Raw genomic sequence first — 115288 nt, 5'->3', positions numbered from 1 at the left:
ACCCAGTTCAAAATCACCCATCGAACCTGGTCATGTGTCTCTTACGGATTTGCTCAAGTAGAGCAAGCCCATGTGCCTTGGGTTTTTTCCTTTTGTTTTGTTTGGGGACACAGACTTCTTGGAGAGACCCTGCCAGTTTCCCCTTTGAATGTCTTACCTTCTTGGTAAGGTATCATTTAACAGCCGATTCTTGTCATTTCCAGGTTTTAGGTTGTATAAATTCACTGGAAACTCTAGATTAGCAAGTACTGAATCATTGCTTCTAGGTGTGTATGTGTATATCACATAGCTTATAATTTTAAATCCAGAAAGGTACTCATCTGGGCCTTCCCTGGCAGTCCATTGGTTAAGAAGCCACACTTCCACTTCAGGGGTCATGGGTTCGATCCCTGGTTGGAAAAAGAAAGATCCTGTATACAGTGTGTTGTGGCCAAAAACTAGGGGAAAAAAAAAAAAAAAAAAACAAATATAAAAAACTACTCAGCCAGGTAGATGCTTTTTTTTTTGCTTTTACTTTTTTTTTTTTTTTTTACAAACTAGAAAATTTGCCTAAGGCCACCCCACTCTCAAGTGCCAGAGCTGGGATTCAAACCCATCCCATTGGCCCCCAGAGCAGGAGTTCCTCCCTAGCCCCGCCCTCCCCCTTCCTCCCATCTCCAGCGGAATCGTGGATAATGACGGCAGACTGCACTGGTATCGCTGTCCTCCGTTTCTCTCCTAACCTCAAAATTAGTCCTGAAGGATGGACCCGAAGAGATTCAGGTGTCTACAGACACCACCTGCTGAGAAGGAGGGCTGGCGGAGTGAACAACAGGGACCACGGAAGGGCCGTGGGAGTCCCAGGCACATCATGGAGCCCTTGGCCCAGAGATGGGGAAGTTGTTACCTGCGCCGATTTCTACCTTCATAACTGGTGCTCCATGAGATGAAAAGATGGTTGCTCCTTGGAAGGAAAGCTATGACCAGCCTATCAGATCAGATCAGATCAGATCAATCGCTCAGTCGTGTCCGACTCTTTTCGACCCCATGAACTGCAGCACGCCAGGCCTCCCTGTCCATCATCAACTCCCGGAGTTCACTCAGACTCACGTCCATCGAGTCAGTGATGCTATCCAGCCATCTCATCCTCTGTCGTCCCCTTCTCCTCCTGCCCCCAATCCCTCCCAGCATCAGAGTCTTTTCCAATGAGTCAACTCTTCGCATGAGGTGGCCAAAGTACTGCAGTTTCAGCTTTAGCATCTTTCCTTCCAAAGAAATCCCAGGGCTGATCTCCTTCAGAATGGACTGGTTGGATCTCCTTGCAGTCCAAGGGACTCTCAAGAGTCTTCTCCAACGCCACAGTTCAAAAGCATCAATTCTTCGGCGCTCAGCCTTCTTCACAGTCCAGCTCTCACATCCATACATGACCACAGGAAAAACCATAGCCTTGACTAGATGAACCTTTGTTGGCAAAGTAATGTCTCTGCTTTTGAATATGCTATCTAGGTTCATCATAACTTTCGTTCCAAGGAGTAAGCATCTTTTAATTTCATGGCTGCAGTCACCATCTGTAGTGATTTTGGAGCCCAGAAAAATAAAGTCTGACACTGTTTCCACTGTTTCTCCATCTATTTCCCATGAAGTGGTGGGACCGGATGCCATGATCTTCGTTTTCTGAATGTTGAGCTTTAAGCCAACTTTTTCACTCTCCACTTTCACTTTCATCAAGAGGCTCTTTAGTTCCTCTTCACTTTCTGCCATAAGGGTGGTGTCATCTGCATATCTGAGGTTATTGATATTTCTTCCAGCAATCTTGATTCAAGCTTGTGTTTCTTCCAGTCCGGCATTTCTCATGATGTACTCTGCATAGAGACATCACCTAGACAACAAAGTTCTGTATAGTCAAAGCTGTGGTTTTTCCAGTAGTCATGTATGAAATGGGAGAGTTGGACCATAAAGTAGGCTGAGCACTGAAAAAGTGATGCTTTTAAACTGTGGTGTTGGAGAAGACTCTTGAGAGTCCCTTGGACAGCAAGAAGATCAAACAAGTCTATCCTAAAGGAAATCAACCCTGAACTGGAAGGACTGATGCTGAAGCTGAAGCTCCAGTATGTTGGCTACCTGATGCAAAGAACTAACTCATTGGAAAAGACCCTGAGGCTGGGAAAGATTGAGGGCAGGAGAAGAAGGGGGTGACAGAGGATGAGATGGTTGGATGGCATCACCAACTCAATGAACATGAGTTTGACCAAGCTCCAGGAGATGGTGAAGGACAGGGAGGCCTGGTGTGCTGCAGTCCATGGGGTCACAAAGAGTCGGACACGACTGAGAGACTGAACAACTGCCGCTCCCGCCCCCAAAACTGGTGATGGGGCTCTGGAAGGCTCAGCTCCCCCACTGCTGTGTCTCTCAAGGTTTCCTCTGGTGGACGCCATCGGAGGAAATTTTGCCTGGGCCACCTCACCTGCTCTGGCCTGCAGCCTCCTCCTGCTCCTGCTCCTGCTCCTCCTCCAGGATGTTTCTGCCACTTAGAGCTGATCCTGTTCCTCCTCTGCTTATGGCCCTCCCGTGGCTCCCCAGCGCCCTCTGGGGTCGTAGGTCTGGCTTCTCCCATCTCAAATATTCCCGTCTCAGAGTTCAGATGCTCCCTGTATCCAAGCGCCCGTCTACCCCAAAGCCTCCGGTGCTAGGTCCCTTCTACCCAGAATGCCCTTCTCCGGTCACCATGGCCACCATTCTGGTCTCCCCTCAGGGTTCCGCCCGCTGGTCTTCTCTGTCTGGCTCAGAGGCTCAGGAAAGGGAGAAGGAGGCCAAGCAACCCAGAGTCTGGAAATCATGGCCATGAACTTTCAGGAAGTGAGGAGGGGCCCAGTGGGCGGGAGGGTGGTGCCCCAGGGCAGGGGTGGGGGTGAAGGGAAGGGATGGGTCCTGACCTCTGACCCCTCCACCCAGAATGTGACCCTGGCCATGGCCGTATTCACCATCCTTGCTTCCATCTACTTCTTCAACAAGGTGAGTGGGAAGGGGGTGGAGGTGGCAGGCTAGATCTCGGTCTCTTCCGCCTCTGTGTTACCATCTTGGTCTCTCTTCCCTTCCTCTGTTTCTGTAGATTTCTCTGTCTCTTTTCCTCTTGTAGGCTCAGCAATGAGAAGATAGAGCACCACCTAACCCAAGAGTCCTGCCTCTGTCCCGACCATGACTCTGGCCTCTGAGACCAAATAAATGTGACTGAGTCAGCACACCCTGCTCCACCTCACCAGGCCAGCAGGCACATCGCCTCCAGCCAGCTCTGTCTGAGGTCCAGGCTTCTGGGTCAGAGAGAGGAAGCCTGGACTCCTGGGTCTGGGGAAGTTGGGGACTAGCAAGATAGACTCTCAGATTTGAGGCTAGGGTCCAGTCATGGAGCTGAGTTTTGAAGGATGAGTAGGAGTCTGTCAGAGTTTAGAAGGGGAAAAGACATTCCAACTTGTGTGCAAGAGCACAGAGAGGAGAAATAACAGGGCTAATTCCCCACCTGGTACCAACACAGACTGCTGTGTACTTCAGATTTATTTCTTCTCTCTGAGCCTTGGTTTTCTCCTTGGACTCCAAAAGGCCGTAGCAAGGACAACCTGACATGAAAGACGTGAATGGAATTTGCAAGCTACGAGGGTCTGTAGTGGTCATCTTCACTGTCACATTGTATCAGCACATCTTTCTCTTAGCAAACTCCTATTCAGCCTTCAATGCCCACTGTAAATGCCCCTTACTATAAAAGTATCCAGACCTCCAAACACATAGTCAGTTACCCCCTCCCTCACTAACTGCCTCCTCCCCGCTCCCTGTCTCCATCCCCATTAGGTGGAATGCCCTGGGTGACACGCTAGCCTTTAGTTGACCTTTATTTATTTTTTTCATCAGATAAACATTTCATTTCAGTTCAAGATTTGAAAAGGAGACTTCTGAGCAGAGTGACTGAACATCCTGGGTTTCCCAGGGAAGGCCTAGCAAATTCTAATTGGGAATTGATTTATAGTCTTACTGTAATTTTGGCTTGCAGAATGCAAAGACTTTGGGCCAGTTATTCCAGTATAATTGGGAATCGTATCCTCTTTATTTCTTCTTTTTTATTTATTTATTTTTAGCTGTGCTGGGTCTTCATTGCTTTGAGGGCTTTTCTTTAGTTGCAGTGATCAGGGGCTCCTCTCTAGTTGTGGTGTGCAGGCTTCTCGTTGCTGCGGCTTCTCTTGTTGCAGAGCACAGGCTCTAGGGCTCATAGGCTTCCATAGTTGCAGCATGTGGGCAACTAATAGTTGGGTGCACAGGTTTAGTTGCTCTGCAGCATGTGGGATCTTCCAGGACTGGGAATTGAACCCACATCTCCTGCACTGGCAAGCGGATTCTTTACCACTGAGCCATCAGGGAAGCCCCTTTCTTTAATTCTTGAAAGTGTCCTGATTTAAAAGGTAGTCTTACTTATAGAGGGGCTGGCTTCCCATGTGGCGCTAGTGGTAAAGAACCCGCCTGCCAGTGCAGGAGACTTAAGAGGACATGGGTTCGATCCCTGGGTCGGGAAGATCCCCTGGAGGAGGGCATGGCAACCCACTCCAGTAATCTTGCCTGGAGAATCCCATAGCCAGAGGAGCCTGGCGGGCTACAGTCTATAGGGTCCCAAAGAGTCGAACACAACAGAAGAGACTCAGCACACAGCACTTACAGGAGACCTTGTTTGCAAAATGACCACACGAGGGCGGTGTTGGACCATGTTCCCAGCCAGAACTTGGTCCCCCTGGTTCTAGTAGGGAAGTTAGTTGATTTCTGCAAAACCGGAATTCTGTGACCTGGGAGGGGAAGCCTTCCTTGAGGCTTCCTCTCTCCCTGGACCTTCGCCCCGCCCCCCATCTCGCTCCTCCAGTCCTCCCAGCGGTCCTTCTACAAGCAGAGCTGACCTGTCCCTCCCTGCGCACAGTCCCTCCCCCGGGGATAGCTGTCCCAGCCCAGGAGACTGGCATCGCAGCAAGGTGTATCTAACCTGACAGCCCTCCAGGCTTTCTTTTTAAAGTCTCACCCACTTCCCACGCCCCCTCTGTAGCACACCCTTGCCCAGCTGCTAAGTCATGTCTGACTCTTTTGTGACTCCATGGACTGCAGCCTTCCAGGCTTCTCCGTCCATGGGATTTTTCAGGCAAGATCACTGGAGTGGGTTGCCATTTCCTTCTCAAGGGGATCTTCCCGCACCAAGGATCGAATCCAGGTCTCCTCGAGTGTGTCTCCTGCATTGGGAGGCAAATTCCGTAAGTAACTGAGATGGTTTAAAAAAAAAAAAAAGAAAAACACACCCCAGGGCCATTGCACATGCTGTGCTCCCAGCCTGGAGCATCCACCTCTATTTTGTGTCAGTTCCACCTGAAAGCCTTCCTAAAACCCCTCCTGATCAGAATCAGGCTCCCTACCCCTCACACCTTCCCCATTCCTCACCCTTCTCTGCAGTGACTGGGAGCCTGAGGGTGGGGCTGCAGAATAAGATCTGACTCCTCTTCCACCCCCAGCATGGGTCTTGGCTATCAGTGTTTGTGAAGCAAATATTGACAAAGAAATTGATCTTTGTGTCCTCCCCCCTCCACTCCCACCTCCAGGGTTTTCAGCCATTGAGGGCTGGGTTTTCTCAGTCCCCTGGGAGCTATCGAGGTTGCATTTTCACAACCACAGGTACTTGGAGATGGATGGGGTTCAGCCCACACGCAGCCCTGGGACTCACTGGGGAGCTTTTGAAACTCCCAGAGCCCAGCTCTATTCTGGACCACTTAAACCACAACACCTGGCGGTGGGGCCCAGGCATTGATTCAGATTTTAAAAGCTCCCCCCAGAGATGCTAATGGGCAGACCAGGGTCAAGAGAGGCATCCCAGCAATGTGTTTTCCAAAGACAGAAGAGAGAGGTTTTCCTCATTGGAGCTTAGCAGGTTTCTTCAGAATGTGGAGCAAAAAATAACCTTTAGATTGGAAACTAGGGAGTTTGAAAACCAAAGATGACCAATGACATCCTTCCCCAGAGGCTGGGCCACTGGAGAGATGCTTAGGAGGTGCATGCGTGTTTCAAAAGGCAGTGAGAGAAGGTGAATAATAACATGTGTCCCAGGGGCCCAGAAAATCCGGTGGCCCAGAGCTGTCCTGTGTTGCTCAGTCCTACCTATGGGGACCAGAACATCCCAGTGGGCATGAGCCTTACATGGTTTTAGCTCCGAAAGTCCTATAGCCCAGTATTGCATTGCTGAGTCCTGGCAATAACAAGGAGCCACCTGGGAAGCCCTAGCATGGACCACAGCCTGCCAGGCTCCTCTGTCCATGAGATTCTCCAGGCAAGAATACTGGAGTGGGTTGCCATTTCCCTTCTCCAGGGGAATCTTCCCGACCCAGGGATCGAACACGGGTCTCCTGCATGGCAGGCAGATTATTTACCATCTGAACCACCAGGGAATGGTTGGTTTTGTCTTTAGATCCAGGCCCATGTCTGTCTGTCTGTCTGTCTGTCTTCCCCTGTCCACCTGTCTCTCTCCACTCATTCTCCTCGCCTTCCCTTCTAGATGAGTTCTATTTCCACCTCCTCCCAGGTCGTCTGCTGTCCTGTCTCCCGCTTGGTCCCTCCCAACAGCCTGACCCGTCTCTCACCTTCTCTCCCTGCCGTGGTCCCGTCTGTCGCCCGTGCGTGTGACGCTGTCACATCTGTGTCAGCGCCCCCTTCTCCCTCCCGGCATCTCTTCCCACCTTGACCTGATTTCTCTCTGCATCCCTGTCCCCCTCTCTCTAGGTCTCTGTGCTCCTCTCTAAACCTCTATCTTTCTCAGCATCTCACATACTCCAGAATTTTATAAGATGGGAGACCCCCCCCACTCTGTCCCCATAAAAGTCCCCAACCCCTCCAGGGATTTCCCTTCCAGTCCAAACACAAACTGCTTCAGTGCCAGGCCAGAGGATGAGGCTGGCTGACAAGGTTCCCCAGCAGGCGTCCTGTTAGAAGGTCGGCCCGGCTCACCTGGCATCCCCAGAGTTCGTAGAGCCGGCGTGCCCAGGACCGGAAGAAGGAAGCAGAACGCCCCAGCCCAGAAAACCGCCCTTCCGGCTGTGCGATGGCTCTGCGCCCAGGCGTGCTGGGGCATCGGGGAGTAGCAGTCCCTGGCCACCACTGTAGAGGGTCAGGAAGGCCAGGCCGGGGTCCAGGTGGTGGAAGATGCCACCCAGGGGCCAGCCAGAGCGCGTCCTGGTGAGGGTCAGGGGCGGGAGGACGGTGAAGGCGGCCGAACCAGGCAGCTGATGGGGGCGGAGGCAGGAGGGCCCTGCGGCTTGGACCACCGGGCTGGGGCTGGCCGCCTCCAGGAAGCACGAGGTGAGGGCGGCGGCCGGGGAGTAGAGGAGGAAGAGGGCGGCCTCCGGTGGGCTAGGGGCTCCAGGGGATGACGGCGGCCGAGTCTCCAAAGGGTCCCCCAGGGGCGGGATGATGCTATGGGGACCGACAGGCCTCCACGTCAGCAAGCTCCACACCCAGCCCCCCCACCGACTTCCCCATCTCAGGGACGGCCCCACCGTCCATCCACGCCCCAGGCACGGTCCTCTCTCCCTCCCTTCCCCTCTCCCCACAGTCTCACCCTGACTCTGCCCTGTCCCCTCTGATCCGACCCCACCATCCCGGGCCAGTGCAGGCTTCCAACTCACCTGGCTGGATGCTCAGCCCAGCCTCTTCCCAGGCCTCCCTGCCTCCAACCATCCCATCCAGTCCAGAGCGAGCCTGCCCCTCCTCCCCTGCTGAGAGACCTCTCCTGGCTCCCCCGGACCCCTGGCCAAAGTCCCCGCCCCTCATCCTAGAGTGGAGACCCCAGGGTGGTCCCCTGGCCCACCCTCCTCTGCAGCCCTTTTCCTGTCCTCAATGCATCGTCGCATCCAACCACTCCCAGAACTAGCGCCTCGCTCCAGTCTCGTGCGCTTCGCCCTGCTGTCCTGGTCCATCCTCTCAGGAGACCCGTATCCTTCCAGTACTGCAGGACCCTGGCTGTGCCAAGCCCCACAGGGTGGCTGTACTCTTAACAGCCCCATTTTCCAGATGGGGAAACTGAGGCTTGGGGCAGGGGAATTCATTTGCTCAAAATCAAAGCAGACAAAGCAGAGCCTGGATGTGCACTCACATCTGTGCAACCTCCGAGTCTGGATGTTAACTCTCGGGGGTCCTGCTCTGTTCGCGGTCTCCGTCTGCCGACTCTGTTTCATCGTCCTGAGCTCACCAGCAGTTGGGAGGCAGGGGTCTCCCAGGGTATCTGAGCAGCAGCCCCAGGCCTGGTCTCTCCCAGAGGAGCCAGGATGGGACAGCTCACAAATGGATAGAAATCAGAGGGCTGGAAATGGGAGGGGCCACCATGCAGGTCTGAGCATGCGTCTCAGTTTCCCCATCTGTGAACAGAAGATCAGCTTGTGTGCCTGGGCACTGCCTTCCCATCGTCCCCAGGATGAGATCTGAGCTCCTCAGCCTGGCCTTTGCAGCCCTAATCTGCCGAGGCTCCACCTCCATCACCAGTCGCCAGGCTCACCAGGTCCTTCCTTCTGCTCGGAGTTCCTAGAACAAGCCGTGTGATTTCATGCACCCATCCAGGCTTTCTCCTTGCCATTTCCTCATTCTGGACCACTTTACCCTATTGGTCCCATGCACAAACTCCTACTCAAGCTTCGGAACCCAACTGAGTGCCACCCTCCCTTAGAAACCCTTCCCTACTACTGCACACCACACCAGACTAAACCAGGTATCAGACTTCACTGTGAAGTCTCTGAGAGGTTCAAGCTAAGCCAAGGCAGGAACAAAGTGTCAACTACGTAGGGGGCAGTGTGGCTTCACAGGCCTCATTTTAATTTAGTCTCTCTTTTTTAAAATAGTCTATTTTTTTAGAGTATGCTTTATTTTTAAAAAAGCTTTTTAAAATCAGTTTATTTGGCTGCATTGAGTCTTAGTTGAGGCATTCAGGATCTTTCATTTTGGACTCTCTAATTGTGGCTCTTGGGCTTAGTTCCCCCTGGGTACGTGGGATCCTAGTTCCCCGACGGGGGATTGAACCCACGTCCCCTGCATTGCCAGGCAGATTCTTAACCACTGGACCACCAGGGAAGTCCCATTTTAATTTACTCTTCCAAGAACTCTGTGAGGACCGTACTATTGCTGTCGTCATTTTATCAAGGGGGGAAGCTGAGGCAAACTCAAATAACTGAGCCATTCAGTCAATGAACAACTGAGAAAGGAATCCAGGTTGACTGACTCCAGGATCTGAAATCTGTCTTAACCATTGTGTTATTTTCCCTAAACAAAGTTAGACTGAGTGAATAAATGCATGAATCATCCTTGAACAACCAACCCACACAATGCCCCAGGACATGTTTGTAAAATGAATGAGTGAGTGAATGAATGTATTCCCCTCTTTACTTGGCAAACTCCTATTCACACATCAATTCCCAGTGCAAATGCTTCCTCCTCCAGGATGTTCTCCATGACTTTTCCAGGCACAGTCCTCCTACAGTCCCTCTTCTTCCCTCTAATCCCCTTAATCCCTCCAGACTGGAACTGTCTGTGCCCTAGAAAAATAGGCTCCCAGAAGGCCAGTTCATATCTATGTCCCCAGTTCCCCCCAGCTCAGGACCACCCTCACAGGAGGCCTTAGGGTGTATTTGCAGGTGCAGCTCAGGGTCTGGAGACCAACCAGAAGGAAAAAGAGGCTAGAACCCAATGATGGGGAAGACATGCAACACCTCAGGCTGGTCCTCCACTAAGGAGGTGGCTGAAGCTTCAAGGGCCCAGAGCAGGCTGAGTGAGCACTATACCAGGAGTCCAGAGATACCCGCCTCCTCATATGACCACATACCTCATCCCTGAGCTCCAGTTTTCTCGTTGAAGGAGAAAGGTCCATAGACAATTGGGTAGTGATTAATAAGCACATCACAGGGACTTGCCTGGAGGTCCTGTGGTTAAGAATCTACCTTCTGATGCAGGAGACGCAGGTTCGATCCCTAGTCAGGGAACTAAGATCCTGTAAGCTGCATGGTGCAGCTAAAAACAACAACAAAAAAATTAATAATGGGCTTCCCTGGTGACTCAGTGCTAAAGAATCTGCCTGCTAATGCAGGGGACATGGGTTTGATCTCTGGTCTGGGAAGATCCCACATGCCCCGGAGCAAACATCACAACTACTGAGCCTGTACTCGAGAGCTCAGGAGCTGCAATTACTGAGCCCACGCACCGCAGCTACTGAAGCCCGGGTGCTCTAGAGCCTGTACTCCACAACAAGAGAAGACACCGCAGTGAGAAGCCTGTGCACGGCAACTAGAGATAAGCCTGTGCAGCAACCAAGACCCAGCACAGTCAAAAATAATTTTTAAAAAATTAATAATAAATGAAGATGCTACCTGCAGGCTTTGAAGACGCAGGAAAGAGCTATGAGCCATGAAATGAGGGCAGCTCCAGGAGCTGGGAAAGAGAGAAAGTAGATTGTCCTCCAGGGCCTGGTGACACCCATCTCGGACCCCTGGCCTCCGGAATCATGAGATAGATGGATGCTGTTTTAAGCCACTAAGTTTGTAGGAATTTGTTACACTGGCCATAGGAAAATAATACCCTCCTTTTGTAGACCAGCCACTGGAGCCTTGCTGAGGGCCACACAATCGCTGAGTAAGAGGGGGTAGGAAGTTGGGGACAGACCTCAGGGAGAGGGGCATCTGGACCCCCAAATGGCCAAAGGGGAGGCCTGGAGAGGGTGGCCAGGCTGTGGTGGGAGGGGTGGGGCTGGCTGTGGGGAAAGAAGAAGCAGGAACCAGGGAGAGTGGGTAGGGAAGTGGGGTACCTACTCTGCCAGGCTTCATCCTGTGGCTTCTGTGGGCTTCAAAGCACCCAAGACTGGGAGGCGAGGGTGAGAGGAGGGAGGAGGAGGGGGTCTTGGATTAGAGCCCACTGCCAGCTTCTCCCTCTCTTCCCCCCTCCTGCCCTGTCTGTCCTGCCCCGCCCCCATCCCCACCAGCCAGTCCCTGCTCAGGCCTCCTCCTCCATCCCCAGACCTTCTCCCAGTTAGTGTCCATGCTCACAGGACCCCAGATGGGTCTTTCTACACCCAGGGCTGGCCTCACCCCTCCCCTGCTCATCCTCTGTGGCTCCCCAGTGCCCCTGGACAAAGTCCCATCCCTTCAGCCTGCTCTTCTCCCACCGTCGCCCATCAGATCCCTCGGTTTCCCTGTCCACGGCATCACCCTAAGCTCTGGGCACTGCACCCATGGTACCTGCTCTGTCACAGCCATGACCACTGTGGTCCTCACTGCCTGTGTCCATCTCTGTGGTAAGTCAGTCTCTCTGAGACCAAGGGCCCTGGCCTGACTCCTCCAGGGTCCCCAGCATCACCCACCACAGGGGAAGCATATGAGAGGAGTGGGTCCCCATTTTCAAGTGACTGAATCCTTTAACATTCTATAAACCCAGGTCTAGGGCTTCCCTGGTGGCTCAGTGGAAAGAATCCACCTGCCAGGGCAGGAGATGCAGGCTCAATCCCTGGGTGGGAAAGATCCCCTGGAGAAGGAAATGGTAACCCACTTCAGTATTCTTGCTGGAGGAATCCCATGGACAGAGGAGCCTGGTGGGCTATAGTCCCTGGGGTTGCAAAGAGTCTGACACGACTGAGCAACTAACACAACAACAAAAAAAAGCAAAAAACAAAGCCCAGGTCTGGGTCAGCGTGAGTCTGAGGTGGTGGGGAGGGACAGCACACCCATAGACCACGTCCAGGCCTGGGGGACCCTGCTGCTGCTGCTGCTCAGTAGCTCAGTCGTGTCCGACTCCATGCGACCCCATGGACTGTAGCCCCGCCCCCTCAGGCTCCTCTGTCCATGGGGAGTCTCCAGGCAAGAATACTGGAGTGGGTTGCCATGCCCTCCTCCAGGGGATCTTCCCGACCCAGGGATCGAACTCGAATCTCTTATGTCTCTTGCGTTGGAAGTCAGGTTCTTTACCACTAGCGCCACCTGGGAAGCCCACGGAGGACACAGAAACAATGAAACAGACCAAGGGTATAAGACTGTCACATTGTCGTGCCTTCACTTTATTCCACACGAACAAGAATGGGCGCCCTGAGACCCACAGCACGGCTCACCATGTCGCCCACGGTGCTGAGTTTGAACCCAATCCTTGACATCCTGACCCCGGCTGAGACCTCGGGCGAGGAAGTCTCTACCCCAGTCAGGCTGCACGAGGACTGGAAAGGATTCGGGTGCTCAGTCAGCAGGAACAGAACCTATGACTCGACAGCCGCGGAGGGAAGGTTTCAGGTGTCAAGGGGGTGAGCAGTCTCCTGACACCTATTTTCTGACATGTGATGACAGTCTGTCTGTCTCCCACGGCTGGGAATGTCTCAAACCAGGCCAGATCGGGGGCACCGCCTCCCATCTCTGGGTGTTGAGAGACACAGAGGTACTGATTAAAAGCATGCCGTAACTGCCTCCCTCCTGACTGGGGGGTAAGTCTCTTTCTGTGCAATCCTACTATTCAGGCTTGTCTTTCCTAGGCTGGGAGCTGCGTGAGGGCAGAGGCTACGGCCTTGGCAGGCATACCCGAATCCCCGGGAATGGCAGAGATTTATACCTACTATGTGCTCGGTCGGTACTTTGTGGGAACAGAGTGTGGCAGCATGGGGTGGAGGTGGAGGCTGTGGGTTCTCAAGGGTGGAACCATAGCCCCTCCCCTGGAATGTTGGCCCCTCCCTCTTGAATGTCAGCCCCGCCCCCCCTCCCCCACAGGAATGTCTGTGCCTTCACAATTCAGGAAGAAAAAAATAAGAACATTTATTGATTTGGCTGTACAGGGTCTTGGGCTTCCCAGGTGGCGCTAGTGGTTAAGAACTGGCCTGCCAATGCAGGACACGTAAGATTTGTGGGTTTGATCCCTGGGTGAGGAAGATCCCCTGGAGGAAGGTGTGCCAACCCACTCCAGTATTCTTGCCTGGAGAATCCCATGGACAGAGGAACCTGGCCGGCTACAGTCTATAGGGTCGCAGAGAGTCAGACACGACTGAAGCAACTTAGCACACTCGCAGGCACAGGGTCTTCTTAGTTGTTGCGCGTGGGATCTAGTTCCCCAACCAGGGATCAAACCCAGGCCCCCTGCACTGGGGGCACAGAGTCTTAACCCCGGATGACCAGGGAAGTCCCTCTTCTTCACCTTTTATTTTTAGTGCCTAGAACCACGCCCTTCATCTGACAGGCATTCAATAAACATAAGCGGGCGGACTAGTGGAGTCAGACCGCTCAAGTCTTGAGTATCATTTACTTGCTTTGTGACCTCTGATAGGTTACTTTACTTCTCTGAGCTTCGTTTCCTCATCAAGGGGGCATAATCGTCCGATCGCCCTCATAGGATCAAGTCGCTGGAATTCTCTTGTTTGTAAAGCTCTGCACTAGGACCTGGTGTCCAGGACACGCTCAACACCTGTGAGCTCGTACTTATGGGATGAATCAAGGGGTGAATCGCCCTCTTGGATCCTCATAGAAATCTTTTTAGCAGGATTTCAGTCCCTGTTTGACAGAGTGAGAATCCGAGGCTTGGGGCATCCTCCACTTCCCTCTACCCCTCTTCACGGAGGCTGAACAAGGAAATGCCGATTCCCAAGCCAGGCCTCGCCCCCAAAACCCACCTCGCCCACCACGATGGGCTCTGCTGATCAAAGACAACAATCTCCCCAGGAGAGTCCTGCAGCTGCTGTGAAAACCACAGAGTCTCCTCGGAAGACTGCTTAACCGATTTCATTAGGAAATCAATGCAAATTAAAAACCTCGCCCGGATCCCACTATTCTCCTCTGCGAAGGCGGAGATCAAAGAGGCTGACTTCGCGGTTGCGTTGGCAAGCTCCAGGAAACCGCCTTTCCCAGCTCCCGGTGGAGGAGTCTTGCTAGCAACATCTAACACGCCCTCTGACCCTGCCCGTCCCCGAGGAAAGATCTATTCTAACAACAGATGACAAGATTAATGATACCAAATACGTCACACCCCCGCGGTGCCAGGCACGGAACTGAGTGCCTTACCCACAGTAACGCGCCTAATCAACGCAGTGACTCTTTGAGGGCGGTGCTGTTCTGTTCCCATTTCACGTAGACAGAAACTGAGGCGTAGGGAATTAAAGCATCTTGACGGTGTCACCCAGCTACAAGCGGCCCGCCCCTGGTGGCTCAGACGGTAAAGCGTCTGACTGCGATGTTGGAGACCCAGGTTCGATCCCTGGGTTGGGAAGATCCCTTGGAGAAGGAAATGGCAACCCACTCCAGTACTCTTGCCTAGAAAATTCCATGTATAGAGGAGCCTGGTGGGCTACAGTCCATGGGGTCGCAAAGAGTCGTACACAACTGAGTGGCTTCACTCATGCCACCCTGCCTTCATGGAGTGTTCACCAACCTACACAGGTAGGCATGTAACAGGATGCTATTGTAGGAGAGAGAGAAAGAACCAATTTCTTTATCAGTTCAGTTCACTTCAGTCGCTCAATTGTGTCCAACTCTTTGCGACCCCATGGACTGCAGCACGCCAGGCTTCCCTGTCCATCACCAACTCCCAGAGCTTGCTCAAACTCATGTCCATCGAGTCAGTGATGCCATCCAACCATCTCATCCTCTGTCATCCCCTTCTCCTGCCTTCAATCTTTCGCAGCATCAGGGTCTTTTCCAATGAGTCAGCTCTTTGCATGCAAAACTTCTTTATGCATGTGTGCTAAGTCACTTCAGTCGTGTCTGACTTTTAGCAACCCCAGGGACTGCAGCCCGACAGGCTCCTCTGTCCATGGGATTCTCCAGGCAAGAATACTGGACTGGGTTGCCATGCCCTCCTCCAGGGGATCTTCCACCCAGGAATCAAACCGGCTTCTCTTAATATCTCCTCCATTGGCAGGTGGGTTCTTTACCGCTAGTGCCACCTTTATATTATCCACTTCTTTTCTTTTTTTGTTAATTTCTGCATTAATATCTATCCATGCTTTCTTTCAAATGTTAGTGCATTCAGGGACTTTCCTGGTGGTTCAGCTGCTAAGATTCCTCCCTCCCAATGCAGGGGGCACAGGTTCAATCCCTGGTCAAGCAACTAAGATCCCTCACGCCACATGGCAAATTAATAATAATGATTCCTCCTATGAAAAATAAAATTTGTTTAAAAAAATTATAGTGCATTTGCTTTATTGCTCTTTTTCTAGCCTGTTGACTTGTTTTGTTCATTTCATTTCTAATTTTTTTCCTAATTCTCATTTGCAGCTATAGCTTTTCCTCAGAGTTCAACTTTGGGCCCACTTCACAAGTTTTGCAGTGTTATGTGCTCACTTCTAAGGGCTTCCTGGATGGCTCAGCAGGTAAAGAATCCACCTGCAAAGCAGGTGACAGTCTAAAGGGTCACAAAGACTCAGATACAATTCAGCACACACACACATGCTCATTTCTAAATAAACGACACTCCAGTTTTATTCTTCCTATTAGCCCAAGAGTTATTTAGAGGGTGTTTTGAAATGTGCGAAACATTTGAGTGCTTGTGGTAATTCCTTGTTATTAATTTCTAATTGTGGGTGTGGCCTGTATTGTTTCTGCTTTTGGCAATCAACCTGTGCTAAGTTTCTGACTCAGTCTATTCTTGAGGAAAGCGGAGAATATCTTTGCAGGACTCTGATTTGTTTTAAGGCTATAAAGTTCGTTATTGAGACAGCTAGGAAATTTCAAATGTGGATTGCTTTCATTTATTTATTTATTTTTTTTTTTTTTTTGCTGCACATGGACTTTCTGTAGTTGCAGTGAACGGAGCTACTCTTCCTTGCAATGTGCAGGCTTCTTGCAGTGACTTCTTCAGTTGTGGAGCACAGGCTCTAGACGCATGGGCTTCAGTAGTTTTTGCACATCGGCTCAGTAGTTCTGGCTCATGGGCCTAGGTGCTCCTCAGCATATGTGGAATTTTCCCAGACTGGGAATCGAACCTGTGTCCCCTGCATTGGCAGGCAGATTCCTATCCACTGTATGACCGGGGAAGTCTGAATATGGATTGTTAATCAGATAATAGGGTGGTGATGATATTATGGATATCCTTAGGAGACTCAGATTACAGAATGTGCAGATAAAATAGCATGATGTCTGCACCTACTTTCGAAAGGTTCAAAATATTCTAGAGGTGCCTCTGACCGCTGAGTCCATCAAGAGAGAGCAGCTGTGCTGTGGGCTTCTTCCCTTGGCCTCCCAGACTTCACATCTCCCTGCGGGTCTGTTCATCAGGGCGGATATGTCTCAGTGCGTAAGTGTGTGTGTGGAGAGGTTAGATAGACAGATGGGTATATGTTTAAAGAGAAAGATACATAGAGAAGTAGAGAGAGAGGAGACACTGACAGAGAAAGACAGAAATAGAAGCAATAGAGAGATACACAGATGAGAAAGTAGTGGGGAGAGGGAAAGAGAGTGGAAGAGAAAATATATGGATGTGGGCAAATATTAACGTTTGATAAATTTAGTTGTAAGTTATACTGTATTATTCTTGTAATGGTAGATTTGAGCCATTTCAAATGAAAAATTTCAGAGGAAAAAGGCAAGTCAAAAAAAAAAAGAGAAAGAGAGAGAAAAGATTTAGGGACTTCCCAGGTGGCACTAGTGGTAAAGAATCCACCTGCCAATGCAGGAGACAGAAGAGATGTGGGTTTGATCCCTGGGTCAGAAAGGTCCCCTGGAGGAGGGCATAGCAACCTACTTCAGTGTTCTTCCCTGGAGAATCCCGTGGACAGGAGCCTGGCGGGCTGCAGTCCATGGGGTCTCACATAGTTGGACACGACTGAAGCAATTTAGCATGCATGCATTGGTGGTCCAGTGGCTAAGACTCCAAGCTTCCAAGGCAGGGGGCATAGGTTAAGGCCCCAGTCAGGGAACTAAGATCCCACAGGTTGCATAGTGCGGCCAAAAAAAAAAAATTTTTTTTTTAAGATTTATTTTAAAAGTTAGGATACAGGTTATCTCTGAAGGACATGGAGGAGTGGTTGGGAGGGAAAGGAAGAGGGATGCTGGGGTTGCTGACGGTGCTCCACTCCATAATGCAACATTGCATGGATGTTGAGTTCAGTTCAGTCGCTCAGTCATGTCCGACTCTTTGCGACCCCATGAATTGCAGAGCTCCAGGCCTCCCTGTCCATCACCAGCTCCTGGAGACCACCCAAACTCATGCACGGATGTTCAGTTCACAATATATCAGTTCTTCCACTCCGGTTTCTGTATTGTTCAAAATGTGGATAACATGGAATCATTTAAAGTTTCCAAGATATCACTGAAGCATACTCAAAGCAACCTGAATGCTCATCAGTAGTGGGTTGGTGAAATACCTGTGGTCACAGTATATCCAGGAAACACTTACCACCAGCACTGAAAAATAACGTCAGACCTCCTGTATTTACATCCAAGCATTTCCAAGATACACTTTTAATGAAACGCATGCACGCCTACAATGTAAGATAACGTATATACATGCTCTGTTTAAAAATGCTTATGCAGGCTTACCTAGGATATCTGGAAGGGTACACAAGAAACGAACAATAGTCTCTAGCAAAAAGAAGAGGGAATATAGGATCTGGAAGGAGGGGAAGAATCATTTTCTTCATCTTTTTTAAAAAAGGTTCATGTATTTATTTTTGACTCTGCTGGATCTCTATCGCTGTCTGCGGGCTTTCTCTAGTTGCGGTGAGCAGGCTTCTCATTGCGGTGGCTTCTCTTGTTGCAGAGCGTGGGCTCTAGGTGCGAGAATTTCAGTAGTTGCGGCAGGTGGACTCAGTATTTGCAGCTCCCAGGCTCTAGAGCACAGGCTTAGTAGTTGTGGCACACGAGATTAGTTGCTCTGCGGCACTGGGATCTTCCAGGACCAAGGATCAAACCTGCGTCACCTGCGTTGGCAGGCGAATCCTTAACCACTGGACCACCACGGAAGCCACTCATTTTTTTTTACTATGCGCCCACATTATCTTAAAGTTTTATTTTTTTGATAAACTGATTTCCCAACTTATTTTTAAGGTGCTTCTATCCTTCCTGATGCTCAGACATTGTATCATCCTCTCCCCATCTGTGAAATAGGAAAGCATTTGGTCTCATTTCACGGAGTTGAGAGAACTGAGGCTCCCAGTGGGGAGTTCACAGGGCTAGTCAAAACAGAACCAGAGCTCGTGCTTCTGATTACAAAAAATAGGATTATTGCTTTTGATTCGGGTGAAAAAAAAAGTTTGCCTCTACCTAGAAGCAAGGGAATGGTCCCCTGCAACCGACCACTAGGATTTCTGTTCCCAGAAAGGAGTATTTATTATATGTATCAATAGGCTGCTATTGGATTCCAGTAACAGAAAACCTGACTCCAAAGGGCTTTGACAGTAAGGAGATTTATTATGTCGCTCACACAAGTTCAGAGGTTGGCAGCATAATAGTTAAGGAATAGATTCAGCAGCTGTAACAGACACACAAAACAACCACTGCTTCAATGAGCTAGAAATGGAAATCTCTCTCTTCACGGCATGGATGTTAAGTATTCCAGGGCCAGTATGGGGACATGTCATTTTCCATACAGTTCACCAGCACGGATTCCATGGCAGATTGCAAAAACGGCCCCGGTTCTGCATGTTCTTCTGTATCTATGCTCCTTTACAATGTCACTTTGCAGATTTTCCCATTGTGAGGTGGAATCTTTTTTCCTACCACTTGAAGCCAGTCACGTTGAGCAAAGTGTCAAGTGTAGATCTTAGGCTTCCCCTCTGACTCTTGCAACCCTACCCAGCCACCATGTGAAAAAAAAAACCCAGTCAGCCTGCAGGATGATGAGAAATATTAACACATGGCTTGAACAACTCCACCATCCTAGCTGAAGGCCAGCCACTCCTCCCAGAAACACTCACTTAGCTGACCCATTTGTTGTTGTTCAGTCACTCAGTGGTGTCCAGCTCTTTGCAACCCCATGGACTGCAGCACACCAGATTTCCCTGTCCTTCACTATCTCCCAGAGTTTGCTCAAACTCATCTCCATTGAGTTGGTGGTGCCATCCAATCATCTCATCCTCTGTCATCCCCTTCTTCTCCTGCCTTCAGTCTTTCCCAGCATTAGGGTCTTCTAATGAGTCGACTCTTCACATCAGGTGGCCAAGGTATTGGAGCTTCAGTTTCAGCATCAGTCCTTCCAATGAATATTCTGGTTTGATTTCCTTTAGGATTAACTGGTTTGATTGCCTTGCAGTCCAAGGGACTCTCAAGAGGCTTCTCTAGACCACAGTTTGAAAGCATTAATTCTGTGACACTCAGCCTTCTTTATGATCCAACTCTCACATCCACGCTGCTGCTGCTGCTGCTAAGTCGCTTCAGTCATGTCCGACTCTGTGATACCCCATAGACGGCAGCCCACCAGGCTCCCCCATCCCTGGGATTCTCCAGGCAAGAATACTGGAGTGGCTTGCTATTTCCTTCTCCAATGCATTAAAGTGAAAAGTGAAAGTGAAGTTGCTCAGTCATGTCCAACTCTTAGCGACCCCATGGGCTGCACCAGGCTCTTCCATCCATGGGATTTTCCAGGCAAGAGTACTGGAGTGGGGTGCCATTGCCTTCTCACATCCATAGCTGACCACAAATGTCTGAGGAAGCCCAGCCAAAACAGAAAACTGCTCAGCTGAGCCCTGCCCAAGGTGATGACCCAAAGAAATCACAAAAGGTTATTATTTCAAGCCTCTAGATTTGGAGATGTTTTTTACACTGCAAAGCTAATGATACACTTTCATTCTAGACAATAGAAAGGGTGAAATGGAGGAATGGAGGGCAGGCACCTTCCATTAAGGGCACTTCAAGGAAGTTACATTGATTACTTTCACTCACTTATTATTGGCAGGAAGTAGTCACAGGGCCATCTCTAGTTGCAAGGGACACTGGGGAATGAAGCCTTTTTTTCCTTGACTAACCTTGTGATTAGCCTGAAACAAGTAAGAGTCTCACTATAAAGGAAGGTGAAATAGATTTTGTTCCTATTGGAGAGATTTAGATAAGAGATTGCCAGGAAGACTTCCTGAAAGAAGAGGCAGGATTTGGCAGAGTCTCAGAAGTCAGCCTGGGGAAGGGGCTGAAAACTAAGCAGGAGGGCTTCCAGCTTGTATCTGAAGGTTCCCATCATTCCCTGGGGGCTTCACCTTGGGGACAGGCTGATTGAAAAACCCCTCCTCGCCAAATGCCCGGGCCAAGACAGAAGGTAAAGACTGGAAAAACTTATCTTGGAAATCTCTGCCAATGAAGACATACAGGAAAGGGTTGAGGCAGCTGTTGAAACAACCCATGGAGAAGGTAGCCCAGAGGATGGGCTGCAACTTATCTCTGGCTTGCCACAGTCAGGCCACTAGCACCGTGTTAAACGGGAACCAGAAGGCAAAAAAGGCGCTCACCAGCACGAGCAGCAGCCTCTTTGGCCAGCGGGCATGGGCACAGCCTTCCTGCCGAAGCCGAGTGCGGATGAGGTAGGCACAGGTGCCGATGATCACCAAGGGCGCCAAGAAGCCCAGCAGGATGTGGATGAGGGTCACCGCGACTCTCTCCTCCTCAGCCTTGGAGTCATTCCTGGCCCTTGTGGTAAACTTGAAGCTGCAGTATTCACATCCCTTCTGTTTTTCAGCGTCTTGGAAAATCAAGTTTGGAGAGCAAGTGACAAGAGCCAGGAGCCACACACACACACAGCCAGCCAGGCTGCTCGCTGCACGGTGCGGTGGTTTCAGGACCAGACCGAGTAAACGACGGAGATGCAACGGTCCAGGGAGATGAGGACCAGGAACCAGATGCTGGTGAAGAAGCTGATGGCCAAGAAGGTGATGTAGAGCTTGCAGGCTGCAGCTGTGAGGGGCCACTGGCCAGGGACCAAGCTATATATGGTGATCGGCAAGGGCAGTAAGGCCATGAAGTCTGTGAAGACCAGGTGGGAGAACCAGATGGTGGTAACAGTGCGAGGCATTTGGAAAACCATCATCCAGAGCACCGGCCCGTTGGCCACCACGCCGACCGCAAAGGACACAGACAGCACAGCGATGGTCAGCTGGTGGAGGCCCTGGATCTTCTCAGGCTGGCACTCGGGCTCGGAGGTAGGAGTCATCCTTCTAGAGGACAAAGGACCACACGTCAGGGCTACAAGTTACCTTTCACTTCTTTTCAGAGCCCCAGAGCCCCATCCGAGACCCCTCCATTCATTTCTCTGATTCAATACATTTTTTAAGAAACATTTTTTTAAATTTATTTAGGCTGTGCCAGGTCTTAACTGTGGCATGTGGGATCTAGTTCCGTGACCAGGGATCGAACCTGGGCCCCCTGCATTAAGAGTACAGAGTCTTATCCACTGGACTACCTGGGAAGTCCCCCAATTCAATATATATTTTATTGACTGTCTGTCATGTCACTCTGATACTGCTAGGTAATTGGAACTGAATCACATAACAAAGCAGGCCATCGTAGAACTTACATCCTAAAGAGGGTGTCAGAATGGAAACGTGATGCATAGACTAAAGAAATCCGGGATGTACTACTTTAGAAGACTGCAAGCCCTATGGGAAAAAGGAATACGAAAGAAAAAAAGGAGTGGCCTCTGACTTTCGGTTATGTCAGAGTAGCTTCGTCAGACAGTCTGACATTAAAAAATTATAACATTCTGGCCAAAAACATTAAAACGTCAGTCCATTGTTTGAAGACATTGGAGACTGATCAAAATCAAATATAAACTGGAGGAGAGTCTAGCCCTTGATAGGGAGAACTGGGTGAGGTCCCCAGTGTGAGTTTGCATCTTCTGGGTGTGAACCTTTTGTAATTGCTGCATCCTCGCTGGCTTCAGGTATGAGAGGAGAGAGCTGTAAGCCAGCAGACCAGTCAGAAAGTGAAAATAGAGGTAACTGTGGAGGGAAGGGAGGCCCAGGGCAGGTAAAGTCCAAAATCTGCATATGACTCCATCCAAATCCTTGCTTGACTAAATTATTTAAGCTTGAGGGAGACCCCAGGATGCCTGGTGAGAAAGCAAGAGCTGGAATTTGCAAGAACTAAGCAGAGATTTCAGTCATTTGGCTACCACAGAGGTTAGAATTTGGACTTTTGAGCAAACGTTTGAAGGAGGCGAGGAAGAAAGCCGTGTGAATATCCGGAGGAAGAGCGTTGCAGGTAGCATTAACAGCAGTGCGGAGACCCTAAAGTAAGACCGCACCTTCTGAGTCCAAGGAGCCGTGGGAGGGCCAGTGAGTGATGGGGAGAGGGGTTGGAAGTGATGCGAGACAGCGGGTGCGGTCAGTTCACGTAGCATCCTGTGGGCCACAGGGAGGACTCCCCCAGCTTTTACCGAGAATGAGGCCAGAGCCGCAGGAAGACTCTTGGCAAGTGGAGGGACCGGTTCTCACTTAGATTTTAACAATCGCTGCAGCTTCTGAGTTGAGACTAGACTGAAGGGGCTAGGATGGAAGCAAGAGGCCAGTGAGGAGGTGTCTGCAAAAATCGGGGTGAGTGATGATGGTGACTGTAATCACGGTGATAAACATCACAGGAGGGGGGTGTGTGTGCGCGCACGCGTGCTCAGTTGCGTTCAACTCTTTGCTACCCCATGGATTGTAGCCCACCAGGCTCTTCTGTCCATGGAATTTTCCAGGCAAGAATACTGGAGTGGGCCTCCACTGGCTACTCCAGGGGATCTTCCCAACCCAGGGATCGAACCTGCATCTCTTGCATCTCCTGCATTGCAGGCGATTCTTTACCACTGTGCCACCTGGGAAGCCCCATCAGAGGAGGCAGTGAGAAGCATATCTTGGATGTATCTTGAAGGCAGAGCTGACCAGATTTGCCAATGGGCTGGGTGTGCAGAGTGAGAGGAAGAACAGAGTCAGGGGTGACCGCAAGACGGCTGAACAGCTGGAATCTGGAGCTCCAGTAACTGATGGGGAAGACACTGTTGAGGTCAGGGTGGGGTGGGGGTGGTGCGAGTTTAGGATAAGACCAGGAGTTGAGTGTTGGACGCACTGAGTTTGCCTGTTAGACACCCAAATAGGCAGTTAGATATTGGCAGTGAGATTACAGGAGAGAGTTTCCAGCTAGAGATATGTGGGCATTATTAAAATTTGTGTTCTTTTTTTTTATAAATGCTTTTTAAATTTTGTTTATTTTTAACTGAAGGATAATTACAATGTTGTGTTGGTTTCTGCCACACATCACTATGGATCAGTTAAATTGAATGTTCTTGTTCTTGAGGCCTTGAGCCTGACTGTGACCATCAAGGGTTAGTGTAGAGAGAGAACAGACATCTGGTGTTGGAGAAAGCATGTGAGCTTAGACGCGGGACAGCCATAGTTGAAATTCTAGTTTAGAGGCTGGCTGTGTGATCTTGGGCAAAGAGCTTTCCTTCTCTGAGCCTCAGTTTTGCTCACCTGAGAAAGGGGTGTAGAGTCCTCGAACACCTTTCTCTCTTCCCCTAACTCCAATTCACCACAAAGCCTGGTTGATTTTGCCTCCAGAAAGCCTCTGTGTCTGTACACTTCTTCCTGTCTCCCCAGCCCCTCCGTCCAATGGAGGGGAGTGGAGCCCCAGCGTCGCCCACTTACTACCGATCTTTCTGCTCCTATACTTTGGTCCCCTGCAAGCCATTTGTCACACTGCAGCCAGAATGATCCTTCAAAAGCCCAACTCAAGGACCTCCCCTTTGGTCCAGTGGTTAAGACTCAGGGTGCTTCCGCTTCAGGGGATGTGCGTTCAGTCCCTGGTCAGAAAACTAAGATCCCACATGCCATGCGGTGCAGCTGAAAAAGAAAAAAAAAAAGTCCAACTCAAAAGCTGTGCTTTGGGGCTTCCCTGGTGGCTCAGTGGTGAAGAATCTGCCTGCCAATGCAAGAGACACAAGTTTGATCCCTAGTCCTGGAAGATCCCACCCACCTCAGAGCAACTAAGCCCATTCACCGCAAGTATTGAGCCTGTGCTCTAGAGCCCGCAAGCTACAACTACTGAAGCCCTCACACCCTACGGCCCATGCTCTGTAACAAGAGAAGCCCACACACTGCAGCTGGAGAGTAGCACCCGCTCCCCGCAACCAGAGAAAACCCTGCTCTCTAGCGCTCAGTGGTGTCCGACTCTGCGACCCCATGGACTGCAGCCCTCCAGGCTCCTCTGACCATGGGGATTCTCTAGACAAGAAGTCTGGAGTGGGTTTCCATGCCCTCCTCCAGGGGATCTTCCTGACCCAGGGATCAAACCCGTGTCTCCTGCGTCTCCTGCATTGCGGACAGATTCTTTACCTGCTGAGCTGAATGACTGGCAGCAATTAGACCTGAGTTTGTGGGACTCTCTGATTCATATCTGTCTCCCCCACAAGATTCTGAGCTCCATAAAGGCGCAGCTAGTATGTGACTCATTCACGAGCCCCTAGCACATAGTAAGCACTCAATAAATAATTGAAACCTAATTGTTTAAGGACAGTCTCTCCTTGTCCCCCAGAGGATGGAGTCATTCATTTAAAAGTCTAAGAATACGCATTGAGCCCACAGTGTATGTCACACGCTCTAAGCACCGGGGGAGCAGCAGTGATGAAAACAGATGTCTCTTTCTTGGTGGAGCCGACATGAAAGGCAGAGAAAGCTCTTCACCTGGAGGAGGTGTTTCAGAGCTTTTCATCTCTTTTGTTGCCACCTCCTCAAACCTCCTTGCTGCACTTCCCCCATCCTCGCTGTCACACCTCCACCCTCTGAGCTCCCTGAGGCTCTTCCCTCCAAATACCAGTTCCACGTAAGCGTGACCGTTTCCCATGTCCGAGGGCAGGGGTGTCAGGCTGAGGAAACTCTGTCTCCTCTGTCCGTCCTGGGAAGTCTCCAGCCTTGAGCCTGTGTTGGAGTCAGGGGGCATATGGCCAGAAGATGGTCAGTGAGTTTGGAGCAGACAAGATCCAGGAAACAGTCTTGAGCAAGAATCGTGGTGGCCCCAGAGATCAACATCAGAGCCCATGAAGCATCAGTAGATGCGGGTCCTGATAGACTGTGGAGGCTGGGAGCTTGGTGGGGCTAAGAGGAGAGGGGCTCCAGACGGATCATTTTGTACCACTCCAGCCCCCCTCGTATGTCCTTTCTAACACCCCAGCGCCCTACCCCACCTCAGGAAGAAAACTCAGCCTGCTTATCCCTACTTTGGAGAGCTCCAGTTGACCTTCTCTTAGGAAATAATAGTGGATGCAATGGTGGGTAAGGTTTCTCCTTGTTGTTCAGTCGCTCAGTCGTGTCTGACTCTTTGCGACCCTATGGACTGCAGCACGCCAGGCTTCCCTGTCCTTCACTGTCTCCTGGAGTTTGCTCAAATTCATGTCCATTGAATCAGTGATGCTATCTAACTCTCTCATCCTCTGCCACCCTCTTCTCCTTTTGCCTCCATCTTTCCCAACATCAGAGTCTTTTCCAATGAGTGGCCAAAGTATTGGAGCTTCAGTTTCAGCATCAGTCCTTCTAATGAATATTCAGGGTTGATTTCCTTTAGGGTTGACTGGTCTGATCTCTTTATTGTCCAAGGGACTCTCAAGAGTCTTATCCAACACCACAGTTTGAAAGCATCAGTTCTTTGGTGCTCAGCCTTTTTTAAGACCCAAATCTCACATCTGTCCATGACTACTGGAAAAGCCATAGCTTCGACCATATAGACTTTTGTTGGCAGTGACGTCTTTGCGTTTTAATACACTGTCTAGGTTTGTCTTAGCTTTCCTTCCAAGGAGCAAGCGTCTTTTGATTTCATGGCTGCAGTCACTGTCCATAGTTGGCTTTGTATAAGCCAACATAAAAAATACATGTCCTCCCTACTAATTTTTCTGATGCATGGGGTTGGCGGTCCATAGAATCCAAAGCTCTAAGAGGAGTTCCCCCAGATTCCTAGGGTCAGTAGGGATTTTTAGCAAAGCCCAACACATCAGAACTTCCCACAGAATCATGAGCAGGAGACATGGTTGTTGTTTTAAGCCTCTAAGTTTTGGGGTGGTTCGTTTGGCGGCAAAACTAACTGATACACGTGGGAAACAGCCACTTTCATTCAAACTTCATTGATTATGTGTTAGGCACCTGCCATGCGCCAGGCACTGGGCTGGATGTTAGGGAGAACAGGGTAGACACACAAATTCTGCCTCCAGGAAATTCTGAGTACTGAGAGAGAGACATGAAATAATACACTGACAACAAATGTACTTATTTACAGATGGGGTTAAGAGTTCTGAAGAAACACTCGTTGAGGGTTGCAACAAAGGAGATGGTATCAGGGCTGGAGGTTTGATGAGGAAGTGACACTCAGGGTGAGATCTGAAGGCTGATAAGTTTTCAACAGCCATAGAGGGAGGGAGCAGTGTCCCAGAGAGTGGAAACGGCACATGCAAAGGCCCTGGGGACAGCAGACCCTTTTCTCTTTTGTATCTTGCTGAGGTTTCTTTTATCAGCAGTTTGGGACAGCTGGAATTTCCAAAACCAAGCACCAAAATTGCTTTAGTTGAAAGTGAGAGAAAATAGCAGACCTATAAAGCTGAAAACACAAATATGGGAAAGAAACATACAAAAGGGATTCCCAGCAAATAGAATACGAAGCGTGAAATGTTTTCATCCACCCAGAAGAAAGTCAAGAAAGTCAAGAAGCCAGCCTTGGGAAGGTCCAATAGTTTAAAAAATCAATAGCCTTTCAGCAGAGAGAAATGTTGAACTGGGATAAGCCCCTCCAACAACAAAACACACGAAACCTTGTCGGTCTGTCAAAAAAATAAACTCCATTGAGGTTTAATTTACATATAATAAAATTTCCCATTCTTAGCATACATTCATTTTTTCCCCTATATTTTTTCCTACCTCCTTTCGAAGAGTTGGGCTGCTTTTCTGGGTGCCTGATGTCCTCTGCCGGCATTCAGAAGTTGTTTTGTGGAATTTACTCGACGTTTAAATGCTCTTTTGATGAATTTGTGGGGGAGAAAGTGTTCTCCCTGTCCTACTCCTCCGCCATCTTGGCTCCTCCCCATTTTTTCCCCTAAATACATGCATCCATGTGAAAGAGAAACTGTTAGTCATTCCATTGTGTCCCACTCTTTGCAACCTGATGAACTGTAGCCCGCCAGGCTCCTCTGTCCATGGGATTCTCCAGGCGAGGATACTGGTATGGGTTGCCATGCCCTTCTCCAGGGAATCTTCCTGATCTAGGGATTGAACCCATGTTTCCCCCATAACAGGCAGATTCTTACCATCTGAGCCACCAGAGACGTAACCAGCACTATAATTAAGAGCTAGAACATTTTTGTTCCCCAAAGTTCCCCCAGGCTCCAGATGGCCACTAATCTGTTTTCTAATATTATAGATTATATCAGAAAACTTTTTCTAAGTTCCATATAAATATATAATCCTTTTAGTGTTTCCAGATTTAACAGGTGAAAATACAGGATGCCTAGTTACATTTTAATTTCAGGTAAGTAAAAATAATTTATTTAAAGATTTCAGGGACATGCTTTTTAACAAGTTGTTTATCTGAAATTCAACTTTAGCTGGACATTTTGTATTTTATCTGGCAATGCTTTTATATTTATGGCTGGTTTCTTTCACTCAGTACAATGTTTTGAGATTTATCCACGCTGTGTATCAGGAAATGCTTCCTTTTTCATTGCTGAGTAGTATGCCACTATGTGGAGAAGGTGATGGCACCCCACTCCAGTACTCTCGCCTGGAAAATCCCACGGACAGGGGAGCCTGGTAGGCTGCAGTCCATGGGGTCACTAAGAGTCAGACACGACTGAACGACTTCACTTTCACTTTTCACTTTCATGCATTGGAGAAGGAAATGGCAACCCACTCCAGCGTTCTTGCCTGGAGAATCCCAGGGACGGGGGAGCCTGGTGGGCTGCCGTCTATGGGGTCGCACAGAATGGGACACGACTGAAGCGACTTAGCAGCAACAGCCGCATGCCACTGTATAGACATAGCACAGTGTGTCTAGGCATTCTCTTGTTAGTGGAAGTTTGAGTTGTTTTCAGTTTGAGGCTTTCAGTGGGCTGAACATTTGTGTCCTCCCAATATCCTTAAGGGCTTCCCAAGTGGTGCTAGTGGTAAAGAACCTGCCTGCCAATGTAGGAGAGATAAGAGATGTGGGTTGGATCCCTGGGTTGGGAAGATCCCCTGGAGGAGGGCATGGCAGCCCACTTCAGTATTCTTGCCTGGAGAATCCCAGGAACAGAGGAGCATGGAGGGCTATGGTCCGTAGTGTCGCACAGAGTCAGACACAACTCAAGTGACTTAGCATGCAATATTCTTATCTTGAAATCCTAACCCCCAATGTGATGATATTAGAAGATGATAAGGTCATGAAGGTAGCATGCTCATGAATGGGATCAGTGCCCTTATAATAGAGGCCACAGGGAGCAACCCCCAGCCCCACCCCCGGTCCCCTTCACCAAAGGAAGACACAGCAAGGAGATGGCAGAGTGTGAACTAGGAGGAAGCGCTTACCAGACACTGAATCTGCTGGCACCTTGATCTTAGACTCCCCAGACTCTGAAATTGTGAGAAATAAATTTCTATTGCTTATAAGCCCCCAACTATGGTATTGTGGTACAGCAGTCCAAGCAGACTAAGCTCTGAATTCGGCTCTGAATATCCAAGCTCAATATTTAATATCTTCCCCCCGCCCTCCAGACGATGCTGGCGCCCTTGAACTTATGGTGACCACAGACACAGGTCGTGGAGGACCTGGGTAATTGCAAAGACAGTGCCTAGAAAGTACATGTGTGACTGTGCTCCTAACAAGCTCGTCACGCCCTCTGGCAGGCAGGGCCCTCCCTCAGTCCTATATCTGCTTTCCCCTCTCTCTGTGCTTCCAGGGGCTGTCGTGACCGTGAAATTAATTATTGCCTGCAGAGCGCTAGAACAGTGTCTGGCACACAGAAAGTGCTCAAAACTTGTCAGCTGTCATGATAAACATGAGTGTGTCTTCTGCAGAGCATTTCATCAGCTGCATTTCAGCAGTTATAATATATACCATTTTTTTAAGGCTATACCATTTTACCAACTGGCCAGTTAGCTCAGTTGGTTAGAGCGAGGTACTAAATCCAGGTTCGATCCTTTTTGAGCAGTCCAGGTGGTGCTAGCCGTAAAGAACCTGCCTGCCAATGCAGGAGGTGTAAGAGATGTGGGTTCGATCCCTGGGTCAGGAAGACCCCCTGGAATAGGAAATGGCAACCCACTCCAGTATTCTTGCCTGGAGAATCCTATGGAGAGAAGAGCCTTGTGGGCCACAGTCCATGGGGTTGCAAAGAACTGGACATGACTGAGCAAATGTTTCAGTTACAATTACAGTCAGCTGGGCTCCATGAAGAATGAAAAGACATAGCCTGTAAAATATCAAGCACAATGCTTCTTACCACCACCTGCTGCTGCTGCTAAGTCGCTTCAGTCGTGTCCGACTCTGTGCAACCCCAGAGATGGCAGCCCATGAGGCTCCCCTGTCCCTGGGATTCTCCAGGCAAGAACACTGGAGTGGGTTGCCATTTCCTACTCCACCTACACCTACGCCACCAGGGAAGCCCAAACTCAGAATGTTACTTTATATTTATTGAAAGATCTCTTCTAGATGAATTTCACGCTTGCACAAAAAGGAAACTATAAGAGAAATTAAGTGTTTGTAGAATTTCTTCCCGATTGAGTGCTTCTTTTGTGGTTTGAAAATTTTCAGACACATTAAAAGTAGTCAAAATAGTGTAATGACCCTCGCATGTGCTGATCACTCAGCCTCAGCGATTCTTCTCCAACCGGATTATTTGGAAGCAAACTCCAGATATACCATTTTATTACAAAAATTCCAACTTACGTCTCTCAAAGGAAGAGCACCTTTAAAAATATGTAATAGCACCATCACACTTAAAAAGTAACGAAAAACTTCCTCAATATACAAAATAAGTTCTGTCAGTGTTCACATTTCCAACTGTCTCCTAAATATTATAACATTTTTTTGAGGGGACTCAATTCTTCCGATGCAAAGAGCTGACTCATTGAAAAAGACCCTGATGCTGAAAAGGATTGAGGGCAAGAGGAGAAGGGAATGACAGAGGATGAGATGGTTGGATGGCATCATCGACTTAATGGACATGAGTTTGAGTAAACTCCGGGAGATAGTGAAGGACAGGGAAGCCTGGTGTGCTGCAGTCCATGGGGTCATAAAGAGTTGGACACAACTGAGCGGCTGAACAACAACTCTTACGGATCACCAGAGTCAGTAATGTCCATATATTATAAACAACACCATCCTCTGTCTAGATTTGGTGAGGCAGTGTTTCTTTAAAGATGACCTGGGAAAACTAAAAAAACCCGTTGCCACCGGCCTCTTGAGGCAGCTTTGCAATTACGGACGCTGGCCCATTACTGATTTCTATTTCCAGGGCACTTCCAAACACGACTTGTTCATGACTGATCCCCCCACGCACACCCAGCTGGGTCCCGGGGGCTCAGAGTTGCCCTGCAGGACTTTCTTCCAGGCTTCAGACAGCCCTTCTGCAGGAGTTCGTGCCTTGCCAGGAGCGATCCTGCGGTGCCGGTCGTTGGAAGATGCCTCCCGGTTTCAGACGGGTCAAGATGTGAGGCAGTGTAATTCTTAGAATAGATCAAATACGATACCTTTCTGATGTTCTGCTTTATCAAAGCCAGTTCCTTTTCCCAAAGGGGAGCACTGCGGGCAGCTGGTAAGATGCTAATTGTTCTCACCAGGTTGCTCTCTGCCTGGATTCAGGGACTACTTCCTGCAGTGGTGAAATCCTGTATAATATATTCAAGTGGGTAGCTTTGTTCTACATAATTGATTTCCAGAAGTATTTCCCCCACTGCTATAGATGCTTCAACCTTTAAAAAAAAAAAAAAATCAGAGTGTCCCATGCAGTGATGGTGACATTCTCACGCAGTTCCATCCAGCACAAATTCAGGTTTTTCTCCCTGTCCCCGCCCCTACACCACCATCACAGCCACACCGTGGTTTGTTTTTCTTGGCCGGCTCATGGGATCTTAGTTCCTCAGCCAGGGATCGAGCCCTCAGCAGTCCTAACCACGGGCTGCCAGGGAACACCCCAGGGAACACCCGAACAAACATTTTTTTTCCTCACCACGTGTTTTGCTCTTACAGATAGTGCTGCAAACAATCTCTTTGGGGATAAAGCTTTTTCTCCCTATTTAGGGTTATTTCTTTGGTTTCCCAGAAAGTGAAAGAGACTCATTCGTGTCCGACTCTTTAGTGGGTGGCCTTTCCCTTCTCCAGGGGATCTTCCCAACCCAGGGATAGAATCCAGGTCTCCCACATTGCAGGCGGATTCTTTACCAGCTGAGCCACAACGGAAGACCAACAATACTGGAGTGGGTAGCCTATCCCTTCTCCAGGGTATCTTCCCGACCCAGGAATTGAACCAGGGTCTCCTGCCTTGCAGGCAGATTCTTTAACAACTGAGCTATTAGGGAAGCCAGATTGCGCGCAAAGATGAAAAGACCTAACTTTTGTTTTCCACAAGGATGGATGTACAACAGAGCAGGCCTCTCCTACCAGCTCTGGGTCTTCTAGTTTAAAAAATTTCCCCTGAGGGCTTGCTTCCCTGTTGGCTCAGTGGTTAAGAATCCACCTGCCAATGTAGGAGAAGTGGGCTTGATCCCTGGTCAATGAGGATCCCTCTACCTGCAACTAGAGAGAAGCCCTCGCAGCAATTAAGACCCAGCACAGGAAAAAATAAGTAAATAAAATTATTTTTAAAAAACCCTTTTTCCCTGGGTATTGACTTATTGGAATTTTTTAAGTTATTTATTTGCTTTAAATTAATTATTTGTTTGTTTTTGGTTGTGCTGGGTCTTTGTTTCGGCAAGCTGGCTTTCTCTAGTTGCGGTGAGTGGGCTTCTCTTTGCAGTGGCTTCTCTTGGTGCGGAGCACAGGCTCTAGGGCTTAAGGGTTAAGCAGTTGCGGTACACGTGATCAGTTGCTTCATGGCACGTGGGATCCTCCTGGACCAGGGATCGAACCCGTGTCCCCTGCATTGACAGGTAGATTCTTAACCACTGGACCACCAGGGAAGTCCCCGGAATTTTTTGATTTCTTGTGTGATACACTGTCTTCCTGTAAGGCTGGTTTACTCCCTATATTCTCTCTTTGGGGAACTGTCTCTTTACGTATTTTGCCCACTTGCATCCTGGAATCTAACTGTTGTGTTCCCTTTTTCTGTCACTTTATAAGATTATTAACGTTATTTCTGTCACATGTTATTTCTGTACAATTTTTTTTTTCAAGTCTGTTTCTTCTCTTTGAATTTTAACGTGAGCTGTTTTTTATACACAGAGCTTTTAAATTTAAGGTTGTCAAATCTGTATCCCTAATACGAGGGGGGGGAAAGGAAAAAAATCTACTGTAAGTATTTTTATCACAAAAGCATTATTTGCATACAGCACAATCCACGCTTTGAAATTCAGTTCTAGGGTTTTGACAAATGCATACGCTGTGTAACCACCAGCCCAGCCAAGACGCAGAATGGTTCCATCACCCCCGAAACCCCTTGCACCCTTTTTATACTCTAAGTATTTTAAAATCCAAGAAAGCGAAATGAATTGACCCGATGAATAGGCAAGTCTTATCTTCTAAACACATTATGTTTTTAGATATTGAACCAAGGACTCCCTTGGTGGCCAGTGGTTAAGAATCTGCCTGCCAATGCAGGGGGACACAGGTTCGATCCCTGGTCTGGGAAGATTCCACATAGCACGGGACAACTAAACCCGTGCGCCCTAGGGCCGGTGCCTGTGCAGTGGAAGCAGCCCCTGCTTGCTCCAACTGGAGAAAGCTCAAGCAGCAACGAAGGCCCAGCACAGCCAAAGATAAACGAGTAGAAGTTTAAAATACTGAACCCAAATATAGAAGATCTTTAGTAGATGTCGTAACAGTCATTGCTGTTATAGACACCATTACACAGGCCAGGAGGAGAAGAGAATGGAAAAGAGTTGGACACGACTCAGCGATTCAACCACCATCACCACCAATTATGTAATTATAGAAGATAGTACAAATGCATAGTTTTTCTCCTGTATTCTCTCAACTCACTTAAAAACAACTATATAAAGTGATACATATCTAATGTATTGTTGGCTTATCACATATAGAAATGTAGTATGAAGTAAAATGAAGTGAAAGTTGCTCTGTCGTGTCTGACTCTTTGCGACCCATGGACTAATCCATGGAATTCTCCAGAACAGAATACTGGAGTGGGTAGCCTTTCCCTTTTCCAGGGGATCTTCCCAATCCAGGGATCAAACCCAGGTCTCCTGCATTGCAGGCGAATTCTTTACTAGCGGAGCCACATGGGAAACCCATGCTGCTGCTGCTAAGTCGCTTCAGTCGTGTCTGACTCTGTGCGACCCCATAGACGGCAGCCCACCAGGCTCTGCCGTCCCTGGGATTCTCCAGGCAAGAACGCTGGAGTGAGTTGCCATTTCCTTCTTCAGTGCATAAATGTGAAAAGTGAAAGTGAAGTCGCTCAGTCGTGTCCGACTCTATCTGCCTATAAAAACCAAAGGAGGCAAGTAGGGAAAAAACGATATTGGACTGAGGAAATGATCACAGACTGTAAAATATTAATAACAATGCACTGTTGGGTTTGTAGCATTAATATGTAGAAGAGTAATTTCACAGAAAGAGAAAACGAGGAAATAGAGCTATATAGGAGTGACAATTCTATATCTCACTGAAATTAACCTAGTGTAAATCTGAACCTGCCGCTGATCAATTTAAATGTATATGGTAAGCCCCAAGGCGACAAGTAAAAAAGAAGAATAAGAATACATAAAAAATTCTTACAATTCAATAACAAAAAGACAAATGGCCTAATTAAAAAAAATTTTTTTTTACTCTAGTATAGCTGATTTATGATGTTGTGCTAATTTCTGCCGTACAGCAAAGTGACTCAGTTATACACATATATGCATTCCTTTTTAACATATTCTTTTCCATTATGATTTATCCCAAAAGATTGAATGTAGTTCCCTATGCTATACAGTAGGAGTTCATTGTTTATCCGTAACAGCCCACTTTTTTTTAATGGGAAAAGGACCTGAAAGACATCTCCAAAAGTAGATACACTTAGGTCCAAAAGTACATGAAAATATTAACATCATTGGTGTTGGTGTTTAGTCACTAAGTCGTGTCCCACTCTTTTGTGACTCCATGGATTGTAGCCCGCCAGTTTCCTCTGCCCATGGGATTTCCCAGGCAAGAATACTGGAGTGGGTTGCCAATTTCTCCCCCAGGGGATCTTCTCCAGGGATTGAACCCGTGTCTCGTGCGTTGCAGGGGGATTCTTTACCACTGAGCCATCAGGTTACATCACTAGTCATTAGATAAATGCAAATCAAAACCACGATGGGGAAACCACTTCATACCATTAGGATGGCTAGAAGAAAAGGTCAGTTAGTCATAAGTGTCAGCAAAGTTATGGAAAAACTGAAACACTCATACACTGATGGTTGGAATGAAACTGTAAAGTGGTGTAGCCACTGTAGAAAGCAGTTTGGCAGTTCCTCAGACAGTTAAATATACAGGGACCACATGATCCAGAAATTCCCCTCCTAGGTACAGATCCTGAGAACCTGAGTGGCCCCGGTGGTGAAGAATCCGCCTGCCAATACAGGAGAGAGAGTTTCCATCCCTGGGTTGGGAAGATCCCCTGGAGAAGGGAATGGCAACCCACTCCAGTATTCTTGCCTAGGAAAACCCATAGACAGAGGAGCCTGGTGGGCTATGGTCCAGGGGGGTCCCACAACAGTTGAACACGACTTCACAACTCAGAACAACAGGCATAGATCCAAGAGACATGAACACAAATGTTCACAGATCTTAGAGACTTGTTATAGCAGTGTTATTCATAACAGCCCAAGAAAGGGAAGCAATCTAACGGTCCATCAAATGAATTAACAAAATGTGATATGTCCACACAATCAAATGTCACTCAGCATAAAAAGGAATGAGGTACCGATACACACCTCTACCTAGATGAATCTTCAAAACATTACACTAAGTAAAAGAAGCCAGTCACAAACGACCACATATTTATATGATTCCACTCATATATATGGAAATATCCCCAAATGCAAATCTACAGAGATAGAAAATAGGTTAGTGGCTGGGAGAAGACAGGGAGATAGGCAGGTGACTGCTGAATGGTATAGGGCTTCTTTTCGGGACGGTGAAAAATCTTTTGGGTCACTGTGGTGATGGTTGTACATATCTCAGTATACTAAGAACCATCGAATTGTACACTTTAATTGTGTGAATTGTATGATATGTGAATCTCAGTTTTGCTGTTCAGTCGCTAAGTCATGTCCCACTCTTTGCCACCCCATGGACTATGGCACCCCAGGCTTCCCTGTGCTTCACTACCTCCTGCAGCTTGCTCAGATTCATGTCCACTGAGCCAATGATGCTACTTAACCATCTCATCCTCTACCGCCCCCTTCTCCTTTTGCTTTCAATCTTTCCCAGCATCAGGATCTTTAGCTGTTAAAATAATCCGAGTAGAAATTTGCTTGCAATTGTATTGAACCTATAAATTATTTGTGAGGTATTGACATCAGGATAATATTTAATCACCTCAACCAAGAGCATAGCATGTCTTTGCTTTTATTCAATTCATGTTGGGGCCCTTTATTGGAGTTTAAGTAGTCTCCAGAGAATCTTACGTCTTCTTATTTATTAGTTCCTATGTGGCTTCTAGATTTCATTTAGACAGTGAATGGTATCTTTACACTGTATGTTTGTTTATTGTTGGTGTAAAGCAAAGGAATTGGTTTTTGTAGGTTAACCTTGTAACTGGAGATTTTGCGATATCTCTTATTATTTGTTCTCACAGTTTGTTCATTCCATTGGTCTTATTGGGTATATAATTATATCATGTTCAAATAATGACAGCTTTCTCTATTCCCTTTTAGTCTTTACACCTCTACTTTCTTTTTTTCCATTTGATTATAAATTCATATATTCATTACTTATTGGTTTATTCAAGTTCTTTATTTTGTGTAATTTTTAGCATGTTATATTTTTCCTTTACTGACAGTTAGTCATAATCACTATTTCGCACCTTTTTGTATCTCGGCCCTGGCCCGTGGACTATTCACTATTCACAGACTATTCACTCTGACAGTCTGTGTTCTATCTGCAGCCTGCCTCCTATTTTTAAGTCTGTTTATGACTTTATTTTCGGCTGAGCCGGGTCTTTGTTGCTGCTGCGGGCTGCGCCTGGCTGTGGTGCATGGTGGCTGCTCCTGCTGCGGTCTGCAGGCTCCTCGTTGCAGAGGCTTCTCCTTGTGTGGAGTGCAGGCTCTGGGGGCGTAGGTTTCACTAGTTGCAGGACCTGGGCTCCCTGCACCAGGATCGAACCTGTGCCCCCTGCATCTGCAGGTGGATTCTTAACCGCTGGACTGCCAGGGAAGTCTTAGCCTATTTTTTTATTCCTATTTGGCTTCACCAAAAGTCGATTTATCTTAGTACCTTTTTCAAAAATTAAACTAGTTTTTGGTTTTGTTCAGCTTATTTTCTTCCCCCATTCATTTCATTGATATTTGCCCATATTTTTTTGTTGCATTTTCAAATGGTTTTTTAAAAATTAATTAATTCATTTTAATTGGAGGCTAATTACTTTACAATATTGTAGTGGTTTTTGCCATACATTGACATGAATCAGCCATAGGTGTACATGTGTTCCCCATCCTGACCCTCCCTCCCACGTCCCCCCCCATCCCATCCCTCAGGGTCGTCCCAGTGCACCAGCCCTGAGTGCCCTGTCTCATGCATCGAGCCTGGACTGGCGATCTATTTCACATATGGTGATATACATGTTTCAATGCTATTCTCTCAAATCATCCCACCTTCGCGTTCTCCCACAGAGTCCAAAAGTCTGTTCTTTATATCTGTGTCTCTTTTGCTGTCTCACATATAGGGTCATTGTTACCATCTTTCTAAATTCCATATATATGCATTAATATACTGTATTGGTGTTTTTCTTCATGACTTACTTCACTCTGTATAATAGGCTAATTTTTGCCCATATTTTAAAAATCATTTCTTTTTTGCTTGTTTCTATGGTTTTGATTCATGGCTTATTTATTTTCCCACTATTTGAATTAGATGTTTAACCCATTGCAGAAAAATATATCTATTGAATAAAGTTTTTTTCTTTTTTTTCTTGAATAAAGTTTTTATCAAATGCTTTTTATCCACCTGTAGAAATATGTTTTCCTTATTCATGCTGTTTTTGACATTTTTGTGTTAACACTCTGTCACCTGGGGACAGAGAAGGATTTTTTAAATGAACCCCCAAAAGTACCAAGCAAAAGCACTTGGAAATTTGACTGCACTAAGTTTAAGAACTTCTAATCAACAGACAACACCATCAAGAAATAAAAAGTACAAGTCACAGATCTGCAATGTGAAAGTTGCTCTGTCAAGACATTAGCCTTGGGAAGATCCAATAGTTTAAAAAAGCAATTGCCTTTCAGCAAAGAGAAATGTTGAATGGGGATAAGCCCAGCCAACAAAACACATGAAACTTTGTTGGTCTGTCAAAAAAAATCAATTCCATTGAGGCCTAATTTACATATAATAAAATTTCCCATTCATTTTTTTTCTAAATATATGCATCCATGGGAAAATGAAACTGTTGTTCCATCGTGTCCCACTCTTTGCAACCCCATGGACTATATAGCCCGCCAGGCTCCTCTGTCCACAGAATTCTGGAGTGGGTAGTCGTTCCCTTCTCCAGGGGATCTTCCCAATCCAGATATCAAACAGGGACCTCCTGCATTGTAGGCAGATTCTTCACCATCTGAGCCACTAGGGAGGTCCTGCAATGCAAAACTGGCAAAGGATTAGTATGCAGAATATATAAAGACTACTAATTAGTAAGAAGAAAATACCACCATAAAAAATTTTCCAAGTGTACTTAAATTTTTGTCTTCAGGTTTTACTGAGATATAATTGACATACAGTACTGCATAAGTTTAAGGTGTACAGAGTAATGATTTGAGTTATATACATCATGAAATGACCACTACGATAAGTGTAGTGAACACCCATCATCTTGTATAGATAGAAAATTAAAGAAACAGAAAAAAATTCCCTTGTGATGAGAACTCTGAGAATTTACTCTTTTAACAACTTTCATATAAAATACACAGCTGTGTTAATTATATTTATCATGTTGTAGTCTTAAACAGTTGTTGTTTAGTAATTAAGTCAGGTCCAATTCTCTTGTGACCACATGGACTATAGCCTGCCAAGCTCCTCTGTCCGTGGGATTTCCCAAACAAGAATATTGGAGCTTGTTGCCACGATTTCCTTCTCCCAGGGATCTTTCAGACCCAGGAATCAAACCTGCATCTCCTAAATTGGCAGGCAGATTCTTTACCACTGAGCCACCAGGAAAGCTCCACTCTTGAATAGAGTGATGGGTTAATAGGTGATCTTTTTATGCCTCATATTTACATATCTGTTGTTTTACATGTATCAGATATTACAAAATAGCCAAAGAGATTATTTTTAAGGCAGAGCTGGTGTTCCATTTCCTGTCATCTCCATCCCCCGACTTCACCCCAGCTGTGGCTTCCTGCCCACAAGGCAGCCAGGAGTTGTCACTGCTCAAGATCAGAAACCAAAGCCTGGTTGTACTTGGAATCCGTGGAGAGATCCAGAGGGGAAGGTTGACTTGCCTTCCCAAGGAGATTTCCAAAACCCACACTCACACTGCCGCCTGGCCCAGCTCACACAAACCACCCATACTTTGAAAAGAAGCACTTTGCTCCTAGAAATGATGAGGCTGGCACTTTAGGAGATGGGGGCTGGGGGCTGGGGCAGGAGAGAGGTTGTTCAAATGATGAACAGGGGGCTAGCCCAGGAAAAACCCAAGGAAGCCAGAAAGGAGTCATGTTCACGGAGAACCACTGACAACAGAAAAGTAACTTAAAAGACGCCATCCCATGCTTCACACACTTCTCTCAACTGACCCTTAAAAGGAAGGATACACCTGACCTCACACAGTCTGCTGGAGAACATATAACCTGAATGTAATCATCATAAGGAAACATCAGGCATATTCAAGTGAAGAACTCCTATTTTTTTTTAAAAAGGGGGAGAGTTGTTCTTCCAAATTGTCAATATCATAAATATGGAAATATCCCAGACTCAAGGAGACACAACAACTAAAGGCAATACAGGTAATGCCAGGCCGGATCCTGAACTGCATGGGGAAAATGCTATGAAGGACAGCATCTGGGCCAACTGACTAAACCGGAAAACCACCAGTAGATTATACAAGTATTATGTAAATGTTACATTTACTGAGGTTGATTACGGCTGGGTCGGGCAAGGCAATATCTCTAATTCTGAAGAAATACACAGGGAGGTATTTAAGGATAAAGGCCGCAAAGTGTGTAACTAACCCTTACGTGCTTCAGAAAACACGTATTTTGGGAAATGAAACCGGCTGGGTCTAAAACTCTGCCATCTGTGGACACAGATAAAGCCAGCTGCAAAGCTAATAGGTAACATCTCTCCCAGAGATCTCTCCCACCACGTAGCTGTAGTGTTGTAACAACTCCCTTTGTGGGTTACTAGGGCTTCCCTGGTGGCTCAGTGGTAAAGAATCTACCTGCCAAGCAGGAGATGTGAGTTCGATCCCTGGTTGGGGACGATCCCCTGGAGGAGGAAATGGCAACCCACTCCAGTATTCTTGCCTGGAGAATCCCATGAACAGAGGAGACTGGCGGGCTACAGTCCATGGGGTTGGGAAGAGTTGGACACGACTGAGCAAAGTCCATGGGGTCACTAGGAGACGGACACGACTGGGCGACTTCACTTTCACTTTTCACTTTCATGCATTGGAGAAGGAAATGGCAACCCACTCCAGTGCTCTTCCCTGGAGAATCCCAGGGACGGGGGAGCCTGGTGGGCTGCCGTCTCTGGGGTCGCACAGAGTTGGACACGACTGAAGCAACTTAGCAGCAACAGCAGCAGAGCAACTCAAACAACAGCAACAACAAAGGACTATTTTATTCACTGAGAAATGTAGTTCTCAAAAATCATAAGCTTTTGGAAACTTTGCTATTTGAAAGTATCTCCATAAGAATTAAACAGGGAGTTTTCGGGCGGTCCAGTGGTTAGGACCTGGTGCTTTCACCAGGCCTAGGTTGGATCTCTGGTTGAGGAGCTAGGATCCTGCAAACTGTGCTGCATGGCAAAAATAAAAAAAAAAAAGTTAAACATCCTACTTTTGCCTGGAAGATGTAAGTCAGTTTGACACAGACAAGAAGCCTCCATTTCCAGCCCTGATACAGAGCTTTAGATAGAGTTTCCAGACACCACATGCCACATTTGTCTTAATTTTGTAGTTTCCAAGGAAACAGGACCCTGAGACCACTTTGCAGTCCAGACCTGATGTTGACTCATTTATACAAACTTCTGCTTTGCTCCCGAGCTATTAAAACACAGCTTCACTTAAATTTCACTCAAATTCCTCAGTTCAGTTCAGTTGCTCAGTCATGTCTGACTCTTTGCGACCCCATGGACTGCAGCATGCCAGGCTTCCCTGTCCTCCACCAACTCCCAGAGCTTGCTCAAACTCATGTCCATTGAGTCGGTGATGCCATCCAACCATCTCATCCTCTGTCATCCCCTTCTCCTCCTGCCTTCAATCTTTCCCAGCATCAGGATCTTTTCCAATGAGTCAGTTCTTTGCATCAAGTGGCCAAAATTTTGGAGTTTCAGCTTCAGCATCAGTCCTTCCAATGAATATTCAGGACTGATTTCCTTTAGGATAGACTGGTTGGATCTCCTTGCAGTCCAGGGGAGTCTTCTCCAACACCACGGTTCAAAACCATCAATTCTTCGGTGCTCAGCTTTCTTTATAGTCCAACTCTCACATCCATACACAACTACTGGAAAAAACGTAGCTTTGACCTTTGTTAGCAAAGTGATGTCTCTGCTTTTTAACATGCTATCTAGATTGGTCATAGCTTTTCTTCCAAGGAGCAATTGTCTTTTAATTTCATGGCTGCAGTCACCATCTGCAGTGATTTTGGAGCCCAAAAAAACAAAGCCTCTCACTGTTTCCATTGTTTTCCCATCTATTTGCCATGAAGTGATGGAACAGACGCCATGATATTAGTTTTCTGAATGTTGAGTTTTAAGCCAAATTCCTCTCCTCTCCCAAATTCTATAGCTCGATCCCAGCTCCTTCTCTGGGATGTGGTCTTTTTCATTGCACGGATCCTTTACCGTCTGAGCCACCAGAGAAGCCCAGGAATACTGGAGTGCATAGCCTATCTCTTTTCCAGGGGATCTTCACAACCCAGGAATCGAACCGGGGTCTCCTGCATTGCAGGTGGATTCTTTACCGGCTGAGCTACCAGGGAAGCCCTTCTTTCATTGCAGCGAATTGGTAAACCTGACTTTGGTTTGTCCCTAGTGATCAGGTCAGGATGGAAGGATAAGTGATGAGTGGATGGATGGAATGGATAGATGGATAGACTGAAAACCGAAAAAACCTCATTTAAAATGAATTCAGTAAACCCTGATGAGCAAGCTCTCATGCACATATTACACATGGTAGCCTGCGTGTGTGTATGTGTGTGTTTTAGTCAGTCAGCTGTGTCCGACTCATTGTGATCCCATGGACGATAGCCTGCCCAGTAGCCTGCATAACCAGAGGGAAAAAGAAAGATAAAAATTATTTTAACAAGCTCTATTTACATAAAATTCTTCGTATAAAATTCTCTCAGTCTCAGCTTCTTTTTTATTTATTTACGTGGCTGTGCCAGTCTCAGTCACGGCACATGGGATGCGCAGTCTTCATTGCAGCATGCAGGATCTAGTACCCTGACCAGGGATTGAACCCAGGCCCCCTGCATTGGGAGCCCAGTCTTAGCCACTAGACCACCAGGTAAGCCTCTCAACTTTTTTACAATGATTAAGAATATTAGATTTTTCCTCCTGGGACAGGAGAGAGGACATGTTTTCACATGAGAATTTCATCTCCTGATTTTAAGAAGAGGGAAGAGGGCCCCTCCTTGCCCCAGGAACAATGCACTGACCCCTGTATGCAGTCAACAAGAAACCACCACCCCAAACTCCTGTTCTTCTCCAGTGAACTTTTATTCAAAACAATCCTTCCAAAGAGACGTAGAGAACAGATTTATGAACTTGGGGAGAGGGGAGGAGAGGATGAGATGTATGGAAAGGGTAACATGGAAACTTACATTGCCACGTGTAAAATAGATAGCCAATGGGAATTTGCTGTATGACTCAGGGAGCTCAAACAGGGGCTCTGTATCAACCTAGAGGGGTGTGATGGGGAGGGAGGTGGGAGGGGGGTTCAAAAGGGAGGGGATATATATATATGCCTAAGGCTGATTCATGCTGAGGTTTGACAGAAAACAACAAAATTCTGTAAAGCAATTATCCTTCAATTAAAAAATAAATAAATTTTAAAAAATCCTCCCCAGTTTTCTCTTGAACCCTAATAAAAGCTGACCAGTTCGTCACCTCTTCAGACTTGTTCACCCCAGCTTTCTTGTTTCAAATTGCAATTTTTCTGCTATTCCCACATAAACTCATTTTGCTGGCAAAATAATTGGCTATTTTATGTTTTCAGGTTGAAAACAGATTGATGATGATAAAGCTAAAGCAATGGGATGAACTGTTAATAAATACATCTGGGTAAAAGGTGTACACAAAGACAAAATGCTATCTGTGTTTGTGCAGATTATTTGTAAGTCTGAAACTATTTCCAAATAAAAAGCTTTGATTCTTTTAAAACAGGCTAAATTGGTTTGGACTAGTGTTTATCATATCTTTAGCAGGCAAAGGAAGAATTTTTATGTTGTGTCTTATATTGTAATTCAGTACAAACTCAAGAACTCAAATTTTGAGAACTATTTCTTTCCATTTTCTCTGCATTTTGATATTTTCTACGAATTGATTTCACTTTTTAAAGAATGGTAATGATACACCGGTGGAAATTCATCCGTATTTTGAAAAAACTCTAGGGGGAAAGATCTTAGCGCCCACTACATTCTAAAGCTAATGGAATGTTGCTGCTGCTGCTGCTGCTGCTAAGTCGCTTCAGTCGTGTCCGACTCTGTGCGACCCCATAGACGGCAACCCACCAGGCTCTGCCGTCCCTAGGATTCTTCAGGCAAGAATACTGGAGTGGGTTGCCATTTCCTTCTCCAGTCACTAGCAGTCTGTTACACTCTGCCAATTCTGGTTTTCCTACCGGTTGACTCGGGACCAGACTACATTTCCCAAACTACCTCGGGGCGAGGTCCAGTGGCTGGGGAGTCGGGATCTGAGCTCTGATTGGAGACTGGGTGTGGTCCTCCAGCTTGCAGGGAACGTAGGCAGTCTTCACATTGGAGGAGAGGAAGGAGCTTGCCAGAGGCTCCGCAAGAAGCTCCTGATGGCTTCTAGGAATGTGGTTCTGGGCAGGCCTGCCGCTCAGCCTGCTGGGATTTGTAGTCCTGCCCGGCCCCTGCAGGCCTGGTTCTTTTTCTTCACGATGGGGCATCTCAGGTTTGCGCCCTTCCTCCACCACTTCTCTGGAATCCCTTAACTCATCAATCCCAACCACCTGCTGGGCCGTCTCTGGTCCATGGCTTCAAGCTCTCAAACCGCAGGTGCTCCACGGTGAGCCAGGGAGGTGGCATTGGCAGACTCTGGGCTCTTGAGAGGCCTGGGAGGGCTTCTTGGAGGAGGTGGCAGGGTTCCCCTATGCAGAGCTGAGTCCAGAATCAGCCCAGAATGCAACATACAGGTTAGCTGATCTGATGAATAAATAGTCCTTGAAATGCCATCCATTCCCAAACTCAGCCATCTCTGTGCACACAACTCTTTGTCTCTGGACTGATATGACAGACGCTGACCAAACAAGGGCACCTAGAATGATGGAAGGTGCGATGAGAAAAGCCCCTGATCCCCTGGGAGCCCAGGAGAGGCGCTGACTGAGGCCTGCAGGACACCAAGGAGGAAGAGAAATAGTAAGAAAGTCATCTCAGGGTTCCCACCATAGCATCACACAGGCATCTTCCTTCATTCAAAGAACTCTCATGCCTGGGATGCTGGGAACAGGGAGTTAGTTATACCAGCTCTGCCCCACAGGGGTCCCCAGTATGGCTGATTAGGGCTCCGTCAAGAGAGGAGTCAGCAGTTCTGGAACACCTAAGGCAGTACTTAACGCTGCTGCGAAGGTATGCTGGGGGGGCGGTGACTCATTAGCCAATTCTTGGAAGGACCTTTGCATATACAGAGACAGTGTCTGGAGAGACCAAGCAGAGGTGAAGATGAGGTTGAAATAGCCAACTGAGGATCAGAGCCCATGCTGCAAAGACCCCTCTGTGTCTGGCACTATTCTAGGATGTAGATCTTATTACCCCCATTGTACAGATGGGGACACTGAGGAACAGCAAAGTTATGTCTCACTCAAGTTACCCAGTAGGTAAGTGGCCAAGGAAGGATTAGAACCTGGGCCATCTGGCTCCAGAATCTAGGCAGGTAACCACTGAACTGTCCCATCCACTGACTTCCCAGAATGTCAGGTCCGTGAGAGTGGTGCCATGGCTGACAAAAGGGAGGGGACACAGACGTAAGGACAGACAGGGTCACACTCTGATTCCTGGGCTCCATGATGGTATAAGGGTCAGAATACCATGATGCCTGTACATGGGGAGACACTGGGTGGGTGTTTCCAAAAGAGTTTTTGCTCCAAAGAGTGCTGTCCAGAGTGCTGAGGCCCAGGCTGGGCCTGGGTGGCCTCAGTGCCCCCAGGGGATTAAAGTATGAAAAATGGCGGGGGAAGAAAATGTAATGTGTGCCTTATGCGCCACCCTTTCCCAAATGCTCACTTTCCTGGGCTCATATGAACATCCTATGAGCCATACAAGGTAGGGGTAATAGTGCCTGTGTTCAGATGAGGAAACTGAGGCTCATAGCGGGGAGGGATTAGCTCATGGCCTCAAAGTCAAGGAGTGAAGGGATCGGTTGGGAGGGAACCTGAGCTTCCAGGCTGGGTAGGTCCTTATGCTTGTGTCTAAACGCAGGCCCCGGAGTTGGGAGAAGGGGAAGGGGGTAGGGCAGTGCCTGACTTTACATGACATTATGGGTACCATCTGATGAGTCAGGTTTGAGACCCACTTAAAAAAAAGAAAAAAAAAAAAAAAATTAAACGGGAGTCTTTCCTGCAGGACTTCCCAGATCTCTTTGAACAGGGCCAAGGCCAAGGCCTGGGACAATGATTGACAGGCTCTGGGTCCCAAAGACCTTGAGTAGGGGGCACATTGCAGGCAGAGGTGTCAGCCGCGTGTGCATTCGTGGACTCCAGACATCTGTGCGCAGGAGCAGATGACCATGTGTACGTATGCACATGTGTTCTCTATCACTCTGATCTGGGGCTCGAATAATACCTGTAAGAGGGAGACAGGCCTTGCCCCGCAAAAAGATAAAAGGCCAAAAGCGCCTCCACTGCCTACTCAAGTGAGATTCCACAACGTTTTATTGGCGCGGGACCTAGCCTCGTGCCCACCACCTCCGGGAAAGACAGGCAAGGAAGGGGTCCCGGCCCCGCAGGAGTCCCCCAGGGATCGGCCAGCCAGGGAAAGCACATTTCCATCCGCGGGCGAGGAAGGAAGGAACGGTGTCTTTGCTGGGAGCATAGCCCAGGCACAGGGCGGGTGGTGGGGCGGAGTGGAGAGGCGGGGAGCCGGCCCCGCTAATAGGGGAACTCGCAGACGTAGTAGAGGCGCCGATCGCAGTCGTGGTCCCACCAGGAGCCATCGTCCGAGGCCTGAGCCACGCAGTTCTCCAGCACGCCGCCGTTGGGCTGGTTGGGGCTGAGCGGGTGCGGCGCGGCGCTGGGCCGGGCGCCGGGCTCAGGGCTGGGGGCGCGGTGCCAGGCGAAGAAGGATACGCGCTGGCCGTTCTCGAAGAGGTACAGGCCCTCGGCGCGCCGGTCGTGCACGCCCAGCCACACGGGCCAGTTGTACGGTGCGAGCGCCGCGCGCAGGTAGCGGGTGAGCGTCTCCATCTGCCGACTGTCAGCGGGCTGAGCCAGGCTCCCGCCCCGCGCCACGCACCGCGCCTGCGCCGCCGCCTGAGCCTCGAAGTCGCGCGAGAGCAGGAAGCACTTGTGGCCAAGACGCGCCCCCTTCAGGCAGCCTGCGGGCGGAGCGGGGCGGGGCCGAGCGGAGGCGGGGTTAGTGCCTCGGGGGCGGGTCGAGGGCGGGACCAGAGTCGCCCGGAGCCAGTGACAGAGCCGCCAGGGGGCGTGGCCAGGCCGTGGGGGCGGGACCGTAGGGGGCGTGGTGCGGCCGGAGCAGGGTCGGCTCACTAGCACGGTCGGGACACGTTCACCCTCCCCATCAGCCAGCACACCCCAAATCCTCGAGGGCCGCCACCCCTCGCCCCTAACACCTAGGGTCCTCATGTCTCAGACTCCCTTCGGGGCTCCCCTCTCCCCACCGGTCCGCGGCCTGACCTGGATCGTCCCTCCTTCCCAGCCCGGCGGGATGCGACTCACCCTCTAAGCGGCCATGCTCGCGCTCGGCGCGGCTCTGCGCCTCCTGCAGGGCTTGCACGGCGTCGCGGGTGTCGCCCGCCACTTCCCTCAGCTGCCGCAGCCCCCGAGTAAGCTCGGCCACGCGGGTGTCCAGCGCGTGCAGACGAACGTGCACCTGGTGCAGGCCTGCGTCTAGGCCGGCCAGGCGACCCACTGCGGGTGGACAGGGCGCACGCTGGACGGAGACCCTGGGGGCGGAGCCAGGGGACTGGAGGACCCGGGGGGGACCCGGGACCTACGGCTTCTGGGGCGGAGTTGGGGTGAGGGGTGGGGGCCCTCAAGACTTCTGGAAGGTAGGGGCCGGTGGCCACCCCGGTCTCTTGAAAGGCAAAGCCGGGGACCCGGAGCTCCTGGGTGTGAGGGCTCCGAGCTGGGCGGTGGGCAACTGAAAAATCCTGGGGCAGGGAAAGGACGGTTCGTTTTTGTGAAAATGACCACGGAGGCCGGGGTTGGGGGGCGCAGGGCGGAGCTAAGGATTACTTACGGATATAAGTGATGGCGTCCTCCGGGGTGGGAGAGGGGCTGGGGCTGACGCCCGGGGTCGGTGTGGGTTCCTCCTCGCCTTCCTCCTCCCCCTGCCCGTTCTCCTCGGTCGCCCAGGCCCCCCTGCCTTCAGAGTTTCCCTCGGGATTTTGATCTCCCCTCCTAGCAGGCAGCCCCAGCGCTTCCTGTAAATGCTAAGGCAAGGAGGGTGATCAGGGCCAGGCTGGCAGCTACATTCAGACTCCCCAGACGCCCCTTTCCAGCTATCAGCTGGCTGTCTGCCCTCTTCTCTGAACCCATCACCTTCATCCTCCGAGCCTATCCCATCCCTCCCGTTGCCCATTCTTCTAACCCTGGAATACACCCCTCCCAAGCCCACAGTCACCCACCCGGGTCCCGCCACTAGAGTCCCAGCAGTCTCCAACTCACCTTCAGCATCAGGGCTTCCCTCTCCCGCTCCTCCTCCTGGGCGCCACCCCAGCCCCCCTCCCACTCCCTCTCAGCTCCCCGAGCCCCATGACTGAAGCCCAGGAGCTGGGGTACCACCAGCGCGCCAAGGAGCCAGGCGGCCTGCATCAGGCTGGTCTCAGAGCACCCAAGGCTGCAGAAGGGTGTGTTTTGGAGGAGAAGGATGTTTCTGGGGACCCGGAGTGTGTGCTGATCACCAGCCCCCTGGTTCACGCCTCTCCCAGCTTCTCTCTGGTCCCTCTCCTCCCAACTCTTGTCTCGGTCCGTTGGTCTCTGCTCCTCTGTGTGTGTCTCTCCCCGCCTCTCTTGGCTCCCCGGAGGCCCTGCCTCTGTGGCCGGAAACCTCCAACGTTCCAAAGCTTGGATCCCGCCTTGGGTCTCCACACACGCCCTCCTCTTCCCACTTTCCAGAGCTTGCTTCCGTCCTGTCCTGCTCTTCCCTTCTGCCTCAGCCAGAAGCTCCAGAAGGTCAGGAGGATGGAGCCAGCTCCCTAAGGGATCCTGGGGGCTCAGCCTCTGCCCAGGAACCTCCTTGGGAAGTTGCCAGGGCTTGGCCTCGCTTCCCTCTCCTCTCCCTGGCCACGCCTCAGGTCAAGGGAGACCTCAAGGTCTTGCTAAGGTTGTTATTATCCTGTGGCCACCGTTGCCCACACACCCTGCGGAATAAAGCTCTCACAGCATTCTCAGGCTCTAGAGCGCCTCCTGCCCCCCAGATCTCCCATCCTGCCCTCCAGGCCCTTGCTCCAGATCCAGATGAGCATCTGTGCCTGTCTGTGGGGATCCGTGCAAAGAGCACGCGTGTGGCTTGTGTGCAGCCCCCAGAAAGGTGGGGCTCTTGGATCCATCTGCCATGCTTTCCTGGAAGCCTCCTGCAGTCTGGGTCCTGGTTGGGGGTGACATGGGGGATTCCAGCTGTTCACAGACCCGGCAGACAGCCCCATCTGGGTGAGGGGCTGGGGCAGAGGGGAGGGTGGAGGTTGGGTGGGGTCTGAGAAGCTTTCTCCAGGAGGTGGAGTAAGCAGCTGCTGGGCTGGGTGCACAGAGAGCTCTGAGCGTTGAGAGCTACTTCATCTCCTGCCTGGACCACTGCAGTCCTCTCCTCCCGCCTCTCCCCTCCTTCCTCCCGAGCCCCTCCAATCCACGCAGCCTGCCGCAGCCAGAGCAATGCTTCCAAACCGTAAATCAGATCACATCACTCCCCACTCCCCTGCTCCCCCCCCCAGCTTCCCATCATGTGCGGGAGTGAAGCCAAACCCTGGCCTCAGCACAGGCCTGGCCTGCCCAGCCTGGGGGTGGGCAGGGAAGGGTGGATCCTTTGCACCTCTGCAAACTCATCACCCCCACTCCCTTCACCGCCCCGCTCCAAGCTCCAGCCACACTGATCTCTTCACTACTTCCTGAATGCTAAGCTCCTTCCCGCTTCAGAGCTTTTGCGCCAGCCTTTTCCTCCTTCTAGAAGGCATTTCCCCCCAGCTCCTTCTCATCACTGAGGTCTCAGCTCAGAGAGGCCTTCCCCAGGTAGTTTATTCAAACACCCCTTTTTATCTTTTTGGCTGAATCAAGACCAGCCTTGTCTTGATGGCTTGTTTATCTGTTTGGTGTCTGTCTCTCGCCAATGAAGGCAGGCATCCCTGTTCATGGCTGTATCCTCGGAGCTAGGACAGGGCCAACCCAGCGCATAGTAGGTACTCAGTCAATTGAACAAGGAAAGGAGCCTTCCCTGGCAGCGGGGTCGCAGCTCCACCAAAAGACTGAACCCTGCATGATTGTGTTTAAGTGGAAACTCGAGTTTCCTGTGGCCCTGGGGGTGGGGGTGCCTGGTGACCGGGGTAGAGGTGATGAGGGCAGGGGCAGGGAGGCTGCAGAGGCAGGAGCAGCAGGAGGCTGGCCATGCCCAGTCCATGCCAGACCCATGAGTCATGTAGGGCTTCCCCAGCTTCAGCCAGGCGGGCAGTGCCAGGATCGCAGGGCCCACTCTTCCAGGGGGGACACCAAGGCTCAGAGAGGGGACAGCTGGGCCTGCTGAAGGTTACCAGCACAGTGGCAGCAGCTAGCAGAAGCTTCTGGCTCCCGGCACGAGCAGGGCATCCGCCCTCAGCTGCTGGGAGCCCCAGGATAGGGCCTTGGAAATCAACACAGCCAGACTTTTCCATTTTCCAAGAAAGCAAAGGGCAGTGTGACCTTGGGCAGGCTGCCCACTGCCTCAGAGCTCGGGCCTCTCTTGGGCACTCATGAGGAGCCTGGGGACCCCTCACCAAGAGCTGATGCCCAGGCCGAGAAAAGCCTCATAAACTGTAGAAAGGGTACAGAGCCCCTCTCACTGCTGGTGCCGACACACACAGGCAGCTGTTTTCTCCCCAGGCCCAGCTGCTCACCACCTGGGCTGGTGGGGGTGAATCCAGAACTGGGCCTCCTGGGGCAGCTGGGCTGGCACCTGCTCCCGCTCATCCCGTGGCACCCCAGAGCCTGCAGCTGGATGTGCACCCAGAGGCTGCCTGGAACTGCCCTCCACAGGTGCCTGGGCTCCAGCTGGTGGCCCTGGAGGAGCTGTTGGAGCTGGGAGAAGGGTAGGGGCCTGGGCTGTGGCGACGCACTCACCGCTGCCCTATGGGATCGGCCCTGTCTCTGCAGGTGTGTCCCACGTGCAATGAGGAGATGGCTGGGGGGGATCATGTGTGGCAAAGAAAAATATGCAGCTATGGAGTGGCCAGTACTGAACCCCAGCACACAGCAGTCTGAAGACTTTGAGCCAGGCCACCTGTCTCTGATCCTGGCCACCACCTCTTGCTGGCTGGGTGACCTTGGGCAAATTGCTTAACCTCTCTGGGCCTCAGTTTTCCCCTCTCGTAAATGGGGATAGTGCAAGTCCATAGCCCAGAGGATTACAGTGTGCAAAGTTGACGAGTAAACCCAGCACAGAGCCGGGCACACAGAAAGTGCTCAAGAAATGTCAGAGATAATTGGTGGTGCAGGGTCGTGCCTCTCGATGGGCATGTGCACACCTGTGTGATGGACGGCCAGGGCACAGTGGGTGAATGTGATGAAGACAAAGCACACGTCTCCCTGTGGTTCTGTGTCTCTGTTTCAGGGTTGCGTGTGAGCTAGAGCTCTGAGCAAGCACAGCGGGCTGCGTGCCCGTGTGTGGGGTGGGTAGACGCGTGTGCTCTGCCGTGTGCATGCTCCGGCACACGGGTGTGATATGTACATGATGTAGCTGGCTGTGCTCATGGTAATGTATCCTGCGAGAGCCCGAACGCCCTGGAGAAGATGTGTATGTGGAGACGTCTGCAGGGGCAGGGCTGGGGAGCGACTCGCTGCACCTGTGCCTTGCGGGAAGGTGTGTGTGTGTTGGGGGGACAGGGCAGGAATCTATAGCTCTCACCATCCAGTTTGGGGGTGTAGAGTCTAGCAACGAATACTTAATTGTACCCTACTGTGGGTAGAGGTGGTGGGGGCGCCCTGGGAAGGGGCGGTCCTGGGGGGGTGCGGGGAGAGGTACCCTTAGGGGGGCGGAGCCCCATCCCCGGGGTACTGGGGCAAGCAGGGGTGGAGTCAGGGTTCGGGAATCTGGCGGCGGAGAGGAGCGGTGGGGGAGGGCAGGGGGAGGGGGCGGAGCCGGCGGGGGGGGATGGGCGAGGTTTGGGGGCGCGGGGAGGGGCGATGTCTCCTCCGCCGGCTCCCGGAGGGAGGGGAGAGGGCGGAGGGAGGGAGAGAGGGAGGGAGGGAGAGAGAGAGACCGGGTGAGGGAGAGACAGCGAGAGCGAGAGAGAGAGCCGGGAGGCAGAGGAGGCGCGGAGCGGGCGGCGGCGGCGGCGGCGGCGGCGGCGGCGGCCTGAGGCCGAGGAGAGGAGCCGACGGAGACGCGGCGCCCGGAGCCGGCCGGACCGAGCCGGGGGCGGGCTAGCTAGGAGGGGCGCGGCGGCCGCGGCGCAAGGGGGGGCGCTCTGCGGATGGCCAGGCCCGGCCCGCGGGGGGGGTGAGGTCCGCGGCCCCCCGCCCGCCCCCCCGGCCCCCGCCCGCCCCCTCCCCGGGCCCGCTCGCCCTCCGGGGCGGTGGGGCATGGCCTGAGGGTCTCCCGTCTCCGGGGGGGGGGGGGGGGGGGGGAGGGGGGAGGGGCCGCGGGCGCCGCCGACCGGGACTCAGCAGCCCCGCCAGGCAGGTAAGGGGGCCGAAAACCGGGGGTCTGGGTTGGGGGGTGAAGCGCGGGCCTGGGGCCGCGGGCGGGGGCGGGGGCGCCCCGGACGTCCTTGGCCAAGCGCCGGGCTCCCGGCCCGGGTGTGCGGTGGGGGGCGGGGGTGAGGAGGGGAGCGTTGCCCCGGGCGACGCCAAATTGGGTTACGCCTGGGTCCCCCGTGCCCCGTCCCGGATCGCGGACTTGCTGGGGGCATGCGGCCCCGTAACCTCCGGCCCGAACCCGCCTCCCGGCGCTCCTGGGCCGAGGGCTCGGTCGCGGTACCCGCCTCCCGGCCAGCCTGGCCCGGCCACTCCCCCGCCTCGCCCATCGCGGCCCACCTGGGCCCCCTGGACCCCTCCTGCGGCCCCACCCCTCGAGGCCCCTCGCCGTGGTCATTCCGGCGCCCACCCCCTCCAGCGGGGGTCAGGGCCTCGGCCTTCGCCGCCCCTTTCGACCCCCTGTGGTTTCGGCTTCTCCTTCCAGACTCGTCCAATCCCCTCCCACCCTTTCATGAGCTCCCTGCATCCCAACCCGGTCCCCGCTTCCTTCCCCACCGGCCGGCGCGCCCCCTCGGCTCCCGCCCCCGAGTCCTGCTCCCGGGGGCCTTCGCCCCCTCTCCGCGGACCCGGGCTCTCCCCCACCAGTTTCTCGGCCCCAGCCCAGGCTCCGTCTGCCCGCCTCTCCCCGCCTCTCTCCGCCTCCATTCATTCTCCCGGGCCGGCTCTCGGCCACGCCGGCAGCCTCCCCCCGCCGTACCCCCGCCGTCTCCCAGGGCACCCCCTCTCTCCCCTTTCCCCCCCCGCCCCCCCCCCCCCGCCGATTCCTCAGCCCGTCTCGGTACCAGCTGCGTGCCAGCTATTCTTAGCCGCGGAGCGTTTGATTCATGCCGCCCCGGCGGAGTGTGCCCGCTCCCTCCCTCGGGGGCTGAGGGGGAGGGGCCCGAGCTGGTCCTGGGGGTTGGGGGCAGCCGCACGCGCCGGGGGACCGGGCGAGCTTTGCTTTCAGGAGTCCGTGGAGGCTGGGGGAGGGGGTCAGCCGGGGTCAGCCGAGGGGGAGTGGCTGCCAGCCCCAGGTCTGGAGGTGGGAGTGGAGTCGCTGGGTAGGAGGAGGCCGGGCGGGGGGCTGGGGGGTCTTCGCCAGGGCCAAGTAGGGGAGGCTCTGCTGGGTACCCAGAGTGGGAGGGAGCCGTGGCCACGCTTAGGGGAGGGGGTGGCCAGCCCATGGCTGGAGGCTGGCTCGCCCACAGTTCTTGAAACTCTCCTCCCCCCCGCACACATTTTGTCTTCCCTCCCCAACCCCCCCAGCCCATCCCCACTCCCCCAAAGTCAGCAGTACCCTCCACTGCTTCCCATCTCCATGGCAACGTGCAGGAGCCGGGCCTGGTGTGGGGGGGAGGGACCAGACCAGACATTCTGGTTTCCGGTGCTGGGGTGGGAGGGGGGGGAGAAAACGGGAAAGAAGGGCCCCATCTGGACTCACCCTTATAAGACCAATTCAGGGGCGAAGAACAGTGGGGATCTGAAGAATAGTGGGGATCTCACCCTCACCCACCAGACTCTCATCCCACTCCTTAGCCTCCCTCCCAGCCCCCCAGTCTCCCTCAGAGTGGGGCCCCCAGGACCAGGCGATGCCCGTCCTTCCACCCAGCAGCGCCAGGCCTCGAACACACCCGCAGGTCACCTACCGCCGCCCTACACCCACCCAGGCCACCGCAAGGCTGTCACCCGGACGGACGGCCCTGCCAGGGCCAGTCTCCCCACCCACCCACACACCCTCTCAAGATGCCCCCCGGAAACTTGCACAGGCCACCTCTTGTGGTTCCCCCCGTGGGACACCTCATGCATGGTACTCTCTGCCCCAGCCAGGTGCCCCTGCCCCCTGGGATGCTGGCTCTCCAGCAGCCCTCCACACACACGCGGTCAGCCACACTTCAGTGAAGTCACCGGCTCCACCCTAGGCTCAGGGCACCTCCCTCTCCTCCTTACTACATCTCAGCCTCCTCGCGGTCATCCAGGAGGTACCAGGAGCAGAAGGCGGGGAGGACCTCGGGTGAGGAGGGGCCAGGCTGGGGCCAGGAGGGCAAGGTGCCGGTGGGTCGCCCACCTGTCTGTCCTGGGCTAATTTTAGCTGCATTATCCCTGGCCTGGCAAAGTGGGCCAGTGGCTCCCGCGGTGATTCTGCGGTTTCTGGGACACCGCCGCGCTGGGTCAGCGGCAAAGTGGGGCGCAGGAGGGGCGGGGGGCTGCAAGCAAGGCCAAGGGCAGGGAAGGAGACACGTGCAGGCAGCATGGCAGGGCTGGGGGGGTGGGGGCGTGTGTGCCCGGGAGCTCGGGAGAGAGCTTGGAGGCGGTAGGAGTGTCTGGGGGTGTGTCCAGCCTCCTGCCTGTCTCCCTCAGGCAGCTTGGAGCCACTGCCCTGGACCGTGTTTGTCCACTGAGTGCGCCCGTGGCCTCCAAAGGGCCTGGGCTCCTGGTCTGACTGCCACCCCTGCCCCTTCCCCTGCCAGCCGCCTGTGATGCTGCCGTCCCCCATCGCCCCGTGGCCCCACGATGACCCACAGCCCCGCGTCAAGCGAGGACGAAGAACGCCACAGTGCCAGCGAGTGTCCCGAGGGGGGCTCAGAGTCCGACAGCTCCCCAGACGGGCCCGGGAGAGGCCCCCGGGGGACCCGGGGCCGGGGCAGCGCAGCACCTGGTAGCCTGGCCTCGATCCGAGGCCTCCAGAGCCGCTCCATGTCCGTCCCAGACGACGCCCACTTCAGCATGATGGTTTTTAGGATTGGCATCCCTGACCTTCACCAGACAGTGAGTGACAGCCCGCTGGCCGGCGGATGGGGGGTGGGGTGGTGGTGGGAGACAGGGACCACCGGAGTCTGCACGGGGAGGGGGGAACGGGAGGGGGCCTCTGGTTCTGGATGCCCTCACACATGGCCCCCACTGCCAGACCCCCATGGGTTTCCCCCAGCCCTCCACTGTCCCGGGAATCACCCACAGCCCTCCGCAGACCACCTCAGGCCCCTTCTCTCTCTCCTGTCGCCACCCCCACCAGAAATGCCTGCGCTTCAACCCCGATGCCACCATCTGGACGGCAAAGCAGCAGGTGCTCTGTGCCCTGAGCGAGAGCCTCCAGGACGTGCTCAACTACGGCCTGTTCCAGCCAGCCACCTCGGGCCGGGACGCCAACTTCCTGGAGGAGGAGCGGCTGCTGCGGGAGTACCCCCAGTCCTTCGAGAAGGGGGTGCCCTACCTGGAGGTGAGAACCCCACAGCCTTCCCAGCCCCTTCGCAGATGCGAGCAGGCATCTGCCCGCTCCCCGTTTTTTCTCCCAGCCCAGCCCTCAGCAAGGGAAAACCCTGTGGGCACTTCTGGATATAAAGGGTGCCCTAAGGATCCCGGGGCTTCCCTGGTGGCTCAGAGGGCAAAGAATCTGCCTGCAATGCAGGAGACATGGATTCCATCCCTGGGTCAGGAAGATCCCCTGGAGGAGGGAATGGCAATCCACTCCAGTATTCTTGCCTGGAAAATCCCATGGACAGAGAAGCCTGGTGGGCTAGTCCATTGAGGTCGCAAAGAGTTGGACACGACTGAGTGACTGAACACCTTGACTTAACAATCAGAATCAGAGAGGCCTGAGTTCAAATTACCAGGGCGTTCTTGCCTCTGACCAGCAGGCAGAGTGGCCTTGGGTGAGTCATCTCCCTGCCCCAAGTTTCCCCTGGCCTACCAAAGTGGGAAAGGGTTCCCAATGACAGTGGTTATTCTAAAACATACCCCGCGGGGTCCAGACACCTTAGGGGTTGCAGTCCACAGGCCCGTAGTGGCCCAGCAGCCCTCTGCCCACCCAGCCAAGACTCTGGGGCTATTTTTCGTCCTGACCCTGCACTGACTTCCCTGGCTCAGAAGAGGTCCAGACCCCTGACTCTGAGTCTTTTGTCTCTCCCGTCACCCCCGCCCCCACCCCGTGGCCTCAGTTCCGATACAAGACCCGTGTTTACAAGCAGACCAACCTGGATGAGAAGCAGCTGGCCAAGTTGCACACGAAGGTGAGAGAACCCTGCTGGCACTTACGCCACCACCCCCAACCTGGAGCCCCCTTCCCTAACTACTTTCTCTCCTAGCTCTTCCCGATGACCCTGCAAACCTTCTTTTCTTCTGCCAGCATCCCCCACTTAACTTGGGATGCTGTGTCATATTTGGGACAACCCCAAATGCACCTGATGACTCCATCACAGCCTTTCATTAAAAAAAAAAAAAAAACTTTTTATTTTGCACTGGAGTATAACTGATTAACAATGTTGTGATAGGTTCAGGTGGACAGGGAAAGGACTCAGCCGTACATATACGTGTATACATTCTCCCCCAAACTCCTCCCCTACCCAGGCTGGCACATAACGTTGAGCAGAGTTCCACGTGCTATACAGTACATCCTTGTTGGTTATCCATTTTAAACACAATAATGCGTACAGGACCTTCCCAAAGTCCTTACTATCCCTTCCCGCCTCTAGCATACATCAGAGCTTTTCTCATCTTCTCTCTTTGCGCCTCTGCCCAGGCTTGTGCCATTTCCACCTGGCTCCCACTTTCTTCATCCTTGGATTCTCCCCTCTCATCTCCTGGGGCCCCTATATCCATGCAGGAAAGCCCCCCGCCCCCAGCCAACGTAGCCTGTGACTCTGGTATCTAGTGTCCCTCTGTCTAGGGGCAGTTTCATAGACACCCTGCAGTTCACACAATCCCAGAGCCTGAATCTCTACCAGATCCAAGGATGCACTCCTCTGCAGCCATTTATCCTCCTGGCATCTTGCTCTCTGGGGCTTCCCTGGTGGCTCAGTGGTAAAGAATCCGCCTGACAATGCAGGGGGCACAGGTTTGATCCCCATGTGGGGAAGATCCCCTGGAGGAGGAAATGGCATCCCACTCCAGAATTCTTGCCTGGAGAATCCCATGGACAGAGGAGCCTGGTGGGCTACTGTCCGTAGGGCCACAAAGTGTTACATGACTGAGCGACTTAGTTGTGTACTCACACACCTTGCCCTCCAGTCCTCAGGCTGTATCGCCTGAGTCTCTTCTGGTCCCCTGAGAGCTGGGAGGAAGTCAGGGGGCTGCTTCGGTCGGAAGTGAAATGAACGATCCTTGACACTTGGGAAGAAAGCTCGCTGGCTGCTTCTTACCCTCAGCCCCACCCCACCATGCACTTGTCTCCGTCCTCCCCCAAACAGTCCATCCATCCAGACCCATACCATCTGCGGGAGCAGCCAGCCACATACGGCCACCGGGGTACCTGTGGTGTACCAGGTCCAAATTGAGCCTCACTATGAGCGTGAAATACACAATGGATCTTGACGACTCAATACCCCTAGAAGTATCTCGGTAATAAATTTCATGTGGATTACCTGTTGAATCAGTAATATTGTGGATATATATGATAGACTAAAAAGAGATAGGTCATCGAAGTGAATTTCAATATAATTGGAAGGTCTTCTTCCTTTAAAAAAAGTGGTGGCTACTAGGGACTTCTCGATGGCATGTGTGGCTTGCTGTGTGATTCCACTGGACAGCGCTGCTCCAAACCCAGCCTTGCCTCTTTCCTCCCTGACCGCCTGTCTTCTCTCTCTCTCATCTGCGACTCAGACGGGGTTGAAGAAGTTCCTGGAGTACGTGCAGCTCGGGACATCTGATAAGGTGGCACGGCTGCTGGACAAGGGGCTGGACCCCAATTATCATGACTCAGATTCAGGAGGTAGGGAGCGGGCGGCAGGGCGGGGTGCTTTGGGAGGGCTGGGGAGTCAGGGACGACGAGGCCCAGGGGCTGCACATGACCGGCCTTTCCCCCTGCCTCCCAGAGACCCCCCTGACGCTGGCTGCTCAGACCGAAGGCTCCGTAGAGGTGATTCGAACCCTATGCCTGGGCGGGGCGCACATTGATTTCCGGGCCCGGGATGGCATGACCGCGCTACACAAGGCCGCCTGTGCCCGCCACTGCCTCGCTCTGACGGTGAGGTTTCAGATCCTTCCAGGACCCTCCCCAGAGCCCAGAGACACCCCCGAGTGACTGTGTTCTTCACCCAGACTGTGTCCGGCCAATCCCCCCGGCCCCTCTGTCCACCTCCCTCCTCCACAGTCACTCCTCTGACTGCACCCAAGACCCTCCTGGGACTTCTGGGAGGCCCCCTCCCCAGCTCAAGGCTCGTGATCAGCTATAGCTGATGGTCATGTGGACCCTTGCCCTGCCCCCAGGTAGATCATGTTAACTTCCTGACACCCAGAACTTCTCCAGCCCCGCTGAGCCAGCAGTCCACACCTACCTCTGTCTCCCCGAGGTATAGACTCTTCCTGGTGCCCTTTATTTTTTTTATTTTTTGGCCACACAGCACGGCATGTGGGATCTTAGTTCCCTGATCCCGTGCCCTGTGCACCGGACATGCAGGGTCTTAACCACCGGACCACCAGGGAAGTCCCCTGGTACCCTTTAAAATACAGAGTGAGTTTCCCACCGTGCCCCCAGACACCATTCCCTTATCTGCTCCCTCCAGACACTGGTCCTCATGCTTCCCAACTCAGCCCTTCCATTCACTTCTCAACCTACAGCTCACTCTCCCAGTACACCACCTTCACTCACCTGAAATACAGCCCTCTACTCCAATTGTTGTTCAGTAACTCAGTCGTGTGTGACTCTTTGCGACCCCATGGACTGCAGTACACCAGGCCTCCCTGTCCATCATCAACTCCTGGAGTTTACTCAAACTCATGTCCATTGAGTTGGTGATGCCATCCAATCATCTCATCCTCTGTCGTCCCCTTCTCCTCCTGCCCTTAATCTTTCCCAGCATCAGAGTCTTTTCCAATGAGTCGGCTCTTTGCATCAGGTGGCCAGAGTATTGGAGCTTCAGTTTCAGCATCAGTCCTTCCAATGAATATTCAGGATGGACTTCCTTTAGGATGGACTGGTTTGATCTCCTTACTGCCCAGTATAGTGCCTAAAATGTGCCTTTACAAGCAGATGAAGCTCATAGACCCTCAGTATATATACATGGGGGCTTCCTAGGTAGCTCAGAGGTAAAGAATCCTCCTGCGATGTAGGAGACTTGGGTTCAATCATGAGTTGGGAAGATCCCCTGGAGAAGGAAATGGCACCCACTCCAGTATTCCTGCCTGGAAAATTCCATGGATAGTGGAGCCTGGTGGACTGCAGTCCATAGGGTCCCAAAAGAGTCAGATACCACTGAACGACTGAGCACGCACACATACATTCATGGAGTCAGCTTGCCCGGTCTTATTTTAAAATGTTCTTTCTCTCCTCCTACCCAAGGGCACTTGATCCCTCTTCATCCATAGGTCAGGATAGAGCGCCCCTGAAGTTGTTGGTAAACACCATGGTTCATAGATGATCCAGCCTAAGCAGCCTTCCCTTCTCTTATCCAATCCTTCCCTGAAGAACCCTGAAGGCAGTCAGATACCAGTCCCAAAGGTCTGCCTCACAGCCCTGGAATTGACAGACCCTCTTCATGCACCCTCCTCCCCCAAACCCCTTCTCCTACCTGCTTCCCAGGTGGCCCTAGTGGTAAAGAAGCCTCCTGCAAAGGCAGGAGACATAAAAGATGTGGGTTTCATCCCTGGGCCGGGAAGGTTCCCCTGGAGAAAGAAATGGCAACCCACTCCAGCATTCTTGCCTGGAGAATCCCCATGGACAGAGGAGCCTGGTGGGCTACAGTCCATGGGGTCGCAAAGAGTCAGACAGGACTGAAGCGACTTTACACATACACACATACCCCCAAACCCCACTCCTGCTCACGCCCAATCCCTCCCTCCCAGGCCTGCGCTTGTGCAATCCAGCAGCCACTAGCGCCACGGGCGGGGGAGGGGGGGAGGCTGTTTAGATTTAAATAGAAGAAAATGAACTAAAATTAAAACTTCCGATTCTCAGGCTTACTAGCCACCTTCCAGCGGCTCGGTAGCCCCCCACGCGGCTGCCATGTTGGATCGTGCGGTTGTAACTATTTCCATCACCGCAAATGTTGGAAATGTTCTGTTGGACTGCGCCACCGTGACTCTGTTCGCACGGCGCCGGCGCCGCCAACACTCCTCACACGCTCGAAGCTGCCAGTCTTCCAGGCCCAGATCCGTTCCTCGAGGGGGATCACTCCCTGCCCCCACCCCAGCTCCCGGCCCCAGTGAGGCTGAGCCAAGTCGCTTTGACCCGAGCTTGCCCCCTCGCAGACCATTTCCCTGCCTCTTCTTGCGATCCCGGACCTCACCACACCTCCCACTCAGCCAGGGGCCCTCCTGCATCCAGGCGCCCTTCTCTGATTGGTTCCCCACCACCAGCCTGTTGAGTAGGTGGGCACTGAGGCATTAAGCGTCTTCAGTGGCTCATGCCGTATGGCTCATGGGGGAAGGCTGGGCAGGATTTCACAGTGGGAGGGAGGGGTCCTCTGGAGGCATCGCCCCAGTCTCTCTGTTGTTCACAGGGATGAGAGAGGCTGACAGGGCAAGGGCCAGCCTCAAGGTCACTCAAGGGCATCGTGGCAGCATCAGCTCTGGCTCTGACCCTGTGTGAGGTTACCCAGGTCTCTTCGTCCAATTGGCCCCTGATAACCAGCCACTACTTGTGTGATTGTCATCCTTTTTTTTTTTTAACCTTTCCTAGGCGCTCCTGGATCTTGGGGGCTCCCCCAACTACAAGGACCGCCGAGGGCTGACTCCCCTGTTCCACACGGCTATGGTGGGGGGTGACCCCCGCTGTTGCGAGCTACTCCTGTACAACAGGGCCCAGCTGGGCATATCTGATGAGAACGGCTGGCAGGAGATTCACCAGGTGCTCCCGCCCGGCCTAGAGAGGTTTGGGGTGGCATGGGCGGCAGGTGGGCCCTGAGGGTGGGCAGGGATCGGGGACCCTAATCCAAGGGCCTAGGGCTGCGGGTGCTGGGGTCCTCCCGGGGGATGGAGGTGGGAGTAGGTCCCCAAAGAGGAAGCATAGAGGTGTCATCACCAGGACTCTGAGGAGTTAGACTGGAGGCCTGGGCCTTGGAATGACTGGTGACGTTGACAGCATGGGTCCCTGAGCGAGAATGGGGCCTCAGAGGAGAAGGAAGGGGGAGTGGCGGATGCAGGGCTGCCTGGCCTCCAGGTGAAGGAGAGAGACAGATGCTGTGGCCAGGTGGGTCTGACCCGGGCTCTGGCCCCCGGTCCCCTCCAGGCCTGCCAGCGGGGTCACTCTCAGCATCTGGAACATCTGCTCTTCTACGGAGCTGAGCCTGGAGCCCAGAACGCCTCGGGGAACACGGCCCTACACATCTGTGCCCTCTACAATAAGGTCTGCTCTCCTCCTGACTCGCGTCTCCTGGCCCCCCCTGGTGCCCCCGCCCCACTCTTCCACTGTTTCATTCATTCATTCGTTCGTTCATTCATTCATTCAAGAGAGGTTTCCTGAGCTCCTCCCCTGGGTCAGGCTCAGAGTCGGGGGCTGAGGGGACAGTAGCAAGCAAGACAGACAACCTCCCATCACGGGACACACCCTGCCAGGGCGATCCCAAGTGTTCAGAAGGAGGTCACTGGGAATCCAGGTCTCCGTGGGGGCCCACATCTGGGCTTGGCCTTGGGGCTGGGTCGATGGAGGTGGCTCTCAGGAGGATGTGCCATCAGAGCTAAGATGAGCAACAGGTGGTCATATAGAAGAGGGCAGAAGGGGCATTCCCGGCAGAGGGCACCGTCTGTGCCAAAAAATCCGGAGGGGAGAGGGTCAGGGTTGTTACTGGAAATGCAGGAAACTACAAAGGTCCTATTTCTTTTCTTTAAAAGTTTGTTAAGGTATATTCATTTATTTGTTTGTTTTTGGCTGTGCTGGGTCTTCGTCGCTGTGCGCAGAACTTTAGTTGTGGAGAACAGGCTCTAGAGCACAGGCTCAGTAGTTTCGGCACACAGGCTTCATCGCTCCACAGCATGTGGGATCTTCCCGGACCAGGGATCGAACCCGTGTCCACTGAATTGGCAGGCAGATTCTTAACGGCTAGACCACCGGGGAAGTCCTCCTTTTTAAAAAATTTTTTATTTTATGTTGGAGTATCCCTGATTTACAGTGTTGTGTTAGTTTCAGGTATACGGCAGTGATTCAATTATATAGAGACATATATCCCTTCTTTCTCAGGTCTTCTCCCACATAGGTTATTGCAGTCCTTGAGTAGAGTCCCCTGTGCTATACAGTGGGTCCTTGTTGGTTATCTATTTTACATATAGTGTGTATATGTTGGGCTTCCCAGGTAGCACTAGTAGTAAAGAACCCACCCGCCAATGCAGGAGAAATAAGAGATGCAGGTACAATCCCTGGTCGGGAAGATCCCCTGGAGGAGGGCATGGCAACCCATTCCAGTATTCTTGCCAGGAAAATCCCACGGACAGAGGAGCCTGGCGGGCTACAGTCCATGGGGTGGCAAAGAGTCAGACACAGCTGAAGTGACTTCACGTGCATGCACAGACACAGTGTGTATATGTTAATCCCCAAGGGTCCTATTTCTAATGGGTCTCCATTCAGCTGCCAGTGGGGCACCTACTGCAGGGGACAAGGGACAGCCCCCGAGGGGACAAGAGTGTGTTGCACGTTGTAGCGATTCAGGGCAGGGTGGACGGTCCCCAGCTCAAGAGCCCTGAATGGAGGTGAGCAGTGAAGAGCTGCATACCTGCTGCAGCTGTGCTGTCGTGGCTGGTTGGGTTGATAAAAGCTGGGGCTTTTAGCCTGATTACCCCAGCTGGCTTGTCACCGGTGCACCGGGGGATCCTGGCCAGATCAGCCCAGGCCCCAAAGCCCCGGTCTCAACACCTGCTTCCCAAGGCTCTCTGTCCTTGGAGGGTCTCCCTGCCCTTGGTCGGTTGCCTCGGGGTCTTAGGAGGCCAGGGCCTGGCATGCTGCAGCTGATCCATCAGCCTCTTTCCCCCTCCTCCAGGAAGTCTCCCAGAACAGCCCCAGCCCCTTCTCTCTCACCAGAACGTGCAGTGCCAGGATGTGGCTGGTAGCCACGTGCCGCCTTGTGGCAGCGAGCAGTCTGCTCGCTCGGCGCCTGCCGAGCAGGGAGAACGCAGTGTTTGTCAAATTGCCTGTACTTCCCCTCCCCGGTGCGTCTGTCTCTCCTGCTCCTGAAGCGGGCCTCATTCCGGATTTTCTGACCCCACAGCCAGTGCGCAGGCTAGGGCACCCTGAGTAAGTCCTCTCCCCTCTCTGAGGTTCCATCCGGCTCCCTGAAGTCAGGGTAACAGCAGCTGATTGAAGGGGATGAAAGATCATGCGTGATAAGTGCTCATCCCTAGGAGGCAGCTATGCTAATAATAATGATTATTATCATTATCATTACTGTTATCAGTCAGGATCTGGTCAGGAGACAGAGACCATACTGGCAATTTGAAAGGGAAAATGTAGTGTATAGATAGAAAGGGGGGGGCAGATTCTCAGATGGCACTAGTGGTAAAGAATCCACCTGCCAAGCAGGAGATGCAGGTTCAATCCCTGGGTCAGGAAGATCCCCTGGAGGAGGGAATGGCAACCTGCTCCAGTATTCTTGCCTGGAGAATCCCATGGACAGAGGACCCTGGTGGGCTACAGTCTATAGGGTCATAAAGAGAGGGAACAATTACTCCGAGTGGGTCAGATGAGTCAGCCATTTCCCTCGCCTTGAGCTTCTACTTTTTCATCTGTAAAATGGGTCGGTAACCTCTGCCTCGCAAAGGATCAAGGGTGTGAATGTTTGGCTCACTCTCAGCATGGCGCTTAGCAAATAGATGCTTGACAGACACAAGTTCTTCTCCGACTTTCTTTCCCCTCCTCTTCCCTCCCAGACTTTAAGCTTCCCAAGGCCCAGAGCTGGGTCTGAAAGATTTCCTCACTCTCTGCCCCTCTGGTCTTCTGGCCAGCCCATCTAGCCTCTGGTGGTGAGGATCAGGGCCATGTCCGGGTTGTGAGCTCCTCAGGGGTGGGGCTTACTTCTGATCAAGTGCTCTGTCCCAAGGCCGTGGCGTATAGTAGGCTTAGAGGCATCTTTTTTGAATGAGTGAGAATGAATGAATGAATGATGGATCAGATACCTTGAATCCCCTGCCAAGACCATGCACAGCATCCAGCTCAGAACACTCAACAGGTATTTGCTTCGAGATAGATTGAATGACTCCAGGAATGAATGAATGATTTGAATAAATGACTTTTGCATGACTCAACTCCACATCCTCATCCTTTCCAGGCCCATTTCCTAAGCACCTACTGTGTGCCGGGACGTGAGATGAATCAGACACAGCATGGCGGCCGTCCTCGGGCGGGTAGGGTTGGGGGGAGTTCACAGTTTGGCAAAGAGGTAGATGTGTAAACAAATAATTACAATTCAGTGGGATGAGTGCTACTGCTCCGGTACCTACAGGGTGCTCAGGGGTGGAGCGAACTGCTGGTTGAGATGAAAGAGATGCTCTTGGGTCTGTTCTAGGCAAGGTGACGGTGGGGGCAGGCAGATATGCAAGAACACACACGGCACCAATTTATCGTCGAGTTGGGGATACAGCACATGCACACAGGGACACACACTCACACTCACAAACACGCCCGGAAAACGAACTGGGCTAACTTTGCCGTCCAGTCGGGGAGCCATCAGACTTGGGCGATCAGAGTTGTGCTTTCACAGTAGACAGATGAGTGCTAGGATCAGAAAGCTTGGTTTGAGTCCCAGCTGCCCCACTGACTGGCTGTGTGACCTTGCCCTCTCTGAGCCTGTCCCGTAGGATGGACCCATACAAGCATCGTTGATGGGTCTGTCACATGAAGAGGGTGAGACCGAGGAAGTGTCTGGTGAATGCTGGTTAGACTGGGCATCTGGGGGATTTGGAGTGGAGCTGAGCTGGAGGCCAGGTTGGGTTCGCCCAAGCCAAGACAGAGGAGGAGGACTCCCCTCATCCAGCAACCGTTTATTGAACAGTTCTATGGGCCAGGCACCATGCCAGGCCGTGGGTGCCACAGACAAAACCTTGCCTCTCCAAAATAGACAATGGAGTGGGGGAGAGATGCTGGAGATGAATAAAATCGAAATGTAATTTCAGGGAGGCAGTATTATAAGGAAAACGAGTTAATTGTGACTTAGAAGAATGCCCGGCACACAGCAGATATCATATAAATTAAAATAAAGCCAGGAACAGGTCAAGGGTTTATTTTTGACAGGGTCATCAGAGGGGCCTTTTCTGAAGAATTGGCCTCTGTGCAGAAATGTGCATCAAGTGAGAAAGTGAGCTGTGTGGAGAGCTAGGGGCAGAGACTCCCAAGTCGAGGAAGCAGCAGGTGCAAAGGCCCTGGGGCAGGAGCATGCCTGCCAGAGAAGGCAGGCCAGTGTGCCTGCAGAGTGGGGAGCGAGGAAAGGTGGTATAGCAGATGCGGTCGATGAGGCTGGAGCTGGGGGTGGCAGGGCAGGCAGATCAGCGGGGGTGCCTCCCAGACCAGGGCAAGGACGTTGGGTCTGTTGTGACTGACACTGGCAAGGAATTGATCTGGTCTTGGATGGCAGTGTCTCCCACCCCCCCGACCATCCAGCCCTGGCCCCCACTGCCTCCTGCCTCCTTCCTTCTGGGTCTAGCAGAGTGTTTGAGTAAGGGCTCAGGAGTCAGACACACCTGGGTTTGAATCCAAGGGCTGATCGTCACCGGCTCCCTTTGAAGCCTTAGTTTCTTCATCTGTAAAACGGGGACAGTCACTTCCATCTCACAGAATTGTTGGGCTAGTCAGTGGCTACTGCCTCTAAGGTGCTCTGATACGCAACACAGTAAGTCCCCCACCCCAAGAGGTCTGACTTGGTGGCTCTCAAGCCGGATGCTCCTGCACGCGAGGGGACATTTGGCAGTGTCTGTGGACGTTCTCCGCCGCCGCCACTGAGGAGGGAGTGCTACTGGCATCTAGTGGCAGAGACCAGAGAATGATGCTCAACGCAATGCACAGGATGGCCCCGCTACAGAGACTTGTCTGGACCCTGAGCGTCCGTCGTGCTAATGATGAAAACCCCAGATTGGGAGGTTGGGGCGAGCAGGTGCAAGCTATTATATGGAATGGATAAACAACAAAGCCCTGCTGTAGAGCGCAGGCAGCTGTAGTCAGTCTCCTATGATAAACCGTTAACCGGGCTTCCCAGGCAGCGCTAGTGGTAGAGAACCTGCCTGCCAGTGCAGGAGACAGAAGAGACAGTGGGTTCAATCCCTGGGTCAGGAAGATCCCCTGGAGGAGGGCATGGCAACCCACTCCAGTATTCTTGCCTGGAGAATCTCCATGGACAGAGGAGCCTGGCAGGCTACAGTCCATGGAGTCGCAACGAGTCAGACATGACTGAAGTGACTTGGCACGCATGCAGGCAAACCATAATGGAAAAGAATAATTTCAAAAAATGATATAAATGTGTGTGTATATAACAGATTCACTTTGCTCTACAGCAGTAATTAACACAACATTGTAAATCAACTATACTTCAGTAAAATAGTAATAATAATAATAAGAAAACCCTGGTTAAGTTAGTAGCCATCCAATACACTATAACCCAAGTCACGTGTAATTTTAAATATCCCAGGAGACACTTTTTTAAAAAAGAAAAAAAAACAGGTGACACTAATTTTAGTAGCATATTTTGTTTCAAAAATACTATCCTTTCAAGAAATCAGTATAAAAACTATTGTGCTGTGCTCAAGTGTTTGTCACTCAGTCATGTCCGACCTTTTGTGACCCCATGGACTACTGTAGCCCACCAGGCTCCTCCATCCATGGGACTCTCTAGGCAAGAGTACTGGAGCGGGTTGCCATTTCCTCCTCCCGAGGATCTTCCCAACCCAGGGATCGAACGCACATCTCCTGCGTCTCCTGCATTGGCAGGTGGATTCTTTACCGCTGTGCCACCTGAGAAGCCCCCATAAAAACTACTAGAGAGATTTAAACTACACTTTTCGAGTCCTTGAAATCCGGCGTGCACTGTGCCTCTGTGTGGACCGGACACGTTTAAAGGGCGAGTGGCTACTGTCCGGAGCAGGGCGGGTTCCCACCAGGTGGTTCCAAAGGCTCAGCGCAGTGTCTGTGTCCGCTCAGGGTGACAGTAACTCTTTTTCTCTTGCCTTTCACCTCGTGCCACTGACCACCAGGAGACGTGTGCTAGGATCCTTCTCTATCGAGGGGCCAACAAGGATGTCAAGAATAACAGTGGACAGACCCCCTTCCAGGTCTGTTGGGGCGGGTTGGGGGAGGCGTGAAGAACCTAGAGGGGCTAAAGTTTGGGGGGCTGGGAGGGAGGCAGGCGGTCTGGGAGAAGAGAGAGGCTGGACTTGCTGGGGTGAAGGCTGGGGGGCAGGGCAGATGGCTGGAGACCTGACAGTGTTTCCTGTTTGCTTTTCCCCTCTCTCTCCTACCTGGGCCCCCCTTACCCCCTCACGCTAGGTGGCAGTGATCGCTGGGAATTTTGAACTCGGGGAGCTGATCCGAAACCATCGAGAACAGGACGTGGGTGAGCGAGCTAAGGGGAGAAGTCGGGGTCCTGGGGGGGGATGCGTGGTGGGACTGGGGAGTCAGCAGACCTGATCTGGGGGCCAGGATGGGACCAAATAAACCTCAGAGGACTGCAAATACCTGGGCAGCGGGAGGGCCAGGCTCCAGGCACCCTGCTCTTTCTCATCTGTTTCTCCCCTGGTGCCTTCCCCACCCAACCGTCTCTTGCCTCCTGTGTGTCTCCCCCTCTGCCCCCCCCCGGCCTCCGTGCCCCCCCCAGTGCCCTTCCAGGAGTCCCCCAAATACGCAGCCCGGCGACGGGGACCCCCGGGCACAGGGCTGACGGTGCCCCCCGCACTGCTGCGGGCCAACAGTGATACCAGCATGGCCCTGCCCGACTGGATGGTGTTCGCCGCCCCAGGAACCTCGTCCGCAGGGGCCCCCGGCCCCACCGCAGGGCCCCAGGGCCAGACACAGCCCGCCGCCCCCAGCGCCAAGCTCAGCAGCGGGACCCTGCGAAGTGCCAGCAGCCCCCGGGGCGCCCGGGCCCGCTCCCCATCCCGCGGGAGGCACCCTGAGGAGGCCAAGCGCCAGCCCCGTGGACGGCCCAGGTAGGGGAGGGCTTAGCCCTGGTCCTGCAGACCCCCCTCCCACCCAAATCCCCTCCTGGGAGCCATGGCTGCCCATCCCCCCAAGCAGGCCAGCCCAGCTGCCCACCTCCTGTCCCAGGGACAGCTGCCCCCTTACCCCACTACATCCAACTCGCTGGTCCCCACCTCGGACCGCCAGGTCTCCCTCCTGACCCCGAGGCAGTGAGGACTTCATGAACCAGTCCAAGTTTAGCTCAGCAGCCGCTCCACGGTCCGGCCGGGGGTGGGGAGGGGGCCCAAGAGAAAGGTTGGTTCCAGCCCCTGAGGACAGGTAGGCAGACAGACAGACAGACAGACAGACAGCCTGGGCAAGGTGAGAGGAAGCTCAGCCGAGTGGGGGTGGGTGAGGAGGGAGACTGGAGGGGTTTCCAAGCCTGGAGATGAGGTCGCAGGCAGGGAGGATGAGCAGGGGGCATTGGGGGGAGCCGGCTGGAGGGGCACGGGGAGGGGGTGGGCGGGAGGAAGATGGTGGTGGGCTGGGGATGGCGGGAGAGGCGCTGGACCCAGCCCAGGAGGAAGCTGGGAGTCGCCAAAGGCTCGTGAGCCAGGGATGACACAGGCAGAGCTCAGCTTCAGGAAGCTGAATCAGGCAGGGTGTGCAGGCCCGTGGGAGGGGACAAGAGCCGGAAGCCAGGAGGCAGGAAAGGGGGCTGGCAGCCCGCAGCAGTCGGGCAGGGGGAGCCCCAAATGCCCTCTTCCCCTCCGCCCCCCACCCCCGGCCCCCAGAGCCGGAAAAGGCACTCAGACCCCCTCCCCCACCCTGATGCTCCACCTCCCACCCCCCCAAGGACCCCTGTTCTCCCAGAGGTGCCCTCTCCCTCCACTCCCCCTTGCCTCTCACACCCTCTGTGTATGCAGCTCCAGTGGGACACCCCGGGAAGGGCCAGCCGGGGGCACGGGGGGCTCCGGGGGCCCCGGGGGCTCCCTGGGCAGCCGCGGGAGACGCAGGAAGCTCTACTCGGCGGTCCCCGGACGCTCCTTCATGGCTGTGAAGTCCTACCAGGCCCAAGCCGAGGGGGAGATCTCCCTGAGCAAGGGCGAAAAGATCAAAGGTAAAGGGGCAGGGTGCAGCCGGGCTGTGGGCAAGGGTTGGCAGGTGAACTCACCCACCTCTCAGGGAGGGGCCGGCCCGTGACCAACAGTTGTCCAGCACCTGGAACGTCCAGGGCACGCTGGAGACCTCAGAGAGACCTAGGTCCCCCTTCCGCCTCGGAGTAGCAAACAGTGGAGCTCAGATGCTGCGCTGCCAGGAGGTGGGGTCCAGGCAAAAGAGAGGAGATGAGCATCTCTGGGACATCGACCCCATGAGGGCCCATCTCGCTCACCGTCACCCTTGAAGGCGGGTGTCTGGAGCCCATTGTCCAGTCAAAGGGGCAGAGCCTTGCACGGGTGAAGCGACTTGCCTGAGGTCCCCAGTCCGAACCCACGGTTCTTCTCGCTCTCTTGTGCGGAGAGTGAGGGACACGCCACCTTGACTTCACCTCCTGCCTCTGCCAGGCGTCTTCATCTGAGACACGGGGTGGTGGTGCCCGCTCCCTCGGGCTCTGGTGAGATGGGCAGCAGGTGAAGCCAGTCCCTGCTGAGGGCTTCCTGAACAGAGGCTGCTGTCACGGGGCTTGCCTCTCTCCTGTTTCCCTGCCTTCCTCTGGAAAACCATGCCAGGATCCCCCGCGTGCGACTTCGCAAGGCTGCCGATGTGTGTTCTTGGACAGAATGGTGCTTTGGAGACAGGAAGTACCCTGCCGTAGTTCATTCAAGGCGGGGGAGCAATTCTTTGGCCAACTCTAGGCTGGCAGACGAGCCGAGTTGCGTAGGGGTTGAGAACCAGGCTGTCTGGGTTCAAGTCCCCGCTCCTGCACTTCCTAGCAGGGTGGCCTCAGGCAAGCGACTTCTCCAAGGCTCAGTGTTCTCATCTGTACAATGGGACGTTTGTGAGGATTAAAGGTGTCAGCTCTTAGAAAGCCCACAGAACAGTGATTCATACCTAATAAGGCCAGCTGTCATTATCATACGCAGCCCCCACTAGGGGCACTTAGAAGAGAGAGACCCTAGGCCCTGGGGGAAGCTGAGTCTGGGGGTGGAGGAGGGGGGTGTCTTCCCACAGGAGACATGGTTTAAGTGGGCCTTGAAGAGCGTGCCAGGGTCAGAGTGTCAGTTGGGTTGTGTAATTACGTCTGTCTTGTAGTCTGTCTCCCTGGGGCCTGAGTTTCTGAAGATGAGGTCACGTGTCACCAGGAGCCGGGTCATCAGGGCCCAGGTTAATGACGCAGCACATAGAGGGCCTCGGTGCACATCTGCTGAGTGAACGGGTGAATGGATGAATGGCCAAATGCAGGAGCTAACTGTGGGGGCCAGGCAGGGGCAGTGCCTCTGGCAGAGGGGCAGTGTGCCAGGGGAGAGTGTGTATGTGTGCGTATGGCCGGGTAGGGGGTCAGTTCAGTCACTCAGTCGTGTCCGACTCTTTGCAGCCCCATGAACCACAGTACACCAGGCCTCCCTGTCCATTACCAACTCCCGGAGTTTACTCAAACTCATGTCCATTGAGTCGGTGATGCCATCCAACCATCTCATCCTCTGTCGTCCCCTTCTCCTCCCGCCTTCAATCTTTCCCAGCATCAGGGTCTTTTCCATTGAGTCAGTTCTTTGCATCAGATCGCCAAAGTATTGGAGTTTAGCTTCAGCATCAGTCCTTCCAATGAACACTCAGGACTGATTTCCTTTAGGATGGACTGGTTGGATCTCCTTGCGGTCCAAGGGACTCTCAGGAGTGGGGGTCAGGTCTGTGCAAAAGAAGAAGGGGAAGCTGAGGTCAGAGGTGAGGGACCCTCCCACAGGCAGAGGACCATGGGCTACATCTTCTATGTGTCTTTATGAATGTCAAGCCCAGTCATCCGATGCGCTGCCCTGACTTCATATCCTTTCCTTTCCTTAAAAGTTCCCTGACTGCCTCAGAGCACACCCACATCCATGATGTCACTGGGCTTCTTCATAGCCCGATTAAGGTAGCAGACTCCCTCTGCTCTCAGGATCAAAGCCTAGGGCCTCAGCCTGGCCTGCAAGCCCCTCCTCTGTCCACTCTGCCCCCCACACAGCCTCATCTCAGGCTACTCTTTCCTTCACTTGCAGGGCTCCAGGGACCTTATCCTCCTCATCCTTCCTCAAACGCCCCAAGTCTTTTTCCACCCTAAACTCTTTACACATGCTGTTCCTTCTGCCCAGAAAGCCCCCTCTCTCTCTCCTGTACTCCCCGCATCCTTCAGGTCTCAGCCCATATGTCACATCCTCTGAGATGCCTTCCTGATCCCCCTGTGCCATCAGATTTGTTTATAAAGATTTTTTTTTATGTGGACCAGTTTTAAAGTCTTTACTGCATTTGTTAGAATATTGCTTCTGTTTTATGGTTTATGTAGAATCTTAGCTCCTCGACCAGGGATCAAACCCACACCCCCTGCATTGGAAGGCGAAGTCTTAACCTCTAGGACCACCAGGGAAGTCCCCTCATCAGATTTATATACTCCTATCTGGTCTTTCTCCAAAAACGCTCTCCTTTCCCCCCTTAAGCCCTGACCTCAGTTTTCCAATCCCGGGGTCACTTGTAGAGTTATGATTGCACTGGATGCCAGTCTGGAAGCTCCGTGAGGACAGGAACCACGTGTGCTGTGTCTGACAGCTCTACTCACTTCCCTGGTGGCTCAAGACAGTAAAGAATCTGCCTGCAATGCCAGAGGAGACCCGGGTTTCATCCCTGGGTTGGGAAGATCCCCTGGAGAAGGGCATGGCAACCCACTCCAGTATTCTTGCCTGGAGAATCCCATGGACAGAGGAGCCTGGTGGGCTATAGTCCACGGGGTCACAAAGAGTCGGACACGACTGAGCACCTAACACAACAGCAGTACTCGGGTCCTAGCCTGATGTCTGACTCATGACTGGCACAAAATACATATTTTTTACTGAACAAATGAATGATTCCCAGATCATCCAGCTGGGCAAGGCAAAGTCAGCCAAGAGCCCAGACCTCTTGACACACATCTGCTCTCTTCCCTGACCTTGAGCATCTCCTGGCTGGAGTTTCCCCAGACCCTCTCAGAGGAGGTGATCAGTGCAGGGCAAAGCATCACATGACCCCAACCCCAACCCTAGCATGGCTCGAGCCACCCCTGGGCAAGAGGTTTTTCTACTTTAGCTTCAGCTTCATCTATAAAATGGGAAATCAGTTGTTACCTACCGAGGTGTAAGGATAGAGTGAATGAAGGATGTGAAGGGCCAAGTGGGAACAGAGCTGTGAAAGATGCTGGAGAGGTGGACGGCTGTGGGCTTGTCACTGTCGCTCTCGTCATGATCAGGAACAGCAGCAGCAAAGCACTGGAACAGAGAGGTAGCAAGACCGGAGTGTTCAAATCCAGGCTGCAAAGCCTGGGGCAAACGAGCCTGAATTTCTCCGAGCCTCTGTTTCTCCATCAGTAAAATGGAGCAAATGACCCCTCTTAGGGTCCTAGCCCCAGTGAGAGTTGGAGAGACATTAGCTGTCCCTACCGCCCATCACTGTAGGTCAATGTATGCTTGATGTCTAAGAGGTAGGGGTGGTAGGCAGGGGCCTCTGGTAACAAGCAGGGGAGAGGAGAGCCAACTCTAATCTCCCATCTAGAGCCAGGGGAAGCAAAGAGACAGAAGGAGGGATCTGGGAACAGATGACAAAAGGTTAAGTGGCAAGGAGACTGCAGGAGGTGGCAGGGGTAGTGATGAGGTATAACATGTGACCTAGGAGCCTAGCGGGGTTTAGGGAAATTACGGAATAACTGAGTTGTGACTGGTTACCAGGGGAGATGAGAGCCAGTTGTGGACATGTCCCTAACTTGCAAGGACCACGTCATGGGACACAGCCCTTCTCCCCAGTGCCTCTGGGTGTCCCCGCTGTGTTCAGGACGCTACTATGCAGGAGTGACTATCTCCCCCTTCCCCCTCGTGGGGCTTCCCCGATGGCTAAACAGTAAAGAATCCGTCTGCAATGCAGAAGACAATGCAGATTCAGTCCCCGGGTCCAGAAGATTCCCTGGAGGAGGAAATGGCAACCCACTCCAGTACTCTTGCCTGGGAAATCTCAAGGACAGAGGAGCCTGGCGGGCTACCATTCATGGGGCCGCAAATATTCGGATATGACTGAGTACACACACACTTCCCCCTTGCCCCTTCATAAGGATGCCCTTGGGCCAGGTTCTGGGCAAGGTGCTGAGAATTGTGGAAAGGCTGTGCATCACGTGTTGGGAGCGGGCAGGGTAGGGGAGGTGTGGGCAGCACGGAAATGCAGAAATATTTCTATCCTATGTCCCCACTCCCCATCCAGTGCTTAGCATCGGGGAAGGAGGCTTCTGGGAAGGCCAGGTCAAAGGTCGCATTGGCTGGTTCCCCTCTGACTGCCTGGAAGAGGTGGCCAACCGCTCCCAGGAAGCAAAGCAAGGTAATGAGGAACCCCCAGGTGTCCCCGACTTACTCTAGATTCTCATGTCCCTTCCTTTTCCCCTCCTGGTGGGGGTGGGAGGTCGAAGGGAAGGCTTGGGCCAGGACACCCAAATCAGGGGGTGAACCCATGATTTCCAGAGTAGAAGGTCCAAGGTCATCCTCTGTCCCCCTGCAGAAAGCCGAAGTGACAAGGCAAAGAGACTCTTCCGGCATTATACCGTGGGCTCCTACGACAGCTTTGATGCCCCAAGGTAAATGTCCTTACACCCTCGGGCAACCCCGCCACCCCCAAATCCCTCCCACTCCACCTTTTAAATATTTCCTCCACCTTCTAAATATTTCTGTCACCTCGAAGCCCCCTCTCTTGTCTGCTCCCTCTAGCGTTTGATCCGGGGTGGAGGGAGGTAGGGTTAGCTTCAGACCACAGAGCCCAACCCCAAACCGTCCTTGGCAGCCACTGAGACTGCCCAGCTCTGGGGCAGCCAGAGACCAATGAGGTGGACTGGGGCAAGGTGGGGATGCCTGGGGGGCTGGGGAGCTCACCTGTATGGTGGCTGGAGGCTCCTGTCTCCTTCACGTGCCGCATCTCTGTGCAGTCCTGTGCAGCGGAAGTGTGTGCATCCCATGCTGGCATGGGGAGGGGGGGACAAGCAGAGCTGGCCAGGCGGGGTGGGGGAGGGGAGAAGGCACACTGACACCTTTCCCCTCCCTGGCTGCTGGCTGACTTGCTTCTGAAGCTTGATGGATGGGATTGGCCCAGGGAGGTGAGAGGGGAGGGGAAGGGAGGGAACGGGGTCAGGAGTGGGAAGAAAGGGGTGCCTGGGGGCGTATGGATGTGCGTGTGTACCCCCAGAGCTAAAGTTTCCCTGTGCGTGACCGTCTCACACAGTCGGCGAGCATCTCTGTACAGATTCCCCAGGCGTGTTCTTGCCCGTGTGCCTCTGTAGGTGTGCATGACACGTGTCTGTGTGCATGTGTGGCCAGAGGCCCTTGGAGTTCTAGCCCCGTGCACATGCCCGTGACAGTGAGAGGGTGTGTCCCGCTCGGTACAGATGGGTGCATTTGCGGCTGTCATTTCTGGGTGCACGACTGTGGCTCGTTGTGCGGCTGGCTCTCTCTGCACCTCTTTTTCCCCTAATCCGTGTGTCTGAGAATGAGGGCCAGTGTTTTTCAGAGATGTCCAGTGTGTCTGCTTACCACCTGGAGACCGGCGGTGGGTCTCTGCACATGCTTGTCCCTCTTCATGCACGTCGCTGTGTGTGCGCATTAACGCATAAAGTTGTGTGCATGCATTTGTGTCTGTCAGATTGATCTGGAATTCAGGACCTGGGGTGTTGGGGGAGGGGAGGGAGGAAGAGGGGAGGACTCCAGGGCTTGAGCTTCCAGAAGGGCCAGGCTGTGGGGGAGGGATGGTCATAACTGGGCATCTGAAAGTTGACATCCCCCCCCCACACCGCTCCCCCTAATCCAGGGAAGGGTCTCCTTGTTCGTAGCATCCTTCCATTAAATGTGTCCAAACCTACGTGTCTGTGTTCTGGCCAGTGGGGATGGATCGGGGCGGGGGAGGGCCAGGGGAGGAGAGGGGAGGAGATAAATGACAACATGGGAAGAGAGGGTGGGACTGGGGTGCCACCCTGCTCCCCAAGTGTCCGAGGCGCTTGACCATTGTGCGTGTTCGCCTGGCACGTCTCCGGCTCTGGGCACTGGGTGAGTATCGAGGTCCCCCCCACCACCGGAGTCTCCCCATCAGCCTCTGCTTCTTGTCTCTTGTCAGTGTCTCTCTGGGTCTCCCCTTGGCTTTGGTTTGGGGATCGTTTGCTGTACCAGCTGGATGAGGGTGGTCGCTCAGCTTCTTCCTCCTCTTTCCTTCCTCTGCTTGTCAAGTGCGTTGCCCCCCTCTCCCTCCCTTCCTGCCCGCTGGCATGTGCTGCCCTGCGCGGCATGTCTGAGCTTCTCCTCCCCACACCCCCACCCTCCACTCTTCCCGGCCCTGTCTGGGGAGGCCTGGCCCGTGTTGTGACCCTGCCTCCCTGCCGGAGCTGTGCCTTCCCGCCGCGTGTAACCCCTCTTGGCCTCTGCTGCCCTCTCTCCTCGCCCCGGGGGCCTGCGGCTCTCTCTCTCTGGCGGGGAGCCGTGGTGCGTGGATGTCCCTCCGCCTGGACTTCTTTGCGGAGAGGGGTGTCTCTCCCTGCTCTGGCGCCCAGTCTAAACGTCCTGGCTCTCCCTTTCCGGCCCCTTCCAAACTGTGTCGGGGTGCATCGTGAGTCTGTCTGCCGTGGGGGGCGGGGGGAGGGCTGTGCGTCCCCTCTCGGGGTCTCTCTCGCCGCGCTGTACCCCCCCGGCTTGGGAAGTGGGGCTCGGTGTCCGCGCGTCCCTCGCACGCGGTTGCGAGGCGTCTCGTGTGATGTTGTGCGTCCCTCTCTCTCCCCGCGCTCCCTCGCTCTGCACCTGCGCGGGAGGGCTCGGGAGGGGGGAGGGGGGCGAAGGGGGGGGCCCAGACCGGAAGTGCCTCCCCCTTCTCTTCCCCCCGTGCTCGCCCCTCCCCCGTCTCCCGCCAAGGGGGCCCCAGCGCTCCCCTGCCAGCCCCCTCCCCCCCAGCCCGGCCCCCTCCCCCGCCCGGCGCAGGACGCCAAGGGGTTAAGCCTCGCGCCCGCCGCCCGCCTCCGGAGCTGTCCGCGGTGCTGAAGCCGGCGCCGTCCGCGGTCCTCGCGCTCCCGCCGCGGCCCGACCCCGCGGCCCGCGCCCCCGCGGCCCCCCCGGCATGTGAGCCCCCGGCCCTGCCCTCCCTCCCGCGGGAGGGCGCGCGCCCCCTCCCCCTCCCCCTCCCGGCGCGGGTCAGCATGAGGCGGGGCCTGGGGGCCCGGACACGGGGGTTCGGCCGAGCGGGGACGGGGACGCGGCGGCGGCGGCGGCGGCGGGGGCGGCCGGCACCGGGGCCGGGGCCGGGGCCGCGGCGGCGATGGCTCTGTCAGCGGTAGGCGGCGGCGGCGGGGGTCTCGGGGGCGGCCCCGGGGGGGGCTCCCTGCCGCAGCCGCCCCCCGCGCTCTCCTCCAGCTGGCCGGCCCTGGGGCCCCGGCGGCGCAGCGTCTGGTATATCTACAGGTAACGGAGCGTGCCGCCCCTTTTCCCCCCGCGGCCCGATCCGGAGGCCCCGGCCCGCGGTGACGACCCTCCCCCAGCCGCTGATCCCCCATCCCTGGGGCTCCCTCCCCGCCCCCAAGCCTCCCGCCCCCTCCGCCCTTCTCCCCTTATCTTCTCTCGGCACTAAGCCCTTTCTGGACCCCTCTTTTCTCCCCTTCGTTTTCTCATTCCCCCCCACCCGGGCCTCTCTCCCCGACCCCCCCCCCACACACACACACACGCACACACACACTCCTCCGGCCCCTCGTAGGCCCTTCTAGGCCCCCTTCAGCTCCTTCTCCAGGACGTCCCTCCTAAGGAGGCCCTCCAGACGGACTCCACTCCGGGATTAGGGCCCCGCTTGTCCTTTCTGCCACCCTTAGCGCCCCCCTTCTAGAGCCCTCCCTTCTGGCATCTGCACCCCAGGCCCGCGTTCCTCTGATTCCTGTGTCCCCGCTCCCCTTCACGGAGTTGGCAAGTCCCCCCATTCATACCCCTCTCTCCCATTCACAGTCATCTCCCCCCATCACACACATCCCGCCCCCGTCTCCCCTCCCCTCCTCTTTTTCCGCTGCGTGTCACTGTGCGACGGTGCGTGTGTTCCTGTGGCTGTGGCGGTGTGCGTGCGTGTGTATGACTGCCTGCAGCCCTGTTTGTGTGTGTGTGTGTATGTAATCGAGAGAGAGAGAGAGAGAGAGAGATGGTGGGCTCCCGGCCCACCTCCCCAACTGTGTCCATCTGTATGTCCCTGTTTGCCGGCGTCTATCTCTGTGTGTGACTTGGAGCGATAGCGAGGCTGTCTAGGGACTAGTGCGTTTGCATGTGTGTGTGTGTGTGGGGGGGGGGGTTCTGTCCCAGGGACTGCGGCTGTGTTTCCCAACACCCACCCTCCTTGACCAGGCCTGTCCCCTCCCCCACAACCACCCTTCACCGGTCCCCATCCCCACGCACCCGCTCCCTGCCCCCAGGGGTCCGTGCCTGTGTGGGGCACGTGTGCTGAGACACGGTGGAGCTTCTGCACGGGGAACTGCATCTGCTTCTGTGTGTCACCTCTCAGCATGGGAGGGGGCTGGCTTCCCTGCGGGGGCGGGGGGAGGTTCTGGGCAGGCCTTGGAGAGGCCCCGTGGAGCTGGGACACGGGGAGGGGCTGAGTGGCAGAGGGGGGCGCTACGTACAGCAGCTGGCTCTGGGCTGTGGGATGCTGGGTGTGCGAGAGGGACCTTCAGGGTGGGGGTGGGGGGAGTGGAGGCTGCTGCAGTCCCTGTGTGTGGGATCTGGTGAACAAGAGCTGGCCGCTGAGCTCCAGAGGCCGCTCAGGGTCGCCGAGGGATGGCCTGGGGCGGAGCATTGTGTGTGCGCCTGCAGGGCAGGTAGTCAGCCCTACGGGAGCATGAATGGGGTGCTGCGTGGGTCGCGAACGGTAGGGCAGGGGGCAGGGTTAGAGGGTCTGGGTAAGAGGGTGGCAGGACGGAAAGGGAACAGGGGGGAGTGGGGGATACTGAAGTCGGGGGAGGAATGGGGAACGCCGGAGCAGAGGAGCAGAGCGTGTGCGCGGGGCCAGCGGAGGAATGGGGTAAGGAGGGGGTGCAGGAAGTGTGAAGAGGATTGGGGGGCGGGGATTCAGGCAGTTCGGGGAGAGCACAGAGAGGAGATGCAGGGAATGTAAATGAAATGCAGCTGCCAGTGAAAGGAGACAGAAGGAAGGGTGAAGTGAATTGAGGATGCGAAAGTAGGAGGAGGCTTCCATGGATGAGAATGGGTGTGGGGGGGAACTGGAGTAGGAAAGACATCTAGCATGCTGTAGGGGATACAGTGGGGCTCTGTACTGAGGCTCAAGAGGCTGTGGGAGGGATGAGGGCAAAGGAGAGGCAGCGCTGGCCTGAGAGGGGGTGAGGAGGCCGCAGAAATCTGGGGGAGACAACTTTGGGAAAGGGGATGTGGGGTGTGCAAGGGCAAAATGGGAGGTGGGAGGACAGCCCCGTGGGGTGTAATGCGGGCTTGCAGAGGTGAGAGCTGGTGGGGAGGGGGTTATGGTCCTGGGGAGCTTTCAGATGACTTGAGGGGGATCCAGGTGCAGAGCAAGAAGGTGTACACAAGAGTAGAGGAGAAGAAATACCCATTGTAGGGAGTTGTGGGCACAAGAGGGCAACTGGCAGTTCAAGGAGGATGAGAGAGACCGCACACAGAGCTGGGGGTTGTGTGAGAAAGTCATGGGAAGGAGAGGCGTATGTCCAGGATAGGGAGACTCGAGAGGGAGGGGTGGGGTGATCTGCTGGTGTTTGGATATTATTGGGGTATATGCTTGCCTACCACTCCAGTATTCTTGCCTGGAGAATCCCATGGACAGAGGAGCCTGGTGGGCTGCTGTCCATGTGGTCGCACAGAGTCAGACATGACTGAAGTGACTTAGCATGCATGCATGCATGGGTTGCCTATGGGGAATTCAGATCTTAGCTGTGACATTTTTTTCTGACAGGTGTGATCTGGAGCAAATTTATTTCTCTGTGCCTCAGTTTCTTCATCTATAAAATGGGAATGATAACAGCCAACCCCTCCCAGGGGGTGTCATGAGGACTGAATGAATACATAAACATAAAGTGCTTGGAATGCCGTCTGGCATTCAGCAGTGGTTCAATAAATGTTACTTGTGCTACAGGCATAGCCTGGGATAAATTTCAGGAACTGGAGGGGCACATTCATGGTGAATTGGGGCAAACGTATATGTGCTGGGGTGTTTGGTTTCAGTGGAGTGGAGGGTGTTACTATTGCAACTACCCAGGTATTTTCTTGGGAATTGTTGAAGAATGTTGTTCACTGTGTGAGCTCAGGCAAGTTGCTTGACCTTTCTGTGCTTCTGTTTCCTCATTTGTAAAGTGGAAATGGTACTCACACCTACCTAGAGGCTCGCCATGGGAGATGATGGATTGAGTCATTTACCTGTGAGGGACTTCAGATACTGGTTGACACATAGCATGGGCTTTTTCTTCGCATCTAATAGATAAAGGAGTCTTACTGAATTGTATTAGGGGCTGGATGTTTGGGGGAGGCTTATGTGTGAAGTGTGGGGAGAGTGTGGGGGTGAAAGATTGAGGGGGATGGGGGAAAGGTAGGGTTTGTGAGATGAATGAAATGAAAGTGAAACTGCTGTAAAGGAGGAATAAAGGGGATCTGAAGAGCATTACTGGCCACTGGGGGTCTCTGGAGATCTGGAAGGGCTATGGGGCCAGCGAGGGCATAAGGGCTCAGAGGAGATTGTCAGGCTACACAGTGGGCCCAGAGCTGGGGACAAGGATGCTACAGAGTTTGTGGTCAGAAGCAGGCAGCTCTAACCTCTCAACCCATTTCTATTGGCCCCATCGTTCACCCACTCAAGGAGTCTTCTTGACCTCTTTCCTCCCCTTCTTCATCGCTTTCAACCCCTTCCCTCCTTCTCTTCCAACATTCTCTCCACTCAGATACAAGGTCCCTGGGTGGCATATAAGGTCTAGAAGACATAGCTGATATTGTGTAGACATGTTTACTGGAGCATCGTCAACTCTGAGCCAGGGTAGTTGTGGGCTGTGTCTACATGTGCGTGCCTGCTGTTGGGCCCATGGGGTTCTAATAGTGGCTGGGGAGCAGGGCTGGGGCCAGAGCGCATGCAGAACACTGTCCCTATGGTACAAATATATGGATTCAACTGTGGACGTGTCGGGGGTCATGGGAATATCCAGCAGGGCTTGCGTGTGTGGAGGGGGTTGGTGCCGAAATACAGTAGGAACACATTAAGTATTATCAGCATGTGCTGGTTTGTGTTCAGGGGGCGTGTTATGGGAATAGACTGAAATCAGAGTGTGGGGGAGTTATTATTGGAGCATACTGGGATGTGTGGGGGGGTTGCTGAAATATACTGGAGTATTCATGGAGGGCTGTTTTGCCAAACCTGTGGGGGTAGATAATTGGAACACGCAGGGAGCATGCTTGTCTATTATTGGAGTGTGTTGGGGCCTGCGGATATTATTGGGGTATTCTGAGGGGCTGCGTGTGCGCTGGGCTGGGTTTCAGATGTGACTGCAGGGTGTCTGGACGCGGCAAGGCATGCTGCCTCTGGGGACAGGGGTTGAGGATAGTGGGTATTCTGAAAAGCCTGGAGCCAGGGTGCCTGGGTATTCCTGCTTATACTGGGGCTCCCAGAATGGAATGGATGTGCAGTCCTGATGTACACCGTGGTGACGTCTAGGGTTTGCGACTGTTACCTGAGTGAGCCTGGGGCTGGTATTGAGAGACATGAAATAGGTCTGTATTTAACTGAACTTTCCTGGCTATGTGAGCATCCCCTAAATATACTGGTGGGCTCTGGTGGCCTTACAGGGAACTCCACGTATTCACATGCAGTTTTCATTTTGCTAGAATCCTCTGACCGCATGAAGGAGATCCATTTGAGTACACCAGGAAGTAGATGTCATCGCTGCACGCTAGAATTTTCTGTGGCGATGGAGATGTTCCGTATCTGGGCCATCCAGCGTGGTAGCCACTAACCATATGTGGCTGCCGGGCCCTTGGAAACGTGGCTAGTGAGGCTGAGGAACTGAATTTTTCCATTTAATTTTTAATTAATTTGCATATAAATAGACACAGGCAGCTAGCGGCCACCATATTGGACAGCTGCTGAATAAGCAGTGTTACAATTTGCTCAGGGACCTGGGGAGATGTTACTGTAGCATATATATATGTGTGTGTGTGTGTGTATGTGTGTGTGTGTGTGTGTGTAGTCCGGGAGTTGGGAGAGGTATTATCCAAGTACAATTGTTCTCTGGACCAAAAGACTTGACCAAAGACAGAACACATCGTATTGCATACATGCTATGTATGCAGCACTCTGCTGAGTACTATATACACTACAGATTAGGGAACTCACACAGTGACCCTGTCAGGTGGGATCTGTCATTGTCCACTGCGATAGACAAGGCAACCGAGGCCCCAGAGGTTAAAGTCGGGGCTCAAGGTCACAGACAGGAAGTGGCCAGCAGGGCCTCCAGCCAGGCTGTCTGGCGATGTGGCGGTTGTACCTCTGCGTTCCTCCCACCGTGCTTGCTGAATGGATGGGTGGATGGATGCACCGATGGATGAATGAGGAAAGAGTGAGTGGGAGACCGCGCACCCCGGGCTCCGAGGGGGAGAGGCCTGTCAGGGCTGCTGCAAGCAGATGCACGTGGAGTGGGTGAGGAGGCTCCTAGGAGGAGGAGGGGGGCGGAATGAAGGGTTCTGGAGCTTAGGCTCAGGTCACCAGGTGACTGGTGGGGCACCAGGTGGCTCCGTGTCTCATGATCCCTTTTCCACCCACCCCACCCGCGCCCCTCCCCCACTCTCCCCGCCAGCGATTACATCATCAAAGAGAAGACAGTTCTGCTGCAGAAGAAGGACAGTGAGGGGTTTGGGTTCGTGCTCCGGGGCGCCAAGGGTGAGTGCCGGCCGGGGAGGGGACGGGAGAAGGGCTCTGACCCAGGGGGACGGACAAGGGAAGGGACCCCCCGCCACCTCCCGGGACCCCTCCCCCGACCTGCCCACCACCCCACCCCGGGGTGCTGGTCCCTCAGCTACGGTGAGGCCTCCGTGACTTGGGTCTGAGCCCCATCCCCTGCTCGGCCTCTCCACCCCCTCCCCTCCGACCCCGCCGGCTCCTCCCCATCTGCAGCGCAGACCCCCATCGAGGAGTTCACCCCCACCCCAGCCTTCCCGGCACTGCAGTATCTGGAGTCAGTGGACGAGGGCGGCGTGGCATGGCGGGCTGGACTGCGAATGGGAGACTTCCTCATCGAGGTGAGTCCTAGCCCCCAGCCTCCCAGGAGCTTCTCCCGAGACCTAGTGCCTGGCCCACCTGCCACAGACACCATGCTTTCCCCTGGGACCCTAGCAACAAATCTCCAGAACCTTAGTGATCCATGCCAAGATGCTGCTGCCCAGAACCAGATTCTCCTTTGGCACCGAGCTTTCCAGCCCCGTGCCCTGCCCTGCCCCCCGCCCCCCAGCAGCTAGCCAGCCTCTTCAGTGATTCCATCTGAAAGCCTCTCTGAAGCATCTCAGAAGATAACAGAGCTGTTCCCAGGGCATAGGTGTGCGCACATGTGTGCGTGTGCAGGGAGGCACGCACGTGTGTGTACACACACACAGCTGGAGGATAAGGAGGGAGAGAGGCAAATAGGGTGGGCCCAGCCCCTTCCCCAACCCTGAGGCCCTAAGAGTTACAGGAGTGGAGAGGTGGGGGCTTGCAAGGGGGGCGGGGGGAGGAGAAGAGTGACCGACAGCACCACAGACAGGGCCAGGCAGGAGGAGGCCACTTCAGCAGGGACCCAGAAGCAGAAAGCATCCTACCCCTCACCTATCAGGTGTGGTTGGGGGTGTCTGTGCTACAGGTGAACGGGCAGAACGTGGTGAAGGTCGGCCACCGGCAGGTGGTGAACATGATCCGCCAAGGGGGCAACACGCTGATGGTCAAGGTGGTGATGGTCACCAGGCACCCGGACATGGATGAAGCTGTTCACAAGAAAGGTGCTCCTTCCCCTGACTTGTGTGGTCAGGCTTGGACATTCCCCCCACCCGCCACTGCCACTGGACTCAGACCTTCTGGAGCCCTAATGACCCAATGGTCCCACCACCAGCAGAAGCCTTCCCCCTCCCCAAGGCTGCTTGATCATGACCCTCAGGAGAGGAACTGAGCCTAAGCCTAGCTTGCTGGAAGATCCCCTGGAGAAGGAAATGGCAACTCACTCCAGAATTCTTGCCTGGATAATCCCATGGGCAGAGGAGCCTGGTGGGCTAGCTACAGTCTGTGGGGTCTCCAAAGAGTGGGACACGACTTAGCAACTAAACGCCATCACCAGCATCTCTTCTCTGAGGGCTGGGAGCACCACAGTGGTGGGGGGTGGGGTGGTTGTGGAGGGTTTCTGTCCATGGTGCCGATGTCTGACCTCACTGTCATTTTTTTCCAGCACCCCAGCAAGCTAAGCGGCTCCCGCCCCCAGCCATCTCCTTGCGTTCCAAGTCTATGACCTCCGAGCTGGAGGAGATGGGTGAGCTGGTGGGGCTGCCGGGGACCAGTGCTGCGGAGGGAGAGGGGGCCGAGGGCGGCTGGACCAGCCCTGGGTTTGTTAGTGTTAGTGACCAGGGGCTCTCGTCCTCCTGTCCTCATCGCGTCCCCCAGTCCACGGGTCAGATTCCCTCTGACCTGCGTGTGTGTCGCTGGGAAAGGGCGTCTGAGAGTCAGCTTTCCCTGTTTCTATCTGTTTCTCTGTCGGGTGTCTCTCTGGGTCTGTAACGTTCCTCTCTGCGGGTCCCGGTTTCCTTTCTAGCCCCTCTCCGTCTGTCCCCTCGCAGCCCCACCCGCATCCTCCATTTCTCCCTCTACCAGCTCCCCGCACTCCCACTAACAGACGGGAAGGCGAGCCCCCTCCCTCCAGGCAAGGCCGAGTGGACCCGGGGGGTCCGGTTCCCCGCCCCTCCCCGCCCCCGCCGCCCCGCCGCCCCGCCAGCCGAGCGCCCCCCACCCCGGGTCCCTGAGGGAGGCGGGCGTTCCAGAAAGGGGGCCCCTCGCCTCCCCACGAAGTCCTAACTCTTGGCTCCTCTACTGCCTCCCCCCCGGGCTAGTCTCCCCCTGGAAGAAGAAGAGTGGTGAGTGGGCACAGGACTGGCGGGAGGGCCCCCGTCCCGTTCCCGCCGGCGGACTCGCCCCTCCCCGACCCCGGCCCCTCACTGCCCCACTCGCGCTTGCGCACGCCCGCCGGCCACGCCCGCCGCCGGCCGAGCCCGCTCCGCCCCGCCCCCCGGGGGCTCCCCTGGGCTTCATCCGCCTCCTTTGCCCACAGAGTACGAGCAGCAGCCGCCGCCGATGCCCAGCATGGAGAAAAAGAGGACTGTGTATCAGATGGCTCTCAGTAAGACGGCCCAACCCTGCTCCGCGGGGGGCGGCCCCAGCTCCCCCGACCCCACGCCCCCTGGGGTGCCGCATCCGCCCCCCATCCCTCTCCCTTCTACCCCGCGCCCCCTTCAGCCACTTCCACGCTGGTCATCCACACACCCCAGCTTTGCACCAGCTGTTACGGTTAAGCACCCACCGCTGTCTTGAGCCTCTTTGCAGCCCCTTCTGCTTCTGCTCCACCCTCCCTTGTAGGATGTCCTGTTACCCGCCCTCAGCCCTTTCTATCGCTGCATCCCGCCTGCCCTGCCCGGCTGGACCGTGTCTCCAAGGAGGCCCACCGGGAGGGAGGTGGAGATGCCCTTCCCTAGTTCATACAAGTCATTGAATGGGGCGCCCAGCAGCTCTGTCTCAGTGCCCGCCAGGCCCAAACCAATTTCATTTCGCTGTCTCTCTGTCCCTCTTCCGCCTCCCCCTAGACAAACTGGATGAAATCTTGGCAGCAGCTCAGCAGACCATCAGTGCAAGCGAGAGTCCTGGGCCTGGTGGCCTGGCGTCCCTGGGTAAACACCGACCCAAAGGCTTCTTTACCACTGAGGTAGGCAGCCTGGTCTGTGGGACTGGGGGACTGGGGGACTTGGGGGGAGGAAAGGTTGAGGGGTAGACAGGGCAACTTGTACCCTTTATCCTTCCCCCTGCAAACCCTTTGTGATTCCACTGTGTTGAGTGCTCTGCCTAAGGGGCACCGGATTTTCTGGGATCCCTCATTGCTCCCCACTCTGGGGGGTTCCCTTTCCTCTCTACCCGTCCTCCTCCTCCTTTATCCCCCCAGATCCCATCTCTGTCCCCTCCCCCCACTCCCCATCCCCAAACCTCACTGCTCCCTCTCTCGCCCACCTCTTTCTGTCCATCTCTGACCCACCTTAAGGATCTCAGGGAAGGTAAATGGAGGTCAGGGATGGCACTCCCTGGCACAGGCACAGCGCATAATAATAGGTGCTCAACAAGTGGTAGTTATTAAAATATTAATTATCATCTCTGTCTCCACTCTGCCCGCTCACCTACAGTGGGTGTTGATCACATTTCTGACACTCTGTTTTTAACGTGGATTATCTCATTCATTCCTTGGAATCATCCTGGGAGGTGCAGTTGGTTGTGATACAGAAGAGAAACTGAGGCTCAAAGAGGGAGCCAGGATTTCAGTCCCAGGCAATCCGGCAACTGGATCTACGGTCCAGCCACGGCCCTGTCATTTCTGGTTCGGACCTGCAGGTCCCTCACTGGATTGTGCCCCTTCACGGGGACACATCCCTACCACTACTCTCCAGTTCTCTGCACTGGCCCGCCCTGCCCTCTGAGTGCACCTTCTGACTCCCTCTTTCAATAGGCCATACCCACCACCCGGTGGCCAAGAGGCCACTGACTCTAAAAAACCCTGTGCTTTGACTTTGGAGGGATGGTGGACCCTTTTAGGCTAGCCTAGTCCTCCAAATTAATACTCTGAATAATGTATAAAATGAAATATATAATCCATAAGGGTCAAAACCCTTGATAATTCAGCTGGTAAAGAATCCGCCTGCAATGCAGGAGACCCCAATTTGATTCCTGGGTTGGAAAGATCCACTGAAGAAGGGATAGGCTACCCACTTCAGTATCCTTGGGCCTCCCTTGTGGCTCAGCTGGTAAAGAATCTGCCTGCAAAGAGGGAGATCTGGGTTCGATCCCTGGGTTGGGAAGATCCTCTGGAGAAGGGAAAGGCTACCCACTCCAGTATTCTGGTCTGGAGAATTCCACAGACTGTATAGTCCATGGGGTTGCCAAGAGTCGGACACGACTGAATGACTTTCACTTCACAAGGGTCAAGAACAATATATAACCATGGGGAGTGACAGTGGAAGGGTGTAGCCCCTCAGGGCACTGCAAGCCTCACCAAAAAGAATTCAACTCTTGTGAGCAGATGAAGTGAGGTTACAAGCCCCTTGAACCAAAAATAAAAGTAAAATATAATACATAAGATAACAAAAGAAGCCAGGTACACAGAAAAACAGTTATCAAAACATTTTTTAATTTTTATTAATATTTTTATTTATTTATTTGATTGTGCCACATCTTAGTTGCTGCACATGGGATCTAGTTCCCTGACCAGAGATGGAACCCCGGCCCCCTGCATTGGGAGCTCAGAGTCTAAGCCACTAGACCACTAGAGAAGTCCCTCAAAACACTTTTAAAAGCAGAATTTGTGATACAGTAATGTTGGTGCCTTTTCTTAACACAGTAGCCAGCAAGTCCTGGCGGTGGATCGAGACTACTCTAATTTCAAAGTTTCAAAGAAGCATAAACACTGTTTAGCGAAATGTGCCATGAAGAATGCTCTGCCATGAAGAATGCATAAATACCTGTGATTTCTGATACAGTCACACATTTTGCTAAGACTGGCAAGGTCTGTGGCCAACATCCTTAATTAAGGAACTGTTGTGTTTTAGTTGAAGGCTAATGAATATCAAGATGTAGGGAGTTTTCTCCCCATCCTAGTGCACAGCCCCTCCCCACCCCCAAAGTCTATCCACAGCCCTCCCGAGGGTTCAAACACCTACTCTGAAAGGGTCGGTACTCTTACAAGAGCCAAATGCAGCTGGCAGATTTTGTATTCAGAATTTCTTTCCGATTTAAAGGCAGAGGGTCCTTGGCCACTTCTCAGGGCTGGGCACAGGGCTCTGCATGCAAGAGGCCCTTGCTTCACACCTGTCCTTGGTTTCTCAAAGAATCTGAAATCTCTCAGCCTGGGAGTTCCCTGACGATCTGGTTGTTAAGACTTCCACTGCAGGAAGCGCAGGTTAGATCCCTGGTCAGGGAGATTAAGATCCCACATGCCACACGGCCAATAATAATAACCTATAGTGGAAAAGAACCTGTAAAAGAACAGACACATACACGTATATGCGTGTGTGTATATATATATATACACACACACTGAATCATTTTGCTGTACATCTGAAACTAACACAACATTGTAAATCAACCATACTTCACTTAAAAAAAAAAAGCACATGGGCAGTAGAGCCAGGCAAACCCGCCTTCAAAGCTTGAGTGCCTCTAACTCTGTCACTTGGCCCACGCTTTATAATTTTTCTGTGCCTCAATTTCCTGTTTTGTAAAATATGGCTAAAGTCAGTCTTGCTGGCTTTTAGGAGGATTGAATGAGATCAGCTTCTAACAGAGGCTCTCAAGAGATGGTGAGCACTCCTAGCCACCATAACTGGAGACCCCACTGTGACCCCAGCCTGCACCCCCAGAGATGAACCCACAACAACATCCCAGGCTCAATATGGAGTCTCTAGTAACAGATTAGGGCCAATCCTGTTTTCATGTATTCAACAAATGCGTGGCATACCCACCAAGTGCCAGGTTGCCAGCTGCTCTTTGCATGAACCTCCGTTACAAGACAGACAAGATCCTGGTTCCAAAGACACCCCCTCCCCCAGGGCCCAGGCACTAGCCAGTAATACAACCAGCTGCCTGCCCACCCCCATCACCTAGAAATAAAATGCCTGAGGTCTTCATGGGGCCTTCTTTTTTTCTGGGTCCTGGAGGCCAGTGGTCATTTCCCCTTTTCTTCTCTTTCCTTCTCCCTCCTGGGGTCTGTTCCTGGGCCTCCCCCAAGCCCTCCCTCTCATGTCGCAGGCTGTCTCTGTCACCATCTCTGCCCCACTGCTGCCACCAGCCATCCTGATCTTTCTCAGCCCCTGAGACACAGGGGCTCCTCTGTGTCCTTCCTGTGTCTCTATGACCTTCCTGTGTCTCTCTCGGTGGTCTTGTTCTCATCTGTGTCTCCATCTCCCATCTGTTCTGGCTTCTCTCCCCTTTCCCACCTGGACTCTGCTGCATCTATACCAGGGGGACAAGCAGGCAGTGTGGAAGCCCAGTGCAGACCCCGAGGCTCCTTTTAACGGGGGCCTGCACCACAGTGGATAGAGGTCCCTGAAAGATACACCTCTGGGTTAAACGTAAGAGGGGCTAGGGAGGATCCACTGTGCCAACAGGGGCGCTGCAGACCCCTGGCAGATCCACTGAAGGTCAAGATCCCTCTTGGGCTCCGTCTCTTCCTAGGGCTCTGCTGTTCGTCTGTCTGTCCTCTCCTCTGTGTGGCCTTGGTTTTCTTGGGTACTGTCTCTGTTACCTGGTCACTGATCCCCTCTTCCCAGGGGTCCCCTGCTCCCTGTCCCCCACATCTTGGACTGGGTGGTCCAGGTTCTAGTTTCAGCCTCTCTCTGGACTGTTTCTCCCTCTGGTTATTTTTTACCATATCCTCTTGGTTGCATTCTCTGCCTCTCCCCCTCCCGGGGCGTGTCTGACCCTTCTGACTGCATGTTTTCCCCTCCTAGGCTGGCCCTGGCCCTCTCCATGGCAGGACCTCGCAGGACCACTTTTTTCTCCCTGCCTTGCTGTTTCAAGTCCCCTGCTGTCTCTCCCGCGCACCTCTGGACCCCCGTCTCTGTCTTTTGTCTAGCTCTGTCTCTCCATCAGCCTCCTACGCCGGTCTCTTTCCCCTCACTCCTTTCTGGGGCTGGCTCCCTAACGTGAATTTCCCAGCCTATCTTCAGCCTGTAGCCTGTGCACAGCGCCCGGGCACGCTCTCCTGTGGAGGCACCGGACCCTCAGCTGACCCAGGAGGTGGCACAGAGGAGGGCGGGACCTCTGGCCGACTTCCTGGGGAGAAATCTGCCAGGCAGCCGGTGACGTCACGGCACCTGGCGCCCTCTGATTGGCTGCCCTCTCTGCGCGGGAGAGGACGCTCCCAGTTTGTTAACGGAGGTCAGCCTGTTCCACCTTGAGTTGGTCCGCCCCTCAAGCAGTCATTCCTAGCCTCCTCAGACGCTATTATGCCTCCTCTGTCAATCTGGCACCTCCTCTGCCACTCTGATCCCTCTTGGTGCCGAACTAACCCATTCTTTGATCCCTCTTTCTCCCACACTTAGAAGGTCTACCAGTGTGCCAATATTAGACACCTCTCCCTTGAGTCTGGATCCTCTTCGGTTAGGGGAACTCTTCCTCTGTCACCCTAACCCGCCTACTTTTATTCCACCCCCTCCATTGCCTCCTCCCGCTTTGATTTCTCCTCTGTCGCTGTGATCCACCCCCCATCAGTCTCTCAGAAGAGATCTGAAGAGATCTAGTGGATGTCCTTCATTCTACAGATATCTATTGAGCACCTACTGTGTGCTAGACCTAGTGCTCAGTCCTGGTAGTATAGGAGGGAACCTGTCAAACAAAGTTACTTCCTTTAGGGGATTTACATTGGCAAAGGGAGTGGGGGTATTTTGGGGGAATTGGGTTCCACGGTAAGAGAAATCTCCAAATAACAGTGGTTTGAACAAGATAAATGCTTATATCTCTGTAATGTTGAACAAGTCGGGAGTAAGGAGTCCAAGGGAGGTGTGGTACCCTCTATGGTCGTGAAGATCTAGGATCCTTCTCATCCCAGACACAAAGTTCCCTCATAGTCCACAATGGCTGCTGGAGCTCCAGCTATTGCACCAGCATTCCAGATAGCAGGAACAAGGAACAGTGGAAAGACAGGAGTGCAAAGGAGGGCACATTGTTGCTTCTTGGGTTACCTCTAATGAGACTTTCCAGAAATAGCACACAACACTTCCACTTATGCATTTGGGCCTGCCTTAGTCCCATGACCACACCTAGTTGCAAGGGAGGTTGGAAAATACAGTCTCTTAATTAAGTGCCAAAGAAGATCAGGCTGTTCTTACCGAGTAGAATGGGTATTGGGTAGGCCACATGCCGAGGAAGACAGACAACAAACAAGTAAGCAAATAATTATAATAACTCTAACCTGGGATGAATGTTATCCAGGCTGAACTGTATTCAAGTCTCCTTCCTATCTGAAAAGAAATGAAAACATTTCTCGTCTAGAATTATCATAAACCCTTGACCCTGTACCCATAGCGCCAGGGATAATGTCTGGTGCCTTCAGGGAGCCAACATTCTAGCTGGGGAGACAGTAAACAAGCAAACCAGATCATTTCAGATGGAGAGAAGTGCCTTGAAGAAGACAGGACAGGGAAATGCAGTAGGCTGTGACTGGAAGGGATGTTTGAGCAGAAGAGGTAAAGATGGAAAAGAATCTGTGATGATTAGGAGGAAACCATTGTAGAGAGAAGATCCAGGACTTGTAAGTGTCCTAAACAGGGATGGACCTTGGGGCATCAGAGGAGCAAGAAAACGTGGGCATGGTGGGACCAGAGCGGGAGATGCAAGGTGCAAGATGCAAGATGCAAGGGCTAGATCATACATAGTGTCTTAGTTTGGGTTTCCTAGAATCAGAGTCTGAGATACAGATGCTCGAGAAAATGATTTCTTACGGGGGAACCTGTAAGGGCGTGGGGGAGACAGGATGAGCTGCAGAGGTCAGCAAGCCTGATGACTGAATTTCCCCTTCAGCCTGAACTCTCACAGAGCTCTGGAGTGTGAACGACAGGATGGAGTTAATCCCGCCTTAGACGTTCATGTCAGTGGGCTGCGGGCTGCTGCTCCCAGAAGTGGGGACACCTAACTGCTGGGGCACATCAGCTCCTTTGGGGGAGGGTGATTCTTCAGAACAAGGGGCCGCCAAGTGCTGCAGGCAGGTGACACTGCGGCTGGGTGCGGGCACAGCATCCTGGCCAAGAAGGTAACCTGGTGAGCACAGGCAGTGCCTGCTGCAGGGGGATTTGAAGATCAGACTCGGGAATTCGGATCCCCTCTGAACTGATGTGAGATGTTGTAGTAGGATTTTAAGCAGGGCAATAGCATGATCTGAATTTCTTTTAGAAATATCCCTCACGTTTTCTTTCTTTTTTTTTTAAGATTGATTGATTTTTATTTATTTGTGCTGGGTCTTTGTTGCTGCATGGGCTTTTCTCTAGTTGCGGTACACAGACTTCTCACTGCGGTGGCTTCTCTTGGAGCGCAGTACCAACTCTAGAGTGCCCTGGCTTCAGCTGTGGTGCACAGGCTCAGTCATTCCAGCTCTTGGGCTCGGTTGCTCCACAACATGTGTCTTCCCAGATCAGGGATCGGACCCGTGTCCCTTGCATTATAAGACAGATCCTTAACCACTGGACCACCAGGGAAGCCTGCCTCTGACTCTTGTGTGAAGAGTAGATTAGAAAGGGGGGTCAGGACAGGGGTGGCAGCCAGGAGCCAAGGAAGAGGCTATTGCAGCCATCCTTGCAAGTGATAACTTGGACCTGAGCAGTGACAACATGAGTGGAGAAAAAGTGCCCAGATTAGTGATCGGTTGGAAGCAGAGCAGACTCAGTTGATAATCTGCCTCCCCCGCCCCCGCTTTCTTCTTCCCCACTGCTGCCATCAGGATTCAGAAATCTCTCTTCCCCAGAATTCCCTTCCATTTCCTTCATGCCCCTCTCCCTTCCTGCAGAGGCTGGAGAAGGGAAGGAGGATGGCCGTGGGGGGAATCCATGGATTTCCATGACCTGACTGATCTTCCCCTGCTCTCTTTTCTCTCCCCTCCTCTGACTGCCAACCCCAAGTCGAGCTTTGATCCCCACCACCGCTCCCAGCCAAGTTATGAACGTCCTTCCTACCTGCCTCCTGGACCCGGGCTCATGCTCCGACAAAAATCTATTGGTATGTCACCTGCAGGGAGGGCGTAAGGGATGCCGGAGGGGAAAGGGGAGGCTGGGAGGGTGATGGTTTATGGGGAAAACAAGGGAGCCTGGGGATGTTCTTTTCTCCTTCCATATGTGACAATGAAGTTGGGCAAAGAGTTCAGGCTTTGTTGCTGAGCAAACCTGGATTTGAATCCTGGTTCTTGTCCATCCCAGCTGTGTGATCAGGGGCAGGTGGCTTCACTTCTCTGGGCCTGGGGCTCTGCATCTAGAAAATGGGGGCATCACTGCCCCTGCCTGGATGCAGTAAGTCAAAGCTCCCACCACAGACTCTGGTTCATTCTCTCATACCTGACTCCATTTATTTATTTATTCATTCTACAGATGTTTATTGAGCATTACCATATGCCAGGCTAGACTACTGGGGATTTGTCAGGAAACAAAGCAGACTAAAGGGTCCTGCCCTCGTTGAAATTACCTTCTAGCAGGGGAAGACAGACAACAGATTATAAGGATGAAAAATAAGAAAATGATATAGTATGTTAATTGTGGTGAGTGCTATGGGGGGGAAAAAAGAGTAGAATGAGAGAGGTCAGGCATGCTGGGGGGCAGGTTTGAACTGAAACTTGGAGATGCGCGGGGAGCCGTGGAGATGTCTGGAGATAAGGCATTCCATGGAGCAGGTACAGTCGGTGCAAAGGTCCTGAGGCAGGTGTGGGGGACTGAGCTGCCATGTGCTGAGAGAGCAGCTTGGGGAGATCACAGGAGAGATCAGGAGCTCAGTTTAGGGTCTGCTGAGCTTGAGATGCCAATGAGACATCCAAAAGGGTGCAACATTTGGATACATGAGCCCAGAGCTCAGGGGCAAAGATGGGGTCCAAGACAAGCGTGGGAGTCTTCAGCTGGGAAGTAGTGAATGAAGTGGTGGACTGGTTGAGATAGTCAAGGGAGAGAGAGAAGTCAGAGGTGAAGAGAGAGTCAAGGACTGAGCCCTGGCAGTTGATCAGTAGGCAAAAGATTTCACTCCTCCAGTTTTCTCCAAGTTGGCTTGCTGCTTGAATCTAGCTTTTCCCCAACTTCGGTGTCCACAGTCCACCCGTTTCGTTTGCCTAGTAACAGCTACCCTTACATCCACCTGACATTGCTTACCTATAAATTGGCTCCCTCTTTTAAAATATTAACCTCATCCTGAGCTCCATCTGTGAAATCACAGATTTGATGTGCTAATTACATTTCTTCTCTGCCTATACAAGAAATCTAGAACTATGCATATAAACAAGGTATCTCTTCCTGGCTCAAGCCAGTTTTGCTCACCGCAAGAGACGCCTGGTGGTGGTGGTGGTGGTTTAGTCACTAGGTAATGTCCGACTCTTGTGACCCCATGGACTGTAGCTAGCCAGGCTCCTCTGCCCATGGGATTCTCCAGGCAAGAATACTGGGGTTGCCATTTCCTTCTTCAAAAAGACCCCTGCTGCTGCTGCTGAGTCACTTCAGTCGTGTCCGACTCTGTGTGACCCCATAGACGGCAGCCCACCAGGCTCCCCCATCCCTGGGATTCTCCAGGCAAGAACATGGAGTGGGTTGCCATTTCCTTCTCCAATGCATGAAAGTGAAAAGTGAAAGTGAAGTCGCTCAGTCGTGCCCGACCCTCAGCGACCCCATGGACTGCAGCCTTCCAGGCTCCTCCGTCCATGGGATTTCCCAGGCAAGAGTACTGGAGTGGGGTGCCATTGCCTTCTCTTATCCTATATTATACCTTTGGACGACTTAGAAAAGGCGCCCCCTCCTGGCCTGGGGAGGAAGTACATCTGAATTTCGCCCCACCTCTCTTGCTCCCTCTGCTGTTTGCTGTTGTGCAGTGCACAACCTGAATTACTGTATCGAGAGGATTTGCATTTACCACAGCTGGGGAAGGAAGCTCTGGACTAATGTTCCTCTTTAACACCTACTGGGTGAAGGCCATGGCACCCCACTCCAGTACCCTTGCCTGGAAAATCCCAAGGACAAAGGAGTCTGGTAGGCTGCGGTCCATGGGGTCGCTAAGAGTCAGACACGACTGAGCGACTTCACTTTCACTTCACTTTCGTGCACTGGAGAAGGAAATGGCAACCCACTCCAGTGTTCTTGCCTGGAGAGTCCCGGGGACGGGGGAGCCTGGTGGGCTGCCGTCTATGGGGTCGCACAGAGTCGGACACGACTGCAGCGACTTAGCAGCAGCAGCAGCAGCAGGGTGTCACCATCAGCATCATCATGGGTGCTGCTGTTGTAATACTGTAGCTCCATAGGGTTAGGGGAGACCACCCCTCCCACCCCGCCCTGCTCCTGGATCCTCTGTGTCTTCCCAGGGGCTGCAGAGGACGATAGACCCTACCTAGCACCCCCAGCCATGAAGTTCAGCCGCAGCCTGTCTGTGCCTGGTTCGGAGGACATCCCCCCGCCGCCCACCACGTCCCCACCAGAGCCCCCCTACAGCACGCCTCCAGCCCCGTCCTCCTCTGGGCGCCTCACTCCTTCTCCCCGGGGTGGGCCCTTCAACCCCAGCTCAGGTGGCACCCACCCGGCCTCGTCCCCGGCGTCCTTCGATGGGCCTGCTCCCCCTGACACCCGGATAGGGAGCCGAGAGAAGAGCCTGTATCACAGCGGGCCCCTGCCCCCACCCCACCACCACCCGCCCCACCACCACCACCACCACGCCCCGCCCCCCCAGCCCCACCACCACCATGCCCACCCGCCTCACCCCCCGGAGATGGAGACTGGCGGCTCCCCCGACGACCCCCCACCCCGCCTGGCTCTGGGGCCCCAGCCCAGCCTACGAGGCTGGCGGGGCGGCGGGCCCAGCCCGACCCCAGGTGCCCTGTCCCCGTCGCACCACGGCAGCGGGGGCGGCGCGGGCGGCCCCTCCCAGGCTCCCGCGCTGCGCTACTTCCAGCTGCCTCCGCGGGCGGCCAGCGCAGCCATGTATGTGCCCGCCCGTTCCGGCCGCGGGCGCAAGGGCCCGCTGGTCAAGCAGACCAAAGTCGTCGAAGGCGAGCCCCAGAAGGGCGGCGGCCTCCCGCCTGCCCCCTCGCCCACGTCTCCGGCGTCCCCGCAGCCGCCGCCGCCTCCGCCGCCGGCCGCGGCCGCCCCGTCGGAAAAGAACTCCATCCCCATCCCCACCATCATCATCAAGGCGCCGTCCACCAGTAGCAGCGGCCGCAGCAGCCAGGGGAGCAGCACCGAGGCGGAGCCCCCGAGCCAGCCCGAGGCCGCGGGCGGCGGCGGCGGCGGCTCTTCCGCGCCCAGCCCCGCCCCGGCCGTGTCGCCCGTGCCGCCGCCCCCCTCGCCTGTGCCCACCCCTGCCTCGCCCAGCGGCCCGGCCACCCTGGATTTCACCAGCCAGTTCGGAGCGGCCCTGGTGGGGGCGGCTCGGAGGGAAGGGGGCTGGCAGAACGAAGCCCGCCGGCGGTCCACGCTCTTCCTCTCCACCGACGCGGGGGACGAGGACGGCGGCGACAGCTCGCTGGGCCCAGGGGCGCCTCCGGGCCCCCGGCTGCGCCACTCCAAGTCCATCGACGAAGGCATGTTTTCGGCCGAGCCCTACCTCCGGCTGGAGTCGGCGGGCGCCGGCAGCGGCAGCGCCTACGCGGGCTACGCGGCCGGCGGCCGAGCCTACGGGGGCAGCAGCGCCTTCACCAGCTTCCTGCCACCGCGACCCCTGGTCCACCCGCTGACCGGCAAGGCCCTGGACCCGGCCTCCCCACTCGGGCTGGCCCTGGCCGCCCGGGAGCGGGCGCTGAAGGAGTCCTCGGAGGGCGGTGGGCCCCCCCAGCCCCCTCCAAGGCCCCCATCGCCCCGCTACGAGGCCCCGCCACCCACCCCGCACCACCACTCGCCCCACGCCCACCACGAGCCAGTGCTGCGCCTCTGGGGAGCCTCGCCCCCGGACCCGGCCCGCCGGGAGCTGGGGTACCGGGCAGGGCTGGGCAGCCAGGAGAAGTCCCTTCCGGCCAGCCCACCGGCGGCCCGACGCTCCTTGCTGCACCGCCTGCCTCCCACAGCTCCCGGGGTCGGGCCCCTCCTGCTGCAGCTGGGGCCCGAGCCCCCCGCCCCGCACCCCGGGATAAGCAAGCCCTGGCGATCCGGCGCCCCCCCGGAGGAGCCCGAGCGGCTGCCCCTCCACGTGCGGTTCCTGGAGAACTGCCAGCCCCGGGCCGGCGGGGCGGGTGGAAGGGGGCCCCCCTCGGAGGACGGGCCGGGGGTCCCGCCGCCCAGCCCGCGCCGCTCTGTGCCGCCCTCGCCGACCTCCCCGCGGGGCAGTGAAGAGAACGGGCTCCCCCTGCTGGTTCTGCCGCCGCCCGCCCCCTCGGTGGACGTGGAAGACGGAGAATTCCTCTTTGTGGAACCGCTGCCCCCGCCCCTCGAGTTTTCCAACAGCTTCGAGAAGCCGGAGTCGCCTCTCACGCCGGGGCCTCCCCTCCCGCTGCCGGACCCACCCATCCCGACCACCCCATTGCCCCCTGTGCCGCCCCCGGCCGTGGCCGCCGCCCCTCCCACCCTGGACTCGACCGCATCCAGCCTGACTTCCTATGACAGCGAGGTGGCAACCCTGACCCAGGGGGCCCCCGCGGCTCCTGGGGACCCCCCTCCGCCAGGCCCTCCCGCCCCAGCCGCTCCGGCTCCCCCAGCCCCCCAGCCTGGCCCAGACCCTCCCCCGGGCACGGATTCTGGTATTGAGGAGGTGGACAGTCGGAGCAGCAGCGACCACCCCCTGGAGACCATCAGCAGCGCCTCCACGCTGAGCAGCCTGTCGGCTGAAGGCGGGGGCGGCGCAGGGGGCGGAACTGGCGGCGTTGGAGGCAGTGGTGGCGCCAGCGTGGCGGGTGGACCAGAGCTCCTGGATACCTACGTGGCCTACTTGGATGGCCAGGCCTTCGGGGGCAGCGGCACTCCTGGCCCCCCATACCCCCCGCAGCTCATGACTCCCTCTAAGCTCCGGGGCCGGGCGCTCGGGGCCGGCGGAGGCCTGCGGCCGGGCCCCGGTGGGGGACTCCGAGACCCTATCACTCCCACCAGCCCCACTGTCTCGGTGACGGGGGCGGGAACCGATGGGCTGCTGGCCCTGAGCGGCTGTCCGGGATCCTCGACGGCAGGTGTGGCTGGCGGCCCCGTGGCTGTAGAGCCGGAAGGTCCGCCAGTGCCCTTGCCGTCGGCCTCCTCCCTCCCTCGAAAGCTGCTGCCCTGGGAGGAGGGCCCGGGCCCGCCGCCGCCCCCTCTGCCGGGGCCCTTAGCCCAACCTCAGGCCTCAGCCTTGGCCACTGTAAAAGCCAGCATCATCAGTGAACTCAGCTCCAAGCTTCAGCAGTTTGGGGGCTCCTCGGCAGCTGGTGGCGCTCTGCCCTGGGCCCGGGGAGGCAGCGGGGGAAGCGGGGACAGCCACCACGGGGGAGCCAGCTACGTCCCCGAGCGGACTTCCTCCCTGCAGCGGCAGAGGTGAGCAGGGTGCGGGGCTGGCGGTTGGCAGTGGAAGCCAGAGGGCTGATGCTGTGGGTACCTGAGTCCACCTCCACATCAACCCTGTCCCTTTAGGCGGTAGAAAGAAAACAGAAACCAGGCTGGCTTGGAGAAGTTTGCCCTTAGAGAAGCATGCTTTCCCAGGCACTCGAAATTTCCCTTTATCTCAGTAGCTTCTGTGATCTCCTCCCATCACCATGACAACCCACATTCCATGATGAACAAAAAGAGTGATGAACAGAGGAGATTGGAGCACAACTTGCCGATGTCCGTTTCCTTGGTGGGTTGTCAGTTCTGACAACCCCTGAAATCTTCGAGTCCCTTTGAGCCCAGTGTTGTTTCAAGACAAGAGGCTTTAGGGCATGGTGGTTACAAGCATGGTTTTGGAGCTAGGTTTTTGTGTTTTTTTTTTGGAGGGGGGGGGCTGCTTCCAGCCCCGCACTTGCTAACTGGGTGACCTTCAGCAAAGGAATCTACTTCTCTGTAGAAGGAGGCAGGCATAGAACTCACCTAAAAGGGTTTTTGAGGCCAACTGTACCATGAGATGGAGGAGGGGAGGGGGTCTCTTAAAAGGCCATCAAGTATAGATGGAGGAAGTTTTCCAAAGCAGCTAGCTAGTTGGAATCAGCTCAAAGTTCAAGGCCTTCTAATCTAAGGGAAAGTATAGTCACATTCCTGACTCAGACACACAGTGTCCGGAGGTTTTTTAACCCTCTTGTCCTTCTTCAGAGCTTACTTTAATTCTGCTCAAGGGCTTGATATCCTTACAGTGATATTCTAAGGTAGTTTTTAAGGTCTTTGAGATCTTGAGGCATCTCACTGATGACAGAGGAAAGGATGCTTAGTTTAGTTGACCTGTCCACCAATGATTGACTTGCCATCTGTTCTGTTACCGGGCGCCCTTCAGGGGGCTGCTGCTGCTGCTAAGTCACTTCAGTCGTGTCCGACTCTGTGCGACCCCATAGACGGCAGCCCACCAGGCTCCCCCGTCCCTGGGATTCTCCAGGCAAGAACACTGGAGTGGGTTGCCATTTCCTTCTCCACCCTTCAGGGGGAGAGGGAGGGAATCCCACAATGGACAAAACAAGCAACGCATATCCCTTATAGAGCTCACAGCCTGATAAGCAGAGGTGGAGGTCAGACAGAAAACAAAGTCATTGCCATCATCCTAGGGAAAAAATACAACAATGGGATGGTTTGGGAGAGGTGTCTCAAATAAAAGGCAAGCTGAACAGAGAGTGGAGGAGGGAAGGGAGCGAACTGTGTGGCTCCTCAAGGGACAAGAGCACTAAGCTGAGGGAACCGTTCAAAGGCCCTGAGGCAGGGACTGTTGTGGAGGGAGCTAAAGGGATGAGGGGAACCCTTTTCTCCCCTCGTTTCTTCTCTCTTTCATCGCCCTCTCATCTCTCTCTCTCTCTCTGTCCCCTGTCCCCTTCCATCTCTCTCCCCTGAATGCTCCGCTTCTTTTTTTTGTTCCTCTCTCACCGTCTCCCTGTCTTCCACTCTGCTGTGACTTGGCCATACCCCGAAAGGCAGTATAGGGTAGTGGTTAAGAGCTCAGACTTTGGTGCCATATAACTGGGCTCTGCCACTTCCTGGCTGTGTGTCCTTAGGCAGGTTACTTAACCTCTCTGTGCTGCTGATAATAATAGTAACCTGCATCAGGGCTGTCACGGGGATTCCATTGAGATGCAATCTGTAAAAGCACTTAGAACAATGCCTGGCACACGTGAGCATCAGTAAGTGGTGGCGATTATTATTATTATCACTTAATGTCTCTTTTTCTTTCATCTCTCTCGACTGTCGCCCTCCCTGTCCTCTTACTTTTCTCTCCCTTCATTTTCTGTCCTGACATCCATCTTACCCCCTCGCTCGCCCCTTCCATCTCTTCCCATCTCTCTACCCACCGCCCTGTCTCTCTTCCTCTCTCCCTATATCTTGACCTCTGCCTCTTTCTCGCCCCGCCCTTGCCCCCCCACCCCACCCTTCTCTTCCACCCCCACCCCCGCCCCCGTATCACATTCCAGACTCTCTGAAGACTCCCAGTCCTCGCTCCTCTCCAAACCCGTGAGCAGCCTGTTTCAGAACTGGTCCAAACCACCTCTGCCGCCACTTCCCACGGGAACCGCGGTGTCCCCTTCAGCCGCTGCAGCCCCGGGGGCCACCTCCCCATCGGCTTCCTCCTCCTCCACGTCCGCCCGCCACCTCCAGGGCGTGGAGTTCGAGATGCGCCCACCTTTGCTCCGCCGGGCCCCCAGCCCCTCATTGCTGCCTGCCTCGGAGCACAAGGTCAGCCCTGCGCCCCGGCCCTCGTCCCTACCCATCCTGCCTTCCGGACCCCTCTATCCGGGCCTCTTTGACATCCGAGGCTCCCCCACCGGAGGGGCAGGAGGCTCGGCCGACCCCTTCGCCCCCGTCTTTGTACCTCCGCACCCCGGGATGTCCGGGGGTCTCGGCGGGGCCTTGTCAGGGGCCTCCCGCTCCCTCTCACCTACCCGCCTGCTTTCCCTGCCCCCGGACAAGCCATTCGGCGCTAAACCTCTGGGCTTCTGGACCAAGTTCGATGTGGCTGACTGGCTAGAGTGGCTGGGCTTGGCCGAACACCGGGCCCGGTTCCTGGACCATGAGATCGATGGCTCCCACCTTCCCGCCTTGACCAAGGAGGACTACGTCGATTTGGGGGTGACCAGGGTGGGACACCGCATGAACATCGACCGGGCTCTCAAGTTTTTCCTGGAGAGGTGATGGCTGGCCTGGACGGACCAGCCCGTCCACAGAACCCTTGAGCCTACTGGCCTCTTGACCTCTGACCGCCCCCCCCCCCCCAACCTAACAGTCCTTCTCTCCCCGGGCCAGGGACTCTGCTAGAACTTCGCCCTGACCCTTGTCTCCCAAGGCCGGAAGTCACCAGGTGGCCTGATCCCGGCCAGACATTTGCACCTCACAGGAGGGGGCAGCTGACACAAGACTGTGTGTGTGTGTGTGAAGGGGTGGGGGGAGCGGAGGGGCGCTGGAGGAAATCACAGTCGGGGGAATGGAGAAGGAGGGAAGGGTCGATTCTGGGGAGCGGGGGACAGACAGAGCCATAGAGGGTCAGCCCTGAGCCTGACCGGTTGGGGGTCGTACCCCAGGCCGCAGAGGAAGGGGACGCCCTCAGATTCCACCATCTGCCGCCCCTCTAACCACCCTTCCCCCCATCTCCAGGCCCCTGGCTCTCCCCACCCTCCCTTCTCCCCAGCACACACAGCAGCCCCCGCCCCCCCAGGCTCTTGCACGCTCCTTTGCACGCCTGCTCACCTCTCTCCCCTTCCTGGGCTACAATTTTGCACAAATGCGCCCTCTGGCTGTCTTGAGCGCTCCGCCTTGGCTTCCTCCGCCTGCCTTTGCTTCCGGCTCACGCTCAGCTTCCCTGGCACACCACGGCGTCTGTCTCCCCACGCTCCACAGCCCCCTGGTCTCAGACTCTTCCCACGGGCGCCCTCCCCTCCCCCACCCCTCTCTCCTGAAGAATCTCTGGGCCCTTGCTGCAGACACACTTGGGACACCCTTTCCCTCGCCCTCTCTCAGACCGTGCGCCTCCCCCTAGACTCGCGCCTTCGTTCTCCTGAAGCACCCTCTCCTCTTAATCCTGCACCCCCACATTCTCACTCTACCCACCCCTCCGTCTCACAGTGACACTCCCACGCCACCCCCTTGCCCCTCCCCCCTCCCCCACTGTTGCTTGTACCCTCGCCTCCCAGGAACCGTATCTTCTCCTCTTTGCCAGGCCCTCCACTCCCTCGCCCCGTCGTTTCCCAGATCCTTGTCCGTCTCCACTGTCAACTCTTTGATGAAGCTTCTTGCACGCCCGCTCTTGCACACGCATCCTCCCCAGCACTTCCCCTGCTCTCTTGAAGCTGTCTTTTCGTCCTTAACTAGGCTCTTGCACCCCGCAGCCCTGCCTTGCACGCTCATGCTTGAATTTCTGGTTGTTCTTGGGTAACTTTTTCCATCTCTCTTGGAGAACTCTGCAGCCTCTTTCCTTTTGCACACTCATCTCATTCCACACGCTCTTGGGACTGTATTATTGTTTCTTTTCCTGGCAGTTTCTTTTTTTTCCTGCCCCCAAAGATCAGCTCTTATGATCATTTGCACTCTGCCTATTCTCTTCGCTCTGTACACTTTTTCTGGCAAGAGAAGATCCTGTGCACTCTCAGTTATTGCCCACTTTGCTTCCTCGCTTCCTCCTCTCCCTGCCCCAGTCTTTGCCCTCTCAGCTCCTCCCTCCTCCGACTTCCGGTCCATCCATTTTGCACGACGACACCGCCTCCCCCCCATCTCCTGAACTTTCCGTCTCTCCCAGAAACTCCTCCCTCCAGCATGGCTGTTCCTTCCTGCACGCTTCCCTGTCCCTCTATTCCTAGGGCTTGGAAATTCTAAGCCACCCCCTTCCCCTGGAAAGCCCCCTCCCCTACTGTGGGCAAAAAGGGGAGGGCATCGCCCCTGATCCCCACCATGTTCAGCTGCCAAAGAAGGGAGCTCCCCCTCCTTCCCCCAAGCCCATTCCCCCTCTGCTGCCCCCTACCCCCGAGGGGGGGGGGCGCTCCGTCCTTGGGGGGAGGGTGCTTGCAACCCTCCCCCCTCACCACGTCAGGGATCTGCGGGGAACCTTGTGGGAGGGTCGTGGGAGGGGGGAGGGGTGGCGAGGAGGGGGGCGGAGGTCGCGCTGGGCCCCTACCCGCCCCCTCCCCCTTGTCGGATGCCCCCCGTCCGCAGGGGGCCTGCGCGGCGCTCGTCTATCAAGGGCTTGTTCATTCTGGATGGGTGCCGCGGGGTTGGGGAGGGTGTGGGGGGTGGGGAGGGGGGTAGGAGAGGTTGGGCTGGGGAGGGGGAAGGTACTGGATGGGGGGCAGCGCGGGGTGGAGAGAAGCGACAAAGCAAAAAGAGGAACAATAACAAAAGAAAATACAAAAAAAAAAAAAAACTAGAACACACAAAAAAAAAAATTTAAGAAAAAAAAAAAAACCTGAAATAAAGCCCGAGAATTGTCTTCCAAGGGTGGGTAGGAGGAGGAAGAGGAGGGGGGCTGATGAGGACGTCTGGTTCTCGCTGGGACAGGGATCGCACGCGTTCAAATCCACGGCGCCCGGGTCTTCCCTCTCACGAGCCTCGGAATTCACCCCTCAAGGGATTGCGACCCAGGCGTCCATTCGCAGGGACTAGGGGAAGACAAGGGAGGCGGAATTATATCATGGGGGTTCGTCCCTACCCCCCATCACCACCCTCCCCCTGACTCCCCACCAAGATTTTGCAGAGAGAAATGGCTTTTGTACCAGGTCATTCTTTATAATTAAACTCACAGTATCCACCCCCTCGAGCCGACCCCGCCTCCTTCCTGGGGAGGCAACTCCCCTTTTCCTCTGAGGTTCCCGGTGGGTATCCCGAGCCAGAGGGGCGGTGCGCAAGCGCAGCCGGGGCCCGCCCCCCTAAATGTCAGTCTTCCTCGGTCGGCTCCGCCCCCAGAGCCTCGAGCATGCGCCGTCGGACCAGGGAACGGCGCAGGTGCAGGCGGTAATCGCTCAGGAGCAGTTCGTCGTGGCGCACGAGAGGATGCAGGTTCCCACGGAGTCGAAGCCCCGAGCGCAGCAGGCGCGATCGAGTCTGGAAGTCCGTGACCATGATGAGCCACCTGCGAGGGGACAAGGCCGGGGGGGGGGGGGAGCGGGGCGGAGACGGAGGGGGAATCGCTAGCGGCCCCAGCCCCGCCCCTGGTTGCTGGAGAGTCCTTGCCTGATCCCTGAGTTCGTTTACCGACTCGTCCCTCAACCCGTCGCTGCGTCCCTAAACTCGCCAGGCCTGCACTCTCGTCGGGGTCAATCTGTTCTTCGACCCTCAGGGGGGTCAGTCTAGGCTCTGTCTTCCCTGAGCCTGGTTCTGTCGAGGCTCCATATTTCTACACCGCCACTGCACTGGCCGCCTCGCCCCTTCAGTGCTGCTCTCAGGCCTGGTCCCACCCGCCACCAGACAGTCTAGACCCACGGGATCACTCTGACCCCGCCCTGCAAGGTGCTCGGGCTCATAGCTGCTGTCTCGTATTCCGACCCCACTCCTCGGTCTTGCGCATCCCCGTCACCACCTGAGTCACTGAAAGTCTGGCTCCTCTCTCCAGATCCCGCCTTCTTTTCCGATCTCACCTGGCCCTGCTCCCCCACCGCACCCACTCTCGGCTTCGCCCCTTCTAGGCTCCCGGTGGGTGCATACAAAGTCGTTTCAGTCGTGACCGACTCTGCTCCCTTATGGACCGTAGCCCATCCGGTTCCTCTAGCCAGCCAGGCTCCTCTGTCCATGAGATTCTCCAGGCAAGAATACTGGAGTGCGTTGCCATGCCCTCCTTCAAAGGACCTTCCCCACCCAGGGATGGAACCCGTGTCTCTTACTTCTCCTGCATTGGCAGGCGGGTTCTTTACCGCTAGCGCCGCCTTTCAGCCAGGTAGGGGTCCTTCTAGCTACTACAACCTTCTCTGGACGCTCCTGGCCCCTCCCCCTCACTATCTGTCCCCTCCCTGCCCCGCCCCTTGATGCGCTTCCTGTTGGCCCGCACCTCCTGGCCACGCCCACCCAAGGTCTCCGCCCCGCCCCGCCTCTCTCAGCCCTCACTCCCGGCCCCGCCCCCTCACTGTCTGTCCCTTCCCCACCCCGCCCCTCACTGCGCTTCCTATTGGCCCACACCTTCCGTTAGCTCCCGGCCACGCCCACCCAAAGCCCCCGCCCCGCCTCTCTCCGCCCTCACTCCTGGCTCCGCCCCCTCATCGTGTTCACGGCGGGCCTATCACTTCAGGCCCTTCACCCGCACCAAGGACTCACCGGTCCTGGCGTCCAGCAGTCCCACAGATGACGTTCATGTTCTCAAAGCGGATGCTGCTCACGCGCCCACTCTCCATGGCCCCGGGGAACTCGGCTTCCAGGGCCTCCAGCACCTCCACGTGGGTAAGGTCCTCTTCAGGCTGGGGATGTCGGGGACGCCCGAGTTAAGTTCAGGTGCAAAAGTCCCCACCCTAGACCCCACCTGCAGAGCCTGCCAGAGCGAGGAGGATAGGAATCTTTCAGGTAGAAAAGCATCTGCTGCCATTCTAGGTCATTCTCAGAAAAACAAAATCAATCCTCACCAAGCCGATTTGCCAAAAGTCAATGAACAGTCGGCTGAATGATTCACCAGTTGGCCAACTTTGCCTATCTATTGAAAACTTTTCCAGCAACCTGCGTTGGATGGTGAGGTTTTGGCAGCCCTTGAAGATTTCCGCAAGGATTTAAGCTGTACATTTTTCCTTTTATAGTCATATTAGCATTTTAAGGACTGTTACTTTGTCAATAAATAAGGATCGTAGGGGAGGGTTTGACATCTTGTCAATCTATTTAACATTCAGAAAACACATTGATCACTAACCACGTTTCAGTCTCAGATTACCGTGTGGAGGGTGATACCATATGTCATATATAAAATTGCCAAGAAGCTACAATGAAATCAAGAAATTGGTCACCTCCAGGAAAGCAAGCCTTGGGTGTATATGTTGAGCAGCAGAGGTGGGGATGGGGTTGTTTCATGTTCCAAGACCCAAAGAAGAGAAGCAATGGAGTGTGGATTGGCCTTGTCAACAAGAACGGTGATCCCTACGTCAGGGTAAAGTGACACAGATCAGCTGAGGGAACACTCCAAGGCTTGTGCCTGGCAAGCCTCATTTAATTCTCAAATTAAAGGGTGAGACCTTAATAGCTACCTCTGCTGAAGCAGGAATTGGCCACAGAAACCATACATGGCATAACCACTTCGCTGAATCTGTCAAACACCTAAGCTTTTTAAAATGAGTTTTTGCACTATCTGTCCATTTTACAGATTTTCCTAGTAGACAGGTTAGCAGGATTCCCCCTATCCTCTGTCTCCCTTCTCTCCGCCTCTCTCAACGATGGCCCCTTTGACAAATTCACAATTTATTTTCAGCCACTTATCCTGGTGCCAGGCCCTCAGCTGCTAAGCTGCGGAGCTTGGATTCAAGTCCTGTCCACCGCCCCAGCAGGGATCTGGGGTAACGGGCTTGGGGAGGGCCACTCACCGAGGTCTCCATGCACAGACAAAGCGGCTGAGCGGCAGGCGGCATGGGAAACTTCCGGATGCACGGGAGCTCTCGGTCCAGCGCCTCGTATTCTGCAATAACCTGACGCAGATACTGTTTCCTGGGAAAACAGCCAGCGGACAGGGACCTCCCAAGGTCAGAGGTCAATGCCCTCGTGCTTAGAGAAGCTGAGGTCAGAAATCATGGGGCCAAGGACCACTCACGAGGATTTGACAGGTCTGCCCAGGCTCCGCGCCTGCATCTCCTCTGGGGTCTCTCGGTCCACAAGGAGCGCTCCTGGGGATGGAAAACCCAAGTACATCGGTTGCCCTGAGCACTCCTCACACCTTATTCTGCTTAAATGGCATCACCAAGTGACTGGCCATGCCACTCCCAGGATAGCTCCTCTGCCAGTTATTTGGCTGTTGTGTCTCAGCCCGATTCCACCTGCCCCACCCAGTTGTGGGATACCCCAGAGCTGGGACTCGCTACTAACCCCATTTCCATTCCGACTTTTGGGGTCCCCTTAGACTCTGCCTAAAGGGGGCGCAAGAGGGAGACTGCAAGGCAGGAGGAAAAGGAAGGGACCTGCCCCTTTCTGCTTCCTGTTCCAGTCATCCCAGCCTGGCTCCTTCACCGCAGCAGTATTTGAATCCGGTCTGTGGTTTCTCCAACACCCTCAGAACTGCCCTCCTGATTGGAGCTTGATAACAGCTCTCAAATCTGAGCTCTTCTCCACAACCCCTTTGTCAGCTAATTGGTCTCTCTTATGGCCACCTGCTGGTTGTCCCACATAATCCATTTCGTCTTCCTCTTTGTGACCCTATGGACTATAGCCCACCAGGCTCCTCTGCCCACGGAATTCTCCAGGCAAGAATACTGGAGTGGGTTGCCAGGCTTTCCACCAGGGGATCTTCGCAACCAAGGAATCAAACCCACATCTCGCATCTCCTGCATTGGCAGCCAGGTTCTTTACCACTAGTGCCACCTGGGAAGCCCCAAGTCTTCTCTAGCAACATTTTACTCAGTCATTGATGTGTTACCATCTCCTCTATTCCAATTCAGTAGACTGTGTGGTGTACTGGTAAGTGTTTTCTCTCTCTCAGCGGGCACCAGTTTTCATGGTGTGGGTACTCCCACCCTGACTAATGTTATGGCACCCATGGTTTTAACAGGGCTTCCCTTGTGGCTCAACTGGAAAAGAATCTTCCTGCAATGCGGGAGACATGGGTTCGATCCCTGGGTTGGGAAGATCCCTGGAGAAGGGAAAGGCTACCTACTCCAGTATTCTGGCCTAGAGAATTTCATAGACTGTATAGTCCCTGGGACCACGAAGAGTCAGACATCACTGAGCTACTTTCACTCATTCACTCGTGGTTTTAACAACCAGCTTGCAAACTTCCCCACTCAGATCTCGTGAGCTGGGACAGGCTGTCTCCAGCACACAGCTAGGTCCCAGCTCTACTCCTGGCGGTCTTTAGCGTCAGGCTGTCAAGACAGCTCAGCTTGTACCACAGTAAGCCCCCCTCTCTGGTCCTGTTCCTCCCACCTCCCATCTGTTTTAGCAGGGCAACTGGGGTGATCTTTTCCTCTCAGAGGCTCACAAATTTCCAGAGGTTTTCTCTTGCCTTCAGGATAAAGTCCTCCCCTGCTATGGGGACTCATTCCTCAATGTGTGGTCTGGGGGAGCCTCTCAGGGTCCCCTCCAGACCTACGGGATGAGAATCTGCATTTTAAACAGATCCCCTCTGAGAACCATCTGCCCTGCATCACGTATGGTCCCTCTGCTGAGCTCTCTGCGTTTCTGTCTGGCCATCCTGGCCTCCCTTCCATCCTTCCAATGTAGTAATCTCTTCAAGTCTGTTCACTTAACAATAACTACATGTTTACAGTCCCTTTTGCAAAGCCAAACACCTTTTAAAGTTCTTTCCATTGAATCTTCACAACAACTTCTGAGGTGGTGTAGTTTAGCACTAAACTAGAGATGATGTATCAGTTCAGTTCAGTTCAGTCGCTCAGTCATGTCCAACTCTCTGCGACCCCATGGACTGCAGCACGCCAGTCTTCCCTGTCCATCATCAACTCCCAGAGCTTGCTCAAACTCATGTCCATAGAGTCAGTAAAGATGCCATCTAAGCATCTCATCCTGTCGTCCCCTTCTCCTCCTGCCTTCAATCATTCCCAGCATCAGGGTCTTTTCAAATGAGTCAGTTCTTCACATCAGGATGTATAATGAACCCAAATGTTCCAATACCTAGCTTCAATCAATATCAATATTTTGCCAATCTTGTTTCATCTAGGCACTTCCCCACCACACAGAGAAGCACAGAGAAGTTAAGTGATTTTCCCAAGGTCACACAGCCCAAGCGATAGAATCATGATAAAAATCGAGCCATCTGGATCCAGAACATGTTCTCAATCCCCCAGTCTGCTGCCTCTCATCCCACTATTGTCTACACAACAGCTTCCTAACTTCTCAACCTCTCTGTCTCTCTCCTTCATTCATCCCATCAGAATAGCATTTTTTGCTACTGTTTCTTGGTTTGTTTTATAATTATTTGTTTATTTTGAGCTGTGCTGGCTCTTCATTGCTATATGGGTTTTTCTCTAGTTGCAGAGAGCACGGGCTACTTCCTAGTTGTGGTGCGCAGGCTTCTCACTGCAGTGGCTTTTCTTGTTGTGGAGCATGGGCTCTAGGCATGCAGCCTTCAATAGTTGCAGCACACAGCCTCGGTAGTTGTGGCCCACAGGCTTAGTTGTCCCAGGGCATGTGGGATCTTCCCATGGGATCTCCCATGGGGAGCGAACCCATGACTCCTGCATTGGAAGGTGGATTCTTTACCATTGAGCCACTAGGGAAGCTTCAGAATACCATTTTGAAATGTAGATCTGACCACATCACCACCTCCACTTTCCTCAAAACCCGCCCAGGACTTCTCATTGTCTTTGGGATAAATTAAGACCAAGACCACATAGGACCAGACCCTGCTGATGTCTCAAGCCTGATCAGACACCATCGACCTCCTCACTTGCTGCATTCCAGAAACATCACCTTTCTGGGACTTAACTCTCCATGCCCCACTCCTGCCACAGGACCTTAACACATGCTGTAAATCCACGTGGTGCTCTCTTCCCCCTCACTTAGCTCATCACATCTCCTTGAGCATGTGAAGAGTTCCTGTCTTGAATGCATAACACCATGTATTGGCTGGCATCACAGCTGCATTTTTACATTTATTTCTATGAGTCTCTAATTATAATGTGAACAACATGAGGTCAGGGGCTTGTCTTCTGCTCTTGGCATCTAGCAAACCAGGCACCTAGTTGTAAGAATTTATTGGATAAAGACTGAAGGGATATAATCATCAAATGCAATATATTGTCTTTGTTTGGATCTTAATTAAAACAAACCAACTGTAAAAAATGAAAGTTTTTAATAATTCAGTTCTGTCGCTCAGTCGTGTCCGACTCTTTGCGACCCCATGAATCGCAGCACGCCAGGCCTCCCTGTCCATCACCAACTCCCAGAGTTCACTCAAACTCACGTCCATCGAGTCAGTGATGCCATCCAGCCATCTCATCCTCTGTCGTCCCCTTCTCCTCTTGCCCCTAATCCCTCCCAGCATCAGAGTCTTTTCCAATGAGTCAACTCTTTTCATGAGGTGGCCAAAGTACTGGAGTTTCAGCTTTAGCATCATTCCTTCCAAAGAAATCCCAGGGCTGATCTCCTTCAGAATGGACTGGTTAGATCTCCTTGCAGTCCAAGGGACTCTCAAGAGTCTTCTTCAACACCACAGTTCAAAAGCATCAATTCTTCGGCTCTCAGCTTTCTTCACAGTCCAACTCTCACATCCATACATGACCACTGGAAAAACCATAGCCTTGATTAGATGGACCTTTGTTGGCAAAGTAATATCTCTGCTTTTCAATATGCTATCAAAATTGGTCATAACTTTTCTTCCAAGGAGTAAGCGTCTTTTAATGGCTGCAGTCATCATCTGCAGTGATTTTGGAGCCCAAAAAAATAAAGTCTGACACTGTTTCCACTGTTTCCCCATCTATTTCCCATAAAGTGATGGGACCAGATGCCATGATCTTCATTTTCTGAATGTTGAGTTTTAAGCCAACGTTTTCACTCTCCTCTTTCACCTTCATCAAGAGGCTTTTGAGTTCCTCTTCACTTTCTGCCATAAGGGTGGTGTCATCTGCCTATCTGAGGTTATTGATATTTCTCCCAGTAATCTTGATTCCAGCTTGTGCTTCTTCCAGCCCAGTGTTTCTCATGATGTACTCTGCATATAAGTTAAATAAGCAGGGTGACAGTATACAGCCTTGACGTACTCCTTTTCCTATTTGGAACCAGTCTGTTGTTCCATGTCCAGTTCTAACTGTTGCTTCCTGATCTGACCTTTAATAATTAGGGAAATTCAAATATATACTAGATGAGATGATATTCAAGAAAAAAATTATGAATTTTTGCTGGTTGTAATTAATGGCATGGTAGGTCTGTTTTCTAAAACTTGTTTTAAAACAAATTTGTCCTATAGAATGTCCCCCAAAAAAGTGTGTGTGTGGGTGCCTAGGTGCAACAAGATTAGCAAAATATTGATAGTTATTGAAGTTAGGTATTGGAATGTGTGGATTTATTAAACATTTTCTCTATTTTTGTGAATGTTTGAATTTTTCCATAGTAGAGAAAAATCTTTTAAATTCCTATCACAGATAGAAATAAAATTATATGCCCTGGAAAAGTGTGTGAAATGACTTGGAAAATGATTCTAGCAACATCAAAGTGATATGTTTAAAATGTGAATAAAACTGTTTCTTATGAAATGTGGCATTAGAAATAAAGATTCCTAAATTACAACCATGATTTTAATATATTTGTTTCAATGTATATGCATAACTTAATAGAGGTATACATTTATAAATGAGTACTTATTGATAAGTGAGTAAACATAATACATTCAAACATCAACAGACACCTCCAAGGCCTCCTGTGTGCTCTGAAGGATGATGCAAACCAAGAGATTAATGAGACCTCCACCCTGCCCTCCAAGAGCTTTTGGTCTGGTGGGGAAAGCAGTCACTGTAAAGTGCAGTACTTGCTACAGTGGCGGTGTCACAAGGTGGACAGTCTGGGCACAATCAAGGAAGGCTCCTTGGAGGAGGTGATGTCTTCCATGAGACTTAAGGGATACAAGAGGAGTCTGCCAAATAAAGAAATGGCAGAGACCCTCCTCATTAAAAAAAAAAAGAAGAAAGAAAGAAATTGCCAAGAAAGGGATATTTTATGCAGAGGCATCACAGGGTGTGTGGGTGGAGGACTAAGGTCTTTAAGCAAAAGAGAATATTCCCAGAATTCTCTTCAGGCCCAAAGCTAAGGAGTACTTATTGCAACTGTAGGTTATTAATTATTTGTGAAATAACATGTGTCATGTCTGCCTTCCTTGCATGAGAACAGGCTGGATCATTTCATTCACTACTACAGGCAAACCACTTGGGACCCACAGGCTTTCTAATGGCCTAAGCCAAAATTTGCAACCTGACAAGCTAAAAATGTTACTGGCTCCAAAATACCACAAAGAAAATAGAAAAACTGAAATGAACAAATATTGATCTACAAAATGGGCCAACTGGTCAACTCAATGCCACTCAAATTTTTCTGGAGCTATACATAAAGTTTTGATGCTTTTGAACTGTTGGAGTTCTATTGGTGTTGGAGAAGATTCTTGAGAGTCCATTGAACTGCAAGGAGATCCAACCAATCAGTCCTAAAGGAAATTAGTCCTGAATTATTCATTGGAAGGACTGATGCTGAAGCTGAAGCTCCAATACTTTAGCCACTTGATGCAAATAACTGACTCTTTGGAAAAGACCCTTATACTGGGAAAGATTGAAGGCAGGAGGAGAAGGTGATGATAGAGGATGAGATGGTTGGATGGCATTACCGACTGACTAAACATGAATTTGAGCAAACTCTAGGCTATCGTGAAGGTCAGGGAAGCCTGGTGTGCTGCAGTCCATGGGGTGGCAAAGAGTCGGACATGACTGAAGCAAACTAGCACAGCAGGGAGAAAATGCTTGAGAGTCCCTTGGACTGCAAAGAGATCAAACCAAGTCAATCCTAAAGGAAATCATCCCTGAATATTCATTGGAAGCACTGATGCTAAAGCTGATACTCCAATACTTTGGCCACCTGATGCAAAGAACTAACCCCTTGGAAAGGCCCTGATGCTAGGAAAGATTGAAGGCAGGGGGAGAAGGGGATGACAGAGGATGAGATGGTTGAATGTCATCACCAACTCGATGAACATGAGTTTGCGAAAGCTCTGGGAGTTGCTGATGGACAGGGAAGCCTGGCATGCTGCAGTCCATGGGGTCACAAAGAGTCAGACATGACTGAGTGACTGAACTGAATTGATACATAAAGTATACTTAGCAGGTGGGTGCCTCAGTCTAGGTTAGAGATGATGTGGGGTGGGGGGGTCTCCAAACAAAAGAGGTTTTCAAAGGCACTAACAGAGACTGGAGGACAGAGAAACTGTCCATTTTGCCACTAGAGCATTTACTGTGCCTAGCCTAGAACCTGGCACAGAGTAGGTGCTTACAGCCAGCACCCAGAAGGGAGACCCTGTCAATGATTTCCATCCTTATCCCTCACTTGAGGAGTGTCCATTCCCCACCCGTGGGAGAGATGGGGAGGGAACCAGGTGAGGCTCACCAATCCCCAGGATCCTCAGAAATATCTCATCCAGTGTAAACCAATGCCTTCGACCCCTACTGCTCATCATAATTACCTGGCAAGCAGTCAAAAACTATAGATGCTAGGGCCCCATTCCTAGATATCCTGGTTAATTGGAATCTGAAGTAGGATTAGATATAAATTCTTTAAAAACTTCTCCCACCTGATGCATAGACCCAATGACTAAAATAATCATAATAATTTCATTCTTTTTGCCAGGCATTGAGACAAAAGTGAGTGGGTGCTTAGTGCCGGCCAATGAGATGTGAGGAGAGATTATATGGAATTCTTAAGATTAAAACCTTTGGAAGTGATGCTTGGAACTTTGGCAGCCATTTGGTGACCATGAGGTATGCAAGCTAGTGTGAAAAAGAAATATATCCCAGACTAAAAAGCAGGGAAACAGAAATCAGCTTCTCAATAACATTCACTGAGCTGCTGATCCACCCAAACACAAACCCTGCTCCATCTATAGGCTTCTTTTACAGTGAGATAATGTCTTTCCTATTCTTTATACTGGGCTTTCCACATGGCTCAGTGGTAAAGAATCAGCCTGCCAAGCAGGAGACGTGGGCTTGATCCCTGGGCTGGGAAAATCCCCTGGAGAAGGAAATGGTAACCCACTCCAGTATCCTTGCCTGGGAAATCCCACGGATAGAGGAGGCTGGTGGGCTACAGTTCATGGGGTCGCAAAGAGCCAGACACAACTTAGCAACTGAACAAGAATTCTTTATACTGCCTTAAGTCCAATTCTGTATTACCTGCTAGCCAAATGAATTGTCACCAAGATATTACTTTAGAAATGTTCAATGAGAAAATGAATGAATGAATGAGCTGTGCTAAAGTAGAGCGGAAATAGGCAGCCCTGGAAGATGAGCCTGACAACTGGCGCAGGCTACACAGGGCCTCAAACACTGGATTGAGGGGCTGGTGCCCTATCCTGGGAGTGATGGGGAACATGGAAGAGCTGCGACTAAGGGAGAAAAAGGGTTAGTGTTGGGTGTCAGAAAAGTTTTCTCTGGGGCTACGTAGGGGATGGGCGGGAGGGAAGAAACTGGAGGCCAGGGAGTTAAGTGGAGAAAGGGTCCATTGGAAGAGGACAAGCCCTGACCTGGGTATGTGGGGACGGGACAGAGAGAATGAGAACGAAGACAGGGTTAGGGACTGATGGCAGTGGGAGGGAACCGGAATCGGCGGAACAATGCCTGGGGTCTGGATTGGGTTGGTCGTAGGGTTACTCAAAGATGGGAAGCAGGGAGAAGGAGTAGCTTCGGGAGAAGATACTAAGTCCGGTGGTGGAGACAAAAACTGTGTGAGGGACCAGGGCAAGGAGTCTCTAGGGGCTCACGGCCTCCAGAAGACTTGTTAAGGCCCCAGAGACTCATGGGAAATGTAGTTCCGGGTCCAGACCATTGGCCAGGGAACTGCAAAGGCTCAAGGGAAATGGCGGTTTGCGGTTTTAAAGGGTACTGCCTAGTGGACACAAGATGTTAAGGGTAGCTCTCTCTTTGGAAGGCCAGTAACTCACTCACGGCCACGCCGCAAGGCAGGCTGTGACACAATGCTCGGATGAAGGCCCTCCACCCCCACGCTTGCGTACAAACGCACAGAGAGTTACCTGCGTCCCTGTGCATGCTGGGGTTGCCCATGGCGGAGGAGCACAGGGGCTCCACCTCCTGTTGCATCCTGGGAAGGCGGGTGAGGGTTGTCTCAGGAGGACGGGGAGAAGCGCTCTGACTGGGCCACCCGCCCCAGCTCTGTCTCCCCGCTGCTTCCTCCCTCTTGTTCTTGAACCCCCGGGGGAAAAATGTGGACGGCTGCGTCCACATAGGCATCTGGTTTCCTTTCATCTCTGGGACCCGCTGTGTGTCCCAGTTCCTTCTTTCCCAGCTTCCTTTTTCTTCCTCAACGTCTCCCGGTCTCCTCGAGCCTCTTTCCCCACTCCTGTCACTCGCACTGTCTTCTTCATCTGCTCCCCATGTCTCTGTCCCCCTCCCTTCCTCCCTCTTTCCCCATTTCTTTATCCTGACTTCTCCCTGTCGCTCTCCCCATCTCTCCTCTACTCTTTCCCTCATTTTCTCTGCCCTCTTTCTCCCCACATCTCTCCCCTTCCCTTGTTCCATCTCCCCAGTCTCCTCCATCAGTTTCCCCAACATCGCCCCATCCCCCCATCCCTCTCTGTCTTCATTGTTTTTTGGCTCTCTCTAACCCTATCACCCCTTCTCTGTCTCCCTACCTCTCTCCCCATCTCTCCCAGTCTCCCTTTTCCCTCTTTCCCCATCTCTCTTCTCTCATAGCTGCCTCTGTCAGGCCCCTTGTCCTCCCCCCCTCTGTCATCCCTTTTCTGTTCCCACTTGCCCTCCGCTCATCCCTGTTTCACGCAGGAACTGCTTAGATACAGGCGAGATTCAAACAGAAACTTGGTTCTATATAGGGGAGGGAAAGGTGAGCAGGGGGCCTGGTTGCCATGGTACCTCCAGTGGATGGGGGAGGGGCTGGGAGTGAAGGAGTTTAGCCACAGAGGTGCCCACAGGGCATCTCTTCTTTGTGTCTGCCGAGCTCTCAGCAGGGGAGAGAAGCCCAGACTTTTCCCCTTATTTTGTCTTTCTCAGTCTGTCTCTGCTTCTTTCCACTTCAACTGGTCGTTGCCTTAACTGTCGGTTATTCCTGCTTGATAAGCATTGGGTCTCTGCTTTTTAGCAGTAGCACCTCGATTTTCTGAGTCACTAATATTTGTGGTGTTGGAGAAGACTCTTGAGAGTCACTTGGGCCGCAAGGAGATCAAACCAGCCAATCCTAAAGGAAATAAGTCCTGAATATTCGTTGGGAGGACTGATGCTGAGGCTGAAACTCCAATACTTTGGCCACCTGATTCGAAGGACTGACTCATTTGAAAAGACCCTGATGCTGGGAAAGATTGAAGGCAGGAGTGTTGTAGCCACGCGTTCCGGGAAACAAACTCATGCAGAAAGACGATGCCGATAGTGAAGTGCACTTT

General features: G+C 53.5%; 5 protein-coding genes, 2 long non-coding RNA genes and 1 other non-coding gene across 12 annotated transcripts; 3 read left to right on the top strand and 5 right to left on the bottom strand.

Annotated features, from left to right (window-relative positions):
* Positions 1-2708: 2708 nt before the first annotated feature.
* Positions 2709-3320, top strand: LOC102407995 (uncharacterized). Its single transcript, NM_001384860.1, has 3 exons — positions 2709-2835; positions 2932-2991; positions 3116-3320. The coding sequence occupies exons 1-3, from the start codon at positions 2821-2823 to the stop codon at positions 3125-3127; spliced, it is 87 nt and encodes a 28-aa protein (NP_001371789.1). The 5' UTR covers positions 2709-2820; the 3' UTR covers positions 3128-3320.
* A 16186-nt stretch (positions 3321-19506) lies between these two features.
* On the bottom strand, positions 19507-21111 carry GPR32 (G protein-coupled receptor 32). The gene is given in 3 exon segments (XM_006080998.3): positions 19507-20180; positions 20183-20698; positions 20701-21111. Coding segments are annotated over 3 exon segments (963 nt in total). The 3' UTR covers positions 19507-20144.
* Positions 21112-21293: 182 nt separating this feature from the next.
* On the bottom strand, positions 21294-21366 carry TRNAK-CUU. The gene has a single exon. It is a non-coding gene; the product is annotated as a tRNA-Lys (tRNA).
* A 24181-nt stretch (positions 21367-45547) lies between these two features.
* On the bottom strand, positions 45548-48686 carry CLEC11A (C-type lectin domain containing 11A). Its single transcript, XM_006080035.4, has 4 exons — positions 47545-48686; positions 47117-47309; positions 46594-46785; positions 45548-46232 (listed from the first exon to the last, which is right to left on the bottom strand). The coding sequence occupies exons 1-4, from the start codon at positions 47689-47691 to the stop codon at positions 45787-45789; spliced, it is 978 nt and encodes a 325-aa protein (XP_006080097.1). The 5' UTR covers positions 47692-48686; the 3' UTR covers positions 45548-45786.
* A 2702-nt stretch (positions 48687-51388) lies between these two features.
* SHANK1 (SH3 and multiple ankyrin repeat domains 1) lies at positions 51389-102811 on the top strand. Of its 5 annotated transcripts, none has more exons than XR_006546058.2 (26): positions 51389-51742; positions 54264-54561; positions 54806-55009; positions 55728-55799; positions 57388-57496; positions 57600-57751; positions 60404-60571; positions 60953-61069; positions 66889-66966; positions 67181-67247; positions 67509-67839; positions 68737-68930; positions 73220-73333; positions 73511-73586; positions 74073-74099; positions 81813-81895; positions 82130-82254; positions 82848-82983; positions 83424-83504; positions 84079-84102; positions 84297-84365; positions 84826-84944; positions 91891-91987; positions 94314-97437; positions 98995-99197; positions 99486-99626. XR_006546058.2 is itself a non-coding variant. In XM_044931352.2 (25 exons), the coding sequence occupies exons 2-25, from the start codon at positions 54307-54309 to the stop codon at positions 100201-100203; spliced, it is 6540 nt and encodes a 2179-aa protein (XP_044787287.2). In that variant the 5' UTR covers positions 51392-51742; positions 54264-54306; the 3' UTR covers positions 100204-102811. The 5 variants fall into 5 exon arrangements, 3 of the variants coding, with proteins under 3 accessions (XP_044787287.2, XP_044787288.2, XP_025125809.3); XR_006546057.2 differs by having other exon boundaries at positions 98991-99197; XM_044931352.2 differs by lacking the exon at positions 98995-99197 and having other exon boundaries at positions 51392-51742; positions 99486-102811.
* On the bottom strand, positions 72104-74065 carry LOC102408541. The gene is made up of 3 exons (XR_006546082.1): positions 73879-74065; positions 73367-73504; positions 72104-72240 (listed from the first exon to the last, which is right to left on the bottom strand). It is a non-coding gene; the product is annotated as an uncharacterized LOC102408541 (long non-coding RNA).
* Positions 102799-114452, bottom strand: C18H19orf81 (chromosome 18 C19orf81 homolog). Its single transcript, XM_006080037.4, has 5 exons — positions 113909-114452; positions 105770-105842; positions 105546-105666; positions 104302-104441; positions 102799-103126 (listed from the first exon to the last, which is right to left on the bottom strand). Exons 1-5 carry the CDS (start codon positions 114444-114446, stop codon positions 102931-102933), a joined length of 1068 nt encoding a protein of 355 aa, XP_006080099.3. The 5' UTR covers positions 114447-114452; the 3' UTR covers positions 102799-102930.
* LOC123330274 lies at positions 103866-104834 on the top strand. The gene is made up of 2 exons (XR_006546077.2): positions 103866-103927; positions 104276-104834. It is a non-coding gene; the product is annotated as an uncharacterized LOC123330274 (long non-coding RNA).
* Positions 114453-115288: the final 836 nt, after the last annotated feature.

This window comes from Bubalus bubalis, chromosome 18 (assembly GCF_019923935.1).
Source record: "Bubalus bubalis isolate 160015118507 breed Murrah chromosome 18, NDDB_SH_1, whole genome shotgun sequence".
NCBI classification, from domain to species: Eukaryota; Metazoa; Chordata; class Mammalia; order Artiodactyla; family Bovidae; genus Bubalus; species Bubalus bubalis.
Note: the sequence above shows the minus strand (reverse complement) of the source record. Positions and strands in the feature narration are given on the sequence as shown.

Bases quoted from the DNA above. Each gene is read 5' to 3' on its own strand.
- C18H19orf81 (XM_006080037.4), bottom strand. From the start codon at position 114,446: ATGTTGGGGAAACTGATGGAGGAGACTGGGGAGATGGAACAAGGGAAG. The intron at 105,843-113,908 runs GTAACTCTCTGT...TTCCATCCCCAG, and splicing joins CAGCATGCACAGGGACGCAG to GAGCGCTCCTTGTGGACCGA. The intron at 105,667-105,769 runs GTGAGTGGTCCT...CTGTTTTCCCAG, and splicing joins GGCAGACCTGTCAAATCCTC to GAAACAGTATCTGCGTCAGG.
- SHANK1 (XM_044931352.2), top strand. From the start codon at position 54,307: ATGACCCACAGCCCCGCGTCAAGCGAGGACGAAGAACGCCACAGTGCC. The intron at 61,070-66,888 runs GTCTGCTCTCCT...ACTGACCACCAG, and splicing joins TCTGTGCCCTCTACAATAAG to GAGACGTGTGCTAGGATCCT. The intron at 84,366-84,825 runs GTAAGACGGCCC...GCCTCCCCCTAG, and splicing joins TGTGTATCAGATGGCTCTCA to ACAAACTGGATGAAATCTTG.
- CLEC11A (XM_006080035.4), bottom strand. From the start codon at position 47,691: ATGCAGGCCGCCTGGCTCCTTGGCGCGCTGGTGGTACCCCAGCTCCTG. The intron at 46,786-47,116 runs GTAAGTAATCCT...GTCCACCCGCAG, and splicing joins GGACGCCATCACTTATATCC to TGGGTCGCCTGGCCGGCCTA. The intron at 46,233-46,593 runs GTGAGTCGCATC...CTCCGCCCGCAG, and splicing joins CGAGCATGGCCGCTTAGAGG to GCTGCCTGAAGGGGGCGCGT.